The following is a 135,609-nucleotide window of genomic DNA, read 5'->3' on the forward strand; positions in this document are numbered from 1 at the left end:
GATGGGCACGCAGCCACGGAGAGCACCACGGAGTCAGTACGTGGACAATACACACGTACACAGTGTATTCAGTTACACAAAACAAATATGACAGGGGAATATGGGCTGGTAACATTCGTCAGAAATAGAAAAACAGCACAAAAGTGGGGTCCGTGGAAACAGGCCGGACCGCGGGCCCACCAGCCCACGTCCGCACGTCCGTTCTGCATTTACCCGTTGGCTTCTCTAGCAGCAGCCCCAGTTCGAGCTGGCCTCTCCGGCTCCGACCCAGCACCCAGCGCTCACGCTGGTCTCCTTTCTCGGGCTTGAGCCCACGGTTGGGTTACAGGTGCTTCTTTCGGTCTTGGGTGTAGGTGCTCGCCCACAGTCACAGCCCACCCACCCCTCAGGCGAGCCTGCACGGGGGTGCAACACTGGACGCCGGCTTTGTGAGGCCCTGCCACAAAGCACGCCTTGTGGCACGTGGCCCCTCGGCTCAGGCCTGCTTTACTGAGCTTTTCAAAAGGCTGCTCTGTCGGCACCTTGCCTTGTGTGCTGCTTTGTAAAGTCTCACTGCTAAGTCCTCTTGCCCTGGCAAGTGACGTTCTTCCTGCTGGCAGGCCCCAAGGACCATCGTCATCTTTAAGACGCAGTCGTTTCACCAGGCGATGCCTTGGGAGGTGCCCGACCAGTGTGGAGGTTTGGGGTTTCTGCCCCATCTGCAAAGTTCTCTCCAACAGTGGCTTGAAACACTTAGCTCCGACTCGCTTCTTCACAGGCTCTGCTAGCGTGGCGTTCCTCCGTGGCCTCTGCCTTCCTTGTCTTTCCTCTCTTCTCTTGCTCTGCTTCCGTGCCTTTCACAAATTTTGCTTGGAGTCCTGGGCAACTTGCAGATTACTCCCCGTTCCTCAAGTCACTTTCCCTCCTCCATTTCCTTCCTGAATTCAAGCTGTTTCCGCTTCTTGGTTTTGCCCATTTCTGTCTTTAGTTTTTGAATTTCTGACCCAAGATGATTTTCACAAATGTCTTCGATGATATTGGGAGCCAGTCCTGCCACCTTCTTCAGCTTCAAAGTTACCCACCCAGGGAGGCTGGGTGTCCCCTGGTTGAGCTCCCTGGTCCACAGTGTGCAGGGCCACGCTCTGGTTTTGCCAAGAATTCACTCCTTTCGCTTCTGGCCACATTACTCCAAGACCCCTTACAAGGGCACTAGTCCCAACAGGGGGGTCCCCCCCCAACATGAACTCACCTAACCCTCATCACCTCCAAAGACCCTGTCCCTAACACCGTCCCATCCCACTGGGGTTAGGTGTCAACGTTATGAACATCAGGGGAACACATGCAGTCCCCGGCAGCCACCAAGGAGATCTCTTTCTCTCCATGCTGCATTCAAGGCGACTTGTGAGGCTGTCCCGGGGCTCCCCACTTTGTCAAGTGCGCTGAAGACCCAAGCATCCAGCTGCAGCAGCCCTCCCACCCCCGTTTCTCCTGAAAGAACAATCCACTTTGTTAGGGTTTCTAATGTGTCTGTGTGAAGCCAGGCCCAAGGGGACCTGTCCCTTACCTGTCTTTTGCTCTCATCTTGACTAGGTTAACAGCAGTGTCCCCAGGCCCCAAACACAACAAAGCCCAGCTCCGACACTGACCGGAGTTCTCGGTTCTCTTGTTCTGACTGTCCCTGTCTCCTGAGCAAGGGGTCACCCACAAGCCTGCCCCTCCCAGGGACGTAAGCATCTGTCCTGCCACAGCCAAGCCTCTTGGAAACACCGACACCACACTCAGGAGTGCTTTCATTTTCCTTTATTTTTTTAAAAAAGCCCCTAAACTCTATGGCTTCCAGGAAGCGTCAGAGACACCAAAGTGCCATTTCTGTACACCGTGTAAAGCAAGACCTATACACACACGCCGCTGCCAGGCCGTCCCCCGGCTGCGCCACCCTGAGTGGCAGCACGGGCCCTCCGGGGGGCCCAGGAGGACCGCACTCCCACCAGGGCTGCCCAGCCCCGGACGCACCTGTGGGGCTGGGACAGGGCTTTAAGGCGCTTGTCTCCCGCTGCCCCGCCGGCGGCGTGGAGCACGGACACGAGAAGCCCACGCACACCAGGGCACAGACCGAGGCCCGGGCGCCAAGCAGATGGCCGCCCCCGGGGCTCCGGGCCCTGGACACGGCTCCATGAGCAGGTGCAGCAGGAAACCCTGCGGGGCTGTGCCCACCGGCCCAGGCTTTGGTGCAGCATTTTGGTTGGGGGGCCGCCCCCACCCCGCCTTCCCCTGTGGTGCGGGGAGGCCCAGGGCGGGCTCACCCCCGGCAGCAACGCCCACAGCGCCCCCTCGAGAAAACGGCCTTTGGATCGAGGGAGACAAGCTGGACTTTATGAGACTAACGGGACGGGCTGGCCGACGCGGGCGGCCAACTACTCACTTCAGCAGGCGGGCGGGAGGGGCGCAGGGCAGGGTGGCCACTGTTGCTCTTCTCCTTGTTTCAAATAGTTAATGCTCTTGGAGGGGAGGACTAGACACGGGTGTAGAAATCTCGGCCAAAGTCTCGTGTGAAGGAAGTGACCCCGCGTGGGGGGGGCGGGCAGCTGCAGCCAGCCCAGCAGTGTGTGTCCTGGCTGTGGGCCCCACGGCCGGGGCCAGGCTCGCCCCAGGGGGCTGCGGCAGGAGGGTTCAGGGTGCCAGGGCCCCAGGGTCACTTGTGGCGCTGCACTGCTTTTCTCTTCCTTCTCTTGAAGAAACAGCAGCACCTGCAAGGGGTGGGCAAGGGGACACGGACATGTGGCGGGTGGGTGGGGAGGGGGCCCAAGCTGTCCCCGCGCCCGGCTGCCACCCGGGGCCTTACTTGGTGTCATCGGCCACCTCCACCTCTGCGGGCGCTGTGATGGGAGCATTGGAGTGCCCGGCGGTGGGGTCATCTGCGTTCAGCTCCCCGTTGGTGGAGTTCAGCGCCTGCGTGGGGGGGGGGGGGGCGGCAGGGGAGTCAGGTGCGCCCTGCCCCACCCCTCCCACTGTTGGGGTCCTTGGCCCAGCCCCTCACCTGGTTTTTGCTGTGTAGCTGGGCTTTGTCCCGAGGCTGAGGCTGCGAGGGCAGGTCGGAGTGGACCGTGCCGATGGGTGTCGGCTGCAGGGGGGCAGGACGCAGCGCTGAGGCCGGGCAGCCTACTCCCACCCACCACGCACCTAGGGTCCCACGGGCACGGAGCACCAAGGCTCCTGGCCCCACATCCTGGGGCCTCACCCACCGCAGGAACCAGGACTCAAGCGGTCCGGGGACCCCACGTACCAGGGGCTTCCCCGCCCAGTCGTACTCATAGTCGAACACGAAGCCGCTGCGGTCAAAGAGGTCGGTGAAGAGCTTGCGCAGGTAGTCGTAGTCCGGCTTCTCGAAGAAGTCCAGGCGCCGCACGTAGCGCAGGTACGTGGCCATCTCCTCTGTGGAGAGCCAGCGGGGGCACGGGGGTCAGCGCAGCCCGGGGCGGCTGGCGGGGGTGCGGGGGTCAGTGCGGCCCGGGGCGGCCGGCGGGGGCGCGGGGGTCAGCGGGGCCCAGGGCGGTCGGCAGGGGCGCAGGAGTCAGCGTGGCCTGGGGCGGTCAGTGGGGCCCAAGGCGGCCGGCGGGGGCGCGGGGGGTCAGCGGGGGCGCGGGGGTCAGCGTGGCCCGGGGCGGCCAGCGGGGTGCGGGGGTCAGTGGGGGTGCGGGGGTCAGCGTGGCCCGGGGCGGCCAGCAGGGCGCGGGGGTCAGTGGGGGCGCGGGGGTCAGCGGGGGCGCAGGGGTCAGCGGGGTCCGGGGTGGTCAGTGGGGCCCGGGACGGCCGGCGGGGGCGCGGGGGTTCAGCGGGGGCGCGGGAGTCAGCGTGGCCTGGGGCAGTCAGCGGGGGCGCAGGGATCAGCGGGGGCGCGGGGGTCAGCGTGGCCCGGGGCGGTCAGCGGGGCGCGGGGGTCAGCGTGGCCCGGGGCGGCCGGCGGGGGCGCGGGGGTCAGCGTGGCCTAGGGCGGTCAGCGGGGCCCCGGCGCCCCTCACCTGGGAAGCTCTCGCAGAGCACCTCAATGGGCGTGGCCCGCTTGGTGTCGCCGATCTTCTGGTAGCGCTCCTTGAGCGTGTCGGCCTGCGGGGAGAGCGGTCAGCCGACACGGACCCGCAGGCCCCCCACGCCCACACCCCCGGCCCCGTGCCCACCTTGAGCCCCTGCCAGGGCAGGCTGCCACGCAGGAAGTACATAAACATGTGGCCCAGCGCCTCCAGGTCGTCGCGGCGGCTCTGCTCTGCGGGGGGAGAGCAGGTCAGCGCGGCCCGCGCGCCCCCCCGCCCGGCCCGTGCGCGGCTCACCCTTGCCCAGGTGCGTGTTGATGCTCATGTAGCGGGCCGTGCCCGTCAGGCTCTTGTGCTCCCGGTACGGGATGTGCTTCTTGGTCTCGGGGTCGATGTACTCCTTGGCCAGGCCGAAGTCGATGATGTGCACGGCGTGCTGCCGCTTGGTGCCCGGCCGCCCCACCAGGAAGTTCTCGGGCTTCACGTCGCGGTAGATGAGGCTCTTGGTGTGCACGTACTCCATGCGCGTGATCTGGGGGGGGCGGCGGCGGCTCAGGGCTGCCCCCTCGGCTGCCCCCTCCCCCCATCCCCGCCCCTCCTCCGTGCGCCCGGCCGCACCAGCTGGATGGCAATCATGAGAACCGTCTTGAGCGTGAACGTGCGGTCGCACAGGTCGAACAGGTCCTCCAGGCTGGGCCCCAGCAGCTCCAGCACCATGGCGTTGTACTTCCCGCACGGGCCGAAGTAGTAGACCTGAGGGACGCCCTCTGCAGGGGGTGACACACGCAGACTCGTGGGGGCCTGCGCGGCTCCCTGCACCCTGCGCCCCCGCCGCGCCCCTGCCGCGCGGGCCTTGTACCTGCGGCGCTGAGCTGCTTGTAGAAGCGGTACTCCAGGTGCAGCTGAGGCGCCCGGGACTTGATGGGCTCCTGCAAAGGGCAGGCGGGCATGTGGTCAGGTGACCCGCCCTGCACGCACACCCCCTCCCAGGAGAGCCAGCAGGCCAGCCCGAGCTCAGTACCCCCAGGGCCCCGCGGGGCGGTGGGAGGGAGGCCTGGACCCAGCCCGAGCTCAGTACCCCCGGGGCCCGCGGGGCGGTGGGAGGGAGGCCTGGACTCACCAGTTTAATAGCTACGTATTCATTTGTATAGAGATTCTTCCCTGTGGAGAGAAGTGCACCAGTCAGTGCGGCAGGACCCCAGCAGGGGGAGACCCCACCTGACCCACCACTCTGGGGGCCACCTCCTATTCCCTGGGAGACCCCCCTGAGCTTGGCCACGTTCTGGGAGCGAGAAGAATGCCTACGGGTGGCCCCCATCTGCCCCATACCCTCATCCTCAAGCCCTCCATGCCAGCCAGCCCTCCCCTCCCCCCAACCCAGGCCCGCCCACTCAAGGGGGCCACTCCCAACTCCTCTCTAGGGGATCCTTCCCGCCAGCACACCAACTCGCTCCAATTTCTCCCATCTAAAAAGACAAAGAGAGAAAACACAGACCCATGGTGACCCCGAGGACTCTCCAGCTCCCACGGCAGCGTAGAAGGCCGGGCTTCTGGGCCTATGCCATCTGACCTGCAGTATCCCCTCCTGGCTCCCCCGAACACCCCCATTCTTCTTCCCTCCTCACCGCCCCTTCACCCGGTCTGCCAGTAAGGACTCTCCAATAGCGGCTCTGCCTCCGCCTAGGACCGGCCCCAGAGCAGTCCCCGCCCCCGCCCCCACCCCCACAGGCTCCTGGCCTTCTGTCTGTCCCACCAGCAGACCCCGACCCTGTGGAGCACGGCCCCCTGGCAAGAGGCTGCACGGAAAGGTTTCTCCAGCTCCTGTCTTGCAGGGGACTCACCCAAGGTGTGGAACCCAGCCATCAGCATGGGGAGCTCCTTTGTGCAGAAAGAGAACTGGCCCCAGGGCCCTGCCCCTTGCTGGAACCTGCGGTCCAGTGAGACCCTGCCCAGGGGCCCCTGGTAGGCAGAGAGCCCCTGGCTGGCTTCCCAGGGCACCAGAGCTCACCACGCCTGGGGCTAGAACTCCGCATGCCTCCCAGGTTAGAAACAGCCTGGGGCAGGTCATCTCCCCAAGCCCATCAGTGACCACCAGGACCTCCAGAAGCCCACACAGAAGAGCCAGCACACCCAACCTCAGAGCACTGCAAACACATGAGTTCCAGAAGCTGCGGCAGCCCAGATTTCACCTGCTAGAGCCCCACAGACAGGGCCTCTGGCTAGACGGCCCCAGCCCAGGGGCTCGGGGCTTCTGTAAAGGGTCTCCTCACCCGGAGGAGCGAGGGATGGACGCCCAGCACCCACGTGGCTTTGAGGCTGGGTGACCTGCTGCATAATGGAGGGCCGCCCTAGCCCCTCAAGCCTAAGCGCTCACCCCTGCCCCCCTGCCCCTCTGGGGATTACTCTGCACACAGCCGTGGGGAGCCGGGCCACTGTCTCCAGGAGAGCGGCTCCTCCCAGCGCGATCCTGGCCTGCACCCTTGGACTAGCCTCACGGGCATGCCTGCTCCTCTAGGATCCACATCGTCTGTCCCACCGTCCTGGAGTAGGATCCTCGGTGGGAAGAGGCCTCAGCTGACTCTCCCCGTCATCGTGCGGCTCGAGTCTGGGAGACATCCACGCCTGGGTCGTTCCTCCAGCGTGATGGTGGGGGCCCCACCGTGTACCACCTCACGGGCCAAGGCCAGGGCTCCCGCACCTGTCGGTCCCTCCCACCAGTCACCGCCCCATCCTGGGCGTGCTCCAAGGTGTCCACGCCCCTGTGGCACTGGCGGGGGAGGGGGGATCCCTGACGTGGTCCCGGCCCCCCTGGGGCCTTTGTTCCCAGAGGCGGATCGAGAGCCAGCGGGTCAGACTCCCCAGCACGCAGCGCGCAGAGAGGTCACCGCAGGCCTGCAGGAGAGCCTGGGGAGGGGACAGCTGAGCGCGAGCCGCCCCAGCCACGACGCGCAGTTGACTCTCCCTCCAGAGGTTTTTAGTTCTTGGCGGGGAGCGCGCCGCGTCTGTCAGATTTGTTTCACGGGCACTGGCAGCTTTTGGCATGCTTACAATCGGCAGTGGGTTTAAGCTTTTCTTTTCCAACTGTTGCTTGAATAGAAAAATTCATTTCTGACTGCATCTTGAGACTGTGGCCACGGCGTGCCCATGACCCTGCTGTCTGGGATGAGCCCAGCTCGCTTCTCCCCCATTCCTTGCCGCGGTGTGGAAGGGGCGGGCACAGAGCCCCACCTTCCTGCGGACCTCCGCTCACTTGGGTAGACAACCAAGCGGGTTTCAGACGCTCATCAGCAGGGAAGGGAAGCTCTCTGGAAGCCCTGCTTCCTGGGTTTTGATAAAAAATAGGTTTTGCCTCTCACCTTTTTCCTTCAACATTTTATGATGAAAGTTTCAAACATAAAAAAATGGAAAACCCCTGCAGGAAAGACCCACGTCCTCACCGCCGACATGACGTCTGTAACAATCTGCTCTTTGTTCTGCTGTATGTCTGTCTGTGCACCTGTCACCCACTCATCCTCATTTTTTTTTTAAGATTTTATTTATTTGTGAGAGAGAGAGAGAGAGCGCGCGTGCGCACGAGCAGGGGAAGCAGCAGAGGGCGAGGCAGGCTCTCCGCTGAGCAGGGAGCCCGAGGCGGGACTCGATCCCACTGAGCCACCCAGGCGGCCCTCGCCTCCCTATTTTTGGTGAAATCAGAGCGTTTCAAAGCGGCAGACATCAGTACCCCATCCCCTCCGCACCGGCGACAGAGAGCGCAGACGAGGCTCAGCAGGACTCGCGGCTCCTTAACCCCCTGGAGGGGAGAACGCTTACCCGTGAAGCACCCACCGCGGCCCCACGTGGCGAGCGCGGGCACACGTGCCGCGCCAGCTCTGCACCGCCACGGAGGCCGAGCCCGCCACACGGGCCCCTCCCGCCTCCATGTCCCGAGAGGCGGCCGCTGAGGGGGCGTTATGGGCATGTCCACTCCTCCCAGCTCCTTCCACATGGCGCGAGGCGTCAGAGCTCTCTCCGTGCTGCGGCAGGGCCCTTGCGGGGACGCGGTCTGGCTGGCTTAGCCGGTCGCCCTGGGAGACCCCGGCTCGCTCCCAGTGTTCCCTTACAAGCACCGTGGAAGTGAGCGTTAGCACGCGGGACTTCCTACGCGCACGCAGGGTCACTCTGCCGAGTCTGCTGCTTGTGCTGTGCGTGTGGCGTGTCACCTGCGTGTCACCTTCCCTCGTGGCTGATGAGGCGGAGTGCCCTCTGAGCTCCCTGGCGATCCCTCGGTCTGCTTTTGTGGAGTCTCTCTTCGCATCTCTTGCCTGTTTTTAATGTGTTTTTTTTTAAGTCATCTCTACAGCTGACATGGGGCTCGAACTCACGACCCTGAGATCGAGAGTCGCACGCTCGTCCGATGGAGCCGGCCGGGTGCCCCTCTCGTGCCCGTTTTTAATCGGAGCATCTGTCTTTTGATTACTGAGCAGTCCTTCCCCGAGTGCAGACGTCGCTGCTTTGTCAAATGGTGCTCTGAGAGCATGGCCGTCTGTGGCCTGCCTGCCCTCGCTCCCAACAATGTTGTCTCATAAAAACATGGGTTTTTTTTAAGATTTATTTATTTCAGAGAGAGAGAGAGAGACAGAGCACGCGTGCACGCGAGTGGGAGAAGGGGCAGAAGGAGAGAATCTCCAGCACTCTCCACGAAGCGCAAAGCCCAACGTGGGGCTCGATCCCACAACCCATGAGATCAGGACCTGAGACGAAGCCAAGAGTCGGACGCTCAACTGACTGAACGCCCCTCACAAAAAGATGTTTTAAACTCTGATGATTCTAACTGATCCTTTACGGTAACTGGTAACTTTACTGTGTCTTGTTGAAGAAACTCTGGGGTTCTGACTGCCCGTGGGAGTTCTGGGAGAGCCGAAGTCCTTGACGGCCAGTCTGAGTGGAAAGTGAGTGTGTGCACACACGCCCAAGCGTGTCTGAAGTAGGGATCTGCAGACAGGTGCTTGCTGCTCGGGGCGGGGTGGGGGGGGGCTCACCAATGTCAGCAGTCTCACCTGTGCGTGCTCAGGGCGAGCTCCCGAGGGGCTATGAGCAGAAGGAAGACCCTGGGGGGCCACACAAGGCTGAAGCTGCAGCCATCCAGATACAGAGGTCTCCCTGAATTCCCCGGACACTTGGCTGAGAACCCAGAACGCCCTCACCACGGGACAGAGGTGACTCCGGCCCTTGAGTCAGGTCTGCTCTCAGCTGCCCACCAGCCCCCAACGACTTCAACACGAGCCTCTGGGACAAAGCATAATGCAGAAGTTCCCCACGTGGCACCCACAATTTCCAACAGAAAATAAAACATACTAGACGTATGCAAGAGGCAGATGAGACAGTAACGAGGAAAAACAAAGTCAAAGGTGCCAAAGATGTCACATTTCAAACCCTCACGAGCACGTGTGAGGATTTAAAGGACAAGATGGGCAAAATGAACAAGCAGATGGGGAACAGTGAGAAATACCGTGTTCGGAATGAAAAATTCGCCTGAGTGGCTCCAACAACAGACCAGACACAGCAGAGAAAAAGGGTGCACTTACAAAAGAGCAAAAACTAACCAGACTGAAGCGAAGAAGGAACAAAAGGCTAAGAGAAAACTTAAACGAAGCTTGAGGGGCCCGGAGAAGAGCATCAAACATTTAACGTACGTGTAATCGGAGTCTGAGGATGCAAGAGACGTGGAAACAAAGACAGGAAAATATTTGAAGAAATAACGACTATAAAGTTTTTCCAATTGAATGAAAAAGTATGACGCAGACCCATGAAGCTCAATCAATCCCAAGCAGGATAAACACAAAGAAATCCACAGAAACACTGCAAAATCAAAACCTGAAACTAAAAAAAAAAAAAGAAAACCTTTTGTTGTGGGAACTGTTGGGAAAAAAGACACAGGATGTACGGGAGAACATGAATCATCAGGGAAATGCAAATGAAAACCACTCAGCACCCCCGAGACGCTCAAAACAGCCTGACGACCCCAAATGCTGATGGGGATGTGGGACCCCCAGGACCCGCATACGCTGCCTGCAGGAGTTTAGAAATGTCACCATCACCGTGGAAATCAGTCCGGCAGTTTCTCGCCAACACGCACCCTGGCCGTAACCCGGCTCTTTCACAACATCTGCACGCAAGACCTGGAGAGGGAGGCTCACGACAGTTCTCTTCACAACGACGCAAATCTAGACACAGCCCAATGTCCCTGAGCGAACGGATGAAGAAAACGGGGTGCAGTCATACAGACGGACACCCAGCTACCACACACGCGACAACGGGGACACTCAAGCCAAACGCTGCTGCACCCACAGCCCCCCCACACGCCCTCATTTGTCTACGCAGAACTGCTGAGCCTGACACCCCAAGGACAGGCCCCGTGGCCCCCAGCCTGCAGGTCAGGACTGGGTCCTGGTTTGTGTGAGCACATGTGCACACGCACAGTCTAACAGGGCAGGAGGAGGGGGTCCAGGTGGCTCCGTGCGGGGTCTCCTGGGGAACTGGCTACCAGGCTGCTGGGGCCCTGCTGTGCCGGGAGGGCTGGACCCGGCTGCCCTGTGCTCTCCCCTGGGAATTCAGCAGTCTCAGTGACAGTGACAGACGCATCCGCTGTTTGAGCCCGGCACCCGCCCTGCATCCCACTTCCAGCCAGCACACGGAGATCGGACCCCCAGCCCTCAGTTTGCTGGCTCATAAACCCCAAGCCCAGGGCTTCCTTAAGCCATAGACAGGCAGTGAGACTCCATGGCCCGAGCCCAACCCTGGTAGCCTCTGGAGCGGCTGAGCCGCGGCTCTGGCTCAGGACAGGCTCTCAAGCCAGCTTCTCAGGGCCGCGGGCTGAGGCGCACGCCAGGGATGCGGGCCGCTGCACAGGGCTCAGGCTTTGCCTGCGGTTCCTGAGAGCTAAGTGCTCAGCAGGAGCTGAACTTACATCCCACCGTGCAAGTGCACCTGGACCCACCAGCTAGAAACTTCCACGTAGGTGCCTCCTGCACTGGGGGGGGGGGGGCACGCAGATCCCCCACAAAACTGTCCCTCAGAAACACAGCGTGAGGCTAGGGGTCCACCTCTCTGGCAAAACCTCCCTCTTGGGGAGCAGATTCTCACACTTACCTGAATTCCCAGTCCCCACCATCTGAAGTCATCTGAGAGCGGTGGCCACAGCCCCATCGGGCAGCCTCCCCCTCCCCATGCCCCAGAATGTAAGCAAGGGGGCTCACCTAGCCGGAGCTCCCCGAAGTTGCCACAGCCTATCTTCTTCCCGACCCGGAAGTTGGGTCCCACCATCAGGACCCCTGAGCTGGTCCCCGAGCTCCGGACGCCATGGCTGCTCCGGCCGCCGGCCTTGGACATTCTCCGACCCTCCTCCGACTCCCCTTTCCCTCCTTTCTTGTCAAAATCCATAAGTTTGTGGTACCCTGGCCTCTCCACGGTGACTCTGCTGCCGTGCAAATCCCGGGTCTGTGCAGACCTGAGGCTGCGGCCGGCTCTTCGGGGCTAGTACACCATGGTGGCCCAGCGGGCTCCCTGCTAGTGAGACGTGGGCACTTGCCAGGGCCCGGCCGTGGCGCTCATCTCGGTGGCCTCAGGGTCGCATGCAGGGGGAGGACACATTCTGTTGACAGGTCCCGCCGCCTCAAATCTCGTGGCTCCCAGCTGGCAGAGAAACAAAGGCACGAATTAGAAGGACACACGTGTCCACGACGCAGCCCCAGACCAGCAGGCAGACCCAAGGGCAGCACATGACAAGCTTGGCAGCGAAGCGGCACGCCGAACACATCTCTGCAGGTACACGTGCACCCCATGACTTTCGGGGGGACAGACGGGTGCAGTGACTCAGGCCCTGTGAACACCACATGTCAAGCTGGTGTGAGACATGTGCTCTGTTGAGTGACCCCCACCCCGCGACTCAAGGACACCGCCACCAGCACAGGCGGTGGCTGGTCACATGACCGAGGCCCTAGAACCCCAAAGCCGGCGGTGGAGCCCCAAGTCTGGGTGCAGAGAGGGCTAGGAGCCCCCTCACCCACAACCCCTTCTCCACGCCGAGGGGCTGCTCCCCAGTATAGGGAAGATGAGAGACAGCAGAGCAGTGCCCGAGGCTGGGAGACAGGCCCTCACCACTGACCCCGGAGGCCTCTGTGCTGCCCCACCCACCCCCAACACCCCACCCTGCGCTGTACAGCTGATGCCAAGGTCCCCGGGCCTAATTCCAGGAACCTGTGACCTGTGGTCAGGTGGGGCTGGAAGGGGCCTTGACCCTGGCAAGGCTTCACTTGGTCAGCAGCTGCCGAGGGAAGTCGGGTGGGCTCCCAGGCTGACGGAGCCGGCGAACTGGGCACAGGCTGTGCATCCATGGGGTGGGACCAGCCTTGGCCCCTTAAGTATGAAGTGGGGTTGTGGAGGGCTTGTAGAAGGAAGGGCAGGTGCTGAGCAGCCCCCAGGACGCAGGGAGGAAGGGGCCAGCCACACAAGCTGGGTGCGGCGAGGGGCAGGTACCCACAGAAACAACCCTGGGTCCGCCCTTGGCTCCGGCCAGTGGCGTCCAGCCCACTCTGTGTCCCCAGGCCCATGCCCTCCCCAGACCCACCCCCATCCCTGCAGGTTCTCGGCACCAGCCAGCCGGGCCAGGCCTCTCAGCCATGCCTCCTCCTCCAACCCCCACCGACCGCTCAAACCAAAACCAAAGGATCTCCTCAAAAAGAAACCAACATGCTCCTATAAGCGCCCCCACCAAACATGTCCTCCTTTAAAATCTGAGTGTGGGGGCACCTGGATGGCTCAGTCGGTTGATACATGACTCTGGATTTCAGCTCAGGTCAAGATCTCAGGGTTGTAAGATCAAGCCCCATGTCGGTCTCCGTGCCGGGCATGGAGCCTACTTGAGATTCTCCCTCTCCCTCTCCCACTCCCCTCCCCCCTCCCTTTCTTAAAATTAATAAATTAAATTAAATCTGAGTGCGGTGCCAGAGGCCTAGATGCGGAGGGCTCTGCCTGTCCACACAGCTGTCAGGCGCAGAGTGGCCACTACCCAGCTCACGTCCAACCCCATCCCTGCCTGGCACTCAATGCCTGCCACACACGCCCTGAATGTCTGTGAATGATCAACAGGACATGGTGACAAAAAAACAAGGCAATGGGGGCACCAATGGGCTCACCGTGGATAGGAGCAGGCGGGTTCTTCAACTCCAAGTAACAACACTAAGTCGAGGCTGAGTGAGCGGGGCTGGCAGCACGTGGGGGCACCCTGAGGGCAGGCTGCTCCCCCAAGATCAGCCCTGCTGCCGGATGTCCCAGGGAGGCAGGGATGGTGTCGCCTCCCCCCTAAGACCCCCCTCCACTGACCAGACCAAGACCAAGAGTCCTGGGAGTAGCTGGCTCAGAGCCAGTGGAGGCCCCACGGAAAGCTGATCCCAAGCCATGTGCTCGGGGAGCGGCGATGGCCCAGGGGTATGGCACACACACCCCCTCCTGGGCTCTCACACATGTGTGCACACCCCCACACCTGTGTGCACGCCCAGATCACAGAAAGGCATGCTGCTCGGGAAGCCTGGTCAGGCCTTGCTCTGTCCCCTCCCCCCCACCACAGAAGAAACTCCGGCTTGTGGTTAGGAAGGAGCGAAGCCCCACTTGCTCTGAGGACCATCACTCTGGTGGGCACTGGGGGCCAGAGAAAAGTGAGGAGGTGTGTTGGGCCTATCAGTCAGGTACGGGGGCCAAACGCAAAAAAGGGGGTTTGCAGGGATCCCCAACTTCCCCGCTCCATCAGTGGTGCCCCACACACCCCTGGGCAGAGCCTAGAATATGCAAGGGGAATGGGGTCTTGGGAACAGTGGCTGGGATCCCCCAGGAGGAAACACGTCCATCTGGGACTGACGGAGCCAGCCCCCGTCCTGTCACGCACACCTGGAAACACCACGAGAGCCCCTCTGAGCGCACCTGGGGTTCCACTGGAAGGTGAATCTACACAGAGAGACTAGAATCTCAAGCTTACTCCTAAGAACAACGCCCTCCACAGGCCCCAGCCTTCCTCCAGTGCTTGAGCCAGACCTTGCTCCTCCGGCACACCGTGCGGGTGTCGGAACCGACAGGAAAAGCCAGAGAGCACGTCTCTCCTCGCCAGAGTGGAGACGGCATGCTTCTGTTTGGAGGTCCCTGCTTTACCATTACTCGGATTACGGAGATACGATTCACAAACCATATGGTTCACCTTTTAAAAGCGTACAATTCAGTGGTCTTTAATACAGAATTATCCAACCATCACCATGATCTAATTCCAGAACATTCCATCACCCCAAAAAGAAATCCTACCCACATCAGCAGCGTTCTCCTCCAGCCCCCGGCCCCCAGCCTCACGAGCCCCCTTCCCGTCCGTGGAGGAGCCTGTTCTGGGCGTGTCACACACGTGGACTCACACGCCGTGGGGCCTTCTGTGTCTGGTTCCCTCCCTGAGCGTCGGGGGCTCGGGTCCGTCCCCGGGCAGCGCGTGTGGGCGCCTTGCTCGTTTATGTGGCCGAGAGACGCTCCCATGCGGGGGGACCACACGTGTCCATCTTTGGGTGCTGAGAAGCAGCTTCCGTGTCTCAGTGTGCAGCTGGGTGTGCACCTGCTGGCTCAGATGGAAATTCCACCGTAGCCGTCCGAGGAGGTGCTGGGCTGCTTTCCAAGCGGCTGCACCATCTTCTGGAAGCCCCCGCACCGTGCACTGGGGTGTACGCGCCCCTCGTGCTCCAGCCCGTGCTGCCATCCCAGGGGTGCTTCTAGGCTGCATCTCCCTGAACGCCTGCTTTCTTTCTAGACACAAGTCTCCTCCCCTGACTGAGACAAGGGAGGCCGGACTCATTTCCTCGAGAGCGACTGTGGCTGAGTGTAAGAGTCATGAAAAAGGAACCGAGGAGGGCACGACGGGCAGCTGCCTTTGGAAGAGCTCGTAGGCTGTAGGGGTGCCAGGTATGGAGCCCATGTGCAGGGCAGCCGCCCGTGTGCACAAACTGGTGTGGACCCGCCCGGAGAGCTGGATGGAGCAGAAATGAGCAGGACCCTGGCACTCCCTGAGACGGTCATCAACCAGGACAGGATTTTTGCAAAAACCCCTGGTTCTTTCCTTGGTAAAAACTCGAGGGCAGAGCACTAAGCCGCAGCCTCGTAGCTACTGTATCAGGACTCGGGACACACAGTAACCCACACGCCCGGCACACACCTGGCACACTCACTGCTGCTTTGAAAGTCTCCTGGATTCCACACTAAGGGGTCGCCGGAACCCACCTACTGTCCGTTAACAGACAGGTAGATTTTCTTTCCAGTCAGAAGGTCATCGAGAACACGAGCATCTGCACATGCACGCACACACACACAGGCACACAGATACCCGTGCACAGACACACACACACAAAGACACTCGAAACACAAGGCCCATCAGACTCCTTCAGATGTAAAATCCACAGAATTTCAAAGATCACAACGAGACACTGTGTCTGGGACACAGACATTCTCGCGTCTCGTGACCTCCGCTATCCCGATGAGGGGTGAACTCAAGGGGCAAAGGGGCCCTGGGGGTTCCCTGCAAAGGCAGCGTGGCCAAAGCCAGCAACAGGACATCCTCAGAGCCATCAGCTCAGGGGGACACGCACCCAACGGGGAGGGCTGAGAAGTCTCCGTACAGACGAGGCCAGGATGACCCATAAAGACCGAGAGCTGGTCTTTGTCCTGGGGCCTAGGCACAGAGCTCCTCAAACCCAGGGCACTTACTGAGGAACAAGAGGGTGTCCGCTCTTCAGGAGCCCCACAGATCATGCTGGGGCCAGTCACCAGGAAGACAAAGCTGGGAACAGAGCTGGGGAGGCCAGGGTGCAGCACGCCAGGACACAAGGTGTGGGGAGGGCTCCGGCGGGCAGTGGAGACAAGGATTCGGGCACATCACCGGAAGGATGCTCGTGCACGCCCTGCCCCACCACAGGCCCCTGGGCCCACAGGGCCCTTGACACAACACTGGCAACCTGCAGCTCACCCGAGCCCCATCGGGCCCCCGGCGGGTCAGCGTCTGCCCCCGTCAGTCCCATTACAACAGGGCAGGCCACCACATGGGTCACCGCCTGCGGGGCACAGCAGGCACCGTGGTGGCAGGTGAGAAGCCCTTCACTCTGACGCCTTCCCAGGAAAGCCCTGACGACACCAGCCCCTATTCACCTCCACAAAAGAGAGCCACCACCCCCCCAACCCACCAGGGAGCTGCGAATGTTCTGGAAGGCGGCCAAACTCAGCATGCCCTGGGAGGCCACCCCACCCAGCATGGGCCACACAGGGGCATTCTGGGTTCTGTCTTGGGACCTTCTGAAAGCCAGGTGGGGCCTTCAGGAGACCAGCAAGAGCAAGTCACATGACTGCCTGTGGGAAGTGCGGACAGGGGCAGCACGAGAGGCCTGAGACAGGGCCAGGACCAGAGCCTGATAACACGCATCCAGGACCCAGGACAGGCAGGTGTCCAGCCTGGCATACCTGGGTGAAGCCCAGTAACCCGAGACCTGAGGGCAACGGAAGTGTCTGCTGTTAGCCCTGGCCTAGGCCCAGGAGCCACAGCTAAAAATAATTATCCTGGGGGAAGGGGCCTCCCATCCCTCACTCAGGCCTAAAATAACAACAGTCTCCACCCAACCAGCACGGCCCCCAATTCCTGACGCAGGGCAGGCCCCCCAGGGGAAAGGGCTCCGCTCAGGCCCCTATGGCCCCCTGACCCAGGGGGAGCCCTGGCCTGCCCCCTGCCCCCACCACGAGGACCACGGACCAGTGCCCAGGGAGCCCCCTTGCCCACACCGAACAGGTCTTGTAGAGACTGCTCTGGGGAGGGGCTGTGCTCCTCTGCGAGCACCCACCTCAGGTGAGTTACCTGCCGTGGTTTTTTGGGGGTCCTCCATCTTGTCAGGGCCAGGGGCCAGCTCCCCTGGTGGAGGCCCCAAGAACCCCCTTCTCTGACCGTCTCTACTCAGTGATGTCACAGTCCCTGGCTGACATCACCAGCGCAGCCCCAGCCAGAGGCAGGGGCACGTCTGGGAGCAGATGCGGGCAGGCAGCCACCCTCCTGAGAAGGGGGACCCTCCGAGGCTGCCCGGCCCCAGGGCACACGGCGGACCTGGTCCTGGGTACCCACCTCACATGGGATCCAGGCTGTGTCACCCCCCGCCCCGCCGGCATCTCTGGACATGCATGTCCCTCCCGAGCCAGACCCACCTCTATCTCACGGGGGCTTAATGACCTGTAGGCGAGGTCTCCTCCCCAGGATTCACCTGGGCCCAGGATCACAAGTACCCCTTGTGCCACATCCTGGCATTTACACAGCACTCCCCAAGAGTGACCTGGACCCCAGAGACATGGCCAACCTTGCAGTCACAGCCAAGAAGTCTGAAGTCATCTGCAAGGTCATGTTATGACAGAGAAGGAAGCGGTCCCACAATGGCAGGCACGGGAGCCTGCCTGACGGGCCCCCCGTGACGAGGTCAACGTTGACATGCGTTAAGCAAAACAGGTCATGAACAATGGAGTTACGGATGAAGGGGTCCAGCCCCAAATAAACTGGGGAGAGAAGAGAACACACGCCCAACCCGCGCTGGCTGCCAGGTCAGCAGTGGGGATGAAACCGGGGAGAAGCGTCCTCGGTGGGTGCCACAAACGGGCCACTTCTCAGTGAGAGGCGGGGAAAGGCACCAGTGCGGGGTGAGCATAAGCTCCGCGGCCCTTGACGGCATAGGAGACGGCGTCGGGTTCCCGCCCAAAGTCCCGGCCAGGAGGGTGAGGGAAGGCGGACTGGAGGCAGAGCCGCGCTGAGAGGGACGCAGGCGCGGGGGACGGGCCACCACACAGGCCACCAGGGTCTGCTGTCCAGCGGTTCGGGCGCAGCGGACGCTGCCGGAGCTGTGCAAACACGGCCCGGTCAGCAGGCTCTGAGAGCAGGGCACTTCAGAGCACTTGCCTTGCAACCTTCGGACAGACCTGAATCTTCTCAGAATGAACCAGATTACGAAAGAGAGGCAATGTCCGGATGACGAGCCTCACAGCTGAGGCCACGCAACCGACACCAAGCAGAGAATCACAAGAAGCAGACCCCCAGACCTGGGCAGCAGGAGAGGATGCCTGGGATTTGCTTTAAAACGTTGCCTCGAAAAAGCCGGGCAGGCCAAGGACATCGCTGGGTAAGCTGCTGGTGCCCGTGGGGGCTCGCGCTCCAACAGGGTTCATTTGGAAAGCACCGTGATGGAGCTGAAGGGAAACAGGAGGGGTCTGGGCAGATGAGCTGGGGGGGGGGGGGCCTCAGGTCCTGCTCCGGAAGAAGGGTGACGGCGGGGGTCGGAGCACGGGCCCTCCGCAGGACTGTTTGCACGAGACACCGGATCACCGAGGGACGCGCGTTGGGGTGGGCCCTGCTGCTCAGGTGGGCGGCCCACCCGCACCACACCCCGCGTGGGGCCCACCTGGGCCCGTCCGTCCAGCCGGGAAGTCACCAGTCCTGCCCACGGACGACAAACGCGGAAACGCACTCTGGGAGTGAGGGGGCGCCGCGGCTCAGCGGACACGCAGGGCGGCACACGCCAGCCCCGGCCTCTCCTCCGACCCTCACGGCCGCCCAGAAAAGCCCTCCTCCACACCTTTTCACAGAGCTAAGTACTGTCGGGGGCAGGGGTCCCGGCCCACGCGTTGGTCCCCGGGCAGCCCTCATCCCACGGGCCCAGCGCAACCACGGCAATGACATGCTGCAGCAGTCCCGGCGTGCGTGGTCGCGTCCCCTAAAAGCCACGTCCTGAGCCCAGAAACGCGACCCTACTTGCAGATTAGGGTAGGCCCTCTCCTCAGACAAATGTCCTCATGAGGAGAAGACAAAGATACCCGGGAAGGGCAGGCCACGGACGCAGCCACGTCCAGGGAACGGCAAGGACAGCGGCGACACCAGGATTTGGAAGGGGCAGGAAGGGCCCTTCCTGAAGCCTGCGGAGGGAGCGTGGCCCCGCCACACCTCAATCCCGGACCTCTGGGCTCCAGGACAGCGTGCAGCCCGGCCAGCACTCCCGGCCAGGGGACCGGGGCCAGCGTCCGCAGGGAGGAGCCGCGTGGGCAGCAGGGACCCCTGACGGGACGCACGCAGCCTGGGGACTTCCTGCAGGACCCCCGGCCAGTCCTCCGACCGCGCAGGGCATCCACACAAGAACAGGGGACCGAGTGTCTCAGCCTGCAGGGGCCGAAGGAGAGTGACAACCGGAATCCCATGGTGTGGGGATGGGGTCCTGGGACAGAGCGAGGATCTCTGGTGAATAACAGGTGTCAGTGCCCGCTCGTCGGCGGCGACAAACGCACTGTACTGAGGCGAGGTGTGAACAGAGGGCCCGGGCGTGGGGCCCGAGGGAACTCGGCACTACGCGCTGACTGTGCACACAACTGCTCCAAGATAAAGGGTATTTAAAAAAACCCAAACCGGGGTACCTGGCAGGCTTAAGTCAGTTAAGTGTCTGCTTTTGGCTCAGGTCATGACCCCAGGGTCCTGGGATCGAGCCCCTCATCGGGCTCCTTGCTCAGCGGGGAGCTCACGGGGAGCCTGCTTCTCCCTCTCCCTCTGCCTGCTACTCCCCCTGCTTGCGCTCACTCTGGCTTCCTCTCTCAACTAAATAATTAAACCACCCAAACCAGGACGTTGACTCTGTGGTCTCATGAGGCCCACGTGTGACTCTAAGACGCTGGGCGCACCTGCTCAGAGGAGCGTGGCTGAGGGAGCCCACGGTCACGGAACAGTCCAGGCACCGGCCACACGGCTGCTACCGCGGGCACCCACGCAGAACCGCTGGCTCTCGAGAAGGTGCATGGCAGCAAGGAGGCAGAGATGCCCCAATATGGGGTCAGACCCTAACCCAGGAGGGAGAGACGACGTGACAAGCCAGGATGCAGACAGCGACAAGTGAGTCGGTGAAGATGGGGGAAACGGGGCTCTCGCCACAGCGGGTGGGCTGTAAGCTGCAGCAGCCACCACGGAAACCCATCAGTGCGTCCTCAAAAAGTGAAACACGGAGGCTTCCAGTGACCAGCGACCCTGCTACTCGGTATCCGCCCCAGAGAACTGGGAACATGAGTCCACGCAAGACCTGTGCGCTGTGTTCACAGCAGCCGAAAGGTGGACACAACCTCAACCTCAACGCTCACCAATGGATGAACAGATAAACACGTGTCCCCCACGCGCGGGCCCGTCCCTCGGCCACCAGCAAGAGCGCAGCGCCCACACGCGCTGCCCCAGGGACGGACCCGAGCCCCTGACGCTCAGGGAGGGAACCAGACACAGAAGGCCCCACGGCGTGGGAGTCCACGTGTGTGACACGTCCAGAACAGGCTCCTCCACGGACGGGAAGGGGGCTTGCGGGGGCCGGGGGTGGGGGGCGGGGATGGGGAGTGATGGCTGATGGGATGGGTTTTCTTTAAGGGTGATGGGATGTTCTGGAATCACATGGAGGCAATGGTTGCACAAAACTATGATTGTATTAAAAACCACTGAGGGGCACATTTCAGTAAATTTTTATGGCTCTGTAAATTATATCTCAACTAAAAATAAAGAAGTGGAGTGTGTGATATCTCAATAAAGCTGTTTAAAAAGGCACAATGGGGCGCCTGGGTGGTTCCGTCGGTGAAGCACCTGCCTTCAGCTTGGGTCATGACCCCAGGGTCCTGGGGGGAAGGGAGCCCACTTCTCCCTTTGTCCCTCCGCTGCTCATGCACATATACTCTCTCTCTCTCAAATAAATAAATAAATAAAAATGAAATCTTAAAAATAAAAAACAAAAAGGTACAGTGAGGGGCGCCTGGGTGGCTCCGTCAGTGAAGCATCTGACTCTTGGTTTCGGCTCCGGTCTGATCTCGGGGTCATGAGATCAAGCCCCATGTAGGGCTCTGCACTCAGCTCAGCGTCTGCTTGGGGTTCTCTCTCCCTCTGTCTGCCCCTCCCACTTGTGTGTGCACACAGGCTCTCTCTAAAATAAATCTTAAAAAAAAATAAATTAAAAATAAATTAAATACATAAAAATAAAAAGGCAGGGTGAGTGGGGTTCAGAGAGATGGGTGCAGACTGAAGTCAGACCTGCAAGCCAGCCCACGGTCAAAGCCACACATCCTGCTCCTGGACCCGTGTTTACCTGGCTTCCGTGAGACGCTGCCTGCAAGTACTTCCGAGGAGTCAACTGACGTGCGCCCACAGGAAAGAGAAGATGCAGAAGCCAGTGGGGAGAGGTGGAAGGGCTGACTCGCCGCGGCTGAGAGCTCAGCGACCCCAACCTGTGAGCCTCAACCCCTCAGCAGCCCTGGGCGAGGTTGCCCCCTGCCACAGCCACCCAGGACAGGCCCAGTCCACAGGGCCCGGGGACCCCGAGCTCATACAGCACACCCAAGCGCTCACCAAACCCTGTCAAGGCGTTGGCGCGGCTCCCACCCACCCATGTGCACAGAGCTCGTGGACCAAGAGGCTCACAGGAACTGACTCCCAAGGTCCTCGGGAGGCTGCCCCCCCCCCGAGGCCCAGGTGGCAGTGGGGACCCGTTAAAGACCTGAAGAAACCCCAGAGCTACCCAGCCCTTGCCTCTGGCCACACATGTGGCAGTGCAGCCCCCAACTTTGGTTGGGAGATCATCTTCCCCGGTTTTCGGAGAGCAGAGAGCCACGGCAGATACTCCACTATTCCCTTGCAAACGTGGGAGCCCAGCTGAGCTGGTCCCAGTGCACCTTGTGGCCCTCGCCCAGACTCAGTCCCAGGATGGAACAGCTCCCGGGGCCCAGAAGGCTACGTGAGAATTCATACACAGCACTGCTGAAAATCCGGATTCCCGGTGCACCCCGAAGTGCTGATGCAGGGGGCTGGAGTGGGGCCTGGGAGCCATCACTTAATCCTGAAGTTTCCACTCCACACTCTGCAGGCCCACCAGCCACCCACCCCAACCCAAAACAGCCCTGGCACCAGCAGTCAGATACAGCAGACAAAAATACAACACACCCAGTTAACAATGAATTTCAGACAAGCAACAAATAACTGAGCATGAGACCGTCTCCTCAAGTATATGGGACATACGCACATGAAGCAACTTTGGCTGTTTGTCTGAAACCAAGGTCCTTCGGCACAGCAGAGCTGATAAACCTCCCAGGAAGACTCACTGCTCACAGAGGCACTAACGTTTTCCACTCAACTCTGTGTTACTTTTTTTTTTTTTAATAAAATATTTTATTTAACACAGAGAGAGACAGTACAAGCAGGGGGAGCGGCAGGCAGAGGTAGAGGGAGAAGCAGGCTCCCCGCTGAGCAGGGAGCCCCATGTGGGGCTGGATCCCAAGAGCCTGGCATCATGACCTGAGCCGAAGGCAGACGCTTCACCGACTGAGTCACCCAGGCACCCCATTTCTGTGTTACTTCTTAAAATCAAGCATTTCCAATGAAAATTGAGCTTCCAAATAGTGATGAGCCACGGGTGTCAACTACAACCAAATATGAAGGAAACAATGAACGGTCTCAGCAATTATCTCTTACACCGATTACCTGTTTAAATGATCCTAGACACACGGAGTGAAACAAAATGAATTTCACCTGTTGCTTTTTTGCCAAGGCCACTGGTGTGCTGTCAGCCACCCACGTGGCCCAAGTCCCATTTCCACCGGGGGTCTGGAGCACCTGTGCGTCAGAAACCCATCATCCCCCATAAGCCTCAGACAGGGAAGCTGAGGCCCAGGGGGTGAGGGCACCTGGCAGAGCCTGGGCGAGGGCCGCCAAGGTGCACTGGGACCAGCTGAGCTGGGCCCCCAGGTTTGCAAGGAAACAGCGGACTATCTGCTGAGGCTCTCTGCTCTCCGAAAACCAGGGAAGATTATCTCCCAAGCAGCTCCCTACCTCCCACCGGACTGCAGAGGAGCTCCACCTGTAGCAGGAGCCAGAACCCTGGCAGCCGGCGTAACTCCTCCCTGTGCAGCCTGGACACCAGGGCAGAAACCAGGAAGGAGCAAGACACAGCAGAGCGAGCGGCAAGGAGGCCCGGCTGTCCTCTGCCCCGTGCATGCGGGGACCTTGGCCATGGAGCCACAATGCAGCATAGCCCGCAGCTCCAGGCCGCCTCCCTGATGGCTGCTGGGAGGACCAGCCTCCAGAGCCCTCTCCCTGCTTGCCTCCTCAGACTTCCGGCTTCAAGACGCAAGGGAGGGCTATACCACACAGGCCCTGGGACCCGTGAGACGTGGCTGTGCAGCCACACGCTCAGGGAGGCCCCTCTCAGCTCCAGCTCTCAGCTCCAGCTCCCTGCGGCAGCTGCGGCTGGCAGCAAATCTCCAGGGCGGGGCTCTCACCCAGGGCCATCCTGCCCCCAGAACAGTGGGCGACACCTGGGGACATCTGTGGCCGTCACGACTGCAGTGATCCTGGCACCGAGTGGGTGGGGCCAGGGAAGCTGTTCAGCCCCCACAGCGCCCAGGACACCCTCCAGAGAGTGATTCAACCCCAATGTCAGCAGTGCCGGAAGAAAGGCAGTGGGGACAGAAAGTGTCCTCAGCATAAATTCCCAACAGGCCCATCAGTGCAGCTTAAGGAAAAAGAAGGCAGCCCACAAGTGGGGACCAGCAGACTAGGAGGGTCAGCAGTGAGCGGGCCATGCTGAGAGCTCCCACCACCCTCCCTGCTGGTGTCAAAGCAGAGGTAGGAGGGAAGGTGCTGGGGGGGGGGGGGCAGAGAGGTGCACACAGGTGTGCCAGAGGGTCCTGGGAGCACCTGCCAGCACCACCCTGGGGCCCACTGCCCAGGACGATTAGCTCTCCTGGGCCCACATTCGCACACGGAGCTGCTGGGGGGTTGACTGAGGGTGATTCGTGAGACCCAGCACAGCCTCCCACGTGGTGTGGTAAAGGTTCTATAAAGACGTCTGTATCGCATCACAGCCCCCGGAAGGTTTCTAGAGGCAGTGAGAGAGCCCTCAGGTGTCCGTTTCTACCTCTTAAATAGTGACTGCCCACCCCAGGGTCGCCTTGGATCCTGCTGTGACCCAGGATGGCCCAGGACCCACCCAGGAGCTACCGAGGTTCTGGCAGGAAGCTCTGACTGGCATGAAAAACGCAGGCACCTTGCCCACCCGCCAAGAAAGCTCTCCTGGACTTGTGCTTGGCGGGGGGGGGGGGGCGGGGGAAGCTGCTGATTGGAACCTCAGTAGATATAACCTAAGAGCCAACTTCGCATCCCAGGTCTGGTATGTTAGTTAATTTTGATGCCAAAAGCAACTTACAGGAAAAAACCTGTTTTGTAACCTGACATTTAACCATAGATGCCGCTGAGCGGCCAGAGAGAAAGGACCCATCGCAAGGGGGAAGGCTCCCAGAAAGGGGCCTCCAGATGCCCTCTGAGGGTGAGCAGAGCACGCGGGACCCCAAACAGGGCCGGAGAGGGACGGTGTGACAGCAGGGCCCAGAACCACAGCCAGTTCTTGTGTGCAGGAAGACCCAGGGTTTTGGAGCAAGGATCTACCACCCCATGAGAGTGCCTCCGGCCCCGTGTGTGGACCCCCACACCACGGGCCCTGTGCGAGCATGGTGGAGGCCAGAAGTGTCTGTGGCAGACAGGGCAGGAGGGAGGCACCAAGGCAGGGCAACACCCAGGCGACGGGGAGGAGAGGTGAAAGCCCCCCTCCAGCAGCAGCCACCAGGAACTCCTGCTTGGGCCAGTCCTGGCTGGCACTGTGGGCACCAAGTGGCATAGGTGTGCGTGCTGGCCTCGTCAGCCCCCAAGCCTCCATACTTAGCAGGTTACTCGGGACTCTTGCTTCCTCACCCGCACAACAGGGACTCAGGAGGCTGCCCAGAACGGGCCCCCCAAAAGGGAAGGGGGCAGACTCGAAGCCATGCAAGGTGGGGGCCTTCCAAACCACCAGGCCTTGGCTTGGCTGTCCCTTTCCCTAAGGGCCCACTGCACCACGTGGAAAGACCTGACCTGTGGGAACATTCCCCACCAGTTGCCAGAGCTCTCCCCAGCACACCCAGCGGCCTAGCTTGAGCCAGCAAGGCACTGACGTGGACCACAACCCCAACCAGCATGCCCATGCTCCTTCACAAGTGCCTGTCTCCCCATCAAAGCTGGCCGACATACCCATGCTAACCTGCTCAATGCCACCAGAGGCCTGAAGGCAGGTGGCCCCCAGCACCCAGTGCCCCACAGCCCCACCTCTCCTGCTCCTTCTGCAGCCCTCTGCCCACCACCTGACCTACAGCCTTGACAGACTTCAATCTCCTCCTAGGAGTAGACAGGGCCCCAACTGCTCACCCCTGGGTTTTTGGGGCCCACCTGGAAAGAACCTGCCAAGACAGAGATCCAACCCCATCACGACCAGGACAAGGGACCCCGCTGCTCATGAGGTGGCCTGGGGCAGCTCCATGGGGACTGAGAGGAACGGGGAACACAACAAAGTCAACTATGGGGCAAGACGGGGCACCTGGGTGGCTCAATCGTTAAGCGTCTACCTTCGACTCGGGTCATGATCCCAGGGTCCTGGGATCGAGCCCCGCATCAGGCTCCCTGCTCTGCTGGGAGCCTACCTCTTCCTCTCTCACTCCCCCTGCTTGTGTTCTCTCTCTCGCTGGCTGTCTCTCTGTCAAATAAATAAAATCTTAAAAAACAAACAAACAAAAAACAACAACAAAAATTATGGGGCAAGAGGTTACTGGGTATCCCAGGGAAAATGCCACTGTCCTTAAGCACAGCCTCGAGGGAACCAGGCCAGGTGGGCCACAGGCCTGTCCTAGTAAATCCCCATGGACACAAGTGACCCCATAGGAGTCTGGAATGCCTACTGGCTGACATGCTGGCTTCCCCAGAGCTGGGATGAGCAGATAGGAAGGCTTTCAACTTAAAAAAAAAACAAAAACAAAAAAAACCCCAAAAAACCCACCTCACCTACTTCCTTTTGCAACCCAGAGGTAATTACTGTGTAATAAAGAGAAGAAGGAGGAAAATCTGCTTGAACCAGAACCAGCTGTTCAAAGAAGTCTGTCTTCGCAAGGACTCTGTCATCACAGAGCGAGGACACGCCCAAAGCCAGGTAATGAGACACTCATCCCTAATCCACCTGAGAGAAATGAGAAGTAACCAAAATCAGACTCGAAAGCCCTTTACACAAGAAGGTCCAAGCGCCAACTTCAGACAGAAAAGACCCGTGCCCCGACCCCTGCAGACCCACTGGGGTTCTGTCCACCCCCCGGGGCGGAGCAGGTGTGTCCAGTCCGCTCCTTTCAGACCTCCCTCCCCACCCCCACCACACAGGTCATACCTCCACTGGCCGGCCACACACGCGTGGCACGCTCAGCAGGCCCAGCTGGCCCGGGACCCCTGCCCCCCCACCCCAGCCCCCGCACTCAACACTCCCCCTTTCTGTTTCTCACAGGCAGGGCCACAGACATCACCCTGGGGGGGGGGGAACAAAACACGTGGGGTGAACGCAGCCCATGTGCACTCCGGTACCACAGCCAGTCCTCACCCATCTGCCTGCAGAACCCAGTGGTCCCTTTCTTGGGGCACAATTTGGTGGAGACACAAAAACAAAAACAAACTGCCAGCAAAACCGCGAACTTCCCCCTTTCAAACCTGTGGGCCTGGCTCCCAATCTGTTCTTGTCAAGGGGCCACCTCCTTTGGTGACCAGAGCAAGTCCCTGAGGACACTACCCCCCTATACTGGAGCCTTTGTGCTCCCACTCATCTCTCACACCCACAAGCAGAGGAGCCTGTGGGGCTGGGAAACGCCAAATGAGCCTGGCCATGTCCTCCAGACGAGGACCGAGGACCCACAGAGCTAGAGACGCATCGGACCGAGCCCCAGTGGAGGGACGACATGTGGACACCCCCCAGAGTATGAGACACTGGCCAGAGGGGCCAGGGACAAAGTGCTGGAGCCCTCCGAGGCCACTGCCCACAAACAATGCCGTCCAGAGGCCAAGAGCCCCCAAGCCTACCTAGGACGACAGCCCACAGCCCCGAATGGGAAACCTTTCCTGAGAAAGTTGGGGCAAGAGGGGGCAGGGAGGAGATCAGTGTGGCCACCGCCCCCGGGCGCCCAGACATCTCACCCCCTCCCTGATCCAAAGTGTTTCCGGAAAACAAAACCAGTGGCGCGGGCGGAAAGGGGAGGGCACAGCCACACCGAGGTGGCGGTTCATAAGCAGTGCCCTGCAACAGGTCACCCCGGACGAGACCCCTCCAGCCGCTTCCCCGCCGTCCCTGCTCTCCCCTCAGGGCCTTCCAGACCACCAAGAACGGGTGGGCTGGGGCAGGGGTCCAGGATAGAAGAGGAGACGTGGGGAGACACGGGCAGTGGGCAACGGGCCTGAGCACTGGGGAGCAGTGAAGGGGGAAGTGGAGTGCCGCTAAGTGGACAGCGGGGTCTCAAGTCAGGGGGCCAGTGGAGGACCGCAGAGCCTGCAATGAGGGGTCGGGGTCGGGGGCGGGCAGCTGGGCCTGGAGCGCGGCATCAGTGAGGACAGCGAGGTCTGCAGTGGAGGCGTCAGCGGGAGTGCAAAGCGGCAAGGCCCGAATCTGGGGGAAGGGGGACAGTCTGGAGTGAGAGGACGAGGGGTGAGGAGGTGGCGTCTGGAATGTGGGAGTCAGTGGGCTGGGGGCGGACAGAGGCGGGCGGACAGGGGTCCACAGGTGCGGGGCCGGAGGACAGGCGGGGGAGGGGCCGGTCAGCGAGGGTGGGGGTCCGCGGGGCGCGGCGGCCCGGGCGCGTGGCCGTGGCAGCGGCGAGGGCGCGCGCGTCCTTACCTCGGGGCCTCCGCCGTGGCCGTGGTCCCGCGGCCGGCCGGGCAGCGGCCCGGGCTCCCTCAGCAGCGCGGCGCGGGGCCCCGCTGCGGGCCCCGCTCGCGCTGCGGCTCCGGCTCCAGCGCCCGCTCGGGCCCCCGCTCCCGCTCCCGCACCGCCGCCGCCGCCGGCCTCCGCATGTTGGCGCGGGCCGTCCCCGCCGCGCGGGCGCCCGGCTCGCCCCGGTCTCGCAGCGTCGCCCGCGGCCCGCGCTTACGCCCCGGCGTCGGGGGAGGGCCCGCATGCACTGCGCAGCCGCCGTCAGGCCCGGGGCGCACGGCGCCTCAGCGCGGGGCGGGTCTTGGCGGCCGCGCGCGCCGCCGCACGACGGCCGCCGCGCTTTGCGGCCGCTCCGGGATGGCCAGGCTGCGGCCCGCGGGGGGTTCCCGGAGGCGCGCGCCCCGTGGGGTGGGGTGGGGCGCACGCGCGCGCGCGTGCGAGGAAGGAGCCGGGCCGCGTCCCCCCTCCCGGGGGGCGGGGCTCCCCCCGTTCGCCCGGGCCCGCCCGCCGCTGCCATGGCGACGCGTGGCCGGCCGCCCCGCCGCGCTTCTGTGACGTCACGGTCTCGCCACCTGACGTCACGACCGGGCGGTGGCGCGGGGCGGGACCGGGCGGGGCGGGGCCTCGGTGTGGCTGCTTCGGGGACGGGCTCGCAGGACCGGCGGGAGCCCGTGTGGAGCAGGCCGGGGCGGTGGGCCGCGCGGCGGGCTAGAGGGGCGCGGGGCAGGCCCCCCACGCAGGCGCTCCTGCAGGTGGGACGCTCATCACGCCTCCCCGGGAGCCCCCAGGCCTGCTGGGGGGTCAGGGCACTGAATAATGGGCACGGCGGTTTCAGTTCTAATGAGGCAGCGTGGGGCAGAGTGACTCAGAGCCCAGCCCTGCAGAAGGAGGTAGATGGGATCACATGTTCGGACTGTCGTCCTGCTGGTGGTGGCCAGACGGCAGGCAGAGGAAAGGGCGTCGGACGGGGACTGCAGCTGGAAGGGCCCGCGGCAGGGTGCAGGGTGCAGTGGACCGCCAAGCCAAGCCCTCGGACAGGCTGGCCACCACCGTTAACCACCTCAGTCTCTACTTTCTAATTAAGCTCTTCCAGCTTCTCTCCGAACTCAGACAAAGACCCTGCAGGCAAAGAGTCTCCTAATGGAGCTCCCCCCCTTCCCAGCACTAAGGACTGCCCTGAGCCCGCAGGACCCGACACCTTGACCCCAGGACCCTGATCGGCTTGACCTCACTGCCCACCTGCACGACCCACTGGCCTTCCTCCCAGTTTCCTCATAGAAACCTGGCAGTATTTTCCCCGTTTGGGAGACAGTCTTTTTTTTTTTTCCCTAAGATTTTATTTATTTATTTGACAGAGATAGTGAGAGTGGGAACACAAGAAGGGGGAGAGGGAGAAGCAGGCTCTTCGCTGAGCAGGGAGCCCGATGCGGGACTTGCTCCCAGGACTCTGAGATGGTGACCTGAGCCGAAGGCAGACGCTTAACAACTGAGCCCCCCAGGGAGAGTCTTGAGACACTAGTCCGCTATCTTCCCAGTGTCGGCCTCCCTGAAATAAATGTTTTACCACTGCTCATTTCTCTGCCTTTGGATTTTGTCAGCAGCGAGGGGCTGAACCTGGTCTGTTTGGGACTCCCAAAGCCAGTGCTCTTGCAACCCTGTGCCCCATCCTTCTCCAGTCCCACATGCAAGGTCACCCCCTCGAGGAAGCCCAGGCCACATCCCCACACTGCCGTTTCTCACTACATCCTGACCCTCTCTGACCTGAGCCATCCCACAAAGAAGTGTGTTTGCTTAAAATCAGCCTCCTCCAAAATACAAGCTGTTGACGGTGGCTCAGCGGATGACTAGGAAGGAGAGGAAGGGAGGGAGGGAGGGGGAAGGGGGAAAAAAATCCACCCTGTCCACCAGCCACGCCAGGCCAGGGACCACATCTGCTTTGTTCACCACGATGCCTGCGCACCCAGTGGGCACTCAGTCTGTGTGTGATCACTGTGCATGGCGAATGAATGAAAGCATGCACCAACGAACTTCAGGGTCCTGCCAGATTCTGGAGAATTGGGGTTTCAGTTCATCAGACCTCCTGGCCCCATCAGTCCTCCTCTCTCACTCCTTAGGGAAATCTGCTCTCAGGGGCTCAACTCCCAGGGCTCAGGAGGCACAGCGGCCTCTCCTCTAGGGGTATTTGAGCCGTAAATCGGAGCTGCAGCCTTACCCTGTAACAAGCAGCATCCTAGGCAGCTGAAAACACAGAAAGTGAGGCCAAGGCTGGGATGGTGCCAGTAAAAGGCTGTGTGACTACGCGCGGGTCGCTGACCCTCTCTGTTCCTCCGCATCCTCGTCTGTGGACTCTCCATTGCCCCTCGGGTGTATCATGGGAATTCAAGGACTCATGAATAAAGAATTGCAGCTGAACAGATCTCTCTCTCTAATCACTTGCAGTCTTTGAAAAAGCAAACGGCCTTTTGTGCTCCCCCCCTTTTTTTTTTGTGCTTTCCCCTTTTTAACCCCTTTGAATGTGGCCCGCAAGTGCCTGCCTCCTTTTAGTTTTGAGCATGGGCACCCAATTTGGGGAAGCTGGTGTGGGAAAGGGCCCCGTTGGAGCTCTCAGTATAGTAAGAACCTCGTAGAGGTTGAGCCCCTCGCTCCATTGCCCATCGCCCCACCTGGGAAAGCCTAACAAAATCTCAGCCTCCCCACAAATCCCAAACAGCTGTGGGTTTCGGGGAGGAGATGGCAAGCAGCGACCCCTTGTGTTCCCTTACCCCTAGACGAGGCAGGCCCATCTCCCTGGAGAGACCCCGGGACAGGAACGGGGCTGCATCCTGGGGTCCAAGGCCAGCCCATAGACACAAACAGGTGCCTGGGGTCACTTTAGTGGAGTTGAGTTGGACTTGTGCTCCCTGCAGTCAGGCCTCTCCCCACCTCCCTCTGTGGGGCAGGGACGCAGACATCCACAGTCCCATTTCAAGAAGCAGAAACTGAGGTTTACAAAGGAGAGGGGACTTGCCCACGGTCCCCTGGCTTCACACCTGCAACGCTGCAGCCCTCCACGGCTGGGTCTCGCCGGCTGCCACTGTTCTCAGGGTGGGCCCGGCACCCCCACCCCAGGACCAGCTGCTGTGGTGCAGGAGAGCACACAACCCAAGCTGGGCCGGGTCGAAGTTCTCCCTCTCGGGATGGTGTGAGCCCTGGAGGGGAAACTGAGGCCAGAAGACACGTGAAGGGCAGCAAGGAGTAGCCTGTGAGCAGAAACCCAGCAGTCTGTGGGACAGAGCGCAGAAGCTCCCGGCTGGCTAGAACTCCCCACCCCGGGGTCTCCCCACCTCAGAACAGACCCCAGCCCCAGGGCTGTACCATGTGACCACCCAGCCGCCTCTGATCGGCCCAGAGCGAGCCCACCAGCTCCGCCTCTGGGGTTGCTGAGCAGGAGGGGTCCCAGACGGTGGTCTCTGCCCTTGTGTGGGCTCTCAGGCATCTGTCCCCCGCAGTGCTGAAACCCAGCATAGGTGAACAAGCACCCGGGTGCGTCCAGGCCTCCTGGGAGCCTCCGTGCTGGAACCATGAAGTCCCAGCAAACCTGAGCAGGAGACGCGCAATGTGCCACCTGTCACCAAAGATCCCAGATGAGGAGCTCCTTCACTCCACTCCTCGGGGGCCAAGGCCTAGGCGAGGTAGAGAGTTGAGTAGTGTCACCCCCAAAATTCACATCCACCTGGAACCTCAAAATGGGACCTTATTTGGAAATAGGGTCTTTGCAGAGGCGATGAGTTAAATTCAGACGAGGTCACCCGGGATTAGAGTGGGCCGTAACTCAGTGACTGGTGTCCTTAGAAGAACGCACACAGGACGCCGGGGTGGCTCGGTCGGTGAAGCATCTGACTCGGATGGGGCTCAGGTTGTGATCTCAGGGTCCTGGGATGGAGCCCCGCCTTGGGCTCTGCACTCAGCACGGAGTCGGCTGGAGATTCTCACCCTCTGCCCCTCCCCCACTAGTGCTCCTCTCTCTAATTTTTTTTTAAGGAAGAAGACAACAAAGACAGAGCAGACACTGAAGGGGTCAGCCACAGGCTGAGGGATGCCTGGCGTCCCCAGGAGCTGGGAGAAGCGGGAAGGGCCCTCCCCCAGAGTCTCTAGAGGGGGCGCAGCCCTGCGACACCTTGACTTCAGGCTTCTGGGTTCCAGAATTGAGGAGGGTGAATCGATTCAGGCCGCCCAGTTCATGGCACTTGGACGTGGCAGTCCCCGGAAGCTCCCACAGATGAGGACCAGATGGGCCACTGTCACGGGTGGGACTGTGGTCCCCGAAAAGACATGAGCAGATTCCAGCCCCCGGCACCTGTCCAAGAACAAGGGGTCACGGGGCTGGTTCCTGCTGAGAGAACCTGTCCCAGGCTCCCCAGCTCCACGGGGCTTCTCCCTGCCTGTCTGGGCCCACATGTCCCCCTTTTTATTGTCATATTGGATCTGGGCCACTCTATGCCTTATGGCCTCACCTTACCTTGAAAAATTACTCCTTCGGTGACCCTGTTGCCTTTTTTTTTAAGTTTTTATTTATTTGACACAGAGATGGCACAAGCAGGGGGAGCAGCAGACTTCTGAGCAGAGAGCCCAAAGATGTGGGGCTCAATCCCAGGACCCCGAGATCATGACTTGAGCCGAAGGCAGATGCTTCACCGACTGAGCCACCCAGGTGCCGCGGTGACCCTGTTTCCAAGAAAGGTCACCTCCTGGGGTCCTGAGGGCTAGGACGTCAACGTATGAACGGAGGAGTACAGAATTCAACTCGGCACAAAACACACGGGAGTACGCACACAGACCAGCACCCACCTCGCTCCGCCTGAGGGCAGAGCCCAGGCCCTCCACCCCCACACACACACGGACAGCCTGGGACACGGTCTCAGTGCTGCCGAAGGGTCCCCAAGCGACTGACCCCCGACTGGCCGCGCCGTGACCTGCTCATTGATGCCTCCCGAGTGACTCCTGCGCCCCTGCCTCCCTGATACACCCTTTGCCCCCATCTTTACGTTGGGCCCTAAAAGGTCACAACTCTGCAAAAACGAAAAGAGTCACTCCGTTTTCTAAAAAAAACGTTATTTTTTTAATGTCGAAGCATAATAAACATATTCTTAGATGACATTAACAAATGTTTTTAAATTTTGTCTTAAATTCTAATGGTATTAGTATTCAGCCAGGGGAGGCAGGGAGGGCCCTACCCCGGAGCTTGCAGAGGGGACACCGTCATCTTGCATGTCTGGCCCCCAGGATGCGGGAGCACTGAGCCCCCCCCGTCCGGGGTCGTGGGTGACACCGCCATCATCCCGCTGTGGATCCCAGGCTCTGCCCTCCAGAAGGTGGGAGGAGAGACCCCTGTGGTTCAAGCCCTGACTCTGGGGTTCTCTGATGAGGCCACCCACACAAAGGGTCCCTTTCTCGACTCCAGCCCCATCTGGGTCACCTGGGCGCTGAGAGTGCACACGTCCCTCCCTCCAGGCCTGGGTGCTGTTCCCGCTCTTCCTGCTCCGTCCACCCATGCAATCCATGTCCAGCACGCCGACAGGTGCATCCCCGGAGTACACCCCCCCTCGTTTTGTTGCTCTGGCATCTGCTGGGTGCCTTCCTGGGGCGGCCTCAACCCTCACCCTCACAGCTCGGGACGGCACAGCCCAACAAGTGTCCCAGCGCAGGCTCCTGCTGAGGGAGAACCTGTCCCAGGCCCCCCAGCTTCACGGGGGGGAGGTCACTGGTAATCTCGGCGTGCCTTGGCCTGTAGAAGCGTGACCCCCATCTCTGCCCCATCTTCATGGGGCTTCTCCCGGCCTGTCTGGGTCCATTGCTTTAGGGCCCACCCTACTCCAGTGTGACCTCACCTGAACTAAGTACCCCTGAGACCACCCCATTCCCAAACACCGTTCTGACCTGCTGGGCACTAGGACATCAACACGTGAATCTGTGGGGAGGGGGACACAATGGAACCCGTGCCATTTGCTTGGGGCTCGGTCTGGTTTCTCTCTGTGGATCTAGTCTCCTTCCTGTGCTGGCAAAGCGCCCCGTGGGGGCCCCTCCAGCTGGGCTTCTGTGAGGCCCTCCTGTTTCTCTCGCAGCCACGGCTACCATTACTCTCCCTTCAAGCAAGCGATGCTGGTTTCTCATTTTCCGCACACTTCCCTTTTCAAGTTAAAACAGAGGAGCATAAAAAAGCAAGTTGATTGAAAGGAAAAGCATGAAGGAAACGCACTGTGGTGGCTCGTGGACACCGCTGAGGGCGAGGCCACGCGGGGCACCGTCCACAGGCAGGGGCAGCCTGGCAGGGCACGGGGGGGGCATCGGGTCGCTAGGGCCGCGAGCCCAGCAGGGCAGCAGACACACGCGCCCCTAACAGCCCCACAGAGGCTCCACGATGCAGGAAGGACTATCGTATGTATCTCCAGGATACTCTCCTGTAACAAAACCCACTACGAAGTAACGAAGGTGCCCGCGTGCACGGTCCTACCGCGGGCCGCAGCTGCTCGGTCGGCCGTGGCGGCGCTGCCCACGCGGCAGGGGACTCGGCCCCACGGGTGGTACAGCGCGTGCCTCTCCGTCGCGGAGACTGGCTTGGGGACATTCAGGGACACCCGGGAGACCCACGGCTTGAGACCTGAGGGGACGCAGACCCGGGTGCATTCTCGGGGACCATGGCCACCTTGGATACCATGCGGAGCTCAGCACAAGCAGCCGAAGCAAGCATGGGTGCGGAGAACAAAGGACAAGTCTGGCTGGACCGGGGCCTCTCAAGAGGCCGGCACCCGGCGTGGCAGTGTGTGACGTGGAGGGTCCCCGTCCTACCCCGAGACGGCCAGCCAGGAGCCGAGGGGCAGCATTCGGGGAGCCTGGCCAGCAAGGGCTAGGAGGCTACGAGGAATCCCCTGGCCCATCCATCCGCTCACAGGGCTGCTGCCGAGATCCCCACGGGAAATTCCAGTCGTCTCGGAAGGAGCTTCAAGAGTCAGACGAGAGAAAAGTGGCGTCTCATTCACATTCCTAAGGCACAGATTAATCACATCTTCTTTCCTTCTAGAAGGCGATTCTCTGGAGAAACTCCATCTCCTACTTCCTGTAGCTCGAGCAAGGGCTGTGTGGCCGTGGCTCCAAGCAGCCGGCCCAGGTGGTGACCGCTCGGCCAGATGCTGCTGGTTTCCCTCCACCTGCACAGAGGGGAGAGGCCCACTGCCCTGTCCTCCCCAAAAGGGGTTCTGCCCCAAATCTCGGATCTCGACAGAGGTCTGCGCAACATTCCCAGGAAGAGAGCCGCTGTGGGCAGGAAGGCCGACGGGCCCACAGAGCCCATGGGGCAGACGGACAGATAGACAGGGGCTCAGATCATGGTGCCCAGGAGGGTAATCATCCTCTGGCTGAACCTGCAGGGTTGTCCACAGAGCCCTCTGGCTGCAGGTGGACAGGGACGTAGAGGACAAGGACACAGAGGACCCGGCCAAGCCCCTCGGTCCCCCGCAGAAACAGGAATGAGTGGAGGACAAGGGCCGAGGGTGACATCCTGGTGGAGTCCTTCTCTGTGCCATCAGCTCTGGAAGGCAGCGCTGGCCTGCTGCCCCTTCTCCTCAGGGAGGCCTGCGGCCGAGACCTCCGCAGGAGAGGGCGTGCTCTGCAGCACGGGGGCGGGGGGGGGGGGGGGGGGAGGGGCGGCCTCCTGCCGGGCAGCCGAGGCTGGATGGTTTCTGGGTGGCGCTCACAAGGACCTCCGCTCCCGAAGGTGAGAGGAACACAAGTGCGGGTCCCCAAGTGCTCTCGGGCTCCGCTGCCCTGGCCGGGGGAGGGGAGGAGGGCGGTGGGGGCAGGCGGGCAGGCAGCAGGGCCAGCCAGCCCCTCTAAGGCCACTGGCTGCCAGGTGCCGGGTAGCTGGGCACGGTGGGGTACTCGGGCAGGCTATTCCCCGAGAAGTTGTTGTACTGAGCCTCCCGAGATGGTGGGTTCCGCCATGTGCCCGTGTTCCACTCGGTCTGTGCCTTCTGGAAGCTTCCACCAGCTCCCCGATAGATCCTGTGCACCTGCAGTGCAGAGGATGGGGAGGCAAACAGAGAAACCGAACTGAACCTGTGTGTGGCGACGAGATCTGCTCGTGCTTCGGGCAGAACGTCTCTTAGATGAACTACAGAAGTCACAGAAACATCTTGGCGGACACGTGAAAAAACACACAGAAGCCGACATGGTGGACTTGGAAGGCCCCGCCTGACCTATGACCATGGTCCCCCACCCCCCCCGCTCTCCCAGCTGCTGACGTGTGCCACCAGCGCTGCTCTCCTCCCCAGCTCCGGGGCTGGACTCTTGGGCCGCGCACCTGACACTCGCACCCCATGCCTTGTACGTGGCCCACGGTTTCTTAGGCAGAGACCCCTAGGAAGGACTGACCCCCCACTGCACCTTGGGGAACATGGGCCAGTGCTGGAAATTCTACAAGTTCTGGAAAACTCAGCAAGTGAAAAATGGCATTTTAACTCGATGCTCCTGATGACCAATGAAGCTGAACGCTTTCCCCGTTTCTCACAGAGATCTTTCTTCTCCCACATGACTATTAAATATCTGTCTCTCCGTCCCCTCTTGGTGGGAGTGGGAGGGTACGCAAGAGAGAGCTTGCGTGGTGGGACTGGGACTTCCCTCCTTAGAGGCCGGCTCACAAGGCTGGCCCTCGATGGCGTCTGCAACCGGACTCCAGCCACCCTCTCCGGCGAGGGGCTCGGTCCCTGAACCATCTGTGCAGACACGGGGTTCGTGCTGAGCACCTGCTCCCCTCCCGGAGTCGGGGGTCCTGGCCCGAGCCGGACAGAGGGGCCCGCGAGACCGACCCCCACAGAGAACGCCGGGTCTCTGCCAGCCGCCTGGACACCACACCTCACACACGCAGTCCCGTCTCATTTGGGGAACTAAGTGCGTCCTGTGGGGCACCCCGGGAGAGGACTCTGGAAGCTCGTGCCTGGCATCCCCGCCCCCACCCCCACATCGCTGTCCTGAGCTCATGTTGCTTCCTATCCTCTCTCTGTATAAACTACGGCCGTGGGGATGACCGTCTACTGAGCCCTGGGGTCCTCCCGGCACATCCCGCCCCTGGGCCTGCTCCTGGGGACGGACACAGGGGTCATCTCTTTGTTCAGGAAGAACACTCTAGGGGCGCCTGGGTAGCGCAGTCGTTAAAGCGTCTGCTTTCGGCTCAGGGCGTGATCCCGGCGTACCGGGATCGAGTCCCACATCGGGCTCCTCTGCTATGAGCCTGCTTCTTCCTCTCCCACTCCCCCTGCTGTGTTCCCTCTCTCGCTGGCTGTCTCTCTGTCACATAAATAAATAAAATCTTAAAAAAAAAAAAAAAAAAGGAAGAACACACTCTATTTGTGACCATAAATCTTTTCTTTCTAGCTCTATAGGCATTTAAGTTAGTATTCGCTTTCTAATTTAAGATGTTTGCTGCTGAGCAAAAGTCCCTGGTTGGAAACAGTCAACCCCTGTATGGACCTGATTCCGGAACCATGTTTAGACTCATTCACTGTCTCTGCACACGCTCGTGGTTTCTGCCGGGCCCTCCCCACCCCGACTATCCACACAGCTGAAAGCATTTGGAGTGCACATACGGAGGGTGTGGAACAATGCTTCTGTCTGCCCAGACAGCCAGGTGCAGGGGGAGAAAGCCCACGGAAGCCAGGAAACGTGCTTTAACAGCTAGATTCTCGTGGCAAAAAGGCTAAAGAGACTCCAATCATGGCCCACCACCCAGCCCGTGCTGGAGCCGCAGCGCTGGAGCAATGCCCGCGGGGACTCCATGCACATCCACGGCTCTGGCCTCTGACCAGCACCTGAGGGCTGCAGGCCTGGCATTCATCCCCGGGAGAGCCCACGGTCGCCCACCAGCTTCCACGTGGCTGCAGTGCGAGTCCTGCCACAGTCTCCAAGCACCCAGAGCCATACTGCCCACGGGAACTTTCCGTGATGGTGGGGACGGCCCAGCAGCCCCAATGCAGCCAGCAAGGACCTGAGATGAGGGGTGCAGTGGATGCCCCAACTTTTCAGTTTTGCTTACTTTTACTTAATGTGAATTTAACCGTATGTGGCAGCAAGCGTCCAGCGGTGGCCACATCGGGCAGCGTGGAGCACACCCTGGGCCACGCACGTGCTGGGGGCTCTGGCAGTGGTGCCCCCAAAAGCAGATGTGGTCATCGTCAGCCCACACCATGCTGTTTTCCCAAGCCTGCCCAAGCAAAGGTCAGCTCATTCCCAGACATTTGGTCTCTTGCTCCTGAAACGGGGATGAGACAAGCCCCCAGAGTGCAGGGGCTCAGGTGACGGGACACACGGGAAGATGCCGGAAGGACTCACCTTTATGATCGCAATGGCCATCATGGCAGCTGACATGGAGAACATGATGGCTGGAAGCAGCATGACCACAGCAGCCCCGACACTGGTCTGGAAGAACCCGATTGCCGCCAGCCAACCACTGCAAGGGGCAAGAGAGCACATGGGTGCCAGCACGTCCACCAAACAAAGGCCCAGCATCCCCCATATGTAAAGAGCACCAACAATCAACAAGAAAAAATAAACGACCAGCAAGGAAATGGGAAACTGGTAGGTGGACTTGCAGGGGCCGGTGAATACATGAAACAATGTTCAGACCCAGCAACAAGGAACACACGTTAGAACGGGGTCTCTGTGTCCCCCTGCCATGCGGGCGAGTGCGGTGCGTGCCAGGGGCTGAGGAGAGGAGCCCTGCCCTGGTGGGAGCACGTCCCTCGGCGGCAGTGGCAGTTATCTACAAAAAGTCCTACGTGCTCATTTCTTGCACCCAGCTCTCCTCCTTCTAAGAATTTATGCCACAGAATTACTGGTCACCATGAAACGCCGCGAGTGCCCTAAGTGTTCACCAGCTGGAAAGGACACAGACGTCTGGAGGGCCACAGCCACTCGACGGCATGCGAGGAAGTGCTGAGGAAGTGAGAGGGGAAGAGAGTTAAAGAGGAGTCAGTACAGCAAGACCCCACAAGACCCGTTCTGTCCCATGCGCACACGGACACCCACACTTGCCTCTTGGGGTGAGAGGTGGGAAATAACCGTACTTTGAGATTCTACTTTTCTGAGCAGATAATGAAAACACACGGCGCGAGCTTCGGGAACTTAGAAGGATGTGTAATAACTAGCAAGTTAGCACTAGTTTGCTGCTACTAACTAACCCACGTGCTGCATTCAGGCTTCACGGCTGTTCGGCGGGTGTCCCTGTGTTCCAAGAGCCTGCCATGTGGCTACAGACCCACAGACTGGCCAGCCATACCCCCACAGCCACACACGCACTGCCACCTGCAGCCCTGCGGGAGCATCAACCCCAAGACGCAGAAGGCCGCGTCCAGCCGCTCCCACGAGAGCCCTGCCACGCCCCACACCGGGGCCGTGACGCACCTGCGGCCGCCCAGCACGCACAAGCCCGAGCCCCGAGTCTTTGGGGCTCATGCCTGGGGTGGCAAGGCAAGTACTGGGGTGCAGTCAGCACACGTGGGTTTCTTGAAAGCGTCTTCCGGAGGCCATGCTATGCTCTGAACAAGAGGGAAGCTGTGTGTCCTCCTCACCCAACTGCATGATGCGGGGGCAGCCGGAGGAGCCCCTGGGCGCTGGGGACAGACCTGCCATCCGTTCCCACTCAGCCTGGGGGAGCTGGAAAAGCCACCAGGGAGGGAGCCTCAGCCGGGTCAGGGGAGTCGATATGAAGCAGAGCCAGGCAGCTGGAGGGCCCAAGCAGGTGCTGGGTGGTGGGAGGCTCCCCGGAAGGGATGAAGCGCTGGCTCTGCTGGGGGGGGCTGTCACTTTGGGGACTAGTATCCTCCCAACAGGTCTGGGGCCCTGGAAAGAGGAGTCAGGCGGGCGGGGTCCCCGACTGAGGTCTGTGGTCTCTGGGGAACGTGAAGGCACCCACAGGCAGGAATGCGGTACAGGGAGCTGCTGCACAAGACCGGCCTCCCCGCACGACCAGGACGGAGAGTCTCACGTACGACCCAGCAGGCCCGCACTCAGGCTCGAGGGAGGGCGGGAGACAAACTGGCCTCCGGCAGCTACCACTGGATGGACAATGGAGCCTGTTGCAAACCATCTGTGTCAGGGAGAGGCCAAGGTGTCTGTGGCGGGGAGCAGGGAGGATGAGGAGGCCTGGAGACGGAACACAGGGCTCAAGGAGGGGATGAGGGGGCGCCAGGGGCTCCCGCAGAGCTGCTCAGCCTGGAGCTCGCAGGGTTGGAACCAGGGAGAGGACAAAAGGGCATGTGAAAAGATGGAGCAGAGATACACGATCTGAGGAGTCTGGCAATTCCCCGGAAGGCCAACCCAGCTGCCGCGTCACCAGTCCCGCAGCCGGCGCACACCCGAGACGTGGAGCCACGCTAACAAGGGCGGCACATGTAGACCTCCCCATGCCCAGCAGCATGGGTGGAAGCACACAGCGCGTCCCCCACATGTGGGAGCATCCCTCGGCCGCGAGCAGGGGCGAGACACCCACCCGCGCTGCCCTGGGGACGGACCCTGAGCCTACGACACTCAGGGAGGGAACCAGACACAGAAGGCCCCACAGCATGTGAGTCCACGTGTGTGACACGTCCAGAACAGGCTCCTCCACGGACGGGAAGAGGGTTCAATGGGGCCGGGGGAGGGGGTGATGGCTGATGGGGGTGAGTTCTTTGGGGGTGACAGAACATTCTAGAACTAAAGAGAAACAATGGTGGAACAACCTTGTGGATGCACTAAAACCACTGAGCTGTCCACTGTAAAAGAGTGAATTTCTGGTCCGTGACGTGCAGCTCACTAAAACCCTTATTCCAAAAACCAAACCGCAGGAAAGAGCAGGATGACGAGCCCACTTCTCTGATAATCAACTGGAAAGACGGCTGGGGGGGCCTGAGAGAGAGGTCGACCCGAAGAAGCGAGCACATCCCATCTGGACAAACTGCCGAAGCAAAACGTAGTTCAACACCGCGTGGAATCCTGAACAGAAGGACACTCGTGGAAACGCGGGGGCTCCAACGACCGCCTGCCGTCAGGACAGCAGGCCACACCGGCACTGCCCGGTGGTGCTGGATGCCGACAGGCGTGACGGCCACACTCTGTCCTATCTCTGCACCTTTCTGAAAACCCCAAAGTGGTCCAACATGAAAACCCTATTTTTTTTTAAATGTTTTATTTATTCGACACAGAGAGAGACAGAAAGCGTGCGCACAAGCGGGGGGAGGGGCAGGAGAAGCAGGCTCCCCACAGAGCAGGGGGACCCCGATGCAGGGCTAGATCCCAGGACCCTGGGATCATGACCTGAGCTGAAGGCAGTCGCTTCACCAACTGAGCCCCCCGGGCGCCCCAGGAAAACCCCATGAAGGGGGTGCCCGGCTTCTCAGTTGCTGTCTCCAGGGACACAGCCCAGGAGCTCCCTCCTACCGTCTCCCTGCTGCAGGGAGAGGTCGGCACCCGCACCCCGGGCTCAGCCCAGTCCCCAGAGTCTCCCACTCTCTGCCCCTCTCTCAAGGTCCTGCCCTGCAGTGAGCAGTCCGAGCAGTTAGGGGCTGGAGAGTTAGGAGGAGGGGTGGGAGCTGCTCGGTGGTCCCTTCTGCCCAAAGGAGAACTGGAACCGAACTGGGCAGGCTCCAAGTGACCGAATCCTCTGGTGGACACACACGCCTGGGGCACAGACCAGAGACCCCAAAGAAACGGGAGGCCAGGGGCGCCTGGGTGGCTCTGTCGTTAAGCGTCTGCCTTCGGCTCAGGGCGTGATCCCAGAGTCCTGGGATCGAGCCCCGCATCAGGCATCGCCGCTGGGAGCCTGCTTCTCCCTCTCCCACTCCCCCTGCTAGTGTTCCCTCTCTCACTGACTGTCTGTCAAATAAATAAATAAAATCTTAAAAAAAAAAGAAAGAAATGGGAGGCCAGAGCATACGATCAGCCTCTACTTGCAAATCTTCTTCCAGCTTCCTCTGCTCCTCTGGGGAGATGGTCTCACCTTCCCTGACCTCTGCCAGGTGAGGGCCAAGAAAACGCAGCAGCTGCCCCCAGCGGGGGTCATCCCGGGCTGCGCGCTGTGAGTGTAATCGTAAACCCACTCACAAAACAGATCACTTAGAAATAAATAAATTTTAAGGAGTTTTGTTTTTTTTTAAACTTTTAAGTAGGCTCCACGCCCCACGTGGGGCTGGAACTCACGAGCCTGAGATTAAGAGTTGCACGCTCCACTGACTGAGCCAGCTAGGCACCCCTAGAAAGCCCACTTAAAAAGCAAGAATTTAAGGGGCTCCTGGGTGGCTCAGCCGGTGAAGCGTCTGTCTTTGGCTCAGGTCATGATCTCAGGGTCCTGGAATCGAGTCCTACATCAGGCTCCCTGCTCAGTGGGGCGTCTGCTTCTCCCTCTGCCTCTGCCTCTCCCCCTGCTTATACGCTATCTGTCTCAAATAAAATCTTTTCAAAAAATTTTTTAAAAAAGCAAGAAGAGAGCATAAAGGAATTAAGGTTGGTTTCTCAGGTGTGAAGCAGGACCGGTCTCATACATATACATACGAACTTAGAATATTTTTATATGTCTTGAAAATTCTTTTCCTTCCCGGGCTCCCAGGATACCATCTGTGGAGATGACGCACATCTGGAGCGTGTGGTGAGTGACCTGCACGACACTGGGCCAGCTGGGCACCGCGGACGGCACGCAGGCACCCCAGAGCATCCCCTCTGAGGATGAGCCTGACGGCTCTGGGAAGCCTCAGGGCAACCACACTGGTGGCTGCTGTATGTCCCATGAGGAAGGCCAAGAGCAGAGACCCGCTGGGCCCCAGCCGCAGTCTACCTGCCCCCTGGCGGTGGGCCAGGAGCCTGCTGGCCACCAGGGCCCAGGAAGGCGAGAAGACCCTGGGCTGGGCTTCCAAAGGGAACGTGGTTTGGCAGAACAGCACCTTGGGGTGCCCATTCCCTGAACTGAGCCCTGGGGAGGCCAAGGGGCTCGGTGGAATCTCGTCGACCCACGGGAACACTGAAGAAGGCAGAGCCAGGAGGGGTCTCCCCTGCTGGCCCCGCCCCACCCGTGCGGGCCCAGTGCCTAGAGACAGAACGAGAGCCTTGACAAGCCTCTTATGAGAACAGATGGGCCTGCAGCCCCGACCGCAGGTGCTGTGCCCTCCTCCTCCTGATTTTCCAGAAGAGGAAAATACTTCAGAGCAGCTCTTTGCCCAAGCTCACCAGCTGGTTGGTCACCTGTCCCCTGCCCTGTTTGGCCTGCACTCCAGCAGGGAAAGGAAACTCCTGACGTTCCCTTTCTGCAAGCTGGCCCCCGAGGAAGGTGCACACCATGCTCGCCCAGTGTGGAAACCAGGTTGGGGTGGCACTGGGCAGAAAAGAGCTGGTACAGTAGACCTGAGGCTTCCCTCCTCAGAGGCCGGCTCGCAAGACTGGCCCTCGATGGCGTCTGGAACCGGACTCCGGCACCCTCTCTGGTGAGGGGCTCAGTCTCTGAACCGTCCGTGCAGACATGGGGTTCGTGCTGAGCACTTGCTCCCCTCCCGGAGTTGGGGTCCTGGCCTGACCCAGACAGAGGAGCCCGCAAGACCGACCCCCGCAGAGAACCTGACGCTGGGTCTCTGCCAGCCGCCTGGACACCACACCTCACACACGCAGTCCCGTCTCATTTGGGGAACTAAGTGCGTCCTGTGGGGCACCCCGGGAGAGGACTCTGGAAGCTCGTGCCTGGCATCCCCACCCCCACCCCCACCCCGCTGTCCTGAACTCATGTTGCTTCCTATCCTCTCTCTGTATAAACCACGGCCGTGGGGACGACCGTCTGCTGAGCCCTGGGGTCCTCCCGGCACATCCCGCACCTGGGACCCCAAGACAGCCCCTCACTGGCCCTCCAGACCCAGATCTGGGAGGGCATCAGCCGGGAAGAAACCCAATACCGAGGGTCCATGCAGAGCTCATCTGCTCACCAGTGGGTGAGGAAGCAACACCGGGAAGACTCTGGGAGGCTCTTCTGGAAACAATCCCAGATGAAAGCAGAAGGTGACTTGCAGACTTTGTAAAGGGGACAGACACTAGGCAGGAGCCGAGGGGCAGGCTCGGGAGGCCACAAATACCCCAAGGGATGCCAACCGAGAGGTCACACAGGGCACAGCTGAGCAGAGACAGGATTCTAGAGCACCGACAAGGCCGAGCACACGCATGAGCAGCTCAGATGTCGCCCACAGGACACTTAATGCCAAAGACACGACCCGCAGCCAGCCAGCAGCCCCGCAGGCACCCACATTCTCATCATGGGACCTGGGATGTGTCCCCTCATGCAGCAGAGGGGACCTTGTCAAGGCCCCAATGTGGGGATGACCTGGGCTCCCGGGGGGCCCGGCGTCCTCACGAGGTCCTCACGAGAGGGAGGCAGAGGGTGGGAGTCAGAGATGGGCAGACCCCGCGCTGCTGGAGGTGAGGATGGAGGAGGGGCCGTGGGCCAGAAAGAGGCAGAAGCCAGGTCTCCCTGGGGCCCCGGGGGGACCAGCCCTGCCTGCCCCTGGGTTTTGGACTCGTGATGCCCACATCAGACTCCCAACCCCAGAAGTGTGAAGTCAGTCTGTCTGACTTAAGTCACTAAGTCTGTTGTCATCTGCGACGGCAGCCACAGAACCGATCTAAAACCTTAAAAACAGGGGCGCCTGGGTGGCACAGCGGTTAAGCGTCTGCCTTCGGCTCAGGGCGTGATCCGGTGTTATGGGATCGAGTCCCACATCAGGCTCCTCCGCTATGAGCCTGCTTCTTCCTCTCCTACTCCCCCTGCTTGTGTTCCCTCTCTCGCTGGCTGTCTCTGTCTCTGTCGAATAAATAAATAAAATCTTTAAAAAAAAAAACAAAAAAAAAAACCTTAAAAACAGACAGAAGACTGGCTCTCTCTCGACAACAGGGTCACAAGCAGCTGTCCTGGGGAGGACCTCTTGCTGTTCGCTGAGCCTCTGCTCCCAAACACATCCCTAGGCCACACTTCCCAGCCTCCCAGATGGCCCAGGAGCCCGTCCCGGGCAGGACCCTCATGGGCAGGCCCTGGGTGGGCATGGGTAGCAGACCCCAGCTCCGCCAGCGCCACCCGGAGTACTCATGCGCTCAAAGGCACATGCGCCTTCTCTCGTGCCCTGGGAGGCTCGGGCTCGACCCGTTCCACAGTGAAGGCACGTCACACCCGCGCGCTGCGGCCCGGGCTCCCAGGGCCCTGGCTCACCATGCGCCCCATCCCGCGAGGCCGATCGCCTGGATGACGGTCAAGACAAACTGGGCTCCGAAGATGAAGAAGAATGCCATGAAATTGAAGGAGCTGTCGGCTCTAGAGAGGAAGAGAGAACAGCCGTCACTGCCGCCCTCCCCACAGAGGCACCAACCCGGAAGCGTCATCACACTTATGCTCACAGTGGGGCCACGACACGGCTCCTCTGGAAAAACTCTGTGCTGGCAGACTCCTGGCTGCAAAGGGGTCTGAGAGATTTCCGTGTGAGTGACTACACTCACATTTTTGCTGCAGGTCAACCCGGGGAGAAGACGGGTCGCAGATTTAAGGTGTTCTGCACGTTCCCCGGAGGACATGGGACAGCTGCAGAAGGGCTGTGGTGCAGGCCACCTCCAGGTCACTGAAGGAGGCCAGGGCCTGCAGGACCGCAAGGGCGGCAGGAGGCAGGACCACTCCCAGGCTGTCAGCACGCTCCATGTGTTCCTGAGAGAGGCTGCCTGAGTGCCCAGAACCTGGAGGCACAGCCCCATCTAGCCTCAGCAGACACGTGGGTTTCTAGTTCTTCTCTCCGAGGGCCTCAGGGACGCTGTCTGCGGGACTCTGAGAGCCCGGGATTTGGGAACCATCTAGGGGCAAACACAGCAGCTCCTGAGTTAACAAGGGGCCAGCTGGGGGTGAATGTCCACAAAAGCCAAGAGCTGCCAACACCCAGTATAGCTACACCCAGCGCGTCCCCCACACGCAGCAGCGTCCCTCGGCCGCGAGCAGGAGCGAGGCGCCCACCCGCGCTGCCCCGGGGACGGACTCTGAGCCCCCAACGCTCAGGGAGGGAACCAGACACAGAAGGCCCCACCGCGTGTGAGTCCATGTGTGTGACACGTCCAGAACAGGCTCAGACGGGAAGGGAGCTCGTGGGGGCTGGGGAGTGACAGTTGATGGGAATGGGGCTGCCTCGGGGGTGACGGAATGTTCTGGAACTTCACAGAAGTGATAGCCGCACACCCCTTTGAAGACACTGGGAACACTGACTTGAATAGGTGAGCAAATATGTGAAGTGTCTCTCGATTTAGTTACTAAAAGACTCAACAGGCTATAGTTGGTTGTAGTCTGCAGTCCCTGGATATAAACCTAACACAACGGTTCTGGGTATGTGCGCCAGAGGACAGGCGCGGCCAGGGCACAGGCCCCGAGCGCACATGGTCAGGTGTCTGGTTCCTCCCAGCGCTGAGCACCAGAAGCTCCCCAAGGCCCCACGAGAGGTGCAGACCGCCCCGTGCCCCAACTTACCGGAAGGCCTTGTACACGGGCCGGAACCAGCACACGTAGCCACAAGGGGAGAAGAGCAGCAGCCAGACCAAGGCCAGGCCGAAGTTAGCTCCCGAGCCGCCACCGATCCACCAGGCCAGGCAGGCGATGAGGTTGACCCCCAGGGTAGCACAATAGACTGGGGAGGGGGGCGAGGAGTGTGAGCGGGGACCGGAGGGCAGCAGGCTAGGACCCCTCCCACCCACACGGAGAGCTGGGCCGAAGCACTGGTCAGCGTGGGAATCATGGAGCCAGAGGAGGGCTCAGGGGACATCACTGTGTTAGGTGAGATTCAGCCCAAAATTCGGGCTCTCGCCGGAGGACGGGGCAAACTTGTGGTGGGGGTTGTCCAGGCCGGGGTCTGAGTGGCGCAGGGAGGCCCTGCCCCCCGCCCCCACCCCCGCGGCTCACACAGCCACAGCCGGTAGATCCTCTTCACCAGAAGCTGGTGCTCGATGGGGATCTCATCGGAGAAGTTCTGGTAGAAGCAGGGCTTCAGGGGAATAAACTTGGGCAACGGCGGGAAGTTGTTCTCCTTTTCTGCAGGGACAGAAAACACCAGGGAACGAAACCAGGCAGGGGGCCTCAGTGACAGCCCCAAACACGTGCTCATCCCTGTCCTCAACCTGCAGACGTGTCCCCTCACGGCAGAGGTGATGCTGTCAAGGCCCCGTGGGGGTGACCCCGGGTTCCTGGGGGACCCAGCGTCCTCACGAGAGGGAGGCCCAGAGACGGGCAGACGCTGCGCTGCTAGCGGTGAGGATGGGGGGGTGGGCCCTCAGGCCAGGAAGAGGCAGGAGCCGGGTCTACCCATGCTGGGGTTTTAGAACTTCTGACTTCATAACATGAGATGATAAATGTGGTTTATTTTTTTTAAGATTTTATTTATTTTAAATGTGGTTTATTTTTTTAAAATATTTTATTTATTTGAGAGAGAAAGAGCATGAGCGGGAGAAGGAGATGGCAGGGGAGAACAGAGAGAAGCTGACTCCCCACTGAGCAGGGAGCCCAACATGGACTCGATCCCAGGACCCTGAGATCATGACCTGAGCCGAAGGCAGACGCTTGGCCAACTGAGCCACCCTGGTGCCCCAGATAAAAGCGGTTTAAATCGCTCCGCTGTGGTGACTCCTAAGAGCCGCCACAGAAGGCACGCAGACTCGGTGGCACAGCCGCACACTGTCAACTCCCAACTCCAGAGAAGGTTCTGGCCCTGTGAATGCAGGAGCTTCCTGGGGCAGCTCTACCAGTCAGGGGGTTTCAACCACAGAACTTCATTCTCTCCCAGTCCGGGAGCCCAGAAGTCAGAAGTCGAGGTGTGGTAGGGCCACGCTCCCTCCAGGGGCTCCAGGGGAGGGTCCTTCCTGCTTCTCCCAGCTCCCGGGGGCTCCAGGCATCCCTCGGCGTGTGGCCGCTTGGCTCCAGCGCCTGCCTTGGTGGCACACAGCCATCTCCGCTGCGCGTCTTTATGAGAACACCTGTCACTGGATTACGGCTACCCCACTCCCGTGTGAGCTCCTCCTTACTAACTATACACGCAACGACCCTGCTTCCAAATAAAACCGTTTCACAGGTACGAGGGTGAGGATCGAACGTGTCTTTTGGGGACAGGATTTAGCCTGCAACACGGTATGGTCAGTGCCACCCCTCGGCCTTTCAACGACATCACCTCTGTGGCAGGACACATGTCCTGAGCACCTCGGAGGCCCAGACCGTAAACAGAAAACAGAAGGGGGCTGCCCTCCTTGCCAGGGGGAGACTGACAATAATCACAACGAAGGAGCAAGTATGGCGAGCCAGAAAATGCTGCGTCGGGGGCGGGGGGCGCAACAGGGATGTGCGTGCTCGGGGGTTGGTTAGCTGTGCTCTAAGAGGAGGGCCAGGGGTGCTTGCATGGCTCAGTCAGTTAAGCATCTGACTCCTGATCTCAACTCAGCTCTCAATCTCTCAGTCCTGAGTTCGAGCCCTGCACTGGGCCCCATGCTGGGTGTGGAGGCACTTAAAAAAGAGTCATCGGGTTAGCCCTCACTACAAAAGTCGGTATTTAAACAAATATTCCAGAAAGCGAAGAAGAGAGGCAGTGGGCTCCGGGGGAGGGCCTCGGAGTGAGTGGCAGCTGATAGAGAGGCAGCGGGGCGATCAGGGGCCAGATGGGCAGACAGGTGAAGGCAGACCACACCTTACCGGCCACACCACAGAGAGGCCTCCAGCATTTACCACCTGATCCACGAAGCCACGGCGCGTCCCAAGCCCGAGCGGACAAGGGAGCAGATCCCACTCTGAACTTGCTGGCTCTGAGCCTCCACAATCAGATGTGGGAGAAGGGCCTCCCCGCATGGACTCACAGCCCCCATGCCATGGCCACTGGTCACTACCCTTCAAGGTTCCTGCCCAAGGCCCCAGCGAGGACCCCACCTGGCCCCCGGCCCCTAGCCTTGCTGCTCCCTTGGCCACTGGCACCTCTCCCCTTCCCTGATGTCTGACCCCCACCCCTCCTGCTGCCCACAGCAAGGACGGGGTGATGCTTCCAGTGGTCAGGCTGCTAGCACACGCTGTGACTAGGAGGTGGAAATCACCCCCCCATCCCCCGGCCCCCCCCCCCCGGCCCCCGCCGCCAAATCACACGCCCTTTGAAACCCTGTTTTCTTGGTAGATAAACAGCCCCAGGGCAATGTTCTACGCAGACTTAGAACTCAGAATTGAAATCCCAGTGCCACCACCACCTGGCTGACCTCAGGCACCCAGCGCCCCACCCTGCCCTCCACCTGAAGGCCGGGGCGGATGCCAGGATGCAGGGGTGGAGAGGCGTGGGGCCATCGTGGGTGGAAGTGTGCACTCCCGGCGCCTCGCCGTGGCCTTGGGGCCCCAGGCCCACCTCACTTTACCTGCACACTCTACCCCTCCTTCCGAGCAGGAGAAGGCGGGCAGACCCGTGAGAGACTGAGAGTGTCGTCTATGCGTGTAGGCATGAACCCAGATGCCCAAACCTCACCCCTTACGGTGATGTCCACGACCAAATGGGCCCCAAGGCAGAAAGCCTGGCCAGGCCAACGACTCCCATGGAAGCTGGCATCCACCTATCACATGGCTCAGAGTTAGGAAGTGACCCCAACACCCTCCATGGGAGAAGAGTGGTGTGTCCCCCGCTGGATCTGGCCACTAGGGGACACTTCCCAGAGGAACAGAGAAGCCGGATCCCTGCCGCAGGGCCTCTGGGTGAGACTCACCAGACATTTCCGCTGTGACAACTGGGCGGGGCAGAAGCCTACAGCCACCTGGAGAGGAGACAGCCACAGTCAGGAGGTCCCCAAGGCCGCTGGGAGACGCCGACCCCAGCTGCACACTCAGCAGCAACCGCAGCTGGAGTCCTCACCTCCAGGCCACCCCCAGGCGTGTCTGTGCTCTGGTCCCGAAAGCCAGCCCCAAACTGATCAGGCCAACCCCATCTGCAGCCTTCGGAGCCCCCCGGGCAGCGTCTGTGCTGGTAGGGCAGGGGTTGGGCTGTGGCCCCACCACACACCAGGCCAGAACCAAAATGTTCCTGGGACCCCATGGGCCCAACCCCACCTCCTCGTCCTGCCTCCTTGTCCCTCCCAACCCCCCAAACTTCCTCTCTATCCATGAACAGCTCCGAGCAACTCCTCAGAACCACCGAGAACTGGGTCTGCGCTCACCATTGTATGACATTACACCAGTCACACAGTCTTTCTGGTCTGCACTTTTACCCTGCAAGCCTGAAGAGCTGACGACCTCGCCACAACCCAAGTGAGGCAGCTGGAGACACCCCTGGCACCCAGTGGCCCTTCCTACATGGAACCAGGAGAGCTGGTGTCACAGAATAGCCCCGTAGAGCAGACTGCCAACAACACGTATACCTGCGGGGGGACTCTGCCAGTTCCCTGAGGGCTCTGTGGGTAGGCACTGCCATCTCCAGATACAAGCCGGGCTCATGCGCCCATGCCCAGCACCCACCCGGGTCTCACTGTCGCCAGCACTGGCACTGGGATGGGAACCTACAGACAGCTTTCTCACACACTGTCTAGACGACAAGGTTCCAGTGACACTGAGCTCCCAGGGTCCACTCCCCCCACCCCCACCAGGAGACCCTCTCTGCCCAGCCCAGCCCTGTGCCCACATACCTGGTGGGCTCACAGCCCACCCCACTGCCCGTCCACGACACCGGCCTGTGGTCAGATCCCCCCCCCCCGCCCCTGCTGTCCTGTGCCCGTGCGCTGGCATGGACTGGGAGCAGAACCCCAGGGTTCAAGGGGAGGCTCAGAGCAGGGATGAACTGAGCCCCACAGTGGCCCCATGACAGACAGACAGACAGACCCATGCTGGTTCTACTGCTAACTGCTCTGTGCAGACCCCTGGCTGGCCCTCTGGGAAGGATGGCAAATAGGACGACGACTAGAAGAAACCTTTTGGTGAACGGAGTCCCGGCTGGCAGGCTACACCCTCATGTAAACACCCACTGGACAGCCACACCCTTCCAGACCCAAGACACAGGCAGAGAGGAGTCCCCCCCGCAGGTGGGGGAGCAGGTGGCACTCTTCCCCCACTTGGCTCAGAAGCTCCCCTTGCCGTGTACAAACCCCAAACCTTGGCAGAAGTGGTCACCCGACCCAGGTACCCTTGGCCACCATGGTCCCCTGCCTCTGTCAGCAGACTCCAACCTGGTTTGGGGCTGTTTATTTTCACAAGCAGTGCCGCTTTCTGACACCGGGACAAAGGAGATCCTGTCCCAGCGGAATCTCGGGCTTGGGGCAAAAGGTAGGTGGAGAAGGAAGTCCGAGTGCCTAGCCCCCCACCCAGGCTGGGCCCCCACAAAGCTCAAGCCCACACCAGTGGGAACAGCGTGTGGTCTGACTTCGGGGTGGAAGACGCAAGTCGTCCCAAAACTGACCCACGGGATCACAGCCTCCCGGACGACAGTGAGAGAGGCGGAGGCCTGCCAGTGGAGTCTGAGGGGAGGCCGAGCCGTCAGCAACAGAGAAGTTCCAGCAGGCAGTGGGCACGGCTGCCTACGAGCCAGGGTCCAGCCGGCGGCACTGGGCCTCCAGGACCCCACGGAACACCTGGAAGCGGTGGTTGAGGTCAGGCCGGGCGTGGATGCGGAAGCGGGTACCCAGGGCACCGTCAGGCGAGGGAGCCCCATAGAAGACGCGCTGCACGCGGGAGTGCACCAGGGCCATGGCGCACATGGCACAGGGCTCGCGGGTGACGTAGAGGTCGTAGCCAGTGCACACGTAGGGGAGGCTGTCCACATGCACGTCCCCGTCCTCTTCCAGCTTGCGCACAGAGCCCACGCGGATGCCCTGGGGGGCAACAGCTGGGGCGAAGGAGCAGGCAGGGTAGGGGCCGAGGTCATAGGCGCCACGGCCCTGGCCCTGGGCCACCAGATCAATGCACACCATGGTGGCGTGCAGCAGGGGGCTGGCTGTGCTGCTGCAGTCGTGGCCTGTGGCCAGCACGCGGCCGGAGGACGGGTCCACCACCACAGCCCCCACTGCCCGGAGGCCCCTGGCAGCCGCCTGCTGTGCCGCCCACATAGCCCGCTCCATGTGGCCCTGCATCGCCACCCGCTCCTGCATGGAGAACAGCCGCCCAGCCAAGGCACGAGTCACCTGCCTATCCTCATGGAAGGACGTGGGCCAGTGGGCGCGTGCCTCCTCGAACTGGCCTCTGGTTAGGGGCGGCCGGGCTGGCACAGGCACCAGGAAGGGCTGCCCCAGGCCACGAGGGTCCACAGCCGGTTGCGGGAGGAGCTCAGCGAGCGATCTGGTACCCGCGGCCGGCCCCGCCAGGCACAGCAGCATCTCGAGCGCGTGCGGACAGCTGGCATCGCGGCTGGGCCGCACCCTCTTAAGGTGAGGCTGGGCGGGCAGTGGGTGGACGGCTGACACCTCCTTGAGGAGGCGCGAGGTCTGGCGCTTGTCAAGGATGGGTGCGGCGTAGGCCAGCACCAGCTCCACGTCCTTGGACTGCTGCTCAGACAGGACCGGGAGGGCTTGCCACGGCACGGGCTCTTGCTCAGGGCTCCCGGTCTTCTCGTCCGCACGCGGCTCCACAAGGCCTGGGGCGGGGTCCATCCTCGGCACGGCTCCGACTGTGGGAGACAGAGATCGGAGCAGAGCATCATCCGTCAGCTGCAGAAGGCCCAGGTGAGCCAGAGGAGTCCGTCCCAGGTCCCAGGAGCCAGGTCCCAGGAGCGTGCGGAAGCTGAAGTCTCGTCCGAGAGCTCCGCCCACAGAGAACACATCACTCCATGTTCACGCTCAGATCCTGCCAACTCTCGGTGTGCAGAACTTAAACCATCACTGACAGTTTGGTCTCCCTGTGACACGTGCCACCGTGAGCATGCACACCGGGTCTTGGAGCCTTACAGACAAAAAGAACATGAACGCTCTGGTTAACTGTCTTCATGTTGACCACGTGCTCAAGTGATGACACTAATTTCACCTGTGTCTTTGTGAACTTTTTGAAAGGGTGGCTTCCAGAACATTTCACATTACGTCTGTACCTCGCATCGTGTCCCTGTTGGTCGGGACTGCTACGGACAACGTCAGATCTCAATTACTGGTCACCTCGACGTGATTCCGGAGGATCCTTGTCGCCACCGTGCACCCAGACCACATGGCCCGCTGGCGTCCTGGAGTGGACCGGCCCGTCCTGCGCCCTCCCCGTGGACAGGGAAGGGCTGCAATCATCTGACAACTGTGGGCCTCTACCTTTCACAATGCGCCTCCCAGCACACTCCTCAGCCGCACAGAACCCCGGGTATTCATCAGCCAGGTCCGCTGGAGGGCACCGGGCATCCTCGCCCACCACCCTATGTCCTGAGCTCACAAGTCTGGCAAACGCGCAGAACCAGGGGTGCTGGTGGCAGCCACGAGGAGAGGAAGGCGTGGAGGGCCCCTGGTGCACTCGCGGCACTGTGCCAGGCAGGACCCACAGGAGGGTCCACGGCGCTGGCCCTGAATCTGTTCCCAGCACACACCATGCCCAGGACCCCAAAGCATGAGCCACAAAAGCTCCCAGTCTCCACAGCAAAATACACGTCTCACTTGCCCCTCCGAGAGCACAACTCTGTCCAATGAAAACAAAACAGGCGACAAGTAAAGGAGCCTGCCACTGGGACACCGCTGGCTGAGGTGCCGGCTCCTAGGCAGGATGGGTAAAAACCCCAGCAGTCACCGTCTGACCGGCGGCTGCTCCACTTCACACCCAGCTACGCGCCCAGGAGCACTGAAAACACACATCCACAAAGAAGCCTGCACACGCGTGCTCACGGCAGAGCGTTCACAGCAGCCAGAAGGTGGAGACGGCCCAAGTGTCCTTCGACGGCTCAATGGATACACACAGGGTCCCCACACACGGGCACGTCACTCGGCCGTGAGCAGGAGCGAGGCACCAACTCGCGCTGCCCCGGGGACGGACCCTGAGCCCACAACACTCAGGGAAGGAACCAGACACACAAGGCCCCATGGCATATAAGTCCACATGTGTGACACGTCCAGAACAAGCTCCTCCACGGACGGGAAGGGGGCTCATGGGGGTCAGGGGTTGGGGAGGGGGGACCGGGGGTGACTACTAATGGAGATGGGGCTTTTTTGGCAGGCAGGTGGAATGTTCTGGAATAAGACTGTGATGACAGTTCCACAACCCCACAAATGTCCTAAAAACCACAGATATGCCCATTTTAAGTGGGTGAACTGCCCCTCAGTGAAGCTGCTAAAAAAAGGCGGGGAGGGGGCGCCTGGGTAGCGCAGTCGTTAAAGCGTCTGCCTTCGGCTCAGGGCGTGATCCTGGCGTTATGGGATCGAGTCCCACATCGGGCTCCTCCGCTGGGAGCCTGCTTCTTCCTCTCCCACTCCCCCTGCTGTGTTCCCTCTCTCACTGGCTGTCTCTCTGTCACATAAATAAATAAAATCTTTAAAAAAAAAAAAAAAAAAGCGGGGAGGGGTAAGGACACGGGGCAGTTGCCAGGTCAGCAGACACCAAGCAAGGCCCCGTGCCTCGGATGACAGCCGCTGGTACTGTAGTCGCCACGTGTCCTCCCAATGACCCAGGAGGGAGCTTGGGGAACTGTCCCCTTTCTATAAAACAAGGTGAAACTCGGAGCTGGAAGGACCTGCCCGGAGCCACAGGCAGGGAAGGCTGAGTCAGGATCTAACCAGGAAGACATTCCACAGCTCTCGGACTCTGCCTTCCGAGCCCATTCCACAGATAAGGAATAAACAGTTTCCGCAGACGGTGTCCTGCCCGGGCGCCCAGCCCCAGCGTCCTGAGGGGAGTGCCAGCCCAGGGGCAAACAGTGTCTATGCACCAGTGTTCTGTTTCAGCAGGCCAGGGATGTGGAGCGGGCCAGAAGCTGCTGGGGCACCTGGGCTCCTCTCTTGTCCCCGGAGCTCCAGATTGAGCCCGGCTCCAGGCACCTGGCTGCCTCCACCCCCCCAACACCCTTTGCTGTTCTGGCCCCGCTCAGTCCCATCCCTGGCTCCCCCGGTGGCAGCCACGGGCTGCTCAACACCCTGTCTGCATTCACGGCCTGCTCAACACCCTGTCTGCATTCACGGTTTCAGTGCCTCTGCCTCTGAAGCCCTGGGCCAGGAGGGGGGCCCTCAGCTGCATGGGCAGCCCCCAGAGGGTTCGGTGGGCCGGGGACACAGGACCCGAACACGAGTCCCCTGGGCAGCTTAGGACCGCCCGCCCCCCGTAGCCCCCCTCCACAAACGGGGTGCTCTCAAACTCCCTAAGACTCAGGCGCTGGGAGCGAGTCAGGAAATGGCACAGATTCAGGGACTGGAGACTGGTCCTTTAGGCAACACCCAGTAAACTCAGGCTTCAGGGCCCATCTCACCCCTGGATTTGGAAGGCAGGCCAGAACCTGGGTGTGGACGCCCGCCGTCTCCTGCGGGTGAGACCCGGGGCACCTGGCCTACACCCCACCCTCAGCGTTCCCTTCCGAGAAATGGGAATCCAACACCACCACGCAGGGCTGTCTGAGGCAGAAAGGAAGGAAACCCACACGAGGCCCTGCACGGGCCGGGGTCCAGCGACGCCCTGTGGTGGGCAGTCTAGGAGGGCTCCTCGGAGGCAGTGACCCACAGCGGGCCCTGGAAGGCAGGCAGTCCTGAGCCGGACAGCCAGTGCTAGAGTCCCAGGCCCGCCCGCAGCGCGCGAGGTGCAGATTCCGAGGGCGGCTCCCTGGCCCAGCGGGCAGGCAGGGGGCTGCCATCTGCACCCCTAACGAGCTCCCGCCTTGCTTACACGGAGTTCTACTGCGGGGCGTCCTGCGTGCCACACGGCCCTTCCGTGCACGAAAGTTCGAGAACGTCGGGCATGCGGGGTGCGGGAGGGAAGCCCTGTGCCCGGGGCCAAGACAAGAGAAGCCCCGACCACTCACGCTGTCGGTAAGCGTCAGGAGAGGCTCACGTTCACCAGCGCGGAAGACGCCTGCAGGGGCAGGGCGCCAGCAAACGCGCGGCCCGGAGGCAGGGGGCTGGCAGCCGTGACCCCAAGCACGCGCGCGGGGGGAGGGGCGAGCGAAGCAGCTGGGCGTACGGGGCCTCCACCCCCGACCGCAGGGGCCCGCGCATGCGCACAAAACCGACGGGCGCGGGGAGCGGCGGCCCGCGGCCCGGCCGCCCCGCGCGCACGCGCACACGCGCCGATGCCCCCGGCTACCTCCTCGCGCCGGGCGCGGCCGGCGCCCCCCGCCAGCCGAGATACGCACCCCCCGCCCGTCGCCACCCCTGCTCGCCGTCCGTGGGAGCCCGGGCCGCGAGAGCCGAGCCCCCGGCCCCCCGCGCTTACCTCAAGAACCACACGCGAGCGCTGCGCCTCACAAGTCTTAGCAACCGACCGCCTGCCCCGCCTCCGCCCGCGCCGCGGGGCACGACGGGAGCGTAGTTCCTGGGGCGGGGTCGGCACGGAACCGGGGCGGGACCGGGACTACAATCCCCACAAGGCTGCGCACCGGGCCGCGAAGCGCCGCCCATCCCCCCGACCGCCGCTCCGGAGACCCGCTGGAGCGCGGAGAGCGCCGAGTTGAGAGTTCGAGACCTCTATGGGCGGCCCGGAAAAGAGAACCCTGGGGGCCGTTGGGGAAATCAGACTAGGGAGACTGAACCAGAGGCGGACACGACACCCGCAGCAACGCTCCCCGAGCCCAGTGTGCTGCTGCCACGTGGCTCCAGAGGGGCTGTCCGCAGGGACCTGGGTGGGTCACAGTGGTCTAGGACTGGGCGATTCTTGGCCTCGGTTTTCCCATCTGTACAGTAGGGGAAGGGGCCCTCTTGACTCTTTTCGGCGAAACGTGCTGATTTTATGAGCAACTCCAGGGATTCATTCTGGTCGAACAGATTTAACCCAGCGGTTCTCCACATTGGGCAACGTCTGGGGACATTCGTTGTTCTTGTGACCCCGGCGGGGGGTGCACTTGGCATCAAAACCTGGAGGCCAGGGATGTCACTCAACACCCTGCGGTGCACAGGACACCCCCAACACAACCAACCCCAAGTGTCCACAGCGCACGGCTTGGAAGATCCCGGTTTAACCTCATTGCTGAGGATGGAGAAGAATTCAGGTCTAAAAGGGCCCCGAAAGGGGAAATTTCATGTTTCCGTTGTCTCCCTGTTTCCTTCCTGCAAGAACTAAGGAATTCCCCCTGAGGATCTGTCAAATGTCTATCCTGGGAGGGGGCGCCTGGAGGGGAGAACCCTCCTCCTGGGGCTCCTGCTGCCACCAGGCTCCTCAACCCTGCAGGGCCCTGAGAATCCATCCCTGTGGGTTTCTCTTCGTTTGCAAAGCATCGCCTCAATCCCCATTTATTCCTGGGAAAACAACACTCCAGGAAACAATTTTGCTCACAGTTGATCACCTTCCTTTTTCTCTTCCAAATAAAAAGTCAGATTAATGTGCGCTTTCATTTTCTTTTTTATGCATCTCTCCAGCCCTGGATGTGCCACTCAGCTAGCCTAGAACTCCTGTTTTGCTGATTATTCTTTTTAAAATTCCATGGTGTTTGATTGGCATGTTGTTAAAAACAGAGATTAGATTTTCTGCATGTAAAAAAATGAATCTCTTCAATGTATTTTTCTGCCTATTTTTTTTAAGTTAGCTTTACACCCAACTCAGGGCTCAAACTCATGGCCCCAAGATCAAGAGGCGCATGCTCCACCGACTGAGCCAGCCAGGTGCCCCTTTTTCTGCCTATTTTTAATCTCTCAATATACAAAAAGACATACAGGTGGGGATGCGAAGTGGTACAGCCAGTATGGGAAACAGTTCGGCAGATCTTCCAGAAGAACTACCCTATGACCCAGGGATTCCACTTCTAGGTATATATACTAGAGAGCAGAAAGCAGGGACCCAAATGGATACTGGCCCAGCGTGTTCACAGCACCATTATGAGCAATAGATGAAGGGTGGGAATTCAAGCATCGACGGGTGAATGGATAAGCAAAACGTGGTCCATCCAGACACTGGAATATGATTCACTCTTACGAAGGAAGGGATCCTGACGCCTGCTACAACACGGATGGACCTTAAGGACACTGTGCCCAGTGAAATAAGCCAGACACAGAAGGACAAACACCATGATTCTACTCCTATGAATCCCAGATAGTCAGACTCACAGACACACAAAGTAGATGGTGGGAGCCAGCGGGGAGGCGGGGGACAAAGAGTGACTGCGAATGGGTATGGGATTTCCTTCCGGGGTGATAAATATTTTGTACGACGAGATGGAGTTAATGGTTAGGCAATATTGTGCGTATGCTCTCTATGCCACGGAAGGGTACTCTCTGCTTTCACGTTAACGTGAAATCTGCCTCAAAAAAATGTTAAAAGACATACAGGAAGAAAAGAACATCTTTGGGGTGCCCAGATGGCTCAGTGGGTTAAGCGTCTCCTTTGGCTGGGGTCATGATGTCAGGGTCCTGGGATGGAGCCCCACGTTGGGCTCTCTGCTCAGCGGGGGATCTCTTCTCCCTCTCCCTCTGCCACTCCCCCTGCTTATGAGCTCTCTCGCTCTCGCTCTCTCAAATAAATAGATAAAATCTTCAAAAAAAAAAAAAAAACAGAGATAAAGAGAGAGAGAGAAGATCTTTGCTTCCCTATGTCCTGTCTGCATCCCACCTTCATTTCCTTGCAGGCCAGGAGTGGACCACTTCTCTGAAATCCTCTCTCTGCAACCTTCAGAGGTTGGCTGGCCCCCAACCCACCTGTCCGCTGTGGGAGGCCCCCTGCCCCAGGGGACCCTGCTGTCAGGCTGTCCGTGCAGACATGGGGCCTATAAAATGCATCCACACACAAAGAACTCCACTCCAGGCAGGAAAGCCAAAGGAGACCTCCCCCACCCCCACCCCAATCTTCCTAACAAAAGTCAAGCGCAGCGTCTGTGTCCAAAGGGCAGCGCCAAGTCCGGGAGGGGAAGGCAGTGTGGTCGAGAGAGCAGAGCCCGGCAGCCACGGTAGCCCGGCAGCCACGGTAGCCCAGAGCTGGAAACGCCCCAAGTGTTCACCGATGGACGAGCGGATAAACACTTGCATGTTATTCAGCACTGGTCCTGGATCAGTGAGGGGGGAGGAAGCCACTTGTGCCTTTGTTTTTAGGCCTTGGAGTGCAGTGGGGGTGGAAGGGGATTGGCGTCTCCTTTGTGGGAGCCCCACAGACGCTGGGGCCCTGTAAGTGTTGTGCTTTGCCTGCTGACACCTAACTCCTCTTCTGCAAACCGCAACCCAGTGTTTTTGTCCATACAGTGCCTGGGACCCCACTGCCACCTTAGCCCCACCAATCAGAGCATTTCCCTCCCCCTGGCCTCGGTGATTGGTTCAGAAATGGATCTATGGCTCAAAGGGACCAATGAGAGTCAGCCTTGGGGTTTTGTTTGAAATACAAGCGGAGTCCTTTTCCTTGTGCTATGGAGTTAAAGCCTGGAGCTTCCAGGAGTATTTTTCACTACCCAGTAGCGGAGCTTGTCTGAGAATTAAGCCCAAGCAGAAGAGAGCAGATCCCAAAGAGAAGGAGAGGTCCATGCCTTGATCACATGATTTGAGCACCTGGATCTAGCCTTGCCTGAATGAGGCACCCTTGGGCCTTCCCGCGTTTTCTTTTGTTTGGTGTGGTTTTTATGACATCAGCTAATTTGAGTTACGGTTTCAGTCCTTTATAAACCAAGAGCTTCTGTCAATAGGGTCCCTTCTGTTTTGACATTGCACATCACGTGGCACCTTTCTCAAGTCACATGATCCTCAAAACTCACGGGGACAGGCAAGTCGTGTCCAGAACCAGCAGGCTGGGAAAACCTGGGAATTGGTTCCCCAGGTGTAAGCTGAGTGGCGGCAGAAAGTGCCCTGCGGTGTCGGAAGCCTGGGTCAGCTGCTGGCCAGCGGCACTGCCATAAGCTCTTCCACAGCCACAAGGCAGTCCACAAAGGAGTCTGGGGAGGAGAAGGGCTTCCCTACAAGCTGGACCCTATCTCCGTGGGGCTGGGGCAAAACTCAACGTTCCTCGTGCCACGTCGTGCGGCGTTCCTTTGATCTGGCTCGTCACCCTTTTGATGTCTGAGGATGCTCTGCACATGCTTCCCGCCCTGTGGGGATCCTCAGACCAGGCTCTTCCTGCAAACGCGGGGAGCATTTCCTTCCATGCCCACGGAAGGCAGATTAAAGCCACCGGAGATCCACAAGGAGGGAAAGTTGCCGTGTTCTGCTTCCTGAAGATTATGGGACACGTTACTGCCCCCAGCAGGTCTCTCCACAAGTGAATCCCTGCCTCCTTAGCCAGAGGGCAGGAGAGCTCCTTGCCCCTATGACGCTCCTGCAGCCACACAACTGATGGCATGCCAACCATCTGTCACTTCCCCCACAGCCAGAAAACATTTGTTTCTGAAAAACAAACTGCACTGTCCTAAGTTCTAAACCTCTTTGCTCACATCTTTTTAACCCTTACTTTGCACAGAATTATAAACCCACCTGGTTCTGATTTCCCAGGCCCCAGAGCTGAGAGTAACAATTAATAATGATTAATATTTACTGAGTGCTTGTTTGCAGCCGGACACTGTTCAAAGCACTTGACATCATCTCCTTCGTCCCCATGACAATCGTATACAGGCCGAGGCTACACCATCTGAGCCACCCAGGAGCCCCAAGTATCCTCGTTTTAAAGACGAGAAAACAGGGGCGCCTGGGTGGCACAGCGGTTAAGCGTCTGCCTTCGGCTCAGGGCGTGATCCCGGCGTTCTGGGATCGAGCCCCACATCAGGCTCCTCCTCTGGGAGCCTGCTTCTTCCTCTCCCACTCCCCCTGCTTGTGTTCCCTCTCTCGCTGGCTGTCTCTATCTCTGTCGAATAAATAAATAAAATCTTTAAAAAAAAATAAATAAAGACAAGAAAACATTGCGGGGCACCTGGGTGGCTCAGTCAGTTAAATATCTCCCTTCGGCTCAGGTCATGATCCCAGGGTGCTGGGATTGAGCCCCACATCAGGCTCCATGCTCAGAGGGGAGCCTGCTTCTCCCTCTGCCAGCTGCTCCCCCCACTTGTGCTCTCTCTCTCAGTCTCTGACAAATAAATAAATAAAATATTTTTTAAAAAGGATCCCTCATTAAAAAAAAAAAAAAGATGAAAAAACATTGCAACCACCGTCCTTTTGGTCATTTGACAATTACGATCAGGTTTATGTGTGTGTCTTCCCCACTCACACCGCAAGGCATGGTTTGCTTGTGTCGAGGAGCCCTGTCCGAACAGCACCTGAGTTCCACAACCTTGGAATGACCTCTTCACATGTCATGGGGCTGGAAATGTACCCCAGGGGGCACACAATTCCAATGGACTGGCCAAAACCCTGGCCATGTGGGACTGGGGTGTCGGGAGAAGCCCCAATTCGAGTAGTCCTTATTCTGTCCTGGCCTACCTTTTTATCTGATGGTCTTCCCAGAACTGGTGATATTTATCTAGAAGGTCTGTCCCATCGGAGTTGGCAATCCTGTTCATGGTGGTGTCCGCATCACCTGGCCCAGGGTGAGTGCTCAATGTAGGTGACTAGCCAGTGTTAGTGTTATTATTATTATTTTACCAAGACGGACAGGATCGCCCACGTATTCCCTGAGGAGCCCTGTGCAGCCTCCCCAACCGCTAAGGATCCAGCGGGCACTGTCATCACTTACCTACCAAAGGTAGCATGTCCCAATCCCTGGCTTCAGGCCTGATCAGCAGGTGCTGTGATTAGAGCGCTTCCCAAAACATCCACCCCGCAGCCCTGCCGCCTCCCGGATCTGAGGGACCCACAGCCTTGCCCCCTCACCACCACCACCACCATCTGGGGGACCCGACATCAGGTCACTCAGGGAAGCAGTGGTGGCCACCTCCCAGTGGGAGCACCATAACACACACTCCTTCAGAAATGCAGGTTCTTGGGCCCCACTCCGCACCTGCTGAATCAGCAACTCTGGGCTGGGCCCCAGCCATTTGTGCTTCAACCGGCTGCCCCTGGGGATTCCAGCACCGCCCCCCCCAACTTCGGGAACCAGGCCCTTTGCTCCCCCACATTTGCAATGTCTGGAGATGTCTATGGTCGTCAGGACTGGGGGTGCTCCTGGCACTGAGGGGGTGGGGGCCAGGGATGCTGCTGACCCCCCTCCCCCAGTGCCCAGGATGCCCCCACAGAGAGTGACCTGCCCAGAATGTCAGCAGGGCCCAGGGGAACAAACACGGCATTAATTATTTGGAAAAAATATTGAGTCTGCCCCTGCGCACGCTGGACGCCAGAGTAAACCCCCAGGGGTAGAGGGTACAAACCAGGGAGACCCCAGCGTCTGTGAGTCACCCCGACTCCGTGTGTGTGGTGAAGTGTGTGCGGCATCCTGGGACCTAGGGAGTCCGATGGTTACCGAACGCAGTCTCCTGGGGGTCAGTGGAACCCCCTGATCCAGGGGGTCTCACTTGGGGGGGGTGATCCTGCTCCCCAGGGACATTGGTGACGTCTGGGGACATTTTTGGTTGTTTCAACTCCGGTGAGGCTCCTGGCATGGAGTGGGTGGGGCCAGGGATGCTGGCCGCTACCGCACAGTGCCCAGGACGCCCACAGCCAAGAGTCATGCATTCCGAGCGTCCATAGAGCCGAGGCTGAGAAATCCTGCCCAAGAGCCGAGCGGATACACTAATCACGCTGAGGGACCCTGGACAGGGTCGTGGGGCCCCGAGTCTCAGTTTCCCCACCTGTAAGTTGGGAATGGTGACAGGACCTATTCGCGTGAGGTTGTTGCAAAGACAGGGACGAGCGCGGCCAGGACAGACCCAATCCCTGGGTCTGGGGTGGGGGGATCTATTAGGCGGCAGACCCGGCCACTTAAAACCGAGGCCCTTCTCTGACTCGACGATATCTACCTAGGGAAATGGGGGCCCTTCTTCAAGAGAAGGCCGTGCGCCTGTGTCAGAAGCTGGAGGAACCCCCGTGCCTTCCTAGACCCCTGCTCGGTCCTCTAGGTCCCCCCGCCGGCCCTGTGTGGCCCCAGAGCGGCCGAGAGGCTCCGGCGCCACATCCCGCCCCCGCGCGGGAAGAGCAATTTCTATTGGTCATAGGGCAGCGGCGGCGAGGTCCGATTGGCCGAGAGGAGCGTCGCGGCGTGTGATGGACGGGGTGGGGCGGGGCCTCCGGGCCGGGGCGGGGCGGGGAGGCGGAGGGCGGAGTGCCCCGCCGCCGCTTGGGACCGCAGGGGCGATGAGGTTGCAAGTCCTCCTCCCTCCCGGCCCCTCTCTTCCTTTCTCAATGGGGAAACTGAGTCTCCGCTTCCTGTCGTTGTTCAGAATGTTATTTCCAATACCCTAGATGGTGGTGGTGGTGATTTTTTTTGCATTACTTTTGATTTTTAAATCTATTTCAGTAAAATAGTATTTACGTCCACCACGGAAGCGTTTGTTGTTTTGGGGGATGTTTGGGTTTTGTTTTTTGTTTTTTCCCTTTCGTGAATTTTGGGCACAACGTGAGCGCCTCTCTCTCTTGACCCAGGCTCCAGCTCTACAGAAAAGCACTGGGCAAGTGAGCTCCTGGGTCCACAATCTCTATGCTGAGGTCGGTCATTACTCCCAGATCCACCCTTCAGGAGATGGAGAGGGAGGGGACCTTGTCCTTACATTTAAAAATCGAATAATCAGGGCACAGGGAGCCCGATGTGGGCTCAGTCCCAGGACCCCAGGATCATGACCTGAGCCGAAGGCAGACACCTAACTGACTGAGCCACCCGGCTGCCCCGAGGATGATGATTTCAAGGTTTCCACACACAGCTAGTGCTTCACCCCTGCTTACAGCTGAATAATGTTCCAGTGCGATGGGTTACGTTTGTTTTCCGCTCGTCAAGCCGTGAACGTTTGAGTTGTTTCCACTTCTTGGGGATGATAAGTAACGCTGATTTGAACATGCGTGCACAAGGTCGTATGTGGACATATGCTTTCATCTGCGGCATCACATAGTAACTCAGCCTTTAACCGCAGGGGGGCGGCCCGTCTGTTTTTCAGCGCTGCTGCCCAATGGCGTGCTCCCATCTGCCTGTGCATGAGGGTCCTCACTGTTCCATACGCTCACCAACATTCAGTATGGCCTGTCTTTTTTTTTTTAAGATTTATTCATTCATTTGACATAGAGACAGCCAGCGAGAGAGGGAACACAGCAGGGGGAGTGGGAGAGGAAGAAGCAGGCTCATAGCAGAGGAGCCCGATGTGGGGCTCGATCCCAGAACGCTGGGATCACGCCCTGAGCCGAAGGCAGACGCTCAACCACTGTGTCACCCAGGCGCCCCAGTATGGCCTGTCTTTTTGAAGACAGCTGTGGGAGCAGGTGAGAAGTACCACCTCACTGTGGTTTTGGTTTGCATTTCCCCGATGACGCAAGACATTGAGGTGACGATAATTATGGAACACCTGCTACGCGCCAGGCCCTTTCTTGGGAAAACGGACTTGATCTTTGCCCCAGCAGCGCTCACGAGCCCTGGAAGGAGGCAGATGAGGAAAACAGAACAAGGGTGAGATCTTGCTCGCAGAGTGAGTGCTCTGCGGAGGATGGGAGCCAGTGTCATCTGCACAGGGACAGAAGTGGTCAGGGAAGGCCTCTCCACGTAGGTGACACTTTCCCCGAGCCCCAGACAGTGAAATGTTTTCTGTGGGGAGAGTATTCCATGTGGAGGGGGGCAGGCAGTGCAGAGGTCCTGAGGCAGGACCGAGATCCCACAGGTTGAAGTTTGGTGAACACAGGGGCTCATGAAGGAGAAGCCGAGAAAGCCAGAATGCCACCACTCTGCAAAACCATTTGGCAGTTTCTTTTTTTCCTTCCTTTTTTTTCTTTTTTTAAGAATTTTATTTATTTATTTATTTGACAAAGAGAGAGAGAGAGCACGCAAGCAGAGCAGGGGGAGCAACTGGCAGAGGGAGAAGGAGAAGCAAGCTCCCTGCTCAGCAGGGAGCCGGATGCGGGGCTCAATCCCAGGAACTCGGGATCCTGACCTGAGCCAAAACCAAGAGTCGGTCACTCAACTGACGGAGTCACCCAGGCGCCCCTGACAGCTTCCATTAAAGCTAAGCTCATGTACATTCTATGACCATCCAAATCAACTCCTGAATATATAGGCATCTATTACAGACTGAATTGTGCCCCCCCCAGATTTACACCCTGAACCCCTAATTGCCAAGAGCTCAGAATGTGGCTGTATTTAAACACAGGGTCTTTAAAGGGCTGCTTAAGTTCAGATGAGGTCACAAGGGTGTCCCTGATCCAGTGTGACCGGTGTCCTTGTAAGAAGAGGAGATCAGGACACAGAGGGACAACCCTGTGAGGACATGGGGAGAAGACGGCGTCGACACACAGAGGAGAGCACCCCCAGGAGGAACCGGCTGACACCCTGATCTCAGACCTCCCGCCTCTAGGAGAGAATAAATGTCTGTTGTTTAGGCCACCCCCCCGCCTGTGTCACCACGTTACGGCAGCCCCAGAAAACTGATATGGTGCCCAAAAACATGAGTCATCTGTCCAGTAAAAGACTTGCATGAATGTAGCAACTTTACTCATAATAGCCCCAAAGCAGAAGCAACCGAGGGTCCGTCTGCAAGGGAATGGGTCAAGAAATCGCGCTGCATTCACACCACGGAGTACTTGCCGTGGGGAGGAGGTGTCTCACCTCCAGAGTCTCACCGCACCGGGCGGAGCGAGGAACACCTTGTACGACTCCATCCATGGAAAGTTCAAAATCCGGCGAAGCAAATTCATGGTGATGGAAGTCAACCATCACCATGTGGTACCCTCTGGGAGGGCAGGGCAGGGCCAGGGCCGGGGCAGGAGGGACCCTCCGGGGCCAGGGCGGGGAATGGAGGACGTGGGGAACAGTGCACAGGCACCTCTGTGTGTACACAGACATATGGACATGTGGACATAAAAGCAAGTTTTTATAAAGGTTTTATTTTTGAAGAACCATATACCTGCTCCCTGCCCCCCCCCACAGACTTCCCCATTATCCATGTCTGTCACCAGAGTGGGACATTTGTCACAAGGACAAACCAACAGCGATGTGCCTTTATCATCCGAAGTCCACAGTTGACATTGGGGCTCAGTCTCGGTGTTGTACGTTCCCTGGCTTTGGCCAAATGTGTACAGACACATACCTACCAACACCGTGTCTACAGAGTTGTTCCCTGCCCTAAAATCCCTCTGTGCCCCACCTGCTCAGCACCCTCGACCCTGGCATCCACAGTGGTTCATCCGCCTCATAGCTTCGCTTTGTCGAGCTTGCAATTAACAGTTATGCACGCTATGCTCTGTAAATCACCTTTTCATTTTTTAAATATCATTTCTGGGTGCATCTGGGAGGATGTTTCTGGGTGAGATTATGATTGGAATTGGTTAGCCTGAGTAAAGCAGGTGCACCTCCCCCAGTGAGTGGATGGCATCTCGTCCATCAGGGACCTGAATTTTAAAGATGGGGAAGGAAGGGAGGATTCGTGCCTTCTGCCTGAGCCCTGGAGCCCTGGAGCCGGGCCCTTGGACTGGGACTCGAGCTTGCCAGCAGCGGATCATGGGACTTCTCAGCCTCCGTAACTGCACGGCCAATTCCTCCTAAGAAATCTGTCTGTAGGGGCTCCTGGGGGGCTCAGTCGGTGAAGCGTCTGCCTTTGGCTCAGGTCATGATCTTTGGGTCCTGGGATTGAGTCCCACATTGGGCTCCCTGCTCCGCATAGAGTCTGCTTCTCCCTCTCTCTCTGCCCCTCACCCCCCCTTGAGCGCATGCGCGCGCTCTCTCTCTCTCACATACTCTCTCTCAAATAAGGAAATAAAATCTTAAAAAAAAATCTGTATATCCATTCTCATATTCTTAGATACCCTATGGTTCTGTTTCTCTGGGGAACCCCGACTAACGCAAGCTCCCAGGCGCTCCTCCAGGCACCCTCTTTTCTGCTTCTAAGTCCCACTCCTGCGGTGGAAGGGGGGGCAGGAGAGGCAGGAGGGGGCACGTAGGCTAGGGGTGAGGGGTCTGGCTGAGTAGACAGGAGAGGGCTGGGTCCCCAGGAAGGGCTTCCCAGGTGAAAGTCCCGAGCCCCCTGGTGCTGGCTCCCTGCAGCGCAGTCCTCTCTGCACCCCCCCCCCCCCCGCTGCCTGCTGGGCCAGTGGTGCTATTTTAAGATGCCCCCCACTTCCTTCCTCACCCTGTCAGGAGCCCACTTCCTGACTGGGTCTCACTGTCTCCTCTCGGGGTGGGGTAAAGACAGACTTTCAAGTTGGGGTGTTTCTCTACCAATTCCAGGGGCCCCGACCCTGAACTTGGGTTTCTCTGTCCATTCTGCAAAGCAGGAGGGGCCATAGAATTTGCAGATCCCTGTTCAAAATGAAAACATGGGGCCCCTTGTTCAAAAATGATTAGGAATTTCAAGACAACAGCCACAGAGCAGTAACCCATGGGAGGAGCTTTTCAGAGCTTGAGGCTCTGGGTGACTGCATGGGTCTCAGCCCCCGCAACTTGTGCTGCCCTGAGCCCCAGGGCTGTGTCCATACCTCATGGTTTCATAAACTTGTATTTATCTATTTTATTGTGATAAAACATACATTAAGATTTGCAATCATAACCGTCTCCCAGGTGCACAGCCCCGCGGCATGAAGCACACTCACCCCGTCTGGCAGCCACCCCCACCCCCCTTCTCCAGAACGTTCCATCTCCCCACATGGAGACTCTGTCCCCAAGAAGCATGGACTCCCCAACCCCTGCCCCAGCCCTGGCTCCCACCAGCTCCTCTCTGTCTGTGTGGACGGGACACCTCTGGGGACCTCCCGGGAGTGGGGTCCTGCGGGATGTGTCCTTCTGGGTCTGGCTGCTCTCGCTGAGCCCGGCGTTCTCAGGGTCCCTCCATGTTGTGGCAGGTGTTGGGGTCCGTCCACGTCGTGGCAGGTGTCAGCGTCCTTGCTTTTGTAGCAGGTGCCCCTGTCCGAGTCCCTCGCCCTCTCGGGCAGACCCCAAGAAGCAGAAACATTAACTTTGAACAGCCGGCCTTCTGGAGGCGTTCGGCTTTACTTCAGCCTCTGCCGGATGGTAGCAGTGAGGCACACCAGGCAGGCAAGCCCCAGACAACCTCAGAAGACACATCCAAGGGTGAAGAACAGACGACAGTCACCAGCAATCTCATCTCCCTGCACTGCTGCCCGTTCTCACCGTGGCATTTTTCTCACAGGGGGACCTATGGGTGCTTCGTTCCCTGGACGCAGCAATGTAGACCTTCTCGTTAGAATCCTCTGCTTCCAGGAATCGTCCCTGCGGGTCCCGGCCCATGAGGGTGAAATGCCCCGTATGCCGGTTTGGTTCTGGCCACAGTCAGAAACAACATGTGTGTCCATCAAGAGGGGACGGAGCATACAGGCGGTGGGCCAGCCTGGGGTAGGAGAGAGGACGCAGCTGGGCCCAGGCAGAAGGGACCACCTGTGCCGTGTTTGTCAAACGCTACTTTGTGTGTTTAAAAGTTTTTAAAAGGGGGGGGGAATCTCTTTGCCCATGCTCACAGGTGCACACAGATGGATGGCTTTCTCAGTATAGAAACAGGAGCAGCTGGGAACAGCGGCTGCCTTGGGATGGAATCATCTATTTCCTGGGGAACGGGACTGGGAGCCGGACACTTTATACACTGTCTTTCAGACTCTTTGAATTTTGAACCATGAAAACATAAATGAAAGTAAAATATTAGAACAAACAAACAGGGGCTCCCGGCCGGCTCAGTGGGTGGAGGGTGTGACTCTTGATCGTGGGGTCATGAGCTCGAGCCCCACGTTGGGTATAGAGATTACTTTAAAAAATAAAGCCTTTTAAAAATAAATAAATAAATAAACAAGCAAACAAACTGAAACTAAAACCCAAAGGGACTTGCACTGGTCTCCGTAGCAGAGAGCTGCAGTTTTGTCTGTTTGTTTGTTTCTTGTCGAGAGTTGACCACAGTCGCTTTATTGGGCTTCCTGTTGCTGCACTTTGAGGATGTTTTTCCGCTTTTCACAATTAGACACAACACAGGGACAGACAGCTATGGACAGAACTTGCTGTCCTCATTCCATATTATTTGCTTAGATCCTCAGAAGGAGAATTATTCCCTCCACTCCCTCCCACCCTCTGTTCTCTCCTTCAAATCAACATTGATTGAGCACCTACTGAATGTTAAGCCCTGACCTAGAAACACTGGAGACACAACAGGGAACAAAATAGATGCAGGTGCGTTTCCTCTTGGAGCTCACTGGCTAGACCGATGGCTCTAGAACTTTCTGGGTGATGGGCACATTCTCCATCTGTATCATCTAGGAGCTACCAGCCCGCATGTGGCTCTTGAACACTTGAAATGGGCCCTTGCAACTGGAGACCTGAATTCTAAATTTTATTTACTTTTAATCAATTTATTTAAATTTAAGAAGCCACATGGCACATGTATCTTTCACAGTGGACATCACGTAGCTAGAATTCACGGCTCCGGGGTGGGAGCATTTTTAAGACCATTGATTCCTGTGGCCTGTTACTTCCACATAGGCTAAGTGTCTCAGGTCAGGAGAGAGGGAGAAGCGCAGGGCCAGGACCACCTGAGGTCACGGACCTGCCATCCACCGTCACAAAGTCTGTCCTATGGATTGGGGAATCATCCTCATGCCATGTGTTAGGCATCCATCCATTTGTTGGACATCATGGGGGACAGTTGGGGACATGGTGGATGAAAGCCTGGGTCACTGCTGTAAGGAGCTCATGGAATATGGGGAAGACAGATGATAAACAAGGAAACAACCCAATACAATGATTGGAGATAGAAGTCCTGTGATGGCAATAAAGAGGGTGATGGCACAGGGGTGTCTATGGCAGGGACTGGCTGGGTGTGGTTGGGAGGCAGGGTCTCTCTGAGGAGGTGATGTTTGAGCAGGGCCTGAAGATGAGGAGGTGCTGGCCCTGGGGCTATCTGGGGACAGGGCACTGCAGGCAGGAGGTATGGCTGATGCAAAGGCCCTGAGGTAGGAACAAACTCGCGAGGCCACCATGTCTGGGGCAGAGAGACCAAGGCGAGAAGGGGTAGGAAAAATGGGCCAGCAGCTGGACCACCCAAGACCTTTGGGAAGGGAGGAAAATACACGTGACTGTCCGGAAACAGGGGGGGGCCTTACAGCTGTGCTTTTATCTGGCAGAGTTTGCTCTGGTCAGTGGGGGGAGCTCAGTGAGGCAGGGCCAACTGCATGTGGGTGGGGATTAAACCTCATTCCCACCTCCTGGGCCCACCCCCCTTTCACTGGTATCTGCCAGTGTTGTCCTTCGGGGCAGAGTGGTCCAGCATGGAGGGAGAGGACCTGTAGAGGAAGGAGGGCTGGGGAACGAGGCTGTGGACAGGCCTCTTGCTGCTCAAAGAAGTCACGAGGAAATCAAGGAAGTTGGCAGGAGCCTGGTGTGGTTGTGACCTTTGGAGCTCAGAAGCACTTCAGCTGACACGGGGAGCCTTGAGGGAGGCAGCCGGGCATGGGGGCTCTGGAGCACCCCTGGACAGTCCCCTGGCACGCAGCTGGGGGAGGTGGCCACAGGAAACCAGGGAAACAACCCCAGGGCAGTCTCCACTCCTGAGCCCAGGTCCTCTCCTGGCCCCTGTCAGAAGGACTGGGGCCCTGGGGGAGGGCTGGCTGGGAAGCCCAGAGCTTCAGGCTTATCTCTGTAAACAAAACTGAAGATTAGAGTCCTTGGGGGAGGAGTGGGGGCTGGGGCCGAGGGCATGGGGTGGAAAAGGCACGCAGGCAGGGGGAAATGGGAGGCAGGGTGGCGGCCGGGAGGGGCAAGGCTGTCCAGCTAATTCACAATCCCGCCTCCGGGCTGGTCCCCGTTGGCCTCTGCGGACTCTGTCTCTGTCCCTGTCACCTCTTCCGCAGGCCTGTCCTGACCACTGTCTCAACAGAGGTCCATCAGCAAACTCCTGCCACACTCCCCGTTGGGCTGCCAACCGTCGACCTTATCTGTCTCTTGTTCCTTCCTTGTGTAATGTTCCGCTCCCTCCCTGCAGTGTAAGGGGAGACTGGACTAGGGTGAGGAGTGTGAGACACTCCCAAAAGGCACAAGTTTAAGGGACACCCAAAAAGCTCAGCTGCAAAGATTCATAGTATTTTAATGCAATATCTAAAAAGCTGAAATTAACGCAAAATAATCCACGATGAACAAAACATCGAGATTTTGAAAAAGGTAGGATCCGACCCTGCACTTGCATGACCTTGCCTCCCTCTCTTGACCCTGTCAGGGCCCCCGGTCCAATAAAATTTTGTCGCTGTTTTGAGAGTGCATTAGCAGTTTTATCCCGGTGACTGAGTTTTATGGCACCTCTGTAAATTTTGCTTCCGAAGCGAGTGCCTCACTCGCCTCCCCCTAGCTCTAGGCCCTGGAATGAGTGAAATAACAAATGAATGGCTGTGTCTCTGCGGAAAACCAGGGCTGCAAGCCGGGGCTCGGCCCCGCGCACTCCGCCATGCCCGCCCCCAGGAGCCGGTCCCGCCCACCCCTGCCATGCCCCGCCCCATCAGGGGGTCAGCCCCTCCCCCAAGCCCGGCTCCGCCAACCACAATCATGCCCCGCCCACAGCCCCGCCCCTGGGCCCCGGCGCTCTCAGCGCTAGCGCCTGTCCGCAGCCCCTGGGCCCCCGCGCGCATCTCGCGTCACTTCCGGGGCGGTGGCGGGATCGAGGCTCATTTCCGCTCGTGGGGGTGCGGCAGCGGCGGCGGCGCAGGAGGCCGGGCCGGGGCGCCGAGGGACGGACGGACGCACGGGCGGGCGGCCGGGAGCCATGGAGCGCGGCCCCGGGGCCGGGGGGCGCGGGCCGCCGCGGTGAGTGTCTAGCAGGGGCGAGCGCGGGGGCGCGGGGCGACCTCAGTGCCACCCGCGGCCGTTTGGGGAGCTGGGCCTGCCCGCGAGGCCGGGACAGCCAGGTGGGACGCCCCCGAGACCTCTCACTCCTGGGGAGGCCGCGGTCCGGGCTGTAAGACCCGCGGCCCAGGCCGGGCATGGCGGACCAGCGTTCCGACCCCGGCGGAGCCCTGTTCCAGATCCTTTGAGTTCTCCGATGAGGGGTGGGTGTTCACCCTCCAGGTGACGCGGCCCCGGCCGCGGGGGGAGCGCCGTCCGAATTGTGGACTCTGCTCACGCCCCCGAAGCGCCGACCCTCCACCCCAGCCCGACACCCGGGCCCGCCGCAGCATCCCACGGCGGAGCCCTGCTTCCTAAATGTCTCCCGGACGCCTCTGCCCCTTCGCAGGCGTCTTCCGGCCGCCTGGGACACCTGGGTGGGCTTCCCGGTCTCCGCTCCCGTTGGCTCTCCAGGTTGCAGCCAGGGAGCACACCGCAACCCCTAACCCGTGGTGTCCATGCTTGGCCCAGGATTCCTCCAGGATGGAGTCCAAACTCTGCAGCAGGGCTCACGGGCGCGGCCTGACCCAACCCTGGCGCCCTCAGGGACCCTTCTGGTCACCTCTTCCTCCCAGTGTCCACTCAAGCGGGAGACCTGCAGTTCCTGGGACTCGCCGTCACCTCCTGGGTTTTGCTCTGCCGTATGCCCTGTCCCCCGGCCACTTTGTCTGCACCTTTCAGACTGCACCTTCTTCCAGACAGCTGTCCCACCCCAACTGGCTGGGTGAGGTGCCGTCACCGTCGTTCGTATTTAGGTCATCCTAGATATTGCAGTTGCTTGGTTCCTTGTTGGTCCTCAGAACACCAGCAGTCCTCACAGGGCCTGACCGGGGGGGGGGGGGTTGCTGGCGGCAGAGTGCCCAGTGTGCACTTGTGGAGGGAACTGCTGGGGTGCTGGGTGCCAGGGGTTTGTGTCCAGTGAGTGAAGCAGTGGGTGTGCACTGCCCGGTCGGAGGCCCCGCTCTCAGGGCTCACTCAGTGACACTCATAAATGGCGTGAGGGAGGTCCCAGGTAAGCGTGGCCCAAGAAAAAACTGTCCTCCTTCCTTGTCAAGCCTGGCAGCCTCTGTAGCTTCCCCCTTTTGTCTTTACCTCTTGTCATTTGCTCATTCGTTCTGCCAGTGTTGACTGAGCAAGAACAGAGAGTCGTCCTGTCCTCATGGAGTTTCTCTTCGATTGCCCTGGGCGGTGGGGAATGGGTGAGGGGGTTGGTTAAACATGTACAGACAAGCTGTGGTGAGTGCTGTGGAGACAGTCTTGGAACCATGAGAGCATGGGGTGTCTTGACCTGCTTTGGAAGGCCTCTCCAGGGGCGCTGGAAGGGAGATCCGAAGGGTGGACAGGACAAGGGGCAAGGGCCATCTAGCGAGATTGGGGGAGGGAGTCCCTGGCAGGGCAACTGCATGGACTCTGACTTGTCTGGGGAGAGCTAAGGGAGTGGGGTACACGGTGAGTGAGACTGCAGAGGTCGGCCCTTGACAGGGACATCCAGAAGAAAGGTGGTGTGCTGGGGTGTGTGCTGGGAGAAGAGTGTGGCTGCCGGGGAGAGTGGTGTGGGGGTGGGCAGCAAGCAACCAGACAGTGCAGCAGCCCAGGTGAAAGGTGGCCTGCGTGTGGACCAGGTGTTGGTAGGAGGAAGACCCATCAGACCCCAGTGGAGGGAGGAGTCAAGGATGACATCCTTGTTTCTGGCTAGGGCAGTGGGGCTTGTCCACTTGGGTGTGCCCCTTCATTTCCTCAGTTGCCGGGGGGCTCCTACCTGCCCACCTGGCTCTCAGCCAGGCCTTCCTCTTGAAACCAATCTTCACCGAGCTGTGCAGACTCGAGCCCCTCTCAGCCTCCCCAGCACGAGTGCAGTGTCGCTGTTTGGGTCTGGATCTCCGAGAATATATTGAAGCAGCCTGGCTTGGTTGACTGGTTGACATTTGGGGACAGATCATTTTTTTGGGCAAAGGGAGGGCATCCTGTGCCCTGTAGAGTGTCCATCAGCATCCCTGGCCTCCACACATTCAGTGCCGGGTTTATCCTTCCACTTTGTGACAACCCAAAATGTCCCCCCATGTTGACAAGTGTCCTGGGGGGCAAACTCCTGCATCTGAGAACAAGAACGATAGAGCCTTTCCTTTTGAAAACCTCTTGCGTGTACAGTGAGCATCCCGCCTGGGAGTTCTGCGAGTTCAGGGACTCCGTGGCTTTCACAGCTCCCGCCCACTCCCCCGTGTGCCCCAAATCTGGGCAAAGGCAGGCTGTGGCTCTCTGCAGCCCTTGGTGGCAGATCACAGGTCCACAGGGCCTCAGCCTGCTCTGCTCTGCATCTGTGTGTCCCTGGCCCAGTGGTCTGCAAAACTGCACATGCTGGGGTGCTCTGCTGCTGCGACTGAGCCGTGAGTTTGTCTCTCCCTCGTCCAAGTCTGTGAGGAAAGGCCTGCGAAGTGGTTCGGTCTCTCTCAAACCTTCGTATTTCTTTCAGTGTCTGTGTTGGCAGCGCCGTGTGGAATTGCAGTTGTTCTTGGGATTTGGCTGTAGTTTGTGTAATGTGTACTGTGTGTGTCTTTGAGCCCTCAACTCGCCCCCCACCCCGTCCACTACCTGATTCTCTCATTTACTCCCCCTGGGAGTTGAGAGGTGTCTTCACTGGTAAGTGAGGAGACGAGGCCCAGGAAGGGAAAGAGCCTTGCCCAAGGCCACAGAGCCCTAAGTTGGTAGAGCTGGAGCAGGAACTCCTTCAGGCTCCAGGGCCCCCTCCCCCCAGCCTGGCCCCGAGCACAGGGAAGAGCCATTGTCCCAGCTTAGCCTCTAGATGTATCCTGCTTTTGTTACCAGAGCCTTTGTTTGTTGTATGTCCCCTGCCTCTGGACAGCGCAGTCCTGCCCCGCAAGGCCTGGCCCCCTGGAGCATGCTCCCAAGTCCCTCCAGGCAGCAGTCTGTCCTCACCTTGGCTGCTTTGTGTCACCTGGGGGTGGCAGATGAATCCTTGGATAGCATGGAGATAGTCTGGGGGGAGAGTCTGGGCCAGCTGTGTGGACAGAGGCATAGGGAGGGTGACAGGGTGTGTGTGGGCCCAGAGCTGGGACTGTGTGGGGGACAGCTGGGGTGGGCCAGGGGTCTGATTGCCCAGCACAGCCTGCATGCCGAGGCTGGGCTGACAGGCGGGGGCTTACATGGCAAGAGTTAGTGACTGCATGCTGAGGAAGGGTATGCTGGTCTGGTCAGCTTTGGGTCCCACAGAGGTCCCCTGCGAGGTACCTGGTCCCTGTGGTTGAGGAGCTGGGCCCACAGGTCCGTGGGGTGGAGGGTGGAGCACTTTGGGCAGAAGAGGGTGGACTGGACTGTGAGAAAGGTCAAGAGGCTTGGTATGGATAAGATTGGGTCACCTGCCTCCCAGTGGAACCCCAAGGGAACCCCCCCTCTTGCTTTTCCCCTGCAGGGTTTCCCTCTGCACGACATGGAGATGCAAGTCTGCGAGGCTCCCGAGGGCTCAGCTTGGACCACGATGGGGCTGGGCTGCGGCCTCCTAAGGGGGCTCTTGTCTGGGGCGGTGGCTGGGGGTTGCCCTCCCCCCTGCCCGCGTCTCAGAGCACCCCCACCCCTCCCCTGCCAAGTGAGGCCCACCCTGGGGCCTGGCGCCCGCCATGAACGGCCTGTCAGTGAGCGAGCTCTGCTGCCTTTTCTGCTGCCCACCCTGCCCCGGCCGCATTGCCGCCAAGCTCGCCTTCCTGCCGCCGGAGCCCACCTACTCGCTGGTGCCCGAGCCCGAGCCAGGGCCTGGTGGGGCTGGGGCCGCCCCTTCGGGGACCCTGCGGGCCTCTGCTGGCAGCCCTGGGCGCTGGAAGCTCCACCTGATGGAGCGTGCTGATTTCCAGTACAGCCAGCGTGAGCTGGATACCATCGAGGTCTTCCTGACCAAGAGCAGCCGGGGCAACCGCATCTCCTGCATGTACGTGCGCTGTGTGCCCGGCGCCAGGTGAGCCTTACAGACGGGACCGGGGTGGGACCCAGACACCACGTGGACGGGTGGAAGGACCTGGTAAGGGAGACCTGGGGGGCTCCTGGCACAGGATGGGCTCGGGCCTCCGGCCTCTCGTTTCCTGCCAGCGGTAGCCCCTGAGGGCCAGAGCCTGGGTGAGAGCCTGTCTGGCGGAGCGAGTGCCTGGGGAATTCTTGCCAAAGGGGTGGCAGATCACATCCACCAGGAACGGGCCTCAGTCCACCCAAGGCCACAGGGGACTGCCCTGGGCCCTTAATGCTGGGTGTCCTTCCGGGTGCGGCCCCATCTTGCGGATGAGTAGCCTGAGGCTTGGGGGGGTGGTTCTGAGGGGCCATGTTGAACCTGCTTGATGAGGGGCTGCCTGCTTCAGGGTCTCAGTGCTCACCTGCCCAGGGAAGGGTTCCTGGGTGTTTGGTGCTCAGTGAAGCCTTGGCATTCACTTTGCGCCCAGGGCACCCGAGGCCTGGCAGGTGGCTCTGGCCAAGTCTTACTTCTCATTACCAGGGTGTCCTTGGGGCCTGGGAGTACAGCTCTTCCCTGAGTACTGCAGTGGGAAAGAGGTGGGGCCTTCCAGGTGTTTCTCCCTTTAGAGGAGGCGGGGTTCTGAGTTCGGGTCTGAGTTCAAAGGGCAAGTGTTTACCTTGTAGCTAGGCTGGGGCCCAGGGGTGCTGGAGGAAGAAGACTCTAGGAGCCCGTTGGCCAGGATCTAGCCTGTCGGCGTGACCTGGGTCAGTCCTGATCTGCCAGCAGCCTTGCAGGGCAGGAATGAGTGTTGGGGTCATGTTCTTTGGGAGTCGGAGGAAGTGCTGTGAGTAGGGATCGGCTTTATTCATTTGTGGGGGCAAAGGTTGGTGCCAGCTGTCAGGAGGAGAAGCCGCTGTCTCATTCTCCAGAAGGTTCCAAGCAGCGGGCATATGTGCGTGCCATCCTTGGGCTGTCAGAGGCCCTCTAAAAGGCGTGGTTCCAGAGGAGAGACAGCCGCCGCCCAGAGGGAATACACGTGGCAGTCGCTGTGCTTGCTAAGCTCGCGTGGTGGGTCTACCCTGTACCGAGGCTGTGGGTGATGGTCCCAGCGGTTCCCTTTCACAGAGGGGACGTCTGAGGCTCTGCTGGCTGTCCCCTGCCCGAGACCACACAGCCAGGAGGAGCCGGGCCGCTTTGTGGCAGAGGAGGCCCGTCTCCCTCATTAATACTCTTGTCCGTGGTGGCTGCGGGGACGGGGCTGTGCGTCCCACCCCTTGCCCTCTGACCCGTCCCCTCCCCCTGCCCCAGGTACACGCTGCTCTTCTCGCACGGCAACGCGGTGGACCTGGGCCAGATGAGCAGCTTCTACATCGGCCTGGGCTCGCGCATCAACTGCAACGTCTTCTCTTACGACTACTCCGGCTACGGCGTCAGCTCGGGCAAGCCCTCCGAGAAGAACCTGTACGCCGACATCGACGCCGCCTGGCAGGCGCTGCGCACCAGGTGAGTTTTGTGTTGGGGCGGGTGGCCGTCAGGAGAGGGAGCCGTCGGCGGCCACGCTGGGTGACAGGGTGAGGTCTGACCTGTGTCCCCTTGGTGTGACAGGCATGCTTGACGTGCAGGGAGGTGGGGTGGGCGCTCTTCTCTCTGGGTGCGGGCCCCTCCTCCCCTCCTGGGAACCCCTTGCCTGGCAGGGGTGTAGATGGGCTGGGGCTGTCCCTAGGGGAGTGGAGGCTCTGCCGGGAGGGGGTGGATGGAGGACGAGGGCCCAGGAGGCGGTGTGTGCAGGTTGTATGAAAAGACCTGAGAGTCCTGCAGCGAAGGGAGCATTGCTTTGCAGGGTAGAGGGCTGGCCTGTGAAGCATGAGTGGCCATTGACTGTGGTCTACTCTTGGTAGGGATCCTCTGGGCCTGGAGGGTTCTGGAAACTTCTAGAGGCTTCTATCAGGCAGCTAGGTGTCTAGCACAGCCCTGGGAGCCAGTGGGAGGCTAGCAAGCAGAGGCTAGGTCCTCCCTGGGTGTGGGCCCCTAGCACATACCTGTGTGCTTGACTCAGGGCCACAGAAGTCTGGGCCACGCCTTCCTCCCTGGACCCCCACCATGCTGTGAGCATCCAGCTCCTGGGCAGCCCCCTTCCCACCCTACCGCTTGCTCACTGAAAACATTTGCTGGGTGTCTGAGAATCCAAAGAATCTTCTGGAAGGAGGCCACCCTGACTGACTCTGGCCCTTCTGGAGGTGGTGCCCCGCCTACTGCCTTCTTGGGGCTGCCCCATCCCAGCCCTGCCTGGCCGACCCGCCCCACCCGTTCCTACAGGGACCAAAGTCAGCTTGCCCTGGGGAGGTGGGGACCCTGGTTGCCGAAGTGATGCACCAGGCAGTCTGTGCTGCAGGCCCCAGGAGTGGGGTCCCCTGGCACCCCCCTGGCCCTGGGGACCCGTCCTGGGCGGCGCGGTGCAGGTACGTGCTGCCTTCGGCTTCCTCAGCCCTTCCTGCTGCTCCTGCTGGCTGGGCGTGGCTGGCAGATCACACCCCGCTCTGGGGTGACAGATCTGAGTTCTGTCCATCCCGCCATCTATCCTGCTGCCAGCACTGTCTTCCAGAGACCTGATCCTTCCGGGAAAGAGTCAGTGGGACTCTCTAGGCCCGAGTGGTGACTGGGGGCTGGGGAGGTCTGGGGAAGAATTGTTCTCCATCTGGCACCTATCTTATTTTTCCAGTTGGAGATGTCCCAGCGTTAGGCCTGGACTGGTGCTCGGTTTAGTGGTGGCTGCCGTGGTGCGGGGAGCAGGCTGAGGCGTGGCGGCCAGGGTGGTAGGCCTAAGGCCAGGTGGTGTCCCTGAAACCTGGGGCCAGGCAGTTGTGACCTGGAGTGCTGCCAGGACAGAGACAGGTGTGGATGGCCCCTGACTAGACAGGGAGTTGGAGTCTTGCCTCCTGGGTGGGTTGCACAGGTGAGATGCAGAAGGGTGTCCCCTTGGTATATCAGGGTCCAGGTTTGTGGGAGGAGAATCATGGAGGCCTCTTACCCAGGGAGGGTGGCCAGTGGGTCCCCATGCAGGTGGGAATGGGCATTTGGAGGCTGTGGAGCTGGCTTGGGGCTGCATCAGCGGTGCTGGGGGAGTCATTGAGGGGGGTGGGTGGCAGGGTGAGGGGAAGGGCTGGGGCCTGGACGTGGGAGGTCGTACCCACCTTCACACAGGAGCCACCATTCCTGGTCACCTGTGTTGTACTAAGCACCTCACTGGGCATGCCAGACACCGAGGGGCTGCCAGCTGGCTGATAAAATCAGGGGACACAGCTACCATGATTTCTCATGGCCAACAGGATGGGTGAGGGATGCTGGGAGGAAGACGGGTCCCCTGCCTGTGCTCCCAGGAACTGGGTGCGGCCCTGGGCCCTGGGTGCGGCCCAGGACCCTTGCCTGTCTGATCACATGTTCCTCCTGGGAGTGTGTGGGGGGGATGGGGGTTTGGTGGGGGGGGAGCAGGAGAGGCCTCAGGGTCTGCCCTGCCCCCCAGAAGCCCAAGTATGGCCTTGGAGCCCTCACCAGGGGCACTCCACACCTGTGATCCAAGTTGATATTGTTGCTAAAACAGGGTTAGGGCCAGGTGGGGCTGCAGCTGGGCCAGCCCTCTGCACATCTGCCTAGGCCCTGCCTCCTCCTTACTGAGCAGACTTGTTCATTGTTGGGGGACAGGGGTGGGAGTAGGGGGATTGTCTCTGGGCCCAGCCCGGTTACCTGGAGGCTGCGCAGGGAGAATGGGGGACTGCCCCAGAGGGCAGGGGGCAGGAGGGGTGTGTGTGCTACTTGCCGTGGCTGCTGCTGGCTGCGGCTGATCCTGCCCCACTGTCAGGTATGGCATCAGCCCGGACAGCATCGTCCTGTATGGGCAGAGCATCGGCACGGTGCCCACCGTGGACCTGGCCTCTCGCTATGAGTGCGCTGCCGTGGTGCTGCACTCTCCGCTCACCTCAGGCATGCGCGTTGCCTTCCCTGACACCAAGAAGACCTACTGCTTCGATGCGTTCCCCAAGTGAGAGAGGGATGGAGGCGGGTGGCGAGGGGAGGCCAGGGGTGGGGCTTCTGTGGGGCGGGGCACTGCTCCGAGCCTTGACGTGCCCTGCCCTGCAGCATCGAGAAGGTGTCCAAGATCACGTCACCGGTGCTCATCATCCACGGCACGGAGGACGAAGTAATCGACTTCTCCCACGGGCTGGCGCTCTATGAGCGCTGTCCCAAGGCCGTGGAGCCGCTGTGGGTGGAGGGCGCCGGGCACAACGACATCGAGCTCTACAGCCAGTACTTGGAGCGCCTGCGCCGCTTCATCTCCCAGGAGCTGCCCAGCCAGCGCGCCTAGCCTAGCCCTGAGCCGTGCCGGGACTTCAGCAATAAGGTGGCGCCTGGACCTCGCCCCCGCCCCGGCCCGGGGGCTGCATGTGAACCCCCCAGGCACCCCAGTCCTCCGAGGCAGCTGGAGGGTAGGGGGCCGGGGCCAGGCGGGGACCTGCCCCAGCCCAGGGGCCGTGGACGATGTACAGGCGCAGAGCTATGCTCTCCTTTCCTTTTGGAAGCAAAAAGAAGGAAAAACGTGAAAACAAATTAAAGATTTAAAATTTTAGGGTTCCTCTCCTTTTTGTGGTTCATGCATGCTCTCAGGGCCCAGTGAGTTGGACAAGGAGGCAGGGCTTCGCCTCCAAACTCCCAGGACATTTTGGCACAAATGCAGGGGTCAAGTCACTGTCCCTGTGGAAGAGGGGGTGGGTTTGGGTCCCATCCAGGGTCCCACCTCTTGAGGCTACTGGTTGGGTGGTGATGGGTGGGTAGGCAGCATTCGAACCCAGGACCCTTGCCTGTCTGATCACATGTTCCTCCTGGGAGTGTGGGGGCTCCCTCTGCTCTGGGGGCGGGGGCCCATTCCACTCCCATGTGGTAGATAAGGATGCAAGGTCTGGGAGATGCTGTGCTGTCCTACCTGTCCTCACCCCCCTCCCCCGCACAGAGAGCCAAGAGAGCCCGCCCTGGCCGTGACAGGTCCAAAGGCCCAGCAGGGTCTCTCCAGGAAAGGGGCCCGGGACTGGGATACGGGGAGCACTCCCGCCTTGGGGCCATCCAAGCTTGTCCTCCCGGGGTGCCATTGAAGGCGGGGCTGAGCCAGGGTCTCCCTGGACCTCACCACCAGCCCCTGGAGTGCCCTGTACACCGCGTCAAAGGCAGAAGGGCCTGGGGACGAGTGGCCTGTCGTCCGCGGCGACTCATCCTGTGTTGCTGCAGCAGGCCGTGGCGAGGCCAAGACCCAGAGCCGCTTCCACCTGCCTAGTCCGAGGCTTCCTGGGTTCCGCGGCCCCTTTAAGAGGGGGCGGTGCCTCGTCCTGGGGGCGGGGATGGCGCCGAGGGGGCGCGGTCAGGCGGAAGCGGAAGTGGCGGGTTCCGCGCGCGAAGGCGGGGGCGGCGGCGGAGGCCGCCGACCCGACCCGGGAGCAGGCGGTAAGTGGCTGCCGCTGGGACCCCGGCATCCTGCCCGGCGCCCGCGTCTTCTTTGCGCGCTTGGACCTTTCCGCCCTCAGGACGGGCTGCCGTAGAGTCGGGCCCCACCGGGCCGGGGCCAGCGCAGACGTCGGTGTCGGAGTGGACAGCGAGCGGGGCTTTGCTCCGCACGGCTTTCGGTTGCTCGCGGCTGGGTCTTGGAACTGGGTGCTCAGGGGACTTAGAATGCTCGCCAGGCACTTAAGGAGCGGGCCGCGTGGCCGTGCCGCCGCTGTCCCTGTGACGGGCTGGTGGGGGACCGCGGGAGGACTCCCCTCCCTCGAGGCTTGCTGTCTGGACTAACCCCGCCCCTGGGCCTGGGGGGTGTCGTCCCGTCCTTCCCTAACACAGCAAAGTGTCCTGGCCTGGGCATGGGCAGTGGAGCTGGCTGCTGGTGCCTCGTCCCCCCGCCCCCCCCCAGCCCCACGTGCCCCTCTTGCTGGGAGTTTAGGGCCATTTTTGATACTGCGGGACGCTAAGAAGCAAAACTGTACGCGAGACGTGTACTCAGTAGGGGGTGTCTAGGGGCCTAGCTCTCATCTGCCCTCCCCACCACAGGGCCTTTGCACAGGTTGGGCGTCCTGGCCTTGTGCAGACGACCCCAGCATGGCTAATGTTTCTCAACAGGTCTGACTTTCAGTCTGTTGCTACAGTGTTTCTCCCCGAAGCACACCCCCACCCTCCCGCGGGCTGCGCTTGTCGCAGAGCATGTTGTCTTTTGACCGCATCAGAATGCAAGTTCTCTGAGAGCCAGGGCTCCACAAATACAGGAAATTGAAAACAAGTTGTTTGGAACTGGAACAAAAATGTTTTCAGATACACAGTAAAAAATTTGGAGTTCAGAAGAGTGTTGGGTGAAAACTTGGCATCCTTCCCTCCCCTGATGTCCACGGCCTCGCTCCCCTCTCCTGGGGCAGTTTCTCCTGTGTCAACAAAGAAAATCTATGCATATACATCTAATGTGTTTATACAAAACTTCGCTCCCTTTACATGTGATACCGTTTTAGTCAGCGTAGGCGGGAGAGCGGGAGTACTCTCCGTCTTCTGACGTGCAGATCTGGGTCATTCATTCTAATTGCTGCACCATATTGTATTAATACTAGGTTGATTGTTTCCTGTGGGTAGGAATTTAGGGTCTTTCTAGTCTTTTTGTAACAAGCAATACTAGATTGATTATCCTTGTACAAATGTCTTTGTATCCAAGTAGGAATGTTTCTGTTGGCTAAATTCTTCAGTGCAGGAGGATAGGTCAAAGGACTTTTCATAGGTCTCTAAATGTGTGCGTGATCTCTTTAACAGGTCATTCCAAATTGCCTCCCACCAAGGAAGGAGGGGCCTAGTCCTCCACCCCTGAGGCTTGATTTTGCAGATCTGGTAGGGGTAAAATAGTATTTCATTGTAGCTTTACTTGTGTTTCCTCTAAATGAAATCAAGCAGATCAGTAGTTTTGTCGGATTTATTTTTATGTTGATTTCTTTTACCACTCATATAATCATTCAAAATGGGAAAGTCTGTATTTATTATAAACATGTACATATTTAGAAGCCATTTGTATTTCATATTCTTCAACCATTTTTCCGTTAGGTTGTTGGTGTTATTGTCTTCTAGGATCACTTCACGTATTAAGGAAATTAGCCCATTTCCTGTTAAGAGCATATTTTCCCTCCAATCTATAATTTGTTTTTGACTTGGACTGTGTTTTTTTCCTTCGATTTCTAAAAAATTCATAATATTTTTTGCTAAGTGTTTAAAATCATTACTAGTCATTACTTGTTTTCCTCATTTATGGCTTCTGCATTTTGTGTCATGCTCAGAAATATTTTCTCTACTCCAAGATTATAAAAAACGTTTGATGTGTTTTTCTGGAAATGTAATGGTTTCTTTTTTAAATATATATTTAAATGTTTAGTCTAATTTTGGAAAGTGCTTCTGGGAAGGAGTGTGGTGGGAACCCAAACTGCTTTTCCAAATAGGTTCCCCGAACCCCATTTCCCGCAGAAGCCGCTCTTGCCCCTACTGATGGGCTCTTCAGTGCACGTGGGTCTGTTTCCAGACCCTGCATGGTCCCCGCTCACCCGGACTCCACTGTCTTCTTTATGGAGTGCGCCAAGACCCCGTCTCCCCTTGTTAAAGTCAGGGGAAAATTGACTTCTCAGAATCCACAGCTGAGGATCCGAACCTATTGTGTGTGATACGAATTCCGCACAACACTCTTATGACAGAAAGGGCTCTGAAAGCTTCACTGCGTGTCCCCCTCCCCTGCCTGCCCTTGGACAGTCACAGCGCCAGGGGTCACCTGGGTTGAGACTGAGTGCTGCTTGTTCAATAGCGCCTGCCCATTGCACGTAAGGGATAAACTGAGGCAGGCCGCTGCTGACTGTCGGCTCCTCAGGCTGACCTGGCCTGCAGGCTCTGTGCCTGGGGAATCACCTCTTTCTGGGTGGAGTGCCCCGGAAGGGCTCACCCTCAGCCTCTGGGGTAGGGGTCGGACCATGCACAGCAGTGATGGGGGGAAGCCAGTGGTACATTCCAGGATGCGCCCCCCCTTCCTTTCTGCTTGGTATGGCCCATGGGCCAGGCTGCCTGGGAGAAGGGCCAACTTTCGGTTCTCCATTTTGTGGATTTTCCACAACACATGTGTTCACACCCGGCAGCAGCATTCTCCTGCTGAGCAGCAGGCCCCCGAGCGAGCATGTACACCCTGGACAGGGCGCCCCCCCGGCTCCCTGTGACACCTGACCTGGCACAGCTGAGGCCCCCAGTTCCCATGGTCCAGGCGTGCCCCGGACCGGGCACGGGCCCCTCCCTGGGGGTCAGGGCTGGGACGGTGTGGGTGCTGCTGACCCCGGGGCCGTGGAGCCCAGATTGGACGTCACATGGGGTAGCCAGCACCCGAGGGCCAGGCCGTCCACCCTCCTGTCCTTCCCTTTGGTGACCCTGCTTCCCCACATCGTCCCTGTGGGCTGAACTGGTGGGACCCACTCTGCTGCCTCTGCCCAAATCTGCCTGACCCGCAAGGCCCCCGAGATTCCAGAAGAGGCCGGGGGTTCTGTTCCCTCCACCACAGTGGCCGTGGCTATGTGAGGAGCTGATGCCCGGCAGCGCCCGGATGTGAGATGGGGCCTCTGGTGGGTGCTGCCCCTGAGGACCCTGAGGACCCTGATCTAGGGTGTGGGCGCCCCCACCGGGCAGGTTCACGGTCGGGGTGCAGGACCAGCCTGTGGGCTGTGGGACTGCATCCGTGGGGGTGCCATCTTCCCTTACATGTCCGAGCTCCTGTCTCAAGCCCAGTCAATCTTTAGGACAACCCTGGGCCACCGGGGTTGCTATCCCCACTGTCCCCACAAGGGAAATGGCTCAGGCCAAGTTGCTCCCAGAGAAGTCTTGGGACCCCCGCCGGGCTTAGGCCCTAGGCTCTCTTGGTGCTCAGATAGCCTCTGGACATGGGTGTGCCCCTGCTGGACATCGAGCTCCGTGACCCCAGTGTCTGGCACGAGGCCACTCACAGACCAGAGCCACCTGTGTATCCGGAGTCCGTGCTGGTGAGACCTGGGAGGTCAGGGCCTGGCTACCCTCACTGGGCTCACAGGGGCTGAGCCAGGGTACTCCCTGGGGGGGCCACCGAGCCCAGTGGAGCACCGCTAGACCCTGTGTGAGAGAAGAGGGTCTGGAAGAAGCTCCTCTCCCTCAGCAGGTCAGGAGGAGAGGGGAGCTTCCCACGGTCACGGCCTCCTAACTTGTAAGGCACTGTGGGGTTCCTTTTTCCCCATTAGAAACAATGCAACAATACAGAGACATGCTAGAGTCCCTAGGGCTATTTTTGGGGTACCTTTTTAGGCGTGGAATTGGTGGGTCTAAAGATACCACATTTACAGTTTGACAAGCAAGGCAGTTTAGGTGAAAGTCCGTGGTCCCTCCGAAGTGAGCTGGTAACACCTTGATGCAGCTCTCATTGCTAATGAGACTCCCGTGCTCACTCTCCATGTTTGTGTTAAACTTTATTTATTTTGAAGTAGGCTCCACACCCAGCGCAGAACCCAGCGCGGGGCTTGAACTCACGACCCTGAGATCCAGACCTGAGTGGAGACCAAGAGTCAGACGCCTAACCCGCGGAGCCACCCACGCGGCCTTCTTCGCGTTTGTTTTAAAATTTTCATTTTGCGGGCTCAGTTGGCATGTGCGACTCTTGATCTCAGGGTTGTGAGTTCGAGCCCCATGCTGGGCATAGAGATGACTTAAAAAAAATTAAAAATTTCATCTTGGGAGTACTTTGGGGTTTACAGAAATGTCGGCATAGTGTCGCATCTACCCTTCCCCCGGTGCCCCTCACGTGGGTGTCTTGTCAGAAGCAAGAAACTCCCTTGTGCACTTTGGCATTAACTGCACTCCAGACCTCAGTCCGGTCTCCTGGGCTCTTCCCCGAAGGTCTCTGTTCCAGCAGCTGTGTAACCGTCTTGTCTCCTTACTCTCTCAAAATCTAGGATACTTCTTCAGTTCCTTGTTTTTCATGACCTCGACAGTTTGGGGACTGCTCAGGTATTTTGTAAGTGGCCCCTAATCTGGACTGAGGTTAGACAAGGGTTATGGGTTTTGGGGAAGAACATAGAGTTGAGAGAGAGTAGAGAGTAGAGTTGAATCTTCTTGTCATCTCCCATCAAGGGTCCCTGATGCTCCCCAGACGTCACCCTGAGGTTGACCTTGATCTTGACTACTGGGTTAAGGTGGGGTCTGCCAGGCCTCCCCACAGTCAGGTTACTGCCCTCCCCTTCCCTGCTCTGTTCTTTGGAAGGGAGTCCCTGAGTCCAGCCTACACGTAGGGGGGAATTTATTTAGAAAAATAATTTTTCATATAGAAAAGCATAAAAAAAGGACGCATGGCCTGTAATTACACTGCTTGGTACCTGCTGACATTTAAAAAGAACAAAAGGGGGGCGCCTAGTTGGTTAAGCCTCCTCCTGGATCTCCGCTCAGGTGTCAGTCTCAGGGTCCTGAGTTCGAGCCCCTCAGCATGGGTTCTGCACTGGGTGTGGAGCCTACTTAAAAAATTTTAAAAAAATAAAAAGAATAAAAGTAATAAATACAGATGGGTTCAAAAAAAAGTTGAATGGTACAGAAGGTATTATTAAAGCTATTAAAACCAAATATAAAACCAAAAACTATTAAAACTAAATGTCTTAGAAAAGAAGATAGGGCCATCCCAGCGTGTGTGTATACACATACGAATGTTCGCGTATGTTCATGTGCACACACACACACACACACGCACACACTGCAGCCTTGGTTCTGAGCCTGACCTGTCTGGGGCACCTTCCCTGTGGACGAATCTCTGCTGCGAATGCCCCCGCTTGTTGTAACTTTCCACTCACCTGTGCCCCCAGGCCTGCCTCCCCTCCCTAGCCGGCGACTGCCCCCTGCTCCACCCTGGTCTTGCAGTCGGTTGAGCGCCCTCCTGACCCCGTGAGTGCCATCAGAGCGCGGCAGAGACGTGAAGAAGGGAGGGACTGTCTGCCGTGAGTGCTCGGTGGGGCACGTGATTGGGCCACCTCTGTATTTCCCCCAAACTCTGCTGTCTCAGCTTTGCTGACCACTTCTCCAGCCTCTGCCGGCCTCGATGTCCTCATCTGTGAAATGGGAGTGACAACTCGAAGGGACTTAGAAGAGGAACCAAACAAGGCAGAGGTGAGTGTGGAGTCCGAGTGGGCTGGGGATCATCAGGTGACGCGGCTGGTACGCACACTGGCTGCGCAGGGTGTGGGTGGAACACAGGGCCCGTACAGGGACTCCTGCCTGCAGCGTGGCCAGCATGGCCCACAGATGATGTCCACAGGTCCGAGATCCTGATTACGGCTGGGAGGCACTTCTCGTTCGGGGCCATGCAGCCTGCTGGCGACGACCAGGTGGCAGCCCTGGCCTGTCTGCTCACAGACTCTGCTGGTGGAAGGAAGGCGCGTCCTCAGCGGTCACCCCTGTCCCGGCAGTGGCCCTGAGTGCAGCCCCTGCCACAGCGGCTAGAGGCCCAAGGAGGGCTGCCCGTGGGATGCTTCCCCATGCCCCCCTTCCTTCACTCTGCAGGCCTGTGCCCACCCACCTGTGCCCTTTCCTGACTCGCAGCTACCCTGCCCTACACCTTGAGCCCCTTGAAGGCACATTGCTGGGGGGCTCGCTCTGGCCACAGTAAACATCCCTGGAAGCAACAAATGGGTCCTGGCCTCTTTCTCGTCCTGCCCCTGCCCCTGCCCTGGTGCCCGATGTAAGCTGGGGGGAGGGGAGCCTCCGAGGGGCTGCTTGCCTTGTCTGAACTGGGGAGAACCTCTTCTGTGTGGACTGGGCAGCGGGCACCTAGGGCCCCTGAGGGCTGCTGAGATGCTGGGGGACTGGGGACTAGCCCCGGCAGCTCACCTCCTAAACCTTCAAGGGCACAGGGGGCATAGGAGGCCCAGGCCAGCAGGAATGACGACAGCCAGAGCCGGCCAAGTGCCCACCCGGAGAAGCCCAAGGCCTGCAGAAAGGGGCTGGTCTGTCAAAGGCGCTGTAGTTCACCTGGGCAGCCGGTAGTCAACACTGGGTCTGTTTCCCCAGCTCTCCTCTGTACAGCCACGTGCAAGGTGGGGGTGGGGGTGGGGGGCCGGGACGCCAGCAGACAGGGCCAGAGCCGGGTCTGTGGGCTAGCGAGGTGGCAGAATGAAAAGTCGAGGAGGGGGCCAGGGTCCCGGCCGCTGTCCACACGCAGGCAGAAGCAGCTGTGCTCCCAGGAGGCCGCTCTGGCCATCACAGCCCCCCCCCACCCCGCAGCCAGCCTAGGAAGGGGCGGGGCCGTGGTCGCCGCGGAGAGGGCCACCCTGTTGTCCCACTTCCGCGTGACCTCGGCCTCGGACTGCTGGCTTGGCTGACCCCGGCCATCTGCGCCTTCCCCATTGAACTACCTGGCCCGGACGTCCTCAGGACTTCCACAGGCCCCACTTTTCCCAATCCAAGTCCCAAGGATCCCTGCCCAGCGGTGGGGAGCGATGTTCCCCCAACCCTGTGTATTGGCAGGGCCGGAACGCTCTGCCTCGCCCAGCCCCTTGCAACCCCATCCCGCTCCTCCTCCAGCGGACACCGGCCCTCCCCACCCCTCGTGGGGTGCGCACAAGTGACTCAGAGGGGGGCGCGAGAAGAGAAACGAATGCAGGTTCGCCGGACCCAGCTGGGCGGGGCGCCCCACTCCTCCCGTGCCCAGCCGCGGAGCTTCGGGAAAGGCGAGGGGACTGCCATAGAAGGGGGCGAAAGGACGAAGGGGAGCGCGGTCCAGCCCAGGTCAGGGTAAAGGAGAGGGGGAAGGGTCGCGCACGTGGCCGGGGGGGCGGGGCTGGCCGCTTCCGCACCCCCACCCGGCCACGTGGGGAGCGAAGCCCTCCCCCATCGAGAACGGGGGCGCGCCCGGGCCCAGGGTGGAAGCGTCCGGGGAAGGGGCGGGCTCCCGCCGGCCGCGCGCCCTGGCGTGGGGTGGGCGCGCCCGCGAGGGGGCGGGGCGCGCGCCGAGAAGGGAGGGCTGCGCCGGGAGGGGGTGGGGCAGTCTGGGGAGGGAGGGAGGGGCGTGCCGAGATGGGGCGGGGCGCTCCCGGGAGGGAGGATCGTACCGGGGAAGGGCGGAGCTTGCCCGCGTGGGGAGGGGGTACTCCGAGAAGGGCAAGGGGGCGCGCGCCGCAGGGACCGGAGGCGGGGTCTCCGGCTGGGGGCCCCGCATGGGGAGGGCGCGCTTCGGGAAGCAGGCGGGGACGCGCTCCAGGGCCAGAGTGGGCGCGCCGGGGGCGGCTCCTCAGGCCCAGACCCCGCCCCCAGCGGCCGCGCGCGGCTGGCTAGGCGGCGGAGGGCGCGCCGGGCGGGGGGCGTGGCCGCGCGCCCCGAGGGGGCGTCCTCCGGGCGGGGCGGGCCGCGGCCGCCCCCGCGGGCTCCGGTGCGTCAGGGCGCGTCAGGCGGGGCGGGGCAGGCCGAGCGCGGGCGGCGGCGGCGGCGGCGCGCGCCGGCCTCCTCCTCCTCCTCCTCCTCCGCCTCCCGCACTCGAGCAGCCGCCGCCGGCCGGACGGGCACCGCTCCCGCCGCCTCTTTTCAGCCCGCTCGGCCCACGCCGCGCGCCCTTGCCCGGCATGTCGGCGGCCGTGGCGTGCGTGGATTACTTCGCTGCCGACGTGCTCATGGCCATCTCCTCGGGCGCCGTGGTACACCGCGGGCGGCCGGGCCCCGAGGGCGCGGGCCCCGCCGCCGGCTTGGAGGTGCGCGCGCCGCGCCGCGAGGCCGCCCCGCCCGGGCCACAGGGCCCGCCACCGCCGCCCCCCGCTGCCTCCGGCCCGGGCCCCGCCGCCGCCGCCGCGCCCCACCTGCTGGCCGCCAGCATCCTGGCCGACCTGCGCAGCGGGCCCGGCGCCGCCCCGGGGGGCGCCTCGCCCGCCTCCTCCTCCTCGGCCGCCTCGTCCCCGTCCTCTGGTCGCGCCCCCGGCGCCGCGCCCGCCGCCGCCAAGAGCCACCGCTGTCCCTTCCCAGGCTGCGCCAAGGCGTACTACAAGTCCTCACACCTCAAGTCGCACCTGCGGACGCACACAGGTGAGCCCCGTTCTCCTGGTCCGCGGGAGCGGTCTCCTGCGCCCCTTCCCCCTCCGGGACCCCAAAACTGCGTGGCGCGTGGGGGGCGGGGAGGGGGGCGCGCCCGGGCCGCCGCCGCGCCGGCCGGGAGGGCGGGGCCTCGGTGGGTGGGGCGCGCGCAGGGGGCGTGGCGGCCACGCGGTCGGGCGGCGCGCGGTTGGCGGGCGAGACGGTGGTGGCTGCAGGCGCTCGCGGGGCGCGCGGCGCGACGGGGTCCGTGGGCGGAATCGGGGCTCCCGGACCGTTCCCTCCCCCCTCGGTTCCGTTTCTCTTTTATTTCCTGTGGGGTTCGTGTCTGGGGAGTGGATGCCGTGGTTGGAGCACGCAGCTCTGAGATTTTTCTGTCTTCGTCTCCCCTGCCTCAGTTTCCCTATGTGTAGTGAGGGAGGAGGAGCCGCGTCGCCGCCTCCGGGGTGGCAGCGACGATTCATCCCAGAGGGCAGCAGAGCGCTTGGCGCGGGGGCCGGGGTGGGGGGCGCCCCACACGTTTTTTTTTTTCCTTTCGAGTTTTAATAAGGCGGAGGGCGGGGCTGAGAGTGCGGGTTGAGGCCTGAGTCTGGATGCGGGAGTGGGGGGGTTATTTGAGAGGGGGACCCTCGAGGGAGGCAGGTCCTCACCGCGTTAGGTGGCGGGGTTGGGGAGAGGGTTCAGTGACACTTGTCACCTCTCACTGCCCAGCTGAGGGTGAGGGGACAGGCTAGGGTAATCTGAGGCAGGGGCACAGTCATCAGCCTTCCACTGTCACCCCCCACCCCGTCCTCCTCGGGGTCCCCCACCCTCAACCCCGAGAATGCTCTCCAAGCTGGGAGTTTGGGTTGGGGGTCAGGGGAAGGTGGGCCTTGGTGGCTGGTCTGGGCTTGAATATTGAGGGGAAGGGCGGGGGGGCATCTGGGTGCAGGATGTACTTGGATTCCAGCTCAGCCACTTTCTAGCCCACGACCCATCCTGGGGTTCAGTGTTTTCGTCTGGTGAAGGGTACATGGAATTCTGCCTTCCGAGGGTCATTGTGGGGGTCAGGCGCAGCCGTGGCTCTGTGGACACAGTCTCATTGTGGAGAGGGTGGGAGAAAGCAGGGCGGGCCCTAGTGGTGTGGTGGGGAGCCAGTGTGGGCAGCCCCAGGCCCCTTTCAGGGCCTCAGACGCCAGGCACCCTCCTCCCTGCTCTTTGCACTCCCCGTCTCCTGCATAGTCCCTGTCCCTGTCCACAGGGACCTAGAGGCTCCGCCCCACTTGCGAGCACAAGACAGGGTACCACAGCCAGGGCCGACTTGGGGTGGGGTCTGCATTTCCTCCTGGAGCCAGTCCTTCCCTGACCAGCCGCTGGGTGTTACCCACACATTGAGGCAGTGAGGTCTGAGGGTCTGTGGGCAGGATGGCTGGGGCTCCATGAAGATGGGGAGATTCCTGTCTGGGTGTGGAGCTGGGGTCTGAATAGGACTCTGGCTCATTCTAAGTGAGTTTGCCTGTTTGAATGGCAGGGGTGCTGAAGTGGAGAGACTGTCCAGGGAGAGACCCCGTTTCTCCCACTCTTGAGTTTCTACACCTGTCCTGTTACCAGCCCTAGGTCATTGTTGGATGGTGAGGTCCCGAGGGCCTTTTGCACTCCTCCAGGGTACCGATTTTTTTTTTTTTTCTGGGTCCTGTCAGACTTCTAGGTTGGTTGAAGGGGGCAGCCAGGCCACCTCCCACCCCAGGTCCCAAGAGACACTTCTCCAGGGCATCCTGGAGTCCTTCAGAGCCTCCATTGGCCCCCAAGCAGTGGTGGCAGCCTCTCGAAGCCTGGGGGGCGGGGACGACGACTCCTTGCTGGGTCCAGGATGTCATTATTGCCATCCACGTTTTAAATGAAAAATTTAGGTTCACGAGGCCCAGCCGGGGAGCGGGGGGTGTCCCAGTGGAGGGTGCGAGTAGTGGGTGGGGGAGGGCAGGGTGCCGATGGGAGCTGTGGCTCTGGGTGTCCTGTCTCAAAGCCCTCCTTATAATATGACATGGGAACCCAGAGGGCACAGCTCCTGGACGACTGACTGCTCCTGAGATTGGAAATCCCTGACTTAGGCACCCTTGGTATTCTGTTTCTGGAGGGTTTCAGACACCTATGTGCTTGAGACTGCTCGTTCCGAGTGTCTCTGCCCCCCCCCCCAGGACCACGGAGCCTGACTCAGTGGCCACGTAAAGGCCTTTGAGTTTTTCCAGCTCCTAGAAGGGGGGGGGGCTCTGCTGTTACGCCTGGCTTGGGGGTGGGGAAGCCATGCCTGCCCTGGGTGTCCCAAGGCTAGCTTGGTGTTGCCCATTGCCAGGGATGGGCCTGGGGACCGATCTGATGAGGAACAGTGATTAGAAGTCAGCTGGGCCATCTCCAGGGGGCCTTTGGGAGAGAATCCTGCCTTCCCCTGCCTTGCCTGGGGATCACCCTTCTCTCTGTAAAGAGATCCCAATCCAGGCCTAGCTCCATTTTACAGAGGAGCAGACTGCGGCACAGAGCAGGAGCCTGGCCAGAGTCAAGTGTGGTACCCCCATCATCCCTGCTCCGCTTGGCATAGGGGGTGGTGAGGCTGGGAGGGCCACCCAGCTGCAGGGGCAGGGCTGTCCTGTGGTCCCCGGGGTCCGGTCTGCAGCCCCAGCATGGAGCTCTCCTATGTGGGGTGGGGAGGGACTTAGGAAGCTTCAGGAGAAGTTGACGCCGTTGCTGTGGATACGGCGAGTGAGAGGAGAGATGGGGCGGGGGCGGGAGGAGAGGCTGGCTGTCTACTCCCTGCTCGCCCAACCTCCATATCTGGACTGTTCCCTTGCCCCAGCGTCCCTGGTGCCAAGCAGGTGGTGAGCGCTGCCCCTCCTGGGGTCTCAGGCTTCTCCCTGGCAAGAGAAAGCTCTGATCCAGAAGCGGAGCTTCTAGGCCAAGGTCTGACCTGCAGGGCCCCGCGGGTACCATTCTCTGTGTGAGTCCTGGGCACCGTGGGGTTTCAGCAGCATCCCTGGCTGCACCCACTCGATGCCAGAAACATCCCCAGGTGTGACAGTGACACGTGTCCCCTGGGGGAATTGCAGGATCACCCCCAGGTGAGGCTCCCTGTTTTACTCTAACACCCTGTCTCCTTAAGTGTGAGGCATATTAGGTGAGCATCTGGCGTGTGCAAGGCGCCGTGGGGACATCCCGGTCCTGTGCCCTGACGCCAGGAACCTTGGCAAGCGGGTGACAGCAGCAGTGATAGAGGAAGAGGCCTCTCCGTGGACACCATGGAGTCCTGTGGGGCAGGAAGGGGTGTGTCCCAGGAGAGGGGATGGGGACAAGGGCCCTGGGGTGTGAGTTTTGAGGATGAGGTGGAGGTGTGAGGTGGGGAGGGTCAGGGCAGGTGAAGGGTTCTGTTTAATCCCAAGGGCAGGGTGGAGGGTGGGCAGGAAGGCAGGCCCGGCTTTGCAGAGGAAAATCCGTTTATGGAGCAGGGATTAGGGTCCCAGGAGAGGGGTTGAGGAGGGCAGGCTGCCCGCATGGGTGCGAGAGGGGTGGGCCAGCCCTCAGACTGGGTGCAAGTGAGAAGCCCCAGGACACGGAGAGTAGGAGGAGGCTAGGGTGAACCCTAGTTTTTCTGAGTAGCCCAAGGGGGGCAGGGTCAGAGGTTGTGGTATTCTTGGCTGAAGAGGCCCCCAGGGAAGGGCAGTGGGGAAACTGAGGCCCAGAGGGGAAGTAGCCACCACCTTCCCAAGGCTGAGTGGACAGCAGACCCGACCCACCTCCCCCAGGCAGAACTGTGGGCTCCTTTGAGGACAGGTGGGGCTCAGGAGACTGGTGGCTTATTGGGGGGGGGAAGGGCAGGGCAGTGCCAGGCCTGAGGGGGCGGGAGTGGCCTGTGAGCTCCACCTAGCCCCCTCCTCCTGCAGGCAGCTTGCAGAGAGCAGCTGGAACTGGCTTCAGGGGCCCGTGCTGTAACTGGAGGGCCCCCAACATTGTTGGGGGTGATAACCACCCCCCACCCAGGCTCCCTGATAAAGGTGGCCCAGATGGCCCGGGAGCCGGCAGATGATACCAGTGCGAGGAGCCGGCCTCCCTGGGTGGGGGGGTGGCTGCCCTGACTTCAACCTCGCCCAGGGCTGTTCCAGAGGAGCGGGTCTCCCGATCACACATGCTCCTGGGAAGGGGGGCCTGTGGGAGTTGTTACCCCTCACCGCCAGGCACAAAGAGCCTGCGGGCCAAAGGGGCCAGTCTGGGGGGGAAGCGAGCCCGAGCCACAAGCCACGAGCCACGGCAGTGTGGGTCTTCAGGGAGGAAGGAGGGATGAGAGGCTGCAGGGGGCCGGCCTTTTAAATAAGTGGTACGGATAGCACCTCCCTGGGCTGGTGGGCGAACGAGGTGACAGCCAGCAGCTGGAGCTTGACTCTGCGGCCCGCAGATGCTCCACACACGTAGGACGTGCCCAGGGTCTGCCAGGCCTGTGCCGCCAGCTTGACAGTCAGGTGAGGGGCAGATCTCACACCTAGGGGATGCTAAGCGCAAGGATAGAGAAGCTGAGAAAGGGGGTGGCGAAGTGCACCAGGGGGGAAAGGCGAGGCCGATCTTAGGGGTGACAGGGTACATAAAAGGGACAGAGTGACGGGGAGAGAGTCCAGGCGGCAGGAACATGGTGTGTGAGGATTGGTGAGTGGGGCTGCTGAGAAGTCGAGGGAGGGCAAGGCGTCAAGCTAAACCCTTTCAGCTTTGATCTTGGGTCGGGGAGTAGCTCTGGGAGGTTGTAGGGCAGAGCGTGGACTGGGTGACTGAGCCACAAACCGCTGGGCTACTGCACTGGTCCAGGCAAGAGCTGGGCCTAAAGCCAGCGTGGGGTCAGGAGATATTTTGAAGGGCTTACTGATGGGATTTGCTGCCAGGTACCAAGCAGGCCAACCAAGACGAGGGATGGAGACAGCCAGGAGATGCCTCTCTAAGCTTTTGGTGGCAACAACAGAGCGGTTGAAAGGGGAGACCTGCAGGAGGAGTGGGGATGTGGGGGTAGGTAGGTGGTCAGGCTTGGTTTGTGGGGCAGGGCCCGGAGGTATTTAAAATCAGAGAACAGGGGCGCCCACCTGGCTCGGTCAGTGGAGCATGTCACTCTTGATCTCAGGGTTGTGAGTTCGAGCCCCACATTGGATGTGGAGGTTACTTAAAAAATAAAATCACAGAACAGCTGAGCTTCCCATAGGCACTTTGTAAAGCCACCAGAGTAGCTAGCTGGAGACGGACCCCCATGCCCTGCTCTCCAGACCTCACCCTCAACTCCCCCCCCTTTCTGCTGCACCTCCACACCTGTTCTTTGGGTTCTTTCTGGACTACTCAGGGGCGACTTCAGGAAGCCCCTGGCCCTCCCTGCCATCTGCTGCAGCCCCAGCCTTGCCGAGCTCTCCAGGAATTCTCCCTCACTTGGGCCCCTCCCCCCTGCCTCTACCTGGGAGGTGGGCATTTGTGCAAGGGTCAGCTGCCCCACACACCTTCTACCCTACCCCGAGGGATGACCTCAGAGGTCACAGTGAAGGTCGGAGCTGGCCGCTGGCCCCTGCCCGGTGAAGGCCAGGCAGGCCAAGCTGTCGTGGCTCAAATGCCCCCTTCCTATTACCCTCTATCAGGTCTCCAGGACCTCTGGGCTTACATTTTTCTGAGCCAGCATGACACTGTGGTGACTCCAACTGTCCCCAGGTCACCTCAGCCCAGCCCAAGTCAAAAGGTCACGTCCACGGGGGCCCCGCCCACCACATCTTCCTCCGCTCTGGAGCGGCCGGGGCAGCATCTGCGGCCCCCCGCGGGCTCTGAGCCTCCTGAGCGCCCCCCACCCTGGCTAGTGGACTGTGGGAGGGTGACAGGGCCTGGTATCTTGCAGGCATTCGCCCAGCGCTGTGGGGGCGGGAAGCCTGCGCACCCGGGTCCCCGCCACCCACGTATGCACGTGAGCTCCCCAGCAACTGGGTGTGGGGCGGGGCTGGCAGGCGTCCAGCCGGCAAGTCGACCCCAGGCCCCCGCCCCCCCCCCCCGCCGCCGCCCTAGCGGGAGCGGGACCACGTGAGCGAGGCCGGCTGGGCTGCGGATGTCCCTACCGCCACCGAGCTACGAGCTACGTGCGGCAGCTGTGTTCCCGGCGGCTGCACGCGTCCTGCCCCAGTGCGCGCTGGCACCGCTCTTGCAACCTGCTCATTGCAAAGTGGGCCTGCGGGGAGGAGGGGAGGCCGGGAGGCGGGTACCAGCCCCGCCGCCCGCCCGAAATGGGGAAGTGAGCCAACTGCGGGGCGCGCCAGCAGCGGGATGGCCCCCCCTTCCCTTCTGCTGTTCCCCGCCTGCGCCCTGCAAGATGGCGACAGGACTGAGTGCCCCTCGGAGGGGCATCGTTCCCCAGGCACCAGGTCTGGCCTGGAGCCAGCGGCCCTGCCCCCCAAACCGGACCCCCCCTCCCCAGACTGCAGCCCTGGGGGACTGTCAGATTCAAGTACCCCACCATCCGGGTGGGGCGGGGGTCCTTTCCCAGGCTGTTTCGAGCTCTGCCTTTCCATAGAGGATGTCCCTGCTGAGAGGCCCCCCGCCTTTGGGATTGTTCCCGAGAAGGGTGCAGCCCCAGAGATTGGGGTCTGGGAGGTCTTGGGTACAGATGTGTCACCCCCCCCGCCCCCCGGGGTAGGTGACTCCAGCACACCCGATTCCCAGCCTTCTGGGGCATGGCCTCCCGTAGCTGTGAGCACAACTCACGGGTCACCCGCAAGAAATCTTCATGGGGAGACTTGCTGGACCCCACCTCCTCCTTTGGTTTTGGGGGTGGCCGCGAAGAAGGGATGGGGGAGGGGAGGTTTTAGTCTAGCTCTCCCCTGGGCCATGAGTGATGGCAGGAGCCCACTCTGTCTCTCCTGATTGCTATCTCCTCCCAGCCCATGACCCCAGGACAGTCCCTTAGCTTTCAGAGCAGAGATGTTCCTGGCTCACCCTGAGAATCCAGGCCCCACTACCCCCACAGCCACTCTTCTGTCCTGTGGTCCTTTCTGCTGGTTCCCCGGTTACCTCTCCTCTGTGCTTGGCCACCATTGATCCTGTTTTGGGGGACTTTCTCAGACCCCAGGCCATGTACCCCCTTCAGGATGTGTTCTCTGACACAGGGTCAGCCTGAATCACCACACTGCCCAGCCTGGGTCCAGTGTGCAACGCAGGAGGTGACCACCCTGGCCCCGCTCTGGCTTCCCCCGAGTCCAGCCCTCTCCCTTTGTACTCGGAGCTCCATCCAATGCCACAAAGGGTGTCACACAGGGAGGGGTATGGGCGCCACGGCTCACGTGCCACATTCTGTCCACACCCAGCCACACACACACCCTCCAAAACTCCTGGACGAAACAACGGCTGGGGAGTCCAGGGTCCCAGGTACCCGGCAGGGCGCAGGGGTGCAAGCTCCGGGATGCTCACGGCCCCTTGGCCTGGGGCGTGGCGGGGGTCCAGGGTGGACCCAGGCTAAAGGTGGGGCGCTGAGTGCTCTCGGGTCGGCTGGGGGGGGGGTGCTGACAAGCTCGCTGGGGGTCGGGCTGAACCATTCTGGGGCCGATACCCCAGGCAGGAGGGGTGGGTGGGGACAGGCGCTCTGGGCTGGCGGCCGCTGGTCTGGTCGGGGCAGGATGGGCGAGGCCAGCCTGGAAGGTGGGAGGGGTCTGCGGAGGAAGTTGCTGAGTGGCGGCCCGCCCCTCCCTTCCCCTCCCCTCCCCGTCTGTTCCGCGGGGGCGGGGTGAGGCCGGTGGCCTTGGCCTCCAGTCCCTCCCCTTCCCGGGGGCGCTGTGACCTGCTGGGGGCCGTCTCTGCCAGGGCCTTGTGCCCTTCCTCACCCTCTGCCGGGCTGTGGGGCTGCTGGGGGCCCTTCACATGTCCCTCTATCTCTAGAGGGGCCACAAGGGTTAGTGGGTGGACCAGGCATGGGAATCTGCCCAGACACCATCCCCCCAACACACCGACTTTGCGCCGGGGGGGGGGGGGATCATTTTCAAAAGGAGAGGGTTACTGGGGTCGCGAACACCTGGGAGCCTCCGGTATGTCCCCCGGGAAAGCGGAGGTGGGGACAGGACCCATTTGCATAGGGAGAAGCCCCTGCAAAGCCCAGCATGCGCTCGGAGCGGCGCGCACGTGTGTGCGCGCTCTACACCAGGAGATCTGTCACCGAGGCGCTGCCGTGGGAGTGGGGGCGGGCCGGGGAGAGCTCAGCCTCTGCCCGTTCTGCTTTTAACGCACGGAAACTGCTCGTGGGATTACTACACGTTCCTAGGAAGTAAAGGGCAGGGGTGTGCATTAGGGGCTTCGTGAAATGAGTGGGCATTTTCTTTGCATACTTACACGTTTTAAATTCACACCCGGCATCCAGTCTCTAGAACCAGATGGGCGGGTGGGGAAGCGGGGAGGGAGACAAATGACCAGGACCCTGAGGGATCTGCTGAGAGCCCCCCGCCTCTGTGTGTCCCCCAGCGCTGACTGCTTCTGTCTGTCCTCTGCTCCCCCTGCCCAGGCGAACGCCCCTTTGCCTGCGACTGGCCGGGCTGCGACAAGAAGTTCGCGCGCTCCGACGAGCTGGCCCGCCACCACCGGACGCACACCGGCGAGAAGCGCTTTCCCTGCCCGCTCTGCTCCAAGCGCTTCACCCGGAGCGACCACCTGACCAAGCACGCGCGCCGCCACCCGGGCTTCCGCCCGGAACTGCTCCGGCGCCCGGGCGCCCGCAGCGCCTCGCCCAGCGACTCGCTGCCCTGCAGCCTGGCGGGTAGCCCCGCGCCCAGCCCCGCGCCCAGCCCGGCCCCCTCTGGCCTGTAGGGCCCTAGTCCAGCCCGCCCTGCCGCACCCCTGCTGGGCCTGGGCATGGAGCACCAGCAAAACGCCTGCTGTCCACGGCCAGGGGCGGGCCGCGGACCGACAGCCAGCGTCCCCACACCGGACCGGGGGTGGCCCTTGGGAGGGGTGGCTGGGGCCCGTGTCTGTAAATAGCCATGTTGGGTAACTCTCTTCCCATGTGTTAAACAGGAACCCCAGGTGGGCGGCCAGCAGGCGCTCCCCTCCCCCGTCGCCACCTTCCTGCTTTGGAGAGGGTGGGTCTGGGGGGAGCGGCCCAGGAAAGGTGCACCTAACCAGTGCTCGGACTCGGCCCCCCCAGCCCCCCTCTCCAGGTGGGATGATGTGTGCAAAGAGCCATAGATGAACCAGGGGTTACCGCGGCATACACCCCCCCCCCCCACTCTGCCCGGGCCCCTCACCCCACTGAAAGCCATTGGAGATGTTCAGGGAACTGGGGTGCGGCCCCAGCCGCCCCCATCCGGGTACTCAATCTCAGGTGTCCACAGGTTCTGCCCTGCCACCCAGCTCCCCAGCAGTGGGGGCAGGGTGGGAAGGGGGGAGGGGGGGAGGCAGTAGGGTCCAGGTTTTGCTCCTAAGACTGGGGTAGGGAGGGAGAGAAACGGGTTCTTCCAAAGAGCATTTTGACTCACATGGAGGGGAGGTGGATAACAGGCTGCAGCTGGGGCAAATGCCTACTTATTTATTTTCCTCTGTCTCTGCTGGTGGGAAGGAGGGGGGCAGTGAGCTGCCCCTCTCTGGGTGGGTGTGTGAGTGTGTGAGTGAGGACTGCTCCTGTCAGAGTAGAGTCCCCAACTTTGGCCTTCCACAGCATCGTGTGACAATCAATCCCTCCTGTTGGGACCATGACAGCCATTGAGCATAAGGCATCCCTTCTCTGCAGGTGGAGGTGTGGGGGCCGGCTCCATTCTGCCACCAGCCCTTCTTCCTGGCAGGTACCCCTGGTCGCATGGCCCCTGGACCAGAGTTGGGATCCTGCTTGCAAGGGCAGGAAGCATGAGGGCTGACCCCTGCACCCCATGGGATAGCTCGTTTTTTTGGACCGGGTAGAATATTTTTTCAGGCACCAATCCCTTTTTTGACCTGGGGCCCGTGGGTGGTCCGTTGTCCTCAGGGGGTGTGGGTGTTGGGGGGAAGGTCTGGGTGATCTGAACTTAGGGTAGGGAGGGGTAAGTGCTGTGGCCTCTCCTGGTGTATTCCCACTGTGGCTTTGGTTGGGTTTCATTTTGGACAGGGACTGAGGACCCCCGCCCTAGAATGGGAGAGGACCCAGGCTCCCTGTCCCAAGACCCTGAAAGGACCTGTGTCCCACTGTTGGCTGCAGGAGGTTTATGGCACCTAACGTGTGTTCCAGAACCTTTCTGTCTCCCCGCTGGGGGCTGGGGGTTTGGATGGCATCGGTGTGGACTGGACCTGGCCTGGCAGGATCCAGGGATGGGTGCTTGGAGTCCTTGGGAGGAGGCCAGGGAAGCCCTTTGGAGCTGGACTGGGAAGGGTCTCTTTGCCCAGCCTCTGGGCAGATCCTTGCCGGGCTGGTCCATCTGTACCCTAAACCCTCCTTTCCAGCAGTGTTGGTGAGATGCCTTAGTCTGTGGGGGCAGGCTGGGGTCCCATTTTCCCCTGTGTCTTTATGGACGTCCTCTTGATTGTCCCATCCCTGGCTGGCGCCTCTTCACGGGAGCTGGATTGTGGGTCTTGAGGGCCCAGGAAGCTGAGGACCCATCCCTGGCCCCTCTCCAGTGTTCAGGGGCCTGGAGAGACCTGTGCCCTTCCTTCCCCAAGGAGCTCGAGGTCATTGGGACCTGGTTCCAGCCACTTAGCTGTGGCATCTCAAGGGGGGGGGCGAGGGGGGAGGGCCCAGAGGGACTTGTGCTTTCAGGTGGTGCCCCCCCCCCCCCCCCCCGTCCTGCCTGGCCTCTTCCTTGTATTTAATTAAACAAGCCCTTTTTTAAACCCGACTCTGGTGCCTGCGTGGTTTTTCCCACCTCTGGTCTTCAGCCGGTGAGCTGAGTCCCCGCATCCCAATCAACAGCGTAGCCCCCAGGTCACCAGCCTTCTGCTGGGGACCCTGGACCCACTGGCTGGGACACGACATAACGCTCCCTCAGCCCTAAGGCCTGGGAAGGGGGCTGCTGCCCCGCGACACCTACGCCTCACGCAGCTGCGCCCCCCCCCACTCGCTCCGTTACCCGGCAACCGAGGCGCGGTGACACGGCGCCCGGGGGCGTCCAGCGCCCGCCCTCTTCCGGCGCCAGGAGCTGGAGGAGCCCGTGCCCCTGGGGCTGCTGGTGGGCGTGACAGCGCTCCTCCCCAGAGGGTCCCCGGACCCCCGCTGTCTCCACCCCGCCCCGCGCCAGCTCGCGTGCCCAGCGGGTCTGCTCACGTATTGCACGCCTGCCGTATGCCAGCTCCCGATTGCAGGGGACTGGGCGGGGGAGCCCCTCGGGGAGGAGGGCTCAGAGGCCCCGGGAGCATTGAGAAGCTGACGAGGGTCTTGAACCCCTTTCCTAGGAAATAGACGCCCAGATTCCCGCGGTCTCCAGCGCCCCGAAGGCGGGTGTGGCTCCGGTGGGGGCGCGCAGACCCTCCCCCGGGGCTCCCCTGATTCCGCCCCCGGGAAGGCGAAGGCCTCGCCATCTGGTGGCCGTCCGTGGCATTGCACCTTGGCTCCCACCGAGCCCTCCCCGGGGTCCTGCCCCCGCCGCCGCGCAGATCGCCCACAAGCTGGGCAGGAGCCCGTCGCCCTTACTCGAGGACGGCCTCCCTGTTGCATCCCCCTAATCCCTGCTTCACTTTGTCCCCTTTCTTCTGGCTTCTGCCCCGCAGGCCCGCAAACATCGCTCCTTGGACCCCTGTCCCACTGTCCCACTCCGGCTCCAGCTGCGTTTTCTGCCCCTTTGGGCAGAGTCCCGGGAATTCCGGGTCCACGCACGCAGCTCCTCCCGCCAGTCTCTCTTGGACACCATCCCACGTGCTCTGGACAGCTCAAAGATGTCCCCTCCTGCCTTCTGGACGCTTCCTGGTCATGCGGCCTCGGGGACCCCTGACCCTCCCGGATCCCCACCACTACGGGCTCAGGCCCCCTCTCGCTGTGCTCCTTGTCCGCTCACATCCCCTCATGTGCCGACGACACTCCCTGGGCCAGCGCCCGTCGGACCTCATTGTGCCAACTCCCACCGCTAGGCTGCCCGGTTCCATCCCCCTTCAAGCACGGGGACTTCCATCTTTTCAGGTGCGCAGGCCAAAATCCTTGGGGTCACCCTTGACCTTGACTCTGTCTCTACCCACAGCCATTTCTTCCGGAAATCTCCCTGGAATTCTGTCTTCAAAGCATATCCCAAATCGGCCCATTTGCACCCCGTCCTGTGTTTTCACTTAATCCACCCCATCATCGCCCACCTGGACCGGGCCAGTCCCCTCCACTCTGGTCCCTGCGGTCCCGCACTCCCACCGTCACCCCACAGTCCGTTCTCCCCTCGGTAGCCACCAGAGGGCGCCGGTGCGCACCCGAGTCAGGTCCCGCCCTCTTGCGCTTACAGCCCTCTGGGGCTCCCACCTCCCTGGGGGTAAAGCCCACGTCTTCACCAATGTCCCCAAGGCCCTGCATGACCTGCCCCCATCCCTTCCCTGACCTCCATTCTTCCCTCTCTCCCCCTTGCCCACTCTGCTGCAGCCACACGGACCTTCTCTCTGTTCCTCCAACATGCCTACTGAGTGCTGCCCCAGGGCCTTTGCACAGACTGTGCTCTCTGCCTGAAATGCCCTTCCCCCTCTTTACCTTCTTCAGAACTGCTCAAATCCCACCTTCCTCAGAAGACCACATGGACCACCTCTTTTCTCAGTCGCATACCCTGTTCTCCTCTCCCCCACCCCAGCACTTAGATCATGCTATCATTTCCTTATTTCCTATCGCCTGTCTTCCCCACCTAGAGCACCGCCTCCACCAGGGAAGGGATCTTTCCCCTGTTCGCCGGTGTCTCTAGCACTGCGTCTGGCACGTGATAGGTGCTTGGTAAATATTTGCTAAATGGACGCCCAAGGCCCGTGAGCATGGACAGAGACCAGGCAGGCTTCACCTCACATACTTTGTCAGGCCACTCGCAGGGGCCCGCCTTTCCATTCTTGGTGATGACAGCTGTTGAGGGACCCCTGCGTGAGGGGCCCGGTGGCTGAGGTGAGGTGAGCAGTCGGCTGGGAGGGGGAGTCGTGTGCTCACGGGGGTCCGTGGCAATCACCAGCTGGTGGACCCAGGGTGGCCAACTGTTCGTAGAGAGGCCGGGTTTGCAGTTTTTTGTGACATCTCCCCACATTTTAAACATGAGCAATAGACAATTTACATCATTTGAAAAACTCCTACTCAAAAAACCCCAGGTGCTCAAACACACACACTGAGAACAAACACGGGCGTCCACAGCCGCACAGTCAGACGGACACACAGAACACGGTCCATGCACGCACAGGCACGTCCCTCGGCCACAAGCAGGAGCGGGGCGCCCACCTGTGCTGCCCCAGGGACGGACCCCGAGCCCCCGACGCTCAGGGAGGGAACCAGACGCAGAAGGCCCCACGGTGTGTGAGTCCACGTGTGTGACACGTCCAGAACAGGCTCCTCCACGGACGGGAAGGGGGCTCGTGGGGGCCGGGGGCTGGGGAAAGGGGAGGAGTGGGGGTGATGGCTGATGGGGACGGGGTTTCTTTTTGCCTCCAGAATATTCTGGAATTACATAGAGGTGATGGTTGCACGGAATAGTGAATGTACCAAATGCCCCTGAATTTTCACTTCTAAAATGATTAATTATGGGGGCGCCTGATTGGCTCAGTCAGTGGCGCATGTGACTCTTGATCTCAGGGTCATGAGTTCAAGCCCCACCTGGGGTGTAGAGATTACTTAAAAATAAAATCTAAAAATAAAATAAAATAAAATGATTAATTTTGTTAATGTGAATTTCCCCTAAATAAAGAAGAAAAAAGCCACTGAGTGGAATAAAACAGAGGGGAGAACCTGTCCAGGATGTCCTGTTGGAGACCCCTCCCACCTGCCGCTGCCTGCATGTCTTCTTTTCATCACTAAAGCCTTACCCCAGATGGCATTAAATGTAGTTTTCTGCACCCCCTTTAGAATTGAGGGCAGATTCATTCCTTCACGTCGATCCATTTTACAGATTCACGTTGTAGATTCTGAGTCCAGCTGGGTCCTGACCCTGAGATTCCTGGGTCGAGGCAGGTGGAATGCAGGCAGATGTGAATAAAATCCCTACACTGTTGAAGAATGGGAAGGTTTGTGAGGCTGCCATGGTGGGAAACCCCAGGGAGAGATGACACTGTCAAGGGGAGAAATCCACCTGCATCCTTCACTGCTTCCAACCCTCCGTGGCTCCCCATCGCCCTCCTGGTTTCAACAACAAGGATGCTCACACATTCATAGCCTCAAGCTGTCTCTTGCCTGGATTCCTGCTCAAGAAAGAGTCCCGTGCTGGGGCGCCTGGGTGGCTCAGTTGGTTAAATGTGTGCCTTTGGCTCAGGTCATGATCTCAGGGTCCTCAGATATAGCCCCGTGTCCACGATCAGCGGGGAGCCTGCTTCTCCCTCTCCCTCTGCCCCTCCCCCCACTCGTGCGCGTGAGCTCTCTCAAATAAATAAATAAAATCTTTAAAAAAAAATCAGAGAAAGAGTCCCACGCCTAGAAACCCCCCTGCAATATCGCATGCATCCTGTCATTGTTAACACCGCATTTCAAACCAGGGACTCTCAGGATTTCAAACCCTGAGCACATTCAAACTCAGGGTCACAGAGGGGTCTGTGCCCTCAGGACCCACTGGCTAGCCAGAAGACAGACTTGACAAAAAATTAGATTGTGTCCTCTGGAGAGTCATCTCTGACCCTCCCCATCCCACCTGCCTTCCATCACTGCACTTCTTAGTTAATTAACTTATAATTGTGGTAAAAATACATAACATAAAATGTTCCATTTTAATTTTTTTTATTTTTATTATTTTTTTAAGATTTTATTTATTTATTTAACACAGATAGAGACAGCCAGCGAGAGAGGGAACACAAGCAGGGGGAGTGGGAGAGGAAGAAGCAGGCTCATAGCGGAGGAGCCTGATGGCGGGGCTCGATCCCATAACGCTGGGAACACGCCCTGAGCCGAAGGCAGACGCTTAACCGCTGTGCCACCCAGGCGCCCCAAAATGTTCCATTTTTAACCATTTTTAGGTGCACTCTGTGGCATGAAGCACACAGTCCTGCAGCCACCCCCACCCTCGTCTCCAGAACGTTCCCTCTCCCCACACGGAGACTCTGTCCCCAGGAAGCACGGACTCCGCACCCACTGCCCCAGCCCTGGCTCCCACCAGCACCTCTCTGTCTGTGTGGACGGGATGCCTCTGGGGACCTCCCGGGAGTGGGGTCCTGTGGGATGTGTCCTTCTGGGTCTGGCTGCTGTCGCTGAGCCCGGTGTCCTCGGGGTCCGTCCACGTCGTGGCAGGTGTCAGGGTCCTTCCTCTCTTCTTCAGGCTGAATGATGACCTTCCCTTACGTGGCTCTACCACGTTCTGTGCATCCACTCCTCCGTTGACCGGTGTGGGTTGTTCCTACCCCCTGGCTGCTGTCAATCCTGCCGCTGTGAACAGGGCTGTGCAAGGCTCTCTTCAGGACCCTTTGCATTCTTGAGCATACCCACAAGTGGGACTGCTGGGTCGTCAGGTAGTCGAGCTTTGAGCTTTTTGAGAAACCGCCATACTGCTTTCCGGAGAGGCTGCACCATTTTATAATCCCACCAACATGCAGTGGGTCAGTCTTACATTTTTTTTTTTTTTAAGTAAACTCTGTATGTCCAAAGCTCGAACTCACGACCCCGGGATCAAGAGTCGCAGGCTCTACGACTGAGCCAGCCAGGCGCCCCATTCTCATAACTGTTCCTTAAGATGTTGGCCACCCCTCACCCCCCCTTGCCCCCCCTGTGTCTGGTCCCACGCAGCGTCTAGGGCAGGTCCTGGCAGACGGTGGGCACCCGGTGTTATGTGAACACACGAGCGACTGCCCTCAAGCACTCACTGATTGACAGCCAGGGCGGAGGAGAGTTTTAGGGGTGACTCGGCCGGGTTCTGAGGTACCAGGAAGACGCGCCCGCAAGACTCGCCTCGTCCAGCAGGGGGCACTTCAGGGCAACATGCTAATAAAACGGCAATTAAAAGCAAGTGAATGACAGCTGGGTCCTGAGGGATTCTTTTTTTTTTTCCCCTGATCAGGCGCGCGGTGGACAGCCCAGGCGCCGTCGGGGCCTCGGGCTGAAGATGGCTCCGCTGCCGCTTCGGAGGGCCGGGCGGCGGCACCGGCGAAGCTCCTGGAGGCAGCAGATCGGGCCACCCGCATCCTCCATCCCTCCTCCCGCGGCCGTCTGTCCCGGTCCATGCGTCCGCGACGCGCCTCGGTCCCTCGAGGTCAGGAGTTTCTGATCAGGCGCGCTGCGGGCAGCCGCTCCCGAGGTCCCTTGCGGCGGCGTCCCGGGGGCCTGCGGGGGCCTCGGAGCAAGATGGCGGCGGCGGGGTCCGTGAGGCGCGGGCGGCGGCGACCGCGGCGCCAGTGAGCGGCCCGGGGGCCCGGGCGGCTCCGGGCCGGGGTCCCGCTTCGGGACGGACCATGCTACGCTCCACCGGTTTCTTCCGGGCCATCGACTGCCCTTACTGGGCTGGGGCGCCCGGGGGGCCCTGCCGGCGGCCCTACTGCCACTTCCGGCACCGCGGGGCCCGGGGCCCCGGCGCGCTTGTGGGCGGCGGAGCGGCGCCCCCCACAGCAGGTAATGCCCGAGCGGGGCTCGGCTCCCCGGCCCAGGCCTAGACCCCACCGCCAGGATTTTCCCGGCGCCCGGTTCTCGGCCCAGCCCCCTCTCCACATGCTGGTGGGCGTCGTTTCCCCAGCCGGGATGGGGGCCACCCACCCCCGGGCCCGGTGCACTGCGCGGGATGTCGGTGAGCCTCCGTTTCCGGGAGCATACGATGTAAACAACCAGGGGGCATGCCCTCCTAGAGCTGTCGCGAGGGTGGAGTGAGCTAACGCAGGCCGAACGCTGAGCGCGGCTGACACCGGTCGGCAGGCCCTGGGCTTCTCTGCGTTTACTGGCGCCCGAGCTCCCCGGTGGGGTGAACCATTCCCCCGCTCCCCCAACCCCAGATGCTTGTGGCAGCTCTGGTCTGTGGCCGCGCTGCTTTCCCTCTCCGCGTCTCCAGGAGTGCAGTTAGGAGGGTCTTAGGAGCACCTACTGTGTGTCAGATGCGCCTGGACAGGGAGTAAGTCAAACCCAAGTGACTGGGACGGGAGGGGGAGTAGGCTTCCCGGGAATTACCTCCTTTCGGTTGCGCGGAGAATGTGGATGGACTGCACATCGTATCATCGTGCTGATTGTCCTTGTCATGGCAGATTTTGGTGAAAGCTGGGAGGAATCGGGCAGGCTTCTCGTAGGAGGTGTGGGATTTGAGTTGAGTCTTTAAGAAAGGAGGAAAGAAGGACATCACGGGTAAAGGTTCTGAGGGAGGATTAGGTGGTGTCATTCCTTCTGAAGGAAAGTCAAGCTCCCACCGGTGACCTCTGTCCTTCAGGACTGGCTCCCCCTTTCCATAAGACCCAGACTTTTTCCTTCGGTCTCAGTGTCAAATTTCCTCTATGTTTTTCCCTATTAAAAAATGATCGTTTCGGAACCTTCTTCAAAAGAGGAGCACGTTGGCTAGAGTTAAATAATACGTCTGTTTTTCCATTTTGTCAGGAAAAGAAAAGTAGAATTTTCCAATTTCTCACATAAGTTTGCTTAGCCCCTTGGCACCTGCAGCTGACCAGATGCAAGCATTCACTGTCTGGTTCTACACCTGTGGTGGGCACGGGGCGTTCGGAGCTGTGTGGGCTTCAGGTGTGGCTGCAGGGAAGCTGCTGTTGTGGGGAAAACACACGTGTGCCCACTGGTACCTTGGCATCAGGTCATGCTACTCCCAGGTCCAGTGGGGGCCAGGGAGGTGGGGGGGGCACATGGGAGCCGATGCCCAGCTCTTCTATTGAAGCACAGTGTTTTGACTGTGTTTATTTACCTCTTGGTATTGTGTGTAGTGCTTTGCAAAGAGCCCCCTGATTTCTGGGTTCCTCACGGTTAGTACGGAGAGGGCAGGACCACACCCTTATGCCACTGACATTGTGACTTGGCCCCAAGTCCACATGTTGCCTTCCAGCCTTCTGAACTCTGGGGTGTTGGTTTCTCTATTCATATGTTCTTCCCACCGTAAGTCACTTTTTACATTTCTTTCTGCCTCACAGATGGCCAGTTAGTTTCCCAAAGGATCGTTTTTGGGAACTGGTTTGGTGATGTAGTTCTGTCTGGCCTATTTGCTGTGGGAAAAAATGCAACTGCTTACCCCTCTCCCCAGTAGGTCTGTATTTTCGTTTTGCAGGAAAGGAAAGGAAGGGGAAGGGTCTGCTTTCTCATAGAACACTGCCTCCCCTGCAGAGGGGCGGGGTCAAAGCCCAGCTCCGCTTCTTTCTTGCTTTGAGCTTCTCTGACCCTTTGTTTCCTTCTCTGTGGCATGCTTATGGGGTTGCTGCCCTCTGAGGAGGCCAGGGGAGAGTGTGTGCCTCGTCCTTTCCCTGCCTGATTCAGCTTCCCCTGCTCCAGATTTTGACAAGCCCTGTTTCCTTTCAGCTGGAAGAGGCCGCAGCAGTCCAGATGTGCACGGCCCAAGCAGAGGTGTTCTGGCAAGGGTGGGCTGGGCCGGGTTTGCTTGGACTCATTTTTAAGCAACAAAGTTGCTAAGGTGCTGGGTGGGAGTCGCCTGCAGGTGGGCTCTGGGGGTCCCTGTGAGGCCCAGCACCTCTGGTCTTGGGCAAATGGGCACCAGGCGGCTGGGCCGGGGATCCTGTTCCTTACAGCCCTGCAGAGCCAGCCCCACCCCCACCGCACCCCGTGTGGACTTCAGGATTCCCACTTCCAAACTCGGGTGTGGTATTGCCCAGTGGTGGCAGCATACACTCGGGCAGGGTCTCTAGGACTCTCCCTAGTAGGGGTGATCGTCCCCATTTTACGATGAGCAAACTGAGGCCCAGAGATGGGGAGCCGCTCTCCTGTGTGTGCACGGCTGGTAAGCGGGGATGGGATTGAGTCTGGGCAGTCAGGCCCTTGCCACACTTACCATCTTCGTCCAGTGCCCGCTGCTCAGCACCTGTGTGTCCCCCACACACACTGGGGCACCCACTGTGTGTCAGGCTCAGCACTCTGCCCTGGGGCTGGCAGGGAACAGTGAGACCTGGGAAAGACAGAATTGCAGGACTTGAGTGCTGAGACCTGAGGACAGGCTGGAAGGCAGGAGTGCTCACGGCTGTGTGGCGGGGGCTAGCCCTCCCCTGGGCCTCGCATGAGACCCTTGAAGACCCTTGATGGTCTGGAGAGCAAGCCCTGCTCCTTGGGGAAGTCAGGCAGAGGAGGGGGTGGAGACCAGAGAAATAAGTGCATCCCTGAAGAGGGTGGGGTTTGTTTCCTCCCTGAGCTGACCCAGGGCGGGAGGGGCAAAGCCACAGTAACAGGCAGCCCCCTGGGGGATGGCGGCGCCGGGCAGGTCTGCCGGCCACGCTGCCCCTCAGCTGCTCCCTCGTCGGGCAGGGTGCCAGCTGGTTTCACGTGGGGGCCCACTTCCCACCATCACGTGATGGTATCTTCCGAGATGGAATGGAAGCGTGCTCTCCCACGTCCGGCACTTTCTCATCGCAAGTGAATGCTGGGGATATTTCTCTCCCCTGATACTGAGAAAGAGCGGATCCTGAGAGAAAACCTCAGCAGAGAGCAGCATTGCCTTTTGTGTCTGGAGGCCTAGCTAGGGTGTGCAAGGAGCCTGGAGTGCCTTTGCTAGCTGGGGGGCAGTGTGGCCTGGAGTCCGGCCCGCTGGGGCCTCCTGCTTAGTGTGGGGTGGGAGCTGTGAAGCTGGTTGGAAGAATAGTAGAAACTGGACTTGGGGGCCAGTCATGCTCTGGGTGGAGAGCATCCTGGGCGCTGTAAGGCACTGAGCGGCATCCCTGGCCTTCACCTCCTCCGTGCCAGGAGCACCCCCAGTCGTGACACCCCCTACCCCGGTTGTGACAACAATAGATGTCCCTAGGCATCGCCCAGTGTCTCTTGGTCATAGGGTGTTTTTTGCAGAGGCCACTTTACTTTCTCTTGAAGCGGCACCCCCTGCCCCTCCCAGGATGCCGCAGCCCCAGGGACCCAGGCCTGCAGCCTCCCAGAGGAGACACCTTCAGCACTGTTGCTGGTGGTCTTACTGTCTTGTAGCTCTGGGTTTTCTGTGAGGGTGGGACTGGAGGCGAGGTGCCGGGGTTCTCAAAGCCCTGAATTTGCCGCTCACACCAGGCCGCGTCACTGTCGTGATTTCGGACAGAGTCCCATCTGGTGAAGCCCACACATTGCTTCTGTTCAAAGCACTTTTCTTCATGACTCGGAGTAGCATTCATTTTAAAAACACTGGACAATACTGAAGAGTCAGAAGAAACACGTTTTATAAGTTGCCCCGAGTCCCGCCTCTGCCAGCGTGCTGGGCTCCCTCCGGCCTTCCACAGAAGAGGCTTTGTGGCTGTCGTGTGTCGTCGCCATCGTGCTGCACTGATTAAGTGGATTCTGTTTCTGAGGCGAGAGGCCATCCTGGGACTGTGCCTCCAGCTTCCCACACCTGGCAGCCCCTCCAGATGGCCCAAGACCCTTAAAAAAAAACTTCCTTCTTGCCCTGATCTAGGCTTGAGCCACACACGTATGGCTGGTTTTGGTTTTGTATTTTAAAGTGTTTTTGCTCAGCGTTAGCAGAGCTGTGGGTCTCTCCCTGCGATCCTGCCCCCAGGGGACTCTGGGCGGTGTCTGGGGAAGCTTGTGGTTGTTAATTGAGGGGCGCTGCTGGTGCCGAGTGGGTGGGGGCCGGGGATGCCGCTCAGCCCCCCAGAGTGCGCAGAGTGCCCCTTCCCCTACACGTGCACATTTATCCAGCCTGCGGTGCCCAGTGAGACTGAGGAAACTCCTCACCCCCAGCGTCTGGGCAGGGTTGGCAGGGACAGCCAAGCCAGCTGAGGGGAGCTCAGGAGCCCTGTGCGTGGTGCTTGCGCACGTCCCCACCCCGGGTTCTCCAGGGGCTCCAGAGCAGAGGTGTGGGCACCATGGCTGGCTTTCAGCCCTCGCAGGGGGAGTGCAGCCCCCAAGGGAGGCATTCTGGCTTTGCTTTCTGTTGTGCAAAGAGCCTGTCCTGGGTGGGGGGTTCCTGGCCTCCAGCTGGTCAGCATTACCGCCTGTGCCTCAGCCCTTCTGTGAAACGGGTTGTGACCTGGGCCCTCCGTGGGCCGTGTCGTGGGAACCTTCTTCCTTGCCTCGTCGCCCCCTCCCGCCCCCTCTGCACTCGGCCGGCTTCACGGAGCCACACGGGGCGTGCCGAGGTGATTGTGCGGGATCCTGCAGCTCCCCGCATGCCTGTGCGGCGGGGAGGCCGGCTGGTGTGATCTGATTCACAGCCGAGAGCCGGGTGCCAAGGAGGAAGTGCAGAGCAGCAGCAGGCGCTCGGGCCCCTGGAGCTGGGAGCCGTCTAGGTGGACTGCGGGGGTCTTGGGGGGTCTCCAGGCTGCCTGCTCTCCTCCTCTGTGATAAGCTGCATCTTCCAGGGTTTGTGCGTGGTTGGCCCGTGCCTTTTGAGGAGGCAGGCGTGCATGCTTGCCACGTGAGGGCCTTTGGTCTGGTGGCTTCCCCTAGCTACTGTTTTCTGGAAATGGCCCTGTGGAGGGCCTGGCCACAGCAGGCTGCGTGGGGGCAGTGAGAGTCGAGAAACACATCTGGGGGAACTGCCTTCCCGCTCACGGCTTTTGTTGGCTGGAGGAAAACAGGGTGGGAGCTGCTGGGGGGCCCAGAACCTGGGTGCTCTGAGGGTGGGGCTTGGCTGTTTCATAAGCCGTGGCCTTGGCCTGGACGTGTGTTGACACACAGGTACACCTGGGCTTCGGTGTCGTCTTGATTGTCTGAATTCGGTACGTAACTGTGAGCCGGTGCTCGGGCGGGGGGTGCTTCGGAAGCTGAGGATGAGTGTCCCCCAGCACAGATATGGGCTGGGGTCCAGGAGAGAGCGCAGTTGTCCCTGGGGGTTGCAGGGACATCAGGCAAGCGTCCCCGTGCAAGTAGTTCCTGAGCTGGGCTTCGAAGGATGAGTAGAAGTTTGCCTGGTGGCTGGAAGCGGCGGGGTGTGGGGGGATGGTAATTCATCCAGGATTGGGGCTGGGAGACGGCGCAGTGGAAGGCCTGGAAGGTTTTCCTGTTGTGTGGTTTGGAGGGACTGGGGGTTGGGGGGAGAAGGGAGGTTGTGCCCCAGCATCGCCGCCACCCCCAGCGGCTCCAGCAGGGGTCACTGTTGTCACACTGACTCGTGATGGTCCTTCTGGAGCGCTGCTGCGGTCTGGCCATGCCACCCCAGAGACACAGATGGAGGGCTGTGCTCAGAGCCGGTTGGCTTTCCTGTGTGGCTGCTGGGGGCTGTCTGTGCCGCAGGGACTGTCTCCTCTGGTCACCACAGGGGCCTGTGTCTGGGGGAGTGGGTGCACGCAGGCACCGGGGGCCCGTGGCCCTCGGTTAGTATTTCTTTCGTTCACTCACTCACTCCATGAACCATTGCAGACGTTTGTGCGGGCCAGCTCACCTGCGGCCCGGGGTGTGACGGGCAGCCAGGCGGTCAGCATGTTGCGCTGCCGGACAGCAGGGGACAGGAGGGGGCAAGGCCCGGGAGGTGACAGGGAGGGCGTGTCTGGGCGGCACTGGGACTGCATTCACTCCAGGCGCATCCTGGTCATGCTTGTCCCTGTGTGTCCTAGAGGCCAGATCCGTCCCCTCCCAGTTGATGGGCAAACATCACAGTTGTATGTCCTGAGAGATCTGTGTCCCCTTCTCCAGCAGAGTGGCCCTGAGGGCCCTCCAAGGGCAGAAGACAGGACCTGAGAGCCCTGGGGCCCCCCTCCCCATGCACCCATGCCCCAGCATTGTGCTGGGTACCTAGGGAAGAGCACAGGCCTGTCCCAGCAGCTTGGTCCCACTGGTTCTGCAGGGAGGATCTGGAAGGGCTGCCTGGAGGAGTCGCTGAGACAGAGGCCATCAGGCTCTGGGCAGGAAGCTGGTCCCAGATGTGAAGGAGGGGTGGGGGCTGGCCCACGTGGAAAGCCTTCCGTCGTCACTCCTCCCCACCACCTGCCTCTGGGGTCGAGTAATAAAAGCCAGTGATGCTCACGTGTGACCTTGGTGTGTGGGCTCTTTCTCGGGGGATGCAGCTGGCGCCCCGCTGTCTTGGCTCCACCGTCCAGGAATGGCCATGAGAGGTGTGGCTTTCCTTCTCCCCCTCCCTGCTGCTTCACCCTAAGGATGCTGCGGTGTTCCTAGGCCGCTGGCCGGCCAGAGGCCCTCCCAGGAGCCTCCGTTGTGGAGGAAGGTGACCCCGGGATACCCACTGGCCGCCGTGTTTGGGGACTTGGAAGTGTACCAGGGCCAGAGCGAGAGAGCTCTTAACATTTTCTGTATTGGGACCAGGAAAGTGGCTTGGTGCCCCCATGGGCTGGTGACAAGGGCAGTGGAGACTAGGCCCCCCTCCCGCTGCACCGCAGGAGGCCCACTGCAGCCTGGCCCCTCCACTGCTCTTCTCTGTGTTTCTGTGTGCTTTTTATGTTTTTATCCTGTTCTGGAGGCTTCCCTATAGTTTAGAAGTGTAGCTGAACTGTCACGGTTACGAGGACCAGCAGGCTCAGCGTTGGGCTGTGGCTGCCTCTAGGCCACTCTTGTCCAGGTCCTCTGGGATCACGCCTTAGGGAAGGGGCAGCCCAGTAGCTGTGTGGCCAGTGATTTCCAGAGAGAGCCCAGTGAGGTGGTGGTCTCAGGGCTGGCTGGGGCCCTCTTTCTTTCCCTTGGAACCCTTGCACTTTATTCTGGGGTGGGGGCTTTAGAGCTGAGGGGAGGCTGCCCCGGGCTCTGAGCATTGAGCGGTGTGTGGAGCCCTCCAGCATCATCAGTCTGCCCTGGAGGTGGAGGCGGACCCCGGCCCTGCTCCCCTCGGCCCAGCCTCCTCATCAGGCACATAGCAGGTGTCCCCTCCACATGCACTCTTGCGCACCTCCTCCTGTTGGCTGTCTTTCTTCTTTTCCTAGGTGTTTGGGGTGCCACAGGCAGTCCCGGGACTCTCCCCTCTGCTCCAGAACGAGTGAATGGCCAGGTACTTTGACCCTGGGCTTCAGGCTCCTGCCCTGTCCAGCGGGCACTTGGATGTCCAGGCGCGGGGCGTGACGGCATCCTACCCTGGGGGTAGGACGGTGCTCAGGAATGGAGACTCTGGGCCAAAGTGAGGGGTGGGTGCTCAGACCCTCTGAGCCCCAGTTGGCCTGCATTCCGGCCAAACCAGGGCTGGCAGGTAGCCGCTGTCCTTTCTACCACAGTGGTCTTACAGGTGTATCCCTCCTTTTCCTTGCAAGGCCTCTGCCCCCTACGCAGCTCCCTGCCTGGGTGGGTTTAGTCTCTCCAGTGACTAACCCTGGTGTCCTGCTTATCTCGAGTGCTGTAGGGACTGTCTCCTCCCTGTGTCCCCACTGCCCCCCATACAGGGTCAGCAGGCTCTGGCTGCCCCCGGGGTTGGAGGAGAGTTCCGCTGAGGTCTTATCAGAGCGTGAAGCCGGGTTGGGACCACTGTGTGCTTATCATCTTTGGACCTTGGGCAGCGTGGGAGGAGGGCTGGGGCAACAGCCAGCCCTTTGGAAGGCAGACAAGGTCGGTTGGCAGCACCAGGACTCCTTTCTGGACCTAGGCTTTAGGGTCAGCCCTCTCACCAGCTGGGTGAAACTTAGGGAGCAGCTCGGCTGGCCAAGACTCAGCCTCCTTATCTGTGGAATGGGCAGACTCGGGGCAGGACGATTGTGAGGGAGGCCTGAGCACCTCCTGAGGTTCATGGTGGGGCTTGTGCGCTCCCCCATTGGGGCCTCTGTGCTTGGCTGTCTTGTTAATTCCGCGTGCCTTTGCAGGAGGGTGCATCGTGTTTTCTGGAGCCGGGGTGCGGTGGGAGCAGGGGCGCAGAGGCACAGATGGGACCCAGGCTAGGGTGTTTCCCGGCAGAGGGGGGGTTGGGGGATCGGAGGCGGCTGCTCAGGGTGCTGCCCCGTCTGGGGCTCACTCAGCCCCAGCTCCATGTGGGTTTTTGCACTCAGGGACCTATGGCCCTGGACAGTGGGGGGTTGGCCTTGCCTTGTGGGGTTGGGGAAGCAGGCCTGTTGTCCCCCATGCTGGAAGCCTATCCCAGAAGCGGGTGGTCAGAGAAAGTGGCAGGACAGCAGCACTGGGAGGGCAGCTCTCTCCTTCAGCAGGGCAGGTCCCAGTGGGTGTGTGGCCTTGGCGGGCACAGAACCAGGGCTCCAGCGCCTGAGGGGAAGGCTGGGCCTAGCTGGGCTGTGGGTAGGGCATGGGTATGGGAAGGGGCATTTGGTGACTTTTTCCTTTTCCGAAAAACAGCCTAATTAATCTTGTTTACCAAATGCTTGCTTACCAGGTACAAATCCCCAAGGGAACTGCCCCTTGGCTTCCGTCCAAATGAATTTCCTGATAATTAGGTGCCTTCCAAGGCGCCCCATGTCCCTTCCCGAGCTCTCTATGTGCCACCCACCCAGAGCCTTCTGATGTGCTCCCACAGGTTAGTGGGCAATGCCCCTGGGGCACCCTGCAGCTTGTAGAACATTTTCTTGGGCAGCTTCTCCAGTTCTGACAGGCCCCCCAAGGTCCCATCCCTGCGAGGCAGGGTGGGGCCGGGGGCTAGGTGCCAGGAAGGTCCCCCTCCCAGAAGCCTCAGGTAACCTTGGCTGGGGCGCAGTGGGCCCGTCTGCAGGGACCGAACTCTGGGCCCGTTGTGCTCACTTTGAAGCCACAAGGTAGTAACAGAGCTCCCAGCAGCTGTGCTCGGAGCTTCTAGACCTGTTGGAGGCCTCAGGCTGCCGATGAAGTCTCATAGTACCAGTGGGGAGCCTGAGGCCCAGAGGGACGGGGCTTGGCCTCGACCTTCTTAGGCCCACTGAGGGCGGTTTCTTCTGCTCTGTGGTTGGGGAGGCAGCCTCCAGCCGGGACTGAAAATGCCCCACATTGGCAGGGCTTCGGGATGCTCCGATCAAGGGGCCAGGTGCTTGGACTGGGCTCAGCCAGGAGCTGCACCCCCTTCAGAGTCCGAGCTGCTAGGACCCCAAGTGCACTTGCGCCTTCGCATCTGAGAGGCCAGGAGGCTTGGAGGCTGGCGGGGGTGGAGCAGGTGGGGTTGCCCTTACAGTGCCGATACAGGCTCCAGGGTAGGACACAGGACAACCTCCCTCCTTGCGCCTCTGCCCTGGGTCCCCCCCACCTTCCTGAGTTAACAAGGCGGCCTTCAGGCCTTTGTAGGCCCTCCTCCCTCCCTCCCTTGAGGTCTCCACCTAAGCACAGATGCACTTGGGGGAAAACCCTTCTTTTCAAAATGTGAGGTGGCCTGAGGCCCGAACTGACCTCATTACTTTGAAACAGGGCTGAGGGGCTCCTGGCTGCTGTGCTATTTGGTTTTTTGTTTTTTGAAAGATTTTATTTGAGAGACGGAAACAGAGCCAGCGTGAGCAAGGGGAGGGGCAGACGCAGAGGAAGAAGCACACTCCTCGCTGAGCAGGGAGCCCGGCATGGGGCTCGATCCCAGGACCCTAAGATCATGACCTGAGCGGAAGGCAGCTGCTGGACCAACTGAGCCCCCCAGGTGCCCCCAGATGTGCGTATTGTTTGTAGCCCTTCTCCATGGTGAGGGGTAGGGAAAGAACCCCATCCATTCCCAGCCCCTGGGGAACGGGTATTCCCATGAGGTGCGCTGGGCTGGAGGCCCACTTGAGATCCACCAGTCCAGCCCCTCAGTGGACATGCCCCTGTGCCCCCCAGCTTGTGGCCGGTCTGGGCCTCTCTCTGCCAGCAGCCAGGACTTCTGACGGGGGAGGGCATTGGCTCCTCTCTGTTCACTCAGGTGGAGCTGGGCCAGAGCGAGTCTCCCATTGGTGTCTTCGGACTGATTGTGGGTCAGGGTGGGCTGGGAGGGTGGCGGTACATTCTGCTTCTGCCGTTGCCACCCCGTCTGGGAGTTTTCAGCTGTGAGGGGGGCACAAGCTGACCACTCCTCAGCACCCCAGCTCGGTGTTGGGTGTTCGACTTTGCCTCCCTGTCTCTGAACCACAGTCCTGGCGCGTCCTAGGTGGTTTGAAGCATCACTTCCTTTCTTCCAAATACAATCAAAACCTAGATTCCAGGTTAATGCCCGATGACGCACCTACAATGATCCCTTCCTGGCCGTGGGCCCCAGGCAGCTCCAGGCCCAGCCGCTGGCCCCTGCACAGCTCCCTGTCCTGAAGGCTCAGGTCAGGGCAGTTTCCTGTCTACTGTACTTTCTCGCTCAGTGATGTTGCTGGAGTGCCCTGGGGCCGCGGTAGCATATTCCCACGGACTGGGGGCCTCAAAACCACAGAGTCCTCATCTGGCGGCTCTGAAGGGCAGAGGTCCAGAACACCTGCCCTGGGCTGCCTCCAGGTGTGGGCAGGGCTGGCTCCTTCTGGAGGTTCCAGCGGAGAATCGGCTGTTACGCTGCCAGCCACAAGGCATGAGATCTAGCGAGGTTTTCTTTGGAGACCCTGTAGAATTAACCCTGATACGACTTTTTAAAAAATGTCATTTGAATACAGTTGACATACAGCGTTACGTTAGTTTTAGGCCTAGAGCTGTGATTCGTAATTAGTGATTTGAAAAGTTCATACATGGGTACCTGGGGGGCTCAGTCGGTGAAGTGTCTGCCTTCGGCTCAGGTCATGATCCTGGAGTGCTGGGATTGAGCCCCACATCAGGCTCCCGGCTCAAAGGGGAGTCTGCTTCTCCCTCTGCCCATCACCTCACTTGTGCCCTCACTGTCTCTCAGATACATAAATAAAATCTTTAAAAGAGAATAAAATTTCAGACAGGATTTCTAATGATGAACTCTTTCAATTCTGGAATATTTGTACATGGTGTATTTGAATATGGTATGTTATTCCTTTCTTAGAACATTGGGCTTCGTTTGCTCGCATATTTAGTTTCTGTCCTTCTGTCTGTACGGAGAGTCCCCTAGGAGTTTTGTGCAGTCAGTGGGGGCTTTGATTGTGCTGGGCTCGGAGCATAGGTCCCGGAACTCGGTACATAACCAGAATTATCTGTCTCACAGCTGCTGGTGGAGGTGGGGACTCTTCAGATTGATGGAAACATTAAAAGGTTGGGGCACCAGGCCGGCTCCGCCGGGAGGGCGTGTAACTCCTAATCTCGGGGTCCTGAGTTCAAGCTCCGTGTTGGGTGTAGAGGTTACTAAAAAAATAATAAACTTTAAAAAAACAACCTTAAGAGAACGTAAGCTTTTCTCTCCACCCCATTTGGTGTTTTCAGAATGCGATTTGAACATACAGTGGTTTTTTTCTTTTTTACACCGTGGGACTGTGGTATGGATCGCATTGTCTTACCTTTTCCCTTAAAAGCATCGTGGGGCTACCTAGTGGTGGGCGTCCGTGTTCTGGCAACTGCACAGCCCTGTGGACTTCACTGCAGGGAGCCCTACAGGTGACACCTCTAGGGTGGCCCTCTGCTTCCCCCTCCCCCAGGCCCTGACCCTGAATGAGCTCTGCACATTCCCGCCCCACCTGGGGCCGCGTCTCTGCGCTGCCTGGCTGGCAGGCCCCCCTTGCACACGCTCCCAGCTCCCCTCTTCAGGAAGTAGCCTGCTGTGGCTTCACTGTGGGCTGGGCCCAGGGGACTCCCTTTCTCGCCCCAGCTCCCAGATTTCACTTGTCCAATCGGTAAAGTCTCCACCCCCCTTGGCTGTGCCAGCTCCTCGACCTGTGCCTGGAGGTCTGTGGACCAGGTGACCGTGCCTCTGGGGCCCAGTTCTGCTTCCTCTGCCTGTCAGCCGATGCAGGATAGGGCCTGCATGGGGAGCGGGGGCTGGGGGCGGGGCACTCTGGAAACCTTGACCTGCTGGCAGAGCCTCCCTGGGGGTTTGCCGGAGGCTCAGCCCCCAGTTGGTTCTGGTTCTCTGCTGGTTCGACATTTTTCGCTGTTGGCCTCGGGGGTGAGGCCCAGATTGAGACAGTGGTCAGCATTGGCTCGTGTGGCTGCTGCGTTACCGGGCCCGCTCACCGCTCTTTTCTCCCACTTCCCATTTCAGGGCTCGGTTATGATCCGTACAACCCTGAGCTGCCCAAGCCCCCTGTGCAGAGGGAGAATGGAGCCCTGGGCAGAGGGGATGAGCCCCGCTCAGACATCCTGGAGCTGGAGCTGGTCAATCAGGCCATTGAGGCCGTGCGCTCGGAGGTGGAGCTCGAGCAGCGGCGGTACCAAGAGCTCCTGGAGACAGCCCGCGAGCACAGCTCCGCTGAGGCCCCCGCCGTGGCGCCCCGAGGCCCCACCGCTTGCCCTGCCGCTGGCCTGGACGAGGATGCCTTCCCACTGTCCTTCGATTACAACCCTGGTGGCCGCCCTGGCCTGTTAAGCCCTGATGCCAGCTACCAGCCCACCCCTCTGGCCGCCGCCGCCGAGGCAGGCAGTAAGTACTCGCTGGCCTCTCTGGATCGGGTGCAGGGCCATAGCGGAGGGGGTGGCAGCACCCTGGAGTACGTCCCCAAGGCTGTGAGCCAGCCCCAGCGATACGGCCGCCCCGTCCCCAGCAGCAAGTATGTGTTGGATGACTCCAAGCCGTCCACGGATCTGGAGTATGACCCGCTGTCCAACTTCTCCGCCCGGCTGCTCAGCAGGGCCAGCTCCAAGGACGACAGGGCCCCCAAGAGGCCCAGGGGCTCCCGGGGTAGCGAGCCTTACACGCCCGCCCTCAAGAAGCCCTGTGACCCCTTTGCCGGCTGTGACGCCAGGTTCTCTGACTCGGATGATGATGCCGCCGCGGTTCCGGCTGTCGCGCCCATCACCACAAGCCCCCCGAGAGCCCAGGTGGGCCCTGAGAGCAAGGCCCCTGGGCAGCCAGGCTCCAGGGAGGGCCAGGACGCTGAGGAGGGTGGCCTGCGGGAGACCAAGGAGATGGCGGTGCAGTACGATGTGGAGGACCTCGGGCAGCCGCCCAGGGGTCCCGGGGGGGCACCCGTGGCCAAGCCCAGCTCCCCATCCAGGGCCTCCCGGGAGCCCGGGGGCTCCAAGCAGGGAAGACCCAAGAAGAAGAAAAGTGGGGCGCTGCCTGCCCCCGGCCACAAGGATGGCATCCGGAAGAAGGACAGGGGCAAAGACGGAGAGCACGGGAGGCCAGCCGGGAAGCCCTGTGCAGACCAGAGGGGCCCGCAGGGCGGCAGCCCCCGGCATAGGGCCGAGCAACCAGAAGGGACCAAGAAAAAGCCATCTTCGGCCACCCCGGTGGCCAGCTCAGGGAAAAGCCGGCCCGACCGCGGGGGTGTCCACCAGCTGCCAAACAGGACTGGCGGGAAGACCACATCGGGGAAGCTGGCCGAGCGGAAGGCCCGCTCGCTGGACGAGGGTGCCCCCCGGGACGCCCTCAAGCTGCCGAAGCGGGCCCTGAGCCACGCAGACCTCTTCGGGGACGAGAGCGAGGATGAAGGCCCGGGGCCCGCGGCGCCCCCTTCTGCCCCGCCGCGCCTCAGCTCCACCTCGGACTCCGACTCCGACTCGGACAGCAGCCTGGGCTACTCAGCCGCTCAGGGGCCGCGCAAGCGCCTCAAGGCCCCCCCCCCCCGCCCGGCCCGCCCCCGCCTCCCCCTCCTCGTGCTCCTCCTCCTCAGCGTCTGGGGCGGGCGGGGGCGTGGACTACTCTGCTCTGGAGAAGGAGGTCGACTTTGACTCCGACCCCATGGAGGAGTGTCTGCGCATCTTCAACGAGTCCACCAGCGTCAAGACGGAGGACAGGGGCCGGCTGGCCCGGCAGGTGAGCCCCCTCCCCAGAGCCCCTGTGGCTGCTGCGGGGGTGCTCCCATCCTTCCTCGGTCAGGAACCCTTGGGGGCTGCCTGCTGCCCCCCCCCCCAAGCTCGCCTTGTCCACAAAGAGGCGGCTTGAGGGCGAGACCTGCCCGGCGGGTCCTGGGCCAAGTTGTGTGGTGCACCGCCACCTCTTCCCTCCCCTCCACCCCCCCAACCTGGGCCAGCCCCAACCTTTCTGGTTCCGCTGGCCAGCGTCCCCATGTCGGCCACCAGAGGGAGCCTGGTTTCCACAAAGCTCGGAAACCCCTAGCTTCTGGGGGCTTGCAAAGTCCCGCCTGGGCCACCCTGTCCTTTACTGCCCCACTCTGTTCACAGACCTTTGAGGTGGTGCCAGTCAGATTTCTCTGCCCCGTTCCTGTGTTTCTGAGCTGCCCCATGTGAGCGGGCAAGGGAGGGGAGCAGGAGGCAGTGACCTGGGTGCGAGACTGCTTTGGCCGAGGCCCGGGTCCCACCGGGGGCTGGGGTGTGTCTGCAGGAGATGTGCTGGGGGGCCTGTTTCCTCACCTGTGAGTGGGTGGGGGTTGGAGGTGAGGGCCCCACATCATATCTCAAGACCTGGGAGCCCCTCCTTTGAGGGCATCACTGCCTTCCCACCTCCCCCCGGCTTAGGTCTGGGGAGCCTGCTGCATTGGTGTGGGAGGTGAGGCCCGAGGGAGGAGCCTTGCTGAGGGATGGATGTGTGTTTTAGCCCCCCAAGGAAGAGAAGATTGAAGACAAGGGGCATTTGGGTCTAACCACTCTGTTCCCTGGGCAGAAGAGGAGAATTTCTCACCTTTCCAAGCAAGGCAAGGAGGTAAGAGTCTGCTTTGGGTCCTGAGTAGAGGCTGGTAGGAGAGAGATCGTCCCCTGCTGATGGCTGCCTGTGTCCTGGGACAGAAATGTGTGGACCCCACCTCTAGTCTTCAGACTGTGCTGCGTGCTGGGGGGAACAGGGCACTGCAGGGAGGGCGACGTGAGGGGCGGCTCCAGAGCGGCTGTCCTCCAGCGGGGTTACACAGCATGGCCCGGTGCTGGCTGGAAGGTGTGGCTGTGTGATCCTGGAGAGGTGGCCCGACTGTTCTGAGTTCCGGTTTCCACTCCGGAGACGGGAACAGTTGTTGGTGGCTGAGGCGAGCTGCATAGGGGAAGACTGGGGCAGAGGGTGGGGCTCCTGGCCAGCACCTGGGAACTCTGGTTGATTCAGTCACCAGACCCCTCCCCTGGTGAAGCTGGAGGCTGGAGAGAGTTGAATCCAGCAGGATTGGATTGGCGTGCTAATCCAATCAGGGGGCTGGGGATTCCCACCCACATAGTGGGTGTGCCCGTTATCAGGGCTGAAGGCACGGCCTGGGCATTCTGAAGGCAGAAGCCAAGAGAACAAGGCCGCGGAGGTGCACCGCTCCGGGACAGCAAGGCAACATGAGTTTGAGGCCTAATGTGCTGAGCCCCTTGGTTCCAGCCAGGGTATCCAAGACCGCAGAAGGCGGCCCTAGGGCAGCTGGCCGTGCCCAGGCCCTGGAGCCCCTGCCTTCCTGCCGGTGGCCGTACTGTCAGCTCTTTGCCCCACCTGGCCTGCTCTGGGTGCCCCCGACCTACAGCCACACCCTGGAATTTGTCATCTCCCAGGCAGAGCCCATGAGGAGAGGCCCAGCTCCCCCTGCCCGGCCTCCCACCGCCCAGGAGGTATGCTATCGGCGGGCCCAGCAGGCCCAGAGGGACTCCGCCACCTGGCTCCAGGCTACCCAGCAGCCGGCCGAGAAGCCCTCCTCCATCCATATCTCAGCCCCTGGCGAGAAGAGGAGGATCGCCCATGTCCCCAACCCCCGCCTGGCTGCCGGTAAGTCCTGGGGCACGGGCTCGGGAGTGATGGAGGGGCCCAAGGTCAGGCTCTGCTTCTGCCAGCGATGGTGGCCTGAAACAGGGGCCTCAGCGTGCTTGTCTGTGAGATGGGATAAAGGCCTCCGACTGTTAGCAGTCGGGCCTGGTGCAGTGTCCAGCGGCCCTGGGCCTTTCCTGGCTTTGGTGCTGGTAGTGGGCTGCTGGCTGTGGAGTTTGAGGGCTATATTTCTCCCATCGTTTGTCTCTCTAGCAGACCCAGAGCCTCCCTCTGAGGCCCTGACCCAGAGGTCTCGCTGTGACTCTCCTGTCCCTGCCTCTGGTCTTTGTGTCCTTGCCTCCCCCGGGCTCCTGGGGTATTGGAGGCGGGTGGCCGGGTGGGGGCCAGTCTCAGTGGGCACCGGGCCCTGGACAGCGATGCCAGGAGCAGGGAGCTGGCTGCAGGGTCGTGTGTGGGTGGCGCCCCAGGCTCCTGCCCAGGTGTGGCTGGAGGCTCTCAGCTGGTCTGGAGGGCTCAGAGGCTGTCTCCCACCCTCCTCCTGCTCTGAGGGGCACGTGCCCTGCCAGGGCAGCTGGCTCACGCCTCCGCGGGCTGACAGGCGGGACACTCATGGGTGTCTCAGGGTCAGCGGTGTCTGGCGCTGAGGAAGTGGGAGGGGGCTCAGGAGGGCTTGTTCAGATGTAGAGGCAGCTTCGCTAGGGGAGGCCCTTCCCAGGGTTCAAACACCCCCTAGAAGACCCGGGGCCTGAGGTGTGGCCCCACGGGCTAGTCCTACAAATGCAGGCGCCCGTAGCCGGCCCTGCTTTTCCCTGCTGCCAAGAACCTTTTTCAGGATAAGCTGTCTGCGTCGTCGGATCCTCCCCCACCCCGGCGCTCCCCAGTTAGAAGCCGATGGCGAGAGGTGTTGGCTGAGGGTTTTCAGCAGCGGCTAAGGGAGAGGACCCCGAACCGTGTGGGTCCTGGGACGCGGCTGTCTCACAAACCCACAGCTTCTGCCTGCGGCCGAGTCGCACTGTCATTCCTGGCACACGGTCCTCGCCATACACGCTGGGGTGGCGTCATCCCGCGGGGAGTCTGGCGTTTGTAGGCACTGTGGCCACCTCCCTGTGTGGCAGTGGGACCCACCTGAGGTGTCAGGAGTCCCGTCTGATGCTCCGTGCTGGCTTGCTTTTCCATGCGTGCCCCAGGTGCTGCGTGAGAAGTTTCTGTCTAAGTGGACCTAAGAGCTGTCTTTCCATTCCTCAGAAGTGCGTGTGTCCTGCCCCGTCTGCAGAAGCAGACCCTGGTGTAGGGTGGGCCACAGCCAGCTTGAGGGCCCTCTGCTCTCCTCATCTGCTCCCATTCTTTTGTCACGGCCAGACCCGGGAGCAGGGCTGGTCCGAGGCCCCGTGCATGCACGCACGCACCCACACCACCTCACCCAGCCCCCGCCGCCTGTCCGGAGCCCTCGGAAACGGCCCCCCAGACGGGTGCCCTCCTCCCTGGGGGGGGAGGGAGACTGTTTGGTTTGTGACCTCATCAAAGGGAGAGGCAGAACACACAGGCAGTGGCAGGCAGGCCAGCTGGTCACAATGACCGGGCTGGGGGCATCCTATGCCCTCTGGTCCTCAGCCCAGGAGCCAGGGCCTTTCCTCCCTCATACGTCAATGCCTCGGAGTCGGGGGCCGGAACATGTGGCAAAGGCTCCCCACGTGCCCTGCCACTCGCCGGACCACCCCGGCGGCGACGTTGCCTGAGCCGGCCTCCAAAGCCCCATTTGTGTTTCCCCCTTCTCGATGGACTTGCCCGAAAGCAGATAGAGCCTAATGTCATTCCGTAGCCCGTGCCCCACAGCCCGGCCCTTCCCCCTGTGCTCCGAGATGCACGTCCTGCTGACGCTGAACGACCGCGGCTGCTTGGTGCTCTGCAGCTCGGTGATGGGCGTGCTCTCCTCCTGCACTCACGGACCCTGTGCCCCGCCAGCCCCCACAGGTGCCAAGAGGGCCCTCGCCGCCAGCAGCAGCCAGCCTCCCAATGGCCCCGAGCCGGGCAGCCAGCCCCTGAAGGCGCGCACATTGTCGGGCATGGCGTCCAAGACCACCACCACCGTCACCCCCAAGCGCGTCGCCCACAGCCCATCTTTACAGGTGAGTACGCTTCTCCCCACAGGAGCCTCCCCCTGCCCGCTCCCTCTGCCCCCCCATCGCCTTGGGGCAGCTGCAGTTCAGAGAGACTGAGCAGGGGGCCCAGGGGCCGTGTGCCCCACCCCCGCCTGCCCTCAGTTTCCTCTCTCGTCCACACTGCTGGGGTGGTCTCTTGGCTCCAGTGAGCCAGCGGCGACCCTGCTGGTTACCAGAGTCCACTGCACTTGCGACTCCCTGTGGGTTCTGAGAATGCGTCGGAGGACTAGGCAGGGACATGCCGCCTCTGATGGGTCTGTGTCTTCCCTAGAGTTTAAAGAAGCCCATTATCCCAAAAGAGTTTGGGGGCAAAGTCCCCACGGTCATCCGCCAACGGTATCTGAACCTGTTCATTGAGGAGTGTCTCAAGTTCTGCTCTTCCAACCAGGAAGCCATAGAGAAGGTGCGTGACCCCGGCAGGTGGCCGCCAGCCAGCTGGGGGATAGCAGGCTGGTGCGTGTGCAGGCCTGGCCGGGTCCTAGGCTGAGGGGCTGCTCCCAGGCCCAGGGCCCCGGGGCTGAGCGGTGTGTGTGTCTCCTCAGGCGCTGAACGAGGAAAAGGTGGCCTACGACCGCAGCCCCAGCAAGAACGTCTACTTGAATGTCGCCGTGAACACCCTCAAAAAGCTGCGGGGCCTGGCCCCCGGCTCTTCGCCCGGCCTCAACAGTAAATCAGGCCTGGGGGGCGGGGGCCTGGGGCGCTCACGTCTGGAAGAGTCAGGTTTGCGCCTCTAGCGGAGGTCCCCAGGCTCCCCTGGCCTCCAGCTCTGCACCCAGCCTCAACAGTAAATTGGGCAGGGGGTGGGGGTGCAGCCAGGGCGCCCACCCCTAGGCTGTGGGAGCCAGAGACGTGGGACCCTGACAAAAGGCTGCAGGAAACGCTGCGGTGGGTGCCGGTTCCTGGTTGGCCCCACGCCCTCACCACCGCCTCTTCTCGCTATTAGCCACCCTCCTCAGCGAGCTGGCTCTCTTGAGCCGAGGGGCCCCCCGCTAATGGGGCGGCCTCTTCAAAGGCGAAGATCACACAGCCTGCTCTGTGCATTCAGCTCCGGGACGACGTTTCATTATTGCCTCTCGAAGGCACATTAAGCCGTCACTGCGCACACTTCCCTGCTCTCCTGCTCCTGCCTCCGCCCCCCACAGCTCCTCCTGGGCAGGGTCCACGGAGCCCCCGGAAGGCCCTTAAATCTTCCCCGTGCCCTGGGACCACCAGCAGCCAGTCCCAAAAGAGTTAAGGTGGGCGCAGCAGGGTGGCTGCCTCCAGGTCACAGGCGGTCAGGCCTCTCCTGACTGGGTAGTGAGGAGGCAGCCAGGGGACAGGCCACCACAGAAGGTGGGGGTGCACTCGGGAGCCTGAGCATAGTTTATTCTCCCCCCACCTCCAGAAACCAGCGGCCGGAGGGTTGTGTCCCATGAGATGGTGCTGGGGGGCAAGTTGGCCACCAAGACCAGCTTCTCGCTCAGCCGCCCGAGCAGCCCCCGGGTGGAGGATCTGAAAGGTGAGCCCAGTCCCTCCAGCAGTCCAGCCTGGCCACCTGGGGTCCACTGTGGCAGCGCTTCAGCCTCCCCCACCCCCCACCAGGCCTGCCCCCCTGCTCACCTGCCTGGCCCTCCGCGGCCTTGCTGTGGGCTGACCCCCTGTCCCGGGTGTCCCCAGGGGCCGCCCTGTATGGCCGCCTCAAGGAGTACCTGCTTACTGAGGACCAGCTCAAGGAGAACGGCTACCCCTTCCCGCACCCCGAGCGGCCGGGGGGCGCCGTCATCTTCACGGCTGAGGAGAAGAAGCCCAAGGACTGTGAGTGGGCTTGAGCACCCATGCTTGAGGCGGGCAGGGGCGGCTCACGGAGGGCTGTCTGCGTAGAGGGGGTGTGACGCTGAGCAAGGGACAGACGCAGGGGGCTCGGGGCCTCATGCCTCACCCCTGCCGCCCACCACTCCCTCCCCGCAGCGTCCTGCCGAATCTGCTGCCGGTGTGGCACCGAGTACCTCGTGTCCACGTCGGGCCGCTGCGTGCGCGAGGAGGAGTGCTACTACCACTGGGGGCGGCTCCGCCGGAACCGAGGTGAGCCCCCCCGCCCGGCGCCCCGAGAGAGGAGGTGGAAATGCTTGCCTCACGGGACCCGCCCCTCCTCTGTGGGAAACCTCTGTCCTGGCCCAGCAGGGGCCACCATTGTGCATGGGAGGCATGGGATGGGCCTCCGGGAGGCCCAGCCCTGACCGTCCCCTCCCTTCCAGTGGCCGGCGGCTGGGAGACTCAGTACACGTGCTGCTCGGCGGCCATCGGCTCCACCGGCTGTCAGGTCGCCAAGGTAGGTCTCGCGGGCCCTGCTCGGGGCTTCCCTGTCTGGGGAGCACCCCCGGCCTGGCTGGAAATGAGGGGCAGCTCGCGCTGGAGCCCCGACTCCCCCTTCCCTGTCCTTTCATCTGTGTGCCTCTGATGTGGCCTTGGGAAGTGGGGGGTGTCCCCCAGACACTGCCTGGCGCCAGCCTGGCCCTTCCCGCTCCGGCCCGAGCCCACCGGCCTCACCGGCCTTCCTCTCTGTGCCCGCAGCAACATGTGCAGGACGGCCGGAAGGAAAACCTCGAAGGCTTTGTAAGGACTTTTGATAAAGAACTTTCGGAAGATGCCCACCCGGGGATTTTTGCCCTCGACTGTGAAATGGTGAGTTGCGCGCCGCGTGTGCTCGGTGGCGGCCCTGCAGCTTGCAGCCGGCGTGGGTCTCAGGATAGAGCAGGTGAGGGGAAGAGCCGCGGCCAGCGGCGGGTGCCAGCCTCCCTCGTGGCTCAGGCTGTGTCTGGCCACCTTGCCGGCAGCTTCTGAGAGTGGGCTTTTCCCCCACCACCAAGTAGAAGCTTTGGCCTCGCCCCCCGGCCCCACCCCAGGCATGCTGAGCCACAGTCGTTTCCTCAGGACTGGCGTGCACACCGGGGGCTGCTGGGGCTTAGGGTACCCCGGGTTCATCACGCCTGCTCCGGCTCCCAGAGGAGCCCCGGGAGCCCCCCCAGGGCTCAGGGTGGGGCGGGCACGTTGTCACGTGAGCCCTCCCGGCTGCGCAGTCCTACACCACGTACGGCCTGGAGCTGACTCGAGTCACAGTGGTGGACACGGCCATGCAGGTGGTTTACGACACCTTCGTCAAGCCGGACAACGAGATCGTCGACTACAACACCAGGTGTGGCCCCAGTGCCCCACTCCCCACCCCCAGCTTTCAGCTCGGGAACCCCAGATCCCTCCCTAGCTACCCTCAGGCCCCCACTCTGCCCACCCCAGGTTTTCAGGGGTGACCGAGGCTGACCTCGCCGACACGAGCATCTCGCTCCGGGACGTCCAGGCCGTCCTGCTGAGTATGTTCAGCGCTGATACCGTCCTCATCGGACACAGCCTAGAAAGCGACCTGCTGGCCTTGAAGGTACTGCCCGCTCCCCCGGGCTCCACTTGTCCAAGGTCCTGGGCCCTGGGCCCTCAGTGGGGTGGGGGGTGGGGCAGGAGCTGGATGGTCTGACCCCGGGCACCTTCCTACCCTGGCCCTGGGGCCCTGGCCCTGTGGTCTCTGCCCAGCCGCCCGCCCACAGGTCATCCACAGAACCGTGGTGGACACGTCTGTGCTCTTCCCGCACCGCCTGGGCCTCCCCTACAAGCGCTCCCTGCGGAACCTCATGGCCGACTACCTCAGACAGATCATCCAGGACAATGGTGAGCTGGGGGGCGGCGGGGCGGCGGCGGCGGGGCGGCAGCGCCGGGCCTGGGGGTGAGCCCACCATGACGCACCCCCTGCCCTGCATCCCTGCCTTGCAGTGGACGGGCACAGCTCCAGCGAGGACGCCAGCGCCTGCATGCACCTGGTGATCTGGAAGATCCGAGAAGACGCCAAGACCAAGCGGTGACCGCTGCCGCCTGCCCGCCTTCCCCGCAGCCCCGGCCCGGCCTCTACCCCAGGCCTCTTCCAAAACAGTGCAATAAATCTCGAGAGCTAACCCTGTCCACGTCGCCAAGACATGGAAACAGAGAGCGGGACGAGCCGGCGGCACGAGAGCCCCACGCCGAGACCACCTGGAGCCCTGCCCCCCCCCACCCGGCCCCTTGCGCCGCCCCCGCCTCCTGTCCTCTGGAGACTGCTGCTGACTCCTGGAGGAGGCCGGGACAGACCCCACCCGGCCCGCCATTGTGGGCCCTGCTGCATCCCTAGCAGCCAGGCCTCCTGCCCCTCCTCCTGCCGGGCAGGCTTTTCGTGGGTGTGTTTGAGACAGGGGTTTTTTTATTTTGTATTGTTATTTTTATTATTTGTAATTTAAACCTGACAACTTGCACAGTTGTCTTTCCCACCCGGAGAAGCAAGATCCTGGTGCTGCCTTCCCTGTTGGGGGTGGGGCAGGGGGAGAGGTTGGAGGGCCAGGAGCTGACATGCTGGCCCCTTGGCAGCCACCAGGACCGAGAGTCCACCCTGGCCTGGGCCGGATGGGTGGGAACTGACCTCTCCAAACCCACCTGGACTCCGTGACCTCTGGGAACCAAGCCAGCCCCCCTGCCACCCCCCCAGGGCCTCGCCTTCTGGACCCCTCCAGGGCCCATCAGCCTCTGGACCCTGTCTTCCTGCCAGAGCCCCACTTTCCCCAGGGGCTGTCTGTAAAGGCCTGCAGCTCCTCCTAGGGCCCTGAGCCCTCCCCCCTACCCCCAACCCGAGGCAGGGACAGAATAAATGTTTGTATGGATTTTAGCTCGCGTGGCGTCTGGTGGTGTTCTTGGTGCCAGGTGAGCCCCATGGTCAGGACCTGCCCCTGACTGGGGAAGCAGGAGCACACCCTCGTTCATTTTCCAGAAAACCATCTCCAGGGCCTGAGCCATCCCCGGGCCTGCCACCCTGGCCTGGGGACACAGACCTAGAGCCCTGGGCGGCCTGACCCTCCAGGGGTGCGGTGATGGTGGAGGCGGTAACCAGGTCCTGTGAGTGGAGCTGGCTTTGCTGGCTGCCTTGCTTGCCTGTGGGGGGTGGGGGGCTGGGTGTGAGGAGACCCGGAGAGCCACTGTGCCTTGCATGTCTGAGAAGCTACCACGGAAAGGGAAGGGTGGCTGCACGCCTACTGTGTGCCTGTTTGCCACTCCCAGGACATGCTTGTGTGCACAACGCCCAGTGATGGAATTGGCGGCTTTGTGAATTTTCGTGCCTCTTGCGGGTGGAAGGGCTAGGGCTGTTCAGGTCTCCACCTTTAGTTCATTTAAAATGGAAAGTGAAGCCAGAAATAACCTCATGGAGGGGCAGGTGCTGGAGTGCCCTAGGTCTGGAGGCAGGGACACAAAGGTGCTGGAGGGAGAGCTGCCTGGAGGAGGCCTCCTGCTACTCTGTCAAGCTTCTGTTGAAGGCCAAGAGAGCAGGGTCCCAGGCTGAGGTCACAGCAGCCTCTACCCCCCCAACCCCCCCACCGAGGTGTCCTGGGCCATTGCTGCCAAGAACTGGTTGCCCTCTGGATCCTGGGGGCCCTCAGGGCAGTGTGTTCACCAAGTCGGGCCCCCGCCACGGTTGTGTCCCCCTGAGGTTGTTCTTGTGACCGTTTGACTTTCTCCCACTTCTTCTGTAAACAAGTAGTTGTTTCCTAAATAAATGGCACAGGCCTGTTTCTGCGTTTGTTTCTGTTTTTGTTTAGAGAGGGGGCAGAGAGGGAGAGAGAATCTCCAGCCTGCTCAATGCCCAGCATGGAGCCGGATGCAGGGCTCGGATCCCTCCACCCTGAGGTCAAGACCTGAGCTGAAATCAAGAGTTGGACCCTTCACCGACTGAGCCCCCCAGCCCCCCCCCCACCGTGTCTGTGCCTCTGGTGGTGTCTGCTTCCTCCCCAAAGCATAACGAGCCCCCCAGGGAGGCCAGGAGCAGGGGTGCAAGGTCTCAGCTGGCCAAAGATGCTGACTCTTGCAGGGAGGGAATGGGGACCGCAGACCCAGCAAGGTCTCTCAATACTATTTGAACAACTTGTGCAAGGTCCCCCACCACCACCCGGCGTCTTTCCCATTTACCATGGGGTAGGCACTGGGTGTTTGTTGAGTGAATGAATAAATGAGAGCTTTACCTGCCCTCCCCTCCCAAGGGTGTGCAGACCAGGCTTCCAGAGGACAAGGAGTGGGAGGTTGCTGTTCTGAGGGGGAGGTCACATTCTGTGTGCTGCCCTCACCACACCATCACTCACTCATTCATTCATTCACCCAACATTTGCTCACAGGTGTTGCTATGAAGGGCCCCGGGCCCCAGGCAGAGAGGGGAGGCTGGGGCATGGAATCAGGTGCAGGTATCTGGTCTGTTGGATCAGGAATGGGCCAGAGGGAGGGATCACAGGGCCAAGAGGGAAGGGTGGTGAGGGTGGGAAAGTGCCCAACCAAATACCTTCCTAATTTCCACACTTCAGAGTTTCTAAAAGTGAAAATATGAAAGCGCTCAATCATCTCTTCTGTTCGCCAAGTTCGCCCCTCCCCTTGAACCCCAGGGGGGGGGGGCGCCTAGCTTCAGCAGCCCCTCCTGTCCTGGCTCAAGTCTCACACGGCTGGGGCTTGGTGATGACCACGCCTCATGGCTGTCTCCCACCCCTGTCACCTTCAGGAAGGCCGCCGCCGCCGGAGCCCTGGCCGCCCGCTGGGAGGGCACACACTGGGCCAGAACCTTGTGGGCTTCCTTTAATGGCCTCCCCCGGCCCTGCGCGCTAAGCCACACCTGCGCATGGAAGTGCTCATTACACAGGCACAGGATGAGCGAGGGAAAACCCAGGCACACAGCTTAGACCCGTGATCGCCTGCGCGTCTTTCCTGTGTCCCTAGTCCCACTCTGGCTCCGTCCAACCAGGGCCAGCCAGGTCCAATCCACCCTACGGAGGCCCTGCTCCTAAATTTCGGGCCCATTAGTACTCCGGCCCGTATAGAGGCCCTCTCATCTGGGCCTGCTGGGCAAGGCCCCGGTCACTGACCCTCCCCAGCACCAGCCTGCCCCTACCTCGGCACCCTTCAACTTGCAAAGCCCCAACCCTGGATTTGGGCCCGCACCTCCTCTGCCTGGCACCACTGCAGAGATCGCCCCAGGATCCCCCTCTGCCGGGCGCCCCCTACCCAGGCCCTCTCGGTAAGGCTCCGCCCCGCCCCACCTTGACTTCCGGCTTGGTTCCGCCCCGTGAAACCCCGCCCATGCTCCGCCCCGAACAGGGAGCTCTCGGCGACACCCCACCCAGCCTCGCCCAGGCCCCGCCCCTCGGGCCCGCCCAGCTCTACAAGTTCCCGCCCCCAGGGCCGTCCTGGGACCGCCCCTCGGGGAAACGTCCGTGTACAAAGCCCCGCCCCCAGACTGCCCCGGTCCCCGCCCAGCCTCCCAAGGCCCCGCCCACCCGCTTGGGCACCACAATTTACAAAACCCGCCCCCAGGGCTGCCCCCGGCCCGGCCTCCGCCCCCTCGGGCCCGCCCAGCTTGAGAAGGCCCCGCCCCCAGATCGGGGGCGGGGCCTCCCGGGTCCCGCCTTCTACCCGGCCCCGCCCAACTCTACAAGGCCCCGCCCCCATGACCGCCGTGGGACCGCCCCTCGGACCCGCCCCTTCCCCCCTCCCGCGCCGCGCCCGCGCCGCCCGTTTCAGGCCGGTTGGCACGGGACTAACAGCTGCGCCACATCCACCGCGCTGGCCACCCGCGGACAGCCCGCCCCGGCCCGCGCAGGTGAGCGGCGGCGCTCCCGCTGCTGTGCGTCCCCGGGGGCCCGCGCACCCTCTCTGGACTCCGCCCAGCCTGAGGGTGTGAGGTCGCGGCGGCCGCGGCGGCGCGTCCCCGGAGGTTCGCGCGGGGCGGAGTCCAGTGGGGGTGCCGCAGCTCCCGGGGTCCTGTGGACCCAGGTCTCCCATCCAGGGAGGCCCCGGAGTCTGGGCCACCGCCCCTGCGGGATGCGGGAGTCTTCTGGTGAGCTGAGTGGGAAGGAAGGGGACGGCAGCAGGCGGGCGGGGGTCCTCCTGCACCCCACATGAACTTGGAGTGGATTCTGACGTAGCCCTTCCTCCGGCGCCATGTGCCTCCGCTGGGTCTCCCCGGCCTCGGCCCGCTTGGCCAAGCCTCGCTCACCCCGAGCCTCACTTTTCCTCATCTGGTGAATGGGCACTCAGGCGGCTAGGCCTCCCGGGAGCAACGGAAGTGGCTGTGAGCCAGGTCCTCCCCACCCCCCCTGCCGGGGCCTGGGGACGCTGCGGACTCGGATGCCAGCCGTCTTTGCCTTGACGGTTTCTGACTTCAGCAGGCAGCTCAGACAGGGAGAGACGCCGAGGACAGAGGGGGGATCAGAACTGGGATGGGGGACGCTCCAGGGAGAGGGGGAGCCCAGAGGAGGCGTCTGCACAAGCGAGGACGGGCTGAGAAGTATGAGCTGAGACCAGAAGGGTGAGGAGGCACCGACCAGGCTTCCTGCAAAGCTACTCCTGCTGGCCTGGCCGACACAGCCAGTCAAGGGCTCGGGGAGGGGGAGCTGCTGAGTGCTGGGGGGTGGAGGGGCACTTGGGGAGCTGCTGAGGGTCCCCTGGTTAGACTCAAGTGCCTGGCATGGGAGGGCAACAGTCCAGCATGAACTGGATGGTGGGAACGTTCCACGCTCTGTAGAAGGCGTTTTGTCCCTCCCCATCTTACCCATTGCGGTTAGCTGCCCCAAGACCACACTCAGACCTGTCTGAGTAGCTCGGTCCTCCTATACACCCTTCCAGATCTAACGTATAGCCCTGGGGCCCCATTTAGTCAGTCAACAAACACTGACGGAGCACCCGACTGGGCTGGGCATTGTGTGCTGTGCAGGGATTGGGGCAGGAGGGGGTGGCAGGACTACCCGGGAGGGGGTGGGTGTGGGCATGCCAAGAGAGGTGATGGGGTGGGGAGCAGTGGCCGGAGAGAGAACCCTTCCTCCTAAGGGTTGGGCTCCACTGCGGGAGGACGAGGCAGGTTGCTAGCTTGGGGGCTGCTGGATGTGAAGCTGTTGTGGGTTTGGGGTCAGCCTGGGCCCTGCTGGGCCTGAGGACACCCAGAGAAGGACACAGCCAGTGGCTGGAACTTCAGAGCCCTGGGGGGGGGCAGCTGGGGGTCCTGGGAAGTGACAGTTTAGAGGGTCCGCTCTCAGGCCGTGAGTTCCCGGAGGGCAGAGAATGGGACGATGGTCCAGCAAGGGCTGGGCCCCTGGTGTGACCTTGGGCCCTCCCCCCACAGCCCCACCAGCATGGGCAGTCTCGCCTACCGAGAGGACTTGGAGGAGGAGGAGAACTCAGGTGCGTGTCCTGGGTCTGGGTGAGGGGGTGCAGGGACATTACAAAGTGTAGGGGCTGAGGTGGAGGGACTGAGGAGGGCCCCCCAAACCCACACAACAGGCCCAATGTGGGGCTGTCATTGGGTTACAAATAGTCCCAAACCTGATGACTGAATGCTAGATCTGGGTTACAAATAGTCCCAAACCTGATGACTGAATGCTAGATCTGGATTCAGGCCCATCACTGGGCCTCAGTTGCCCCGCTCTGGAGAAGGAATGGGTGTGAACGGGCCTCCCAGAGCCTGTTCTCACAGCCGAGGGATTGGCCCAGGGTGGCGGGACAAGGGGCCACTCCTCAGATTCCGTCAGGCTCCTGGCGAGCTTCGGGGTGAAGGGGGTTGCAGGGGCCATCTCTTTTGTTTACCGGCTCCCTGGCCGTGTGCTGAGTGTCCCCAGTGCTGGGTCCCCAGGGGGCCCATTAGCCCTCCGCTGGGGTGTCGTTAGCCTGTGTTTGTCCGCGGCCCTGCACAATGCCCTGCTCGCTCTGGCTTTAGCGTTCACCTGGGAGGTAAAAGCGAACAGCAGGGCCTTCAACAGCCAGTTCAAGACGAGCTTCCTGTGCTGGCAGAGGCAGAAGTACAAGGTGGGCAGTCCCGGGCGCGCCGCCCCGGCCTCCTCCACGGCACCCCGCCCCCCCCCCACTGTAACCCTGAGGGCTGGAGCCTGGCCGCTGGGGGCCCGCTGTTCCCTGTCCCCTTTGCCCTGCCCCGGTTTGATTTAAAATGAGTTCATGAGAACCCTTGAACGTGCAGTCTGTCCCCGGGGCTCTACCCCCAACCCCTTGCGTGTGTCTCACTCTGGGAAATACTGAGGCCACGGCTCTGCCCCGTGGGTCTTCGCACCCAGTGGGGCTCAGAGATGCCGGCTTAAGGATTGGCATGCAGCGGGCACCCGCAAACTCTGGCTCCAGACCTTGCATTCCGCAGAGGCACAATCCATGCTGCTGGCGGCCAGAGGGGGGCAGGGAAGGTGGGGCGCCCCCTGCCTGGGCTGCAATGCCGCGGGCTCGCGGGCTCTCGTTCCAGAGCAATGTCATCCACACGGCCAAGTACAACGTCTTCTCCTTCTTGCCCTTGAGCCTGTACGAGCAGTTCCACCGCGTCTCCAACCTCTACTTCCTTTTTATCATCATTCTCCAGGTGTGGCGGGGTGGGGGCTGCCCCAGGGCTCAACACCCGCTCACACTGCCTTCTCCAGGGAGCCCTCCCTGACCACCCTTACCCCAGGGTGCCGTAGACCGTGCTTTTGTCTGCATGGTTAGTGGGTCAATGTCTGACTCCCCACACTCAGCACCACGGCCCTACTGCCCAGCCCAGGGCCTGGCACAGAGGAGGTGGTCAATATATGCTGAACGATGAAAGTGCCTGCACGGCTCCTGCAGGCCAAGGAGGGCATGTCCCCACCCCACCCCCCGTGGACAGTTGACCTCATGGCCCCGGCCCGTCGGAGCTGACCCGAGGGCAAGGAGGAAGCGGGGTCAAGAGCATGTTCTCAGAACTTCCCACTGCCGGTGTGGCCGGGCAGGGCAGGAGGGGTGCTGGCATCCAGCCTGGGCACCTCCCTCTCTCACCCCCACCCCTGACCCTCACC

General features: G+C 60.9%; 7 protein-coding genes across 17 annotated transcripts in view; 4 read left to right on the forward strand and 3 right to left on the reverse strand.

Moving 5' to 3' along the window:
* Positions 1-1,764: 1,764 nt before the first annotated feature.
* On the reverse strand, positions 1,765-28,070 carry CSNK1G2 (casein kinase 1 gamma 2). 3 transcript variants are annotated; one of them, XM_045800126.2, is made up of 12 exons: positions 27,812-28,069; positions 11,243-11,678; positions 5,128-5,168; positions 4,867-4,936; positions 4,626-4,774; positions 4,305-4,539; positions 4,155-4,240; positions 3,999-4,083; positions 3,263-3,411; positions 3,017-3,100; positions 2,822-2,928; positions 1,765-2,726 (listed from the first exon to the last, which is right to left on the reverse strand). In XM_045800126.2, the coding sequence occupies exons 2-12, from the start codon at positions 11,424-11,426 to the stop codon at positions 2,672-2,674; spliced, it is 1,245 nt and encodes a 414-aa protein (XP_045656082.2). In that variant the 5' UTR covers positions 11,427-11,678; positions 27,812-28,069; the 3' UTR covers positions 1,765-2,671. The 3 variants fall into 3 exon arrangements, 2 of the variants coding, with proteins under 2 accessions (XP_045656082.2, XP_087723562.1); XR_006780116.2 differs by having other exon boundaries at positions 2,698-2,726; positions 3,288-3,411; positions 27,812-28,070; XM_087867436.1 differs by lacking the exon at positions 3,017-3,100 and having other exon boundaries at positions 27,812-28,070.
* A 4,857-nt stretch (positions 28,071-32,927) lies between these two features.
* SCAMP4 (secretory carrier membrane protein 4) lies at positions 32,928-56,292 on the reverse strand. 2 transcript variants are annotated; one of them, XM_045800129.2, is made up of 7 exons: positions 56,211-56,292; positions 49,619-49,666; positions 46,803-46,931; positions 46,374-46,530; positions 45,084-45,185; positions 38,207-38,324; positions 32,928-35,892 (listed from the first exon to the last, which is right to left on the reverse strand). In XM_045800129.2, exons 2-7 carry the CDS (start codon positions 49,623-49,625, stop codon positions 35,713-35,715), a joined length of 693 nt encoding a protein of 230 aa, XP_045656085.1. In that variant the 5' UTR covers positions 49,626-49,666; positions 56,211-56,292; the 3' UTR covers positions 32,928-35,712. The 2 variants fall into 2 exon arrangements, with proteins under 2 accessions (XP_045656085.1, XP_087723564.1); XM_087867438.1 differs by lacking the exon at positions 56,211-56,292 and adding an exon at positions 50,066-50,470.
* ADAT3 (adenosine deaminase tRNA specific 3) lies at positions 51,406-56,286 on the reverse strand. 2 transcript variants are annotated; one of them, XM_087867437.1, is made up of 2 exons: positions 56,211-56,286; positions 51,406-52,772 (listed from the first exon to the last, which is right to left on the reverse strand). In XM_087867437.1, exon 2 carries the CDS (start codon positions 52,481-52,483, stop codon positions 51,416-51,418), a length of 1,068 nt encoding a protein of 355 aa, XP_087723563.1. In that variant the 5' UTR covers positions 52,484-52,772; positions 56,211-56,286; the 3' UTR covers positions 51,406-51,415. The 2 variants fall into 2 exon arrangements, with proteins under 2 accessions (XP_087723563.1, XP_045656084.1); XM_045800128.2 differs by having other exon boundaries at positions 51,406-52,500; positions 56,211-56,272.
* Positions 56,293-71,587: 15,295 nt separating the features above from the next.
* On the forward strand, positions 71,588-80,392 carry ABHD17A (abhydrolase domain containing 17A, depalmitoylase). Its single transcript, XM_045800130.2, has 5 exons — positions 71,588-71,741; positions 75,247-75,783; positions 77,080-77,274; positions 79,628-79,807; positions 79,906-80,392. The coding sequence occupies exons 2-5, from the start codon at positions 75,452-75,454 to the stop codon at positions 80,129-80,131; spliced, it is 933 nt and encodes a 310-aa protein (XP_045656086.1). The 5' UTR covers positions 71,588-71,741; positions 75,247-75,451; the 3' UTR covers positions 80,132-80,392.
* Positions 80,393-89,264: 8,872 nt separating this feature from the next.
* On the forward strand, positions 89,265-100,694 carry KLF16 (KLF transcription factor 16). Its single transcript, XM_045800131.2, has 2 exons — positions 89,265-89,877; positions 98,399-100,694. The coding sequence occupies exons 1-2, from the start codon at positions 89,424-89,426 to the stop codon at positions 98,698-98,700; spliced, it is 756 nt and encodes a 251-aa protein (XP_045656087.2). The 5' UTR covers positions 89,265-89,423; the 3' UTR covers positions 98,701-100,694.
* A 5,550-nt stretch (positions 100,695-106,244) lies between these two features.
* Positions 106,245-130,342, forward strand: REXO1 (RNA exonuclease 1 homolog). Its single transcript, XM_045800138.2, is given in 17 exon segments — positions 106,245-106,534; positions 118,983-120,499; positions 120,501-120,698; positions 121,440-121,544; positions 122,357-122,567; positions 124,530-124,693; positions 124,998-125,129; positions 125,269-125,392; positions 126,111-126,224; positions 126,383-126,520; positions 126,674-126,787; positions 126,961-127,034; positions 127,277-127,387; positions 127,783-127,898; positions 127,997-128,135; positions 128,299-128,419; positions 128,522-130,342. Coding segments are annotated over 17 exon segments (3,624 nt in total). The 5' UTR covers positions 106,245-106,377; the 3' UTR covers positions 128,611-130,342.
* Positions 130,343-132,318: 1,976 nt separating this feature from the next.
* ATP8B3 (ATPase phospholipid transporting 8B3) overlaps positions 132,319-135,609 on the forward strand; it is a 19,399-nt gene continuing 16,108 nt past the window's right edge. For 2 of the 7 annotated variants that reach the window (XM_045800135.2, XM_087867439.1), the window contains exon 1: positions 134,637-135,158. In XM_045800135.2, the coding sequence (XP_045656091.2) occupies positions 134,898-135,158 (261 nt within the window). In that variant the 5' untranslated portion in view covers positions 134,637-134,897. Of the gene's footprint in view, positions 132,642-133,922; positions 133,982-134,513; positions 134,603-134,636; positions 135,159-135,609 lie in introns of those variants that run through there. The other 5 variants (XR_015726743.1, XM_045800132.2, XM_045800134.2 and 2 more) reach the window with 4 other exon arrangements.

This window comes from Ursus americanus, chromosome 14 (genome assembly GCF_024610735.1).
Source record: "Ursus americanus isolate L20-20 chromosome 14, mUrsAme1.1.p, whole genome shotgun sequence".
Taxonomy (NCBI): domain Eukaryota; kingdom Metazoa; phylum Chordata; class Mammalia; order Carnivora; family Ursidae; genus Ursus; species Ursus americanus.

Bases quoted from the DNA above. Each gene is read 5' to 3' on its own strand.
- CSNK1G2 (XM_045800126.2), bottom strand. From the start codon at position 11,426: ATGGATTTTGACAAGAAAGGAGGGAAAGGGGAGTCGGAGGAGGGTCGG. The intron at 3,412-3,998 runs GTGAGGGGCGCC...GGCTCTCCACAG, and splicing joins GCTCTGCGAGAGCTTCCCAG to AGGAGATGGCCACGTACCTG. The intron at 3,101-3,262 runs GTACGTGGGGTC...GCCCCCCTGCAG, and splicing joins ACTGGGCGGGGAAGCCCCTG to CCGACACCCATCGGCACGGT.
- SCAMP4 (XM_087867438.1), bottom strand. The intron at 45,186-46,373 runs GTAAGTTGGGGC...CTTCCTCTCTAG, and splicing joins CCCGTGTACAAGGCCTTCCG to AGCCGACAGCTCCTTCAATT. The intron at 35,893-38,206 runs GTGAGTCCTTCC...TCTGCACTGCAG, and splicing joins TGGCCATTGCGATCATAAAG to GTGCACAGGATCTATCGGGG.
- ADAT3 (XM_087867437.1), bottom strand. From the start codon at position 52,483: ATGGACCCCGCCCCAGGCCTTGTGGAGCCGCGTGCGGACGAGAAGACC.
- ABHD17A (XM_045800130.2), top strand. From the start codon at position 75,452: ATGAACGGCCTGTCAGTGAGCGAGCTCTGCTGCCTTTTCTGCTGCCCA. The intron at 75,784-77,079 runs GTGAGCCTTACA...CCCCTGCCCCAG, and splicing joins CGCTGTGTGCCCGGCGCCAG to GTACACGCTGCTCTTCTCGC. The intron at 77,275-79,627 runs GTGAGTTTTGTG...CCCCACTGTCAG, and splicing joins TGGCAGGCGCTGCGCACCAG to GTATGGCATCAGCCCGGACA.
- KLF16 (XM_045800131.2), top strand. From the start codon at position 89,424: ATGTCGGCGGCCGTGGCGTGCGTGGATTACTTCGCTGCCGACGTGCTC. The intron at 89,878-98,398 runs GTGAGCCCCGTT...CCCCCTGCCCAG, and splicing joins GCACCTGCGGACGCACACAG to GCGAACGCCCCTTTGCCTGC.